The following is a 126,662-nucleotide window of genomic DNA, read 5'->3' on the forward strand; positions in this document are numbered from 1 at the left end:
ACTTCATCAAACACAGGACTTACCCCTCAGGATACTGAAATGGGCTTGGTGGGAGGAGAGGCTATCTGCATACCTCTTCGACAGGGAGGTAATGGAGTGAAATTATCAGTCAATATTTAAATACAGACAAGATCTAAGCTCTTTCTGAATTGCAAGTTGGCCTATTGTGGCAATGACTCCCAGTGCCCTGGATCCCTCATTTTTTATCATGCTACATTACCCACAGGGCTTTTGCATTCCCACACCACTTGACCTCTTGACTCTGTTATCTCCATCTTGGAACAAACAAAAAACATTTTATTCCCACCAGCAAACTGTCATTCACATCAGTGGCTTCTGCTGTAAGTCCTCAGCTCGTTTCCCCCCATCCTCTCACCTGCTCCACTGGGAGCTCTGCCTTCCCAAGGTGGAAAATACAGGCGGAATAAATCTGCTCTCTAAACTCTTTCAGAGCACTTACTCCTTCTTAAAGTGGCAGGGCAGATTTATAGCAATTTTGTTTTGCCCCCCCCTCCCCATCCCCAATGATTTATTCTTTTCTCTTCCTGGGTGTCTTTCAATCAGTCATAAAGATAAATAGAAGGGTCTGGCAGAACAAATCACTTGGTAACAGTCAGATCAGTCAGGGTGGTAATTGCAATTAAGGTAACTCCCAAGTAACTTTCTTTGCTCTAGTGACTTCCTCTGCAGTGGAGCTGTGGTTGGGGGTACCAACCCTAACTTGACCCAAAGAGCAAGTCTTTTAGTAGTGGTTCCTTTAATCCATCCTGTGTAATCCAGCAATTCACTGGTTTCCTTATAATGTTAGTAAATAGCTGGGCACCTTAAGCATGCTAAGCAACCCGACAGGTTGATTTGGTTTGAATCTTGCCATGAGGGTTTTTGAAAGATGTCAGTTACTGGGATTGAAATAGCAATATCAGTGCTTCGCTAGGGTACAGACAGCCGTGTGGCAGGGTGGGGTGTTAAGCTGTTGTGGAGGACCTGCTTTTTGCTGGTGTTACATGCACTCCTGCAGGCACCCACACTGCAAACGGATCGGTGCTGCGGCTCCTTGGGCCAGTTCCTCAGCCAAGGCTCTGCACCACAGCACCCGGCTGCACTGGTCAACACCTTTTGGTTTTTCATCTCTTGGTGTGCTAGGGAGAACCCAGTCGTCCCTCTGTGTTGTCAGATGGGTGGCACCAGGACCTGGGCACAGGCTGTGCAGGAAGGAATTTCATTTGTCTTCAGATGGCTGCCGCAAAACTTTGCTCCCTCTGGTCGTGTGATGGGGGACCACAACCCTCTGCCCACAGAGGGGACCTGCCCAAGTGCCCTTATGGAGGAGCCTTTCAGGGGCTTGTGTTATTTTGGGCGCTTCAACGCTGTATGCCCTTAAGCAGCTTGCTGAACCTCAAACCCCAGAGCCCATCGCCCACTCTTTGCCCTAGTTTAGGAAACACCAGCGCACATGGCTGCGATGTCCCTTGGGGGCTCCGACTGGGAAGGTGTGGGGCTGCCCGAGATGGGGCAGGATGGCCGAGTAGGGCGGGTGGAGAGTGCTGCGATGTCCCTCCTTCCGTGTGTCACTGTCACCCACCTCTGCACCTGCCTCTTTATGCATGGGGACAAAGACGCTCACATGCGTGCCCCGCAGGAGCCTGAACCCCTTTCCCAGGTGCCTGTGAGGAACGGGGCTGCTGAGGCAAAGGGAACCGCATCGATGCCTGCAGATAAATGACTACATCCATTGTAAGGGCTTGGTAAAGCCCCCATTGAAATAAATGGCAAAACTCCCAGAGATTTCAAAGGGATCAGTCCTGAATGTTTATAATTCTCTCCTAGACTTATCATATATCCTCAGCACTGTGTGCTATTTCCATAACAAGAGGTATGGCATTCCCTTACTTCCATGTTTGTTAAGTAACAAAGAGAGATTTCAACGCCTGTAGCCTTCCCAAATTTGTCAGGCACCAAGCAGTCTCCCCCTGGCTCCATGTGAGCATGTTCCCAAGCACAGTGCCTCGTTAGTGTCATGATGGGACGTTGTTCAGATGCTATGAATATGCATCAGGGCTGCGGTTGGGGTTTTGTTGGCATACACAGTGACTTTGTCATTTAATGGTCTCCAGGGCTGTTTTAATCAACATCCACATTTTGCGTGTCAGCTTATTTCACTTCACTGGTTATTATATTATTTACAAATATTCTGGCAATTGCTTGAGTTTATTCTGTCCCATGCACCCGTAACTTTCTCCTCGCTGCTCTGCACCGTTCTCAAGCCAGGGTCTGTGGTTTCCCTTGCTTTGTCATATGGGGAGGGATCAAATTTACCCTCCGCTAAGCTTTGCTCTGATTCAATCCCCACTTCAAAATGTAAACCCAACTGGAGAGGGGGAAGGAGGGAGGTGTATTTGCTTAAATGACATTTACAACAGCATGTGGAGTCCTAGGCACTGGGGTTGAAATGGTCTAGACAGACACGCAGTAGTGCCAAGGCCACCGGGGATGTGCCTCCGTTTTCTAGTAGCAGCCCTGAGCCTATCTCAGAGATACAGGATTTATTGTATCTGGTCAGAGGGAGGACAGGAATTAGCGTGGCGCTGTGTAGGCTAACAAGATGTGCCAAAGGAGCCGATGGGGAGATGCTCCCAAGGCCCTGAGACGGCTGCTGAGAACGCCCAGAGGAGAAAGGATTGATGAGATGTAGGTCAGTAGAGGTAGACGGCGCAACCCGGGGAGGAGAAACCAGGAGATGAGCTGCCAGCACTCGGGAGGCCGATGGAGGACCCAGCCAACAGGGCAGGAGTGCCTGCGTGTGTGTGGGTGGGAGGAAGATGGATTTTGCAGTGACAATTTGGATGGGCTAAAGGGGAGAGTGGGGAGAAGAGTCTATAATCCTTCAAATACATGCTTGTCCCTCTGCATAAACACCCCCGTCACGTCCAGCACTTCACTGCATGCTTTGGGGGTGGGAGGAGATATCTTTTCCGGTCCTAGAGCGAGGTCTTTTCCTCCAAACACTCACCAGAGTTGGTGTTTTAAAGGAAAGGTGCCTGCCAGGAATTCAAAAATAAGTATTCAATCCGTGCTCATGTGCCTTGGCACATTTCCCATCACAACTGCCAAGATGTCCAAACCTGAAACGAGCAGCACAGCATCTTTAATAATTCACTGACGGATGCTTTTAAAAAATGTGTGGTTTATATTCATGCCAGCACTGACCCTCCCTCCTCTCTTCCCCATCTCCCCTTCCTCTCCTTTTCTTGCAGGTGGTCTATTTAATTTCAATTTCAAGCTGTTGCCTCCTGCTTTGGTTCAGTAAAATGACGTGTCTTGACCTATTCATTTCATGTTTCCAAAATCTTTTACATTTCCTGCCTCCTCCACTCCACCCACCCCACCCCACCCCCCACCTCAGCTTAAAAAGAAAAAAACAATTCCAGCTCACAAAATGAAGAATTTCCCTGCATCTGTAGAAAATCTGGCCTCACTTATACCTGTAAAAACAGTTGTTTCCCTTACAGGAAATGGCTGGCTTCAGCACCTGAATTCAGTTTTGTTTTTTTCCTGGTGAGATTTTGATAAATCTCTGCCTGATTTCTGGAAGGAACAGGCAAGCTCCATGGAGGCTAAGTTAGCTGTTCGGCATCCCATGCACAGGACTCCACTTTTCCTTATGAAAGCCTCAGGTCTTCCCAGTTGAGACTCCAGCTGAGACGAGGGCTTTGTGGTGGGCAAAAAACCGTGAGGAGCTGGTCCCTGCCACCAGGAGCTCACAGGGAGAGCGGGCACAGGGGGGAGCAGGGGATGTTATATTATCCTGGGCACAAACGCCGGAGCAGAAACCAGTTTAGGTGAGGCAGGAGTCTGGTTCAGGATTTATCTCCCCAAGGTTTGAACTGCCATGTATCAGCTGGGCACCCGTGGGTGATTTTAGCCATGCTCTGCACCTCGGTCTTTATTGAGGAGGGCACCTGGGGCTGAGTAAGGGGCTGAACCCAGGCCCCCAGCCCAAAGAAGGAAGCCAGGCTTCCCCTGCATGCTGGGCATGGTGTGGGTGTCAAGGAGGTGACAGTGAGGAGCAACACTTGCTGTCCTTTGCAGAAGCGAAGGTTTTTCCTTGGATAAAAAGATGCGGGTGGGACCAGACCATGCTGGTGGACAGACATGGCCTGGCTCCACATCCCTGAGAATCGGAGGGGTTTGCCAGCTCAGCAGGGGTCTCCAGAGAAAAACGCTGAAATGGGTCCTTGTATGACAGAGAGATGATGCCAGATTCTCAGTAATCATAACTGACTCCACTCTGTTGTGAACAGGGCTGTATGTATGGACCAAATCCATGGTATGAGCCACTTTCCTGCTTTGGCAGCATTAGCTCCTGCTTTGATTGCCTCCAGTATGAAGATGTTGCCCTTCATCTTTTCCATCTATACGTGCATGTGCATATGTGTGTTTGTGCATCTACCTGGGCATACAAAGCTATTCAATTTGAGTTGACCTTTTTCAATATAAAGCAGAATAGGTCAATAAAAGTAGTAAAGCAAATCATCCCCCCCCCCCCCCCCCTTCCCCCCTGATGCCACTTGCCATCTGCCACCGTGCCTTCAAACCCAGCCCCGCAAGAGCAAGGCACGGCGACGTTCAGCCACTCGGCCACACCAACCTGGTTCTCCTCTGCTCGTGCCGTGACTGCAGACCACACAGCCCCGGCAGAACCACACTCCAGGGAGGGGGAGGAGGGTTGAAGTCCTGCTCTGAGCAGGGTTAAAGTTGCCATAGCTTCCCTGTGGTCTGCAGCGGCTGCGTTGGCGGTGATGCTCGGGGCTCGGGGCGAAGGAGGGCGGGCGGGCGCTGTTAGGTAGCTTAACTTTTCATTTCCTGTGTGGTTTCATATTAGGTATGGTATGCACGGCCAGGTTTAATTGATGCACAAAGCAACGTTTTATGTACGTGCTGGACTTCCAGAAATAACTAGTGGTAAGATAGACACATCAGCAAAGGATTTTCGAAGTCACCAGAGAGCCTGGCTGCCAGAATTGAGATGTTTTAGTGTTTGGTGTTCAGAAACCCCTTTTAGGTTTCCCTGCTTTGGACCCCAAAGGATGAAACACCACAGATTAATAATTTGATTAAAAAACAAATCTTCCTATTTGAAACAGTCTCGTGTTCTGAAAGAACAACATTGACAGGGCTGAAAAAGCAAAGCAAATGCTGCCATAGGTGCTCAGGCTTCTGGCGTACCAGAGAGATGTTCCAGAACTGGCTGCTCCTGGCTCCCTCCCTTTCTCCCCAGCATCCCCCATGTTTATGAGGTGCTCGGCTCCGTGATGCTCGCCTCCTGCTCTGCTACATGACAGGGCTCTGAGAGCCTTTATCCTGGCTGCCAATTTTTATTCAGCTTTTCAGCCGTGTTAATAAATGGGAGTGTTTGAAGCTCATAGCAATGTGAGAGCAGCATAGCAGGGCCAGCAAAATTTTTTCTTTGAAAAGAAGGAGGCATTTTGTTTTTCAGACATGTGTTCCCTGCATGCTCAAAGGGGCTTTTGAGCCAGGATGCAAAACTACCAGAGAAAGGAGCAGAGCAGGAGAGACACAGAGTGAAACAGAGTGTGATTCAGCTGAGGTCATTTCAGTCTGGGGAAGAGAAGGATCAGGGATGATAAGTGGCTGCTAAAGACAGAGGGAAGCAGGAGGTGGTTTCTTCCTTTCTCCTCCAGCTGTGAAGGGGAGAATTTAAATGGAAAACCCATTCCCCCTTCATCATCACCACTGCATGCTAAAGGACGAGCTTAGGACTCAGTAGTTGCACCTACACTAAATTATATCGATAAATAAACTGGAACAAGGCTCATCCTACATCCTGGAGTTTGCCGGCACAGCTGAGCTCACTTCATGCAACTCAGCCACGCTGCTGCTTGTGAACGGTCCCTGGCATCTGCTGATCCCCACCTCATGCCTGGCCATTGCCCTGGAGATGTTTTATCTTTACAGGCCAATGCTCTGCTAGGGCATGTGCATCCAGTGGGATAGGGAGGTCTGTCGTGGGTCACTGGCCCTATATATTTTCTTGGTATAGATGTAAGCGAGAAGACCAGGTTCATCATAGCCTTGCCCTCAAATCGGAGTAGACACCACTGCTCATGTTTTGTGGTTAGTGGGAAGCAGAGGAAGTGCAGTTGATGTACACAGGACAGGACAGTTGAACATTAATTAAAAAAACCAGAGATCTTTCTGCTCCAAAAGTGTTTCAGCATCCATAACTTTGGTCAGATATGTACATTGGGGTACGTTGAGTTTCCCTCTAGGGCTGGTATGGGAAATCTGGCACATGAGTGAGCAAGAGAGGTTTTCCTAAGGCAGATTAGGTGCCTGGAAGTCAACGGCTCTGCAGGGTGTTGAAGGCAGAACAGGGACCCCCCTTTAGGTCCATTTGATCAGGCCATGAGCCTGTACACCCGCTGCAGTTAGGTCACGCCTGCAAGTGAAGCACACCGCTGCGGAGCACACTGCTGTATGAAATAACGTGGTGGGGCTGAGCCTCTGCAGGGAGAAGTGGTTCGCTTTGTGGTTGGTAGTTAAGGCAAGCTGAGATCAGGAGTAGGCAGTGAACCCCCATTACTGAGTTACGACTCCAAGGTATTGCCTTGGTCCATCAGTGGGCCAGATGATTTTCCAGAACTCCCTTCCAACCCTGACCATTCTGTGATTCTGTGACAGTGGTGGCAGCCAGGGAGATCTTCACGTTAAGCTGAGGTCTTTCAATGTATCTGTAGGATGGTGCCAGGAGCAGTGGAGGTTTCCTCCATGCAGGTCTCTGTGTGTTGGTGTAATATTGATGCTCCTTCAGCTGCAACTTCTAGGTTCGGAAAAGAACTCAAGTAGATTGTTCTAGCTGGTGGTTTTCCAGGAAAATGCATCTCCCAGGGGCAAGGATAATTTTTTATGCAATTACATCACAGTGAAACCATAGTTTTGGGTGTTGGAAAAAACCCCTTAATTGGTTCTTTATCCCCTAAAACTCATTCTTTCTTCTTGATTACCGAATGATGTGAAACTCTCAGAAAGCCCATTAAAACAAAAAGTATGGTTGCTATTACTGTAATGTAACAAGTTGTGTGACTCAGTATTCCCCCTCAAATTATCCATCCTTCTCCTGTAGAAACCAAGAAATTGATCTGTCTTCTTATTCATTAGCCTTAAAGAAGGCTGTGGCAAAAACAAGAGTGGTAAGATCAAACACATATGCTACATGGTTACTTTTGCAGATAGCTTGACTTATGGTAGACATAACATCTTAATTAAGGTCCATTCTCAATGCATTTTCCCTCCATCTGCTAGGCAGAAATCACTGTGAAGCCTGCAGGATTTTGTTCTCTGTCAAGCAGAGGGTCCTGCCCAACACAAGCTTTTGAGAAGTCCTTGCTTAGTGTGACTCAGACTTAAGGAAGTGTTGTCTAGACAAGACCCCGGGTTTTTAAGCCACAGCTATGAGTGGGAGAAGTGAGAGAAGCCAAGCGGTGTCAGCAGGAGGGATGGACTGCAGAGCTACAGGGTGTCTGTAAGTGTTGGATTGCCCCGGTGCTCACATGGCATTTCCTTCAAGAGGAAAACTCATGCTTTGCTGGGAGGTAACATGTTCTCTTGCGTGCGGGCTGATAAGAAGGATGCAGGCTCTCAGTCTGTGATGTTCACTAAATAGCTGGAGTGGTTGTTGTTGGTGGGTTTCGGTTGACTCTGTGTGGTACTTCAGCCCTTCGTGCAGTCCATCCCTGTCTTGCGTATTCCCAGGCACCCTCTGGGCAGCACCAGCACTGCCTGTGCAGGAGTGTTTGCTTTGGTACGATGGTACAAGGCATCTGTGGCTTTCAAACCAGGTGCCATCACTGCAGGTTAAGGAGCAGTGGGGTTATTATCTTGTAGAGAAAATGTCTGGTTAATAATAATTAAAAACCCCCAAACAACAAACCCTTTCAGTATACAGAGCCAATTAATTGAGTTTTACGCCTTCTCATTTTCTGGCTTCAGGGTAGGGTTCAATGAAGGGAAAAAGTTTATCAGTGTGTGGATGACAAAGGGCAGGAAAACCTCAGCTTTACTATTTATGGAATTGCTGGCTCACAGTGGAGAAGGGCCACAGCCATATCTACCTAAGTTAAGAGATTAACAAAGGGAACAGCTGAACTGGGTCAGAAAATAGATTAACATTTGCAAAGGGTGGGCTACACGATGCCTGCTTGGCAAACCCCCCGAGGTTAGACTGCCTTTGGGCTTGTTACACCATTCCTCATTCAGCAGCATGGATTGCTGATACTCAGAGGTGGTTAAATATCAGATAAAAGGATCATGAAGCTGAGTCTGTGTTGATAATTCCAGTTTGGGACTAAATTTTCAGCACCTTTTGAATTTCAGATAGCTTTTCAGAAGATCCCGGACAGAGGGAGATCTTTCTACTATGCACAGTGGAAAAAAATAAGAATCAAAGCTTTGAAGTCCCAGCTGGTGTTTCCTGCTTCTAAACTACCCAGTTTTGGTAGAGGAATGGGTTTTCTTTCATAAACTCCCAATTGTACTCAACTGAATGGAATTCTGCGATTTCACTTGGCTGAGTTTCCAAGCCAAGTCAACCGCTTCATTCTGAAGAGCTGGAAAACTACTTGATCGAGCTAAGAATTGCCTTCTAGGTATCGTCTCGCTGCAGAGAATCCTTTTTCCTTCTGTGTAGGAGCAGACAGATGTATTTCTGGGTTAATTTGAAACTTGGGCACAGTCACAAAAAAATGTCTGTAAAGCAGTGATATCTCCTGAACCAAGGACCTTTTTGCTGCCAAATGCCTGCTATTTTGAAAATCTTTGAAGTTTTGAGAGAGACACCCACTAGGATATCTTTCAATATGAATGATTTTGTGCTACAGAGCTGTTGTAAAGGAGTACATGGTGTGGAGAAGTAATTACATGTGTCTTAAAACGAGTCTCTAACTATTTCAAGGTTAAAGAGTCTATTGTGGTCATCTAACTTTATTCAGATTTATATTCTTGTGAAATTCATCTGAATAATTATTTTGCATATTACTCTTAAAAATGGAATATATTGTCCTTCCATTCCTCCCCCCATCCATCAATCTAATGTAATTTAATCTAATCGATCCTAAACTAAAATAATGAAGACAGACAACCCTTCAGAGCCAAACACAATTAATTCATCCACAGCTGAAATGAATATTTTGTGGGTTTTTTCATTTTGGAATTCCTGTGTTGGGTTGGATGAGGCCTAGATTTTGCCATAACTTCAGAAGGCGGCAGCTATCACCGAATCCGATGTATGGCACAAATACACGGTGCTATTTTTTCCAAGTCAATTAACAGAAAGTCAGAATGTTCCAAAATGTAATACCGGTGCCTACCTTTAATTGACTCTCTTCGGGCATTCATCGCTCATGTTAAATATCCTAACAGGGAACTCTCAAAAGATAATTTGGATTCAATTTTTTCATCCTGCTACTTAGTATTATTACAGAGAATCTGTCGCCTATGAGAGAAATACCCTTTCCCGTGCACTTTTCCTTCCAAGGGCTTGCTGGATGCCCGCAGGGCTGGATGCACAAAGTGCTGTAGCAGAGCTGCAGAGGGACGAACGTGCAGGTCTCAGGGCTTGTCTAGGAGAGGCAGTTTAATATTCTGTGCAGAAGCTGTTATTTCCAGTTCAGAAAATTATTTTCATGTCATATCTCATGTCATTTTGGAAAAGGTTTAAGCTAAAACTTTAAACGAGAGGTTTAAGCTAAAGTACACAACACATATCCCCAGGCCACCGTGCTGTTTTGTTGGCTCACTTGTGTAGGTGTAAATCTACTTGTAGGATGCATAAACCTGAGCTGGAAAGGCAATTAAGGCCCTTGTTAAGTGAGCCAGGCTGAGGAAAGGCCTGAGATTTTGTTGGTCATTTCCCAGCCATCGGTGGAGGAAGGTTTTTGCTTTACATCAGGCTTGTATTTGTAGAATAGTAATGGGATGCTATGTATATGTGTATGTATATGTATATATTATAGGGTTTCCCTGGGTATCTGTGCCCTCTGCTGTGTCGTCAGGGTACCCTGTCCCGTGCATGCTGTCCCACATGCTGGGGTGGTGGTGCCGCGGGAGGGGACCCCAAAAGCACCCTGCGCTGTCACACAGGTGAAAAAACACACGCTGGGCTTGCATATGTTGGGGTAAATGTACCAAATTTACCAGAGCTGTCTCAAATCGGTATGAATGGAGTAGGGTTTGCTGTCCCCTTCTGTGTATTTAGTGGGAAATCTCCCTTTGGAAGGTGAGAGCTGAGGGATGGGAGAACTGCCCACCCCACCCCTCCCCCCGGTTTGAGGTCTCCGAGGACAAGCCTGTGAACTCGGCCTGCATTGTGAACCCTGTGAACTCCAAAACCAGTTCAGAGGGTTTCATGAACCCTCGAACTCCAGCAGGCTTTGCCGTGCCTGGTGGAAAGCCCTCACTTTCTTGTCATCCCTTTTTTGTTACTTTTGCTCCCTTTTATTAGCAGGGAAGCACAGCTGTACGATTTCTCCCATCTCAGCGTAATTGCATTAGACACTTGGAGGCCGTCGGATTGCCATTCAAGCTGGTATATAATGAATTTACTTGACATGCAGAGGTCCTTATGTCACAAAAGGTTTTCTCATTATATCTGAGCTTTTACTTGTTTATCAAGAGTCTACAAACCCTCGCCCTCTCCCCACTCGCCGAGTGGGAGAAGTGCTGCAGGAAGCTGCCTTTGAGCGCAAGATCCATCCGAAAAGGCCCACCTGGCTGTAACTCTTCGGGTTTATTTGCAGCTTGCAGGGGGAGGTCTGGCTGAAAATGAAGCATCGGCACTGGGGAACAGCATGGGCAGAGGTGATTGTTTATAACTGGCAGCATAACGTTCTCCCTAAGGTGTGCTGGGACACCTGGGGATTTTACCTCTCTTTCCCAGTATGGCTAAACGGTGTTTGAACCCAGCAGGTACACCTTCGGCCTTGTTGAAGGTACCAGTTGGTCACATGAAGTGGTTTTGATAAATCCTGTGACAGGTTAGGCACATGCAGTGGAGCATTGGTGCTCAGTCCATCCTGGGTCCTGGACTTGACAGGTTCAGCACCCGGCACAGGCTGCAAAGGGCTCCCCAGTGTGTAGTAAATACTGTCCTCAGCCTTCAAGCTTCGGCAAGGTGGGGACAGGGGTTTGCTATCATAGCAGTAGGCTGAGTTGTGCAAAACCTGACAGGAGAGCTGCAGAAAGGATGTAATTATGCAATTCCCCATTTGCTTTGGTCCCGTTAGCCTTGGGAATACATGGCAATGTACCCTCCGGAGTAAGCTGCAGCACTGGGAGCAGCTGGGACCCCCAGTAAGAGGCTGCCTGCTCGCAAAGAGCTTTTAGCATGCAGGGCTGCCGTCGTGAGGGCAATGGCTCTGCCAGTCTTGACTAGTGTCCCCTTAAAAGCAGCACCCCAAGCCCTGCTCCCTGCCGAAGGGCTCGGGAAGGCTTTTGCAGACCGGCTTTTAGCAGCCCCCTGCGGCACAAGCTCTGCCTGCCCAGGCCTGGCCGGGCGAGCCGCGGTCCCTCCTGATTAGCCTGTATCTGCGGCTGAGCCAGGGTCGCGGCAGCACCTCGGCAATAATTCCTGCCTATTGTCTGGGGCTTTCTGGGAGCGATGTGATATTGTTGCTTCTCTGCGATGCTGGGGGCTCTGGCCGGCTCCTCTCTCCAGCAAGGGCCGGGGTGGGAGCAATGTCTCACATGAATGAGATAAGAGAAGACAAAGCAAATGGGGAAGAAAGGAAGCTTGTAGCTTTTCAAGTTCAATGAGGCTTACCAGGCTTTCGGGGCCTCTTCAAATCAGAGGCCAAGTTAAAAGAACATGCAGAATTCAAAGCCTGTCCTTTTCCAGGCCCTCTGCCGGCTTTGAAAATCCTCCCAATTCATGTTTACTCTTGTTTCTCTCCCCCCTCCCCCTCTGTCCTACCTTCCCCACGTAGACATGCACTCAACCCTTCTCCTCGTGAGCCATCGTCCCCCCCCAGATCTGTTCAAGGCAGCCCCTGGTCCGGTGATGCCCAGCTGCGGGAGCAGGTGGGGTGGCTGTTTCCATGCCCCCATATCCTGAATATGGGATGTATGCAAATGGCAGCGAATGGTAGGCAACATCAGAAAAGGATACAATGGACCCTCTTAATCCCTTGTTGCCCAGAGCTGTCTCTCACCCTGGTGAAACACAGCATCAGAATGGGGTATAAACAGTTCCTCTCACGTTGCAAACATTAAAGTGTTTCTTTTGCTCGCAGACACATACTTTGGAAAGTTGCTGCGATGGGGAGCACAAAGGCTGGGTGCTTTCATCCCAGGAATTACAGTACGAGCCACCACTTTCTGAGAGGAATCGAGGGCTGCAGGCAGGGGGATGTGGAAGGACAAGAAGGGATGCAACCTCCACTTACACTGCTTTGCAAAACGATACCGTGACTTTACTTGCAAAAGCAGGTCAATGCACCTGAGACACTTCCATAAGTAAGGGCTCTGTAATAAGTGGTATTATGTGATGTCAGCTGGTGTTGCTGGGATTGGTGTCTGGCTGTTCAAAGGAGAGGGTGCAATAAGCTGCATGGTCGTGGTAACTGGGAGGGTTGGCCGTGTGTCCCAGCTCACCCTCATCTCCTGGGCAAGCACAAGACTTTATTGTTCATGGCAACAGACCTTTGTAAGGATGGGGCCTCAAAGGTGGGCAGGGAGGTGCAGATGACCTTTGCCCATCTGCTGCTCCACTGCCACTGCTGGTGGAACATCTTCTTCTCCTGCCCAACCCATACTCCTGGGCAGGATGTAAACAGCTCATGCCCACTCTGTCCTGTGGGGACCCTTAACCATGAATTTCTGATGAGAGGTAGCTGAAGACCTCTAAGAATGGAGATTGTCCCATATAGATGGAGAGAACATCCTCTGGGCTGGTGCCTTTTTAGCCTATTGCAGCCTGACGTGGAGGTTGAACCTGACGTGGAGGAAGGTTTTGCCTCTCCTGAGCCCCTGACACTGGGATTGGGAAGAGTCCACTCCCAGTCCCTCCTTCATGTATTTTGCCACTTGGAAGAAAGCGTGAACCAAGCATGTGAGCCCCAGTTCCTGACTGGCCATGGCTCTGCCCCAGCTCTCAAACCAACAGCAAAACATGCAGCTGGAGCAAATCCACAACCTTCCCCTGACTCTGTGCTGTTCTAGGGATTTAAAGGGTGAGGATCTCACCCTGGGTGTGGAAAACTCCATCAGCCCCTGTCGTTTTCTTAAAATGTGTTATTCTGTCCTAGGAAAGAACCAGTGCTGATGGCTGAAAGCAAACTATCGCTAATACTTTCATTTTCTTGCTTAGGAGCTCAGCACGTGTTGAAGGCAATCGAGGAGGTAACTGCCAGCTGTTTTTACCTCTGGTTCCACACTACTACTAATGCCATCCTGGGCATAGGACTGTAATTACCACCTCCTCTCCCTGACGGGCCTTATAAAAAGAAGGGGGAAATGGCAAACCTCAGGTCTGATAGTCTGCCTGCTCTCACCCAGTGAGCGTGAGAGGTGCTGTGAAATACTCCTGCAGGTTTTCCATCCTCTGCTGTGCGCAGGTGGCAGCAGGGATGTCCCATCTTGACACAAACCTCAGCGCTGAAAGGAGCAAAGGGAGCATCAAGCTCCAGGACCAAAGCCCAGCTGCTTAGCAGCGACTGAAGAAGGATATATGATTTTTCCTGCATACCTGGCAGGGACCCCAAAGAGAAAAGAGCTGCTGCTTCTTTTAAGCATTGCCACTTCTTGATTTTTTGGTTTGTTTTCTTTTTTTCTTTCTTTTTTTTTTTTTTTTTTTTTTTTTTTGAAAAAGGGGTGCAAAAGTGCCTGTTGAGCACCATGCCTCCAAAGCCCTTGCTGAACAATGGGAAATTTCCGTGCCAACTAATGGCACTTTTTAGGACGTTGTTGACAGAGTCAGCAACCTCGGAGTTTCTCTCCCTTCCCAGCCATGCAAATGAGCTGAAGGGGTTGATGAAGGTGCAGGGGAGGGGGGAAGAGTGATGTGACAATCACAGCGAGTCACCAAAGCTCAGGGAGCGAAGCAGCCCCGTGTTTGAATGCAGCAGAGCTCTGTCTCCTTTGCCGCTGCCTTGTGTAGCCCCATTGAGCGCGGGGAGGTTTCTGCACTCGGTAACACAGAGGTGGATTGTGCCTCGTGGTCTCAGTTGTCACTGATCAGCAGGGAGATGACAGATCAGGACCAGCTCCTCAGATGACATGAGTTGCAAAAGTGTCACTGACCTTGTGTGGCCCTTTGTCACTATTGTCTTGGCTGCTCTGAATAGAAACCCTTGCTCTTGTTCTTCTCCTCTGGGCTGGGAAAGTGATTATTATTATGTCCTGGCCTCTGGTTGATGAAAATATGTGCAGCTTTTGTCACATGTTTCTCTATCCTGAGTATGGGTCGTCCCCCCCCCCCCCCCCCCCCCCCATTTGCTATTCACACTTTGTGTGAATCTGTTTTTTAAACTGGCAGAGACTGGGGGGAGGGCAGGCAGGGAGCCAGGTACACCTCAGCCCTGCTGGGCAGACCCCAACCTCGATCCCTATGGGGCTCAGCCAATGCACCCCACTTCTGACCCACAGCACCGTTCTGGCCCCCGCAGACATGTGCTGGCGCTGCACGCCCCCACCCACAGCCCCCCCTGCACCCCCACCCGCCTCCCTGGAGCAGCCTTTTGCTGCCAGGAAAAATCCTGCAGGGGTTTGCTAAGGGGGATGAATGCCAGGAGGAGATGGGGAAGCTTCCCAAACCCATTTTCATAAGATGCTCAATCCCTGACTTGATAGGATAGGATAGCATGACATAGCATAGCATAGGACAGCATAAGATAGGATAGGATAGCATAGGATAGCATAAAATAGAATAGGATAGTATAAGATAGGACAGGATAGCACAGGGTAGCATAGGATAGGATAAAATAGCATAGGACAGCATAGGATAGGCTGGGAAAAGGTGTGTGTATTTATAGCTACGTAGATATACTGAATATCTATGGGAGACCATATTGCCTGGTTCACTTTGCTGTTTCTCTTTGCCCTTGCACCACCCATTAGCCTTTGCCCCACTCCAAAGTAAGTGTGAAAGGTGGTCTGAAGCCTTGCCCTCCTGATGTTGCGGTGTGTTCCGTCTGTCCTGCATTGCCTTTGCTGTGGGGGCACTCCTGGCCAGCAGCGAGCTGGTTCTGAGGGCTTCTAACCTCTGAACGCCAGGACGTTACTGGACTTAACTACATGCACAACTCCTGGCTGGCAGGGTAGAAGTTACTTGCCTGCCTGTGCAGGATATTTCAGAATTCGGTTGCACGTATCAGGGGCACTACCGGGCCTGTCCCCCGCTCTGCATGATGTTTTAGAGTCACTCTGGAGTTAATAGTCACACAAAGGAACACAGACGAAAAATCCTCCCTGGTGCAGGCAGCATTTCTAAACTGATAGAGATCAGAGGCATTGCTGCTGCGGTGTTTATGTCTTCATCTCTGTGTGTCCAACAGCCCTGGAGAATGGCTTGCGAGGCTCCTGTTCTCCCCGTTCCCTCTGAGCCATGGAGCAGGGATGTTATGTTCTGGTAAACTGGAAAGATTTAGTTTCTATTCCTTTTTTTATTTAAATGCATAGGGGGATTTTTTTTTTAAATCACTGTTTTGATATAGGTGATACTATGAAGGAGACAGTAGAACCGGGTTTACACACATTAAGAAATAATAAGGGCTGTACTACGTGTAAGCCTGGGTATGATGCATTCAGCTGGAACAGTGTAAATTGGGCTGTGGATAGATTGCTGTTTAATTACCTGTTTGAGCTGCAATTCAGCCAGTGCTGTCTGCGTAATGCTCTTGCTGAACAAAATGTTAGTGCAAACTTTAAGGGCCACAAACCTCCCTGGAAAGGCACTTCTCCTAAGGGGACTGGTTTACAAGTGTAGATGGTGGCTGTGTTGAATGGAACCAGTGGGAGCCCCCAGGCAGATCGTCAATCAGACAAGGAGGGCTCCTCAGTAAGAGGAGGTTTATGTTGTGGGCTTTAATGGCTGGATGATGCCAATGGAGGAAGAGAGGCGATGGGGGAAGCATCAGGATCCTGCTGTGTGGGAGGATGGCATGCAGCTGAAGCTGCCCCCAGTACTGCCAGCAGATAATGGCCATTCGATATCACCCAGTTCTTTTGGGCTGTGAAGCTGATAGGCTGAATCAAACTCTGGTAACAGCGTTGATTTAAAGAGTTAAGAGATGCATTCTGTTCTGCAGTTGCTTCTTTTACTTTCCATCTAATACAGCACGATGAAGTCCCCTATCTGGTGTCACTCCAGTAGCATCCGGTAGTGGGGACAGCAGGTAGGGGGGACAGGTAAGGTTAGGGATGTGTAGCCTTAGACAGGAGCAGATGAGAGGGAAGAAGCTCAGCAAAACCAGTCTGACAATAGCAGCACGTTTAAAACAAATCCTTTCAGCAATGGACTTTGGCAATGCTCAAAACGGTAGCTCAGGACTGTGAGGCAGGTGTAGCTCATGCACATAATGAAGCACCATGTAGTGGAACTATAGTTGGGTGAATCTCTGGGAGCCAGCGTTGCCCAAACCCAAACCATGGATTCTGCTTCTTGTCTCTGCCCCGTTGCTGTGTCCCTGAGCTGCGTGGAGGCTGCTGTGGCTCTGCCTGCTCATTCCCCTGGATCCCACCAGCTGGGTTCAACTGCATGTAACCAAGGAGCAGCGGTCTCAGAGCTGATGGCACACAGAAAGAGGAGGCTGAGCAGGGGGCAGGCAGGCGGGCAGACCCCCGGGGAGGCTGCAGGCTCAGCCCAGCCCTTAGCAGACACACAGGAAGACCCAGATGAGCAAACGCCACGTCGTGGCCCTTTAAGTGAGGAGCAATTGCCACGTTCAGAGTTACTTATTGCTAGGACCGAAGCCAGTGTTTGAAATAAATCTTGGTGGTTTTAGCAGTTTTGCTAATGCTTGTGGAAGAAATAGACTTTAGTGCAGTTCCTCCTGATTTATGCAAAGTGGGAGAAGGATTAGATGAAAATCTGAAATGCAAGTGTCAGTGTCCTTCAAAACACTCTTAAATGGGGTCAGGGAAAGCAATTTAGGGGGAAGCAAAGGGCTAAATATGAATCCTTTGGAGAAAATGAGACACTGGATCAGCTGTGCCACCACCTATCAGCTGGCAGGCTGGAAAAGGGCTGAGCCATTTAAACTGCTTCATGTAATAGTCTTAGTCCTGAAGAACTAGTCTACAGATTAATATAAAAAAAAGTAAAATTAAGTCAGATGTCACTTATGAAATGATGCTCAGATCCTGGCAGTGAGTTGGCATCCATAAAATAAAGACAGTGGTGTAAGAGAGGTCCTGTGAGTGAGGTGGCCCTAAAGCCTGGCCTATCTCTGTGCTGGGGTGGCATCGTGGCGTTGGCTGCGGTGTGTTTCCAGAGTGCATTCACTTAGAGAGATTTCAGACTTCACCTTCCCCAGGAACTGGTGAGCCGATGGGGTGCAGCACCTTCTCTTTGGTGTGGCTTTGTTTGAAGGTTGTGGGCGACCGCTCGGCTGTGTGAATGCAGCTGTCTCATAGCAGATGTCTTCGATCTGTAGCTCACGTATGCTCATCCAGAGGTTAAAGACAAGATCAACTTTTCTGAGAGCAAGGAGTGAAACATGCCCTTTCCCTCCCTAAATTCTTCTGCATTGCTCTGGTGGTTGTGGTTATCATTAACTGCAGTCAAGCTATTGTCAGGAGACTTTGCTGTAACAGAAACCATCCTCTTTTGTTTCCTTGGGTGGTATTAAAAAGCCACAGGGAGATCTCAGCTAAACCTGAGAACACACCTGTTCCTCAAAAGTGGACCAGAAGTTGAAATAATGTCAGTGCACCATCACTGGGAAGGGTAAACTCAGCACTTCTTTAAAGCTGCAAAGGTAAAACCACCAGCGAAGATCAGACCAATCTGTGGATTCATCTCTTAATTTGTGCAAAAGTTCAGATTTCTTTTCTCACAGTTTGTGGACAGATTTTGCCTCACTGCTCCAGTGAATATCTGGCCATAACCTTAGGGCAGTTCAGAGAAGAGGTTGTTAAGTGTCAATGACTTTTGGAAGATGGCTTGAATTTTTTTGGGCATCTTGGGTCATGGAATTTGGATAAGTGTTTGTTTCTGAGCTATCAGGGTTCCTGCTTTCTGCCAGAGCCTGGGAACAGCATCGGCCGGGGGACTTCCCTGCTTGCATGTCCTCCTGCCCTCCCTGCACAGGTAGGGTGGCTGCAGCGAGGGCCAGCGTTGCTGCGGGTTGTACTGAGTGTGTAACAGCGAGTCAGCCTGGCACCTGCTGGAAAGGGCTCCTGCTTTACCGGTACCCACAGATCCCACAGGGGGATTCAGCAGTTAGCAGAAAGGCCAGTGAATACACAAACTGGCTGAACCGTGTTCCTTCTTTACCCCGAGAAAGAGCTCTGTGGTTCAAGGTTGAAGCCAAGAGATGTCCTGGGAGAAGCTTGCGTTCAGCTGCCTGTAGTGCTCTGGTTCTGTGAATAATGGGGATCGTTTTGTTTCCAGGACTGTTGGTCTTTGCACTTAATATGCCATTTTTTACAAGGGCTGTAATGATGAGGAGAGCCAGAGATGCTGAGGAGCAGGCAGGTCATTCCTTACAAGCGCCAGATGATATACAACATACTATTAGCAAGGCGATACACTTCTTTCAGAAACCAAGCAAGGTTTCTTATGTAACCCATGGGTTTGATCTCCACCAGCCTAGCTCTTTTTTCATGTTTGTCAGTTCCAGTGAACCAGAAGTATTTCTGCTTCCTTGTCTGTAATAAATTCAGATAGGACTTGTGCTGGCTGTAAGGCTAAAGCTGGAAGGTGCTCCTACCATGACATTGAAAGGAGCTGAAAAGAGGGACATGAGCAGATTGCCAGGCAATCAAATAGCCCCAAGGTAATCTGTGCTGGGGGATTTGCTTTGGTCTCTTGCTGGTGCCCATCTTCTTTTTCTTCTCACAACGTCAGTACTTTCTGCCAGATGGCTATTATTTTTTACAGGACTACAGACAATTATACCTGTCAAGGGCATGCCAGAGTAGTTAGCATTTATGGTGTTAAGGAGATTACCTTCTAAATGTTAATAGCAGACACAGCCGTGGTAACTTTCCTACTCAAGATCTGTATTAGGTCACTGCTTTGCAGGGCTGAGTGGATGCTATGAGATTCGCAGATGTACAGTGTGATCACTCTACTAGTACTAGGAGCATCCCTGTACACAGCAGGCATGCAGCTGATGCTCACACACTTTGTCAGCGCATGTAAGCACAACAGGGTCTTCCACCATTCACACATGACAAAGTTGTGTGGCAGCCAAGCCCAGAGATGTTTGCTTTCATGTGATTCTCTGAGCTGGGTCACATCTACAGGCATCAAGGAGTTGCTGTGTGTTTCCTTGGCATTTAGGTTGTGGGGGACATTCCTGTTGCCGTTAGAGCCAAAATCTATGTGGGGACCCACTAGGTTTGTTGTCTCTGCTGCTGCTTGCCTGTGTTTTCAAGGGCCAGAGGGTTTGATGGGTTGTCAGAAGCTTGGGAGGGGGAGCACCATGTAAGGGGTTAGACATAGAGTGGTGTAAGACATGTCTTATCCCCCCAGGGCTTCTGGTGAGTCTCTGAGTCCTCTCCAGAAAGGATCTTCCCAGCTCAGATTGCACACACGTCGAAGCAGGAGGCAGCTCTTCATGTTTGTTTGATGGCACCTGCTGCAACAGGGCTCAACCAATGCTTCCAGCTGCAGCTGGAAGGAGAAAAATCCAAAATAGCTGCTGCTTGAAATGGCTCAGAGACATAAATTTACACCAAAACCATCCATCTGCCTTAGATTGGCTGGAAACCATTCCTAACTTTGTGAACCAGAACCATTTTTCAGACATAAAACTGGTAGTTGCTCCAGAGGAAATACCACACCTGGTACCCTTGGGCCCCAACCCGAGTGCTGCCAGGCTGTAAACTCAAACCCTGCTCCTGGCTGTGGTGGGTGGCCCCACCACTCAGCACCAGCGCTTTGCTCAGTGTGCTCCGTACGGACTGTGTGTCGCATCTGGGCAAGCAGAGGGGCCACCATTTGTTGTCTTGCTGGGTTTTGGGTCATGAAAAAAGTGAAGGCTGAGGCTGGACAATGAAGTCTCCCAGCCTCTTGCTGGGAATGCAGACCTGGAAGACACCCATGCTTGGCCCCAAGGAGACAGCCCTTTTCCACGGTCCCAGAAAAGCTGAAGGAAAATTCTCGTGGCAAAATCCCTTGGCTTTTCCTGCTGGTCTGCAGCCAGGGTGGCCGGAGGGTGCCAGAGGGTGGTTCAGCTCACTGTGCTTGAGGCTGTTTCTTCTGTCTGAAGCTTGCTATGCAGGCACGGGGCAGGATTCGCCATGCTGATCCAGGGAAGAGCGGTGGTTGACACCACAGACAGGGCTGGCCCTTCCTGTTTATTCTTTCCAAGGGCATCTGTCCTCCCACGGCTAAAGGGGAAGGTAAAAGAGAAATGAAGAGGAGAGTGTCCCAGGCACTGTCCTTGGGGGGGAAGAAAGGAAATCTGAGTGAAAAAGCGAGTAGTTAAAATTTTCTGTTTCTTCAGGTCTCCTATTCCTGCCCTTGATGTATCAAACAAAGGCAGAGGTGAGGGGGGTTAGCAAACCTTGGGAGGGGGCCCCCAAAACCCAATTTCTTTGACACTAATATGGTTAAAGAATAAGGAGATTCATTACTGATTCTTAGATGTGGCTCCCTCCCTAAGCACAGAGAAATCCCACGTCAAGGTCGGTGGCTGAGCGATGCCCTTGGCAGAGCATGCGCTGCTCTTGCTGGGTCGTATTCTGCTCTCAGTTACACCAGCACAAGTGCAGGATGACTCAGCTCAGGTCAATGCAAGGGGTGAACCAGGGCATAGCTGCCAAGAAAGAGTTTGGCTTAGCAGGGTCTTGGTTTTTCATTGCCATGCTCTGCACCAGGGTATCTCCCCTCCACGGATGCCCCTCTCATCCAGGAATCTGGAAGGATGGGTTAGATCAGCTGATGGGAGTCAAGACCTACTGTGAGCAAATAGGGGCAAATGTGGGGCAAATACGGCTGTGTTGTGACTGTTTACAGGCAGCATCTGCATTTCAAATGGGAAAGACGCTTTCCAGTGTTCACAGGATAATTAATGAGCTGGACTCTGGCAAGGGTGTTGGGTTGGCAGGTAGGCTGCTGAGCATACAATCCAGCCATGGTTTTTCACCAGAGCCCAGATCTGTGCACAGCTCTCCAGAGCATTTCCAGCCAGTGGGATAAGTTAATAACATCACATAAATGTGAATAATCCTCTCAGGTGTTGCAATGTCAGTGTGACTGCGGCATCTTGATTATATCAATGAAGAGAGTGTTTTTGTCTTGCCAGCTGAGCACCCTCCCGAAGGAGGAGCGAGGAGGGAAGGCTCCAAGGACTGGCATTCCCCACAGGGAGAGGTTATTAGTGCAAGACATGGCTTTGGTACAATACAGTAACTCGTCCAAAAAAAAAGAGGCTCCAAATCCAGGAGCAGTGAAAGGAAACCAAACATTTGCAGAGAGTCCATCCTCTGTTCATTTGTTTGTCTGTAGATGTTGCAGAATCACCCCACACTGAAAGGACCTTTCCCACCTGGCATGTTCCAGCAATTGCAATGTCTTTTCAAGAGCACCATGAGCTTCGCCAGCTTCCCAGGACTAAACAGAGAGAGACATGAAAGGTCTCGGGCTAGTAGCAAATGTGCCATTTGCACAGCACAGCAGGCTTTGTTTCAGGAGTAGAACAAATTTCACAACAAAGCTGAAAGGCTTTGGAAGTGTCCCCTGTTTTCCTGATATCTGTGGACAACTAAATTCACTGAAGATGAGGGAAATGGCAAAATTTCCACTGGTTTGGCATCGTCTGGGTGGTTTGATATTTTAGTTGATACTCTCATTTTAATGGAGACTTGGGGATTGGCAGAAACAAAATTCAGTTCTTATTTCTCTGAGCAGGACATTCAGTTTGGTCACCTTTGGAGCCCTTCCAGCTCAAGATTTAAAGTGAGATTCTAAAGATAAGAGCTATATCCAGAAAAATGCAGAAAATCTCCATATCCAAGTCATCTTTGGCTTGGAAAGAACAGTCGCATAGCTATGAGATACCATCTGCATCTGTTCTAGATTGGATTTTACTGTTCTTTCTATTGTAAGAGCTGGTTGAAGGTATCTCACATATGTTCCATTTCATCAAAGTTTTGAATTTCCAAATTTTGGTAATAAATATTGCACCTATCCTCCACTATAAGACTGATCCTTTTTTTCTTTTTTTTCTTCTGCTTTTAGTATTTTTAGCTTCAGAATATTGAATGATTGAGTAGGAAAACAATTAGGGAGGAATTTCCAAAAACTGTATATCTTTCCTCCACCCTCACTGTTTTCCAGGGCTCTGGCCAATGCCTTCTATGCCATTAAGCCTGAGAAAGGCAGCACCCTTTCTCCTTTGAATATCAAACTCTCAGATTGCAGAAGGTGCCTATAGAGATACACTATAACCACCACCTTAAAAGTACTGAATCAGGCAGAAGAAAAGGCTCTTTGAAGAGCAGAAGCATCTTCCTCGCTTTGCTGTTCGGCAAGGCTGTGCAGATAGGGAAATGCTGGGGAGCTGAGTGCTGCTTGCAGAGGGTAAATGCTGCCGGTTCGGCACTCAGTAAGCTTTTACTTGAAAGACCTCAGTGTTCAGCTTTAATTCCTCACAGGCTGAAAAGACTTCTGCAAAATCTCAGCTAGAAAAGCAAACTCGTCTAACTCTGCCTGCAGCTCCTGCTCCCTGATTATTTTCAATCAGAAAGCTCAGATGCTCAGCTCTCGTAAACCAGCCTGCTCCTTTTTTGAAGTTAACGGAGCTACACAACTTTATGCGGCCCAAAGCATCCAACCCAAGGAGCACTGCTATTTCCAAAGGTAGACATTTCTCTCCTTCTCTTTGTGCTTGTTCTTATAATTTTATTCACTAGATATACCTCACAGGAAAAAAAACATCTTTTGGTTTTGAAGGGAGGCAGTGACACCTTATCTACAATTGTGCAAACAGCTGTTAAGTTTGTTTCCTGCAGCCGGTTTATGTATCAGTAAAATGCAGTCGGCTGCGCAGGTTGAATGAAGCATTACACTTAGCTTTGATTGCATTTTCCCTGGTTCTGCAAGGCTTGACCTGGAAATGAATACCATCCATCCCATGGGGATGAACCACTAAAGGTTTGTGTGCTGTTTGCTAAGTCTTCTCTGCTTGGGACATTCACCAGGCACAAGCAAGCTGGCCAGCCCAGGCTGAGCTCTTGTTCATCCTAGATGCTGTATCCCTTACCCAGCGATGCAGTGCCTGCCTCCAGTCTGCCCAGTGCTAGTCAGGGTGTCTCCAGTTTGGGGCACTTCATCTCAAAAAGAAGGTATGGGGCAAGAGTGGTAGTTCAGAGCAACAAGTAAATGCGATTAGAGGCCTAGAAATCCTCACCTGCAAGAATGGTGTCATTGTGGACTAGAAAGAACACAGTCCTAACATGAGGAAAGGCCACCTGAAAAGGTGTAGCCCCTCATCCATACCCTCTGCCCACAGAGGAGAACCCCCTGGCATTAAGGTTTAGCGAAGATCAAGGTTAGAATGCCAGGATAAGCAAGAAGGGCAGCAGAGCTTGGGCTAGATGTGTGAGGGAGGCAGCAGGTGTCCATCTCTGATGGTCACTCTTCAGTGTAAGCCACCACCTCATGTTGGAAGCCCACAGCTGCCACACCTCAGCCTGGCTGGCTCTTGCACAGCCTGTTCTGCCGTGGTGAGTGCTCCCCCCAGGTCTCCTAGTCCAAACAGATCACTGTCACAGGGCTGATGAAGAGTTTTTCTTTGCTCTAAGAGCATTTTCAATGAAGGGCACCTGATACATTAGGAGAAAGTGAGGTGCCACCATTCACTCCACTTGTCACTTTATATCTGGTCAGCGGTGCCAGGAATGAAATCCAGCGGTCCAGGAGAACAGGATTAATTTGTTAATGAATGACAAGAAAAAGGCCTGCTGCAAAGGGGTGCTGGAGGAGGCAGCGTGCAGAAGTGGTCGTTAAGGAAAGAGCTGTTTCATTGATGCATGAGATAAGTGTAGAGATAGATGGATACTGTTCGGAGTCAAATGCTAAAGTATATCTCAGAGACACAAGGTGCCTCCTAAAGAATCACCGTGATATATTTGGGGTTGGGTTTTCAAAGTCACCTAAGGGTAATTTCTGTAGGGTTTTTAATACAATGTATTGGTTCGCTAGGAAAAAAGAACCCAATCAATTTTAAACAACCATGAGAAGACAAACAGTCAGCTGTAATTGAAAAGCATTGAGAGCTCCATATCCATTTTGAAGAGGAGAGTGATTTGTCAGAGCTCAAAGCGATGAAGCACCCAGCCTCTATCGTACTTCAGGGGAATGTCAGCACCTAATTCCCTTTAGTTAAAATTGAAACACAATGAATTTCATGTCAAGCCAGTCCTCTGTACAGAACAGCATGTAAAAAGGTTTCCAGAGGATGTTTAGAGGCATAACACAGGGCTATAATATGAAATACATGGCAATTTAACATACAACTACGATTGTATTATATAGCTGTTATCGACAGCGCAACTGACGCAATGTCCAATTACAAAGGGGGAAATGACATTTCTTGCAGCTTAACAGCTACACCATTAAATATGGTCAGTTTGTGCCTTGGGAGAGTTATTAAAATGGCAGAAGCTAGTGTTAAAATAATTGATTGGCATTTCCTTAAGATGCAATAATATTCCCGTAAATCTCCTTTAGATAAGAGGAATGTACCTGAGACATTAAAGGACTTTAGGTCTGTGTAGTGAGGGTGACTCTCAATGAATAATAAATGGCTCTAGGTGACTTGTTGTTATGGCTCTGATACTGCGCGATATTAACTTTTAAGGCATGCCTTCAGAACTTGGAAACTTTATGGACTCCCATGTTTTATGATCTTGTAACCTCAAGTCCTTCATCCTGGAGACAGCAGCATTTTTGTTCCGTCTTGTGATTACCAGGTAGCGCTGGCGCCGCTTCCCCCTCCGCACCTGACTCTCCGCATCACCTTCCCTAATGAATGTTAGTCTTACTGGGCTGGAATTGAACCACTTTAGACCATATTTCCTCAGACATAAAAAGTTATCTAGGGCTTTACCATTCCTAAGTGATCTATGCACATTAGCTAATTAATTAATCTTGCTGAGTAACATATTAATTTCTTTTAATTTCCTATCCCTACTTGAAAGGTAGCATTTCCCTGAAACTAGTGCGGCGGTATAGGAAAGGGTTTGCAAATTTAGGCTTTCAAAGCCAGCTTGGGGATTTGGCTCTGAGTTATGTGGCAAGGCAGACACACGAGTGTGCACGTGCATGCACACACAGACACACACACACACACACAGACCCTTGCCTTCACAAGACAGACACACCCCGTTTCTGTCAACAAAACAATAATTCTGGTCCAGAAGGGCCTTTTAAGGTAAGTCAGTCGCCTAGGAGCTTACCTCCTATTGTCAAAGATGCCCAAAGCCTTATGCAAAACAGGACTCAGGTGCTTCAGAGGAATTTTGATACCTAAATCCAGCATGGCATCCCGGCCCCTCTGCTTAACCCCTGCTGCTGGCTCCACAGGCTCCTTTTTCCAGTTGGTAGAATCAAGGCTCCCTTGTTTTGGTGTGTACACAGGTACTTTGGTCCTCTTTGAAGACCAGCCCTGATGTGAAGCTGGAAGCAAAGCTGTCCTCCATCCAGGTCCTCCCAAAAATTCATTCCAATAGGCTATCTGATGGCACATCCACCCATGGCTGGACATGCCTACCTGCACCTTTGTTTTTCCTTCCAAAGCTCATTCTCCTGGAGGGACTCCAAACTACCAGGCTAGATGGCTTCTAGAGCTGGGTCCTGTGGGCTTTCCTGGGAGGTGGGCAAGGACAACACAGCCTTTGAACCCTGAAAGTGATGGTCAAGCTGGATGGTCCCCTCTGGACTGGGGAAACCTGTATCACATCTATAGTAAAGTCACAGCTACCATCCAGCTTGATCTATTGGTTCATTCATCACAAATCCCAGCCTCCAGCATGCCATTTGGAATTTAAGGGTGTCCTCAGAACTGGTCTGATGCCAAAAGAGCCCATTTCTGAGCAGTTACAGGGCTCTGGTACAGCCTTACCTCTCCCTGAATCTGCACCTAACGCAGAGCCTTTTATACCAGTCTCACACCTTTGTGCATGGGACAGGGACATGCACCCAGATACAATTATTCCAAAGGATCACATCAGTGTGATCATAGGTACTTCTGGAAATAGGCTGGGAGAAGCCCACAACACAAACTGCAGACAGGCTGGGAGCCATTGCCACACCTGGGGTCTAGGTGCCACCAACCAGCCATCGCTGCCCCTCTGAACTCATGTGTTTTTCCGTAGCACTGATCTGGGGGCACCCCAAGGCCTTTGACATCCAGCAGGACCTGAGTGATGCACAATCTTCACAGCACCCTGTCTCCTCCAAGGGGTGACCGCAGGTGTGCCCCAAACCGATCATCCCCGAGTGCTGCCATCTCCCTCTGCTGTGGTTGAATGGTCTTCTTCACCGGCAAGGCACGATGGCGGGGCAGGTTATCAACCTCATCACCACCCTCCTCCCAGCATGTTGCTTTCCCAGGATGGCAGTGATCCTTCTCTGCAGGTGAGTGTCAGCCACAGACATTTTGATTTTTGCATGAAACGTTCCCCCTCGGTGCTGTTCTGTCTCTTGCTCCCCAGCCAGCCCATGCTGCTTCCCAAGACCTAATTATGCCCCTTCATCCGTCTCATTTGTACTGTGCTAGCAGCGGTGACAGGGCTCACATTCCTCTGCTGAGTTTCTCAGGAACTTTTTCTTTGTCCTTTTCATCTTCTTTTTAAGATTTCTCAGCAATTCCGATCAGCTGTTTATATTTAAAGATTGTCAAGTTAACAAGAACTTTCTGATCAGGCTGGAAGAGGGCAATGCTCCCTCTCATCTTCACTGTGATGCTTTTTTAATTGTCCTCGGCTAAAAAATGCTGCAAAAAAAGATGAAGAAAACAAACAAACAAAAGTGTGGGTGTTTTTCTAAGTAAGTGCCACAAATTCAGAGCTTTCTTGCTTCTGGGCTGATTGCATTTTTGCAAGGATGGATGAGACTCCTCTCTTCTACATGTCTGATATGGGCTGAGACAGTATTTGTATTATGCTGGAGTCAGTGAAACGGTGTACTTGTCCTATATAAAATATAGGAAAATATAAAAAATAGATTTTTCTTTTCCCCCTGGGAAAAACAATTAGTTCAGGGCATGTAAAATGTAACATTTTATTAAAGACATCTGCATGCATGGAATGGGGTCTTGTTTAACTAGACTGAAATAAGTTTAGAAATCAGGTTATTTTTTGCATTGAAAAACCGCATCATGTCACACTGAAAAAACGTACCTGAAAAGCACTATGTTGCTTGAGAGCACAGAAAATGTGTGCAGGAATAAGGAAAGGGCTCTTTGACACATACAGTCTCATGAAGTTCCTTCAACGTGAATTTGCAAAACAATTTAGTTGAGCAGATTTTTCTTTTTTATGGGAAGTGTATGGGTGTAAAAAAAATCCATTGCCTTAGGAATATCATCTAAGTCTGCTGTCCACCGTCCTGCCCCCAGGGCAGCGGAGGCAGGACACAAACGGGTGCTGCTCAGCCTCAGGTCCTGGTGCTGTGGCACAGTGTTGTGGGGACTGACCACATTTTCACACTGTTCCTCTAAATAAACCAGGAATAAACCAGGTCCTGGGTGGTACCAGACACAAGGCATCTCTGCAACTGCCTTGCTCCAGAGGTGCTGGCCTTGCAGTTAATGTGACATATAGGGAGAAACTTTTTTCACTGTTTTTTCCCCATTTTCCCCACTGTAATGTGTTTCTGACATAGAAGAATTCCCCCCCTACCCCCAAGGAGTAAACCTGTTTGATAACTGGATGGTGCATTCAGGGAGAGGTGGAAAACTGGGCTAGTACAAACTTGGAAAAGTCAGAAGTTTGTTCAAAATATTTTTTTCTAATTGAGTTTTCCTAGACAGTTTTCTTAGTGGATGGTAAAGGGAGTTGTGTGTGTTACAATATAAAAGCAATAACTTCCCTATTGAAAGTGTGTGTACACACGCACAACTCTGGGCTTACGTACAGTAGGGAGGCGGGGAGCACTAATCAAATCCAAACATTTTTTTTTGGATCGAGCTGTCTGGGTTGTCAGTTAGGGAAATTAGCTCATCTATCACAGATCTCTAATTTCCCATCACTTTCCCTGAAACCTGTAGGCTTTTAGAGAAACTTCTTCATTTTCTCCCCTCATTATTGTTTCTTTTTAACTTCCTTCTGTTCTTAAGTAGGAAAGTCCCAGAGGATTTAGATGTGTCTAAAAGAGAAACTTTGGAGCTCTTCTGTTTCTTGCATGAGTATCAGAGAAGATGCCTGGGCTACCGTGCTGGGGGCATCAGCAGCGAGGGATGAGGCGAGGGTGCATGCCCAACCCAGTGTTGGTGCCTGCACGGTGGTCCAGGTGGTGGGAACATGTTACGGGGTGTTTGTGCAACACGCTGGGTGCATGTTTGCTTCGCCTGGGGTATTTGATAGTCTCAGCTCCTGTACACGTTTGTTCGTGCCCCTCGGTGTTCACGGGGGGCTGTGTTTGTGTTGGGCTGGACGTGTGTGTGTGGCCCTGGGTGTATCTGCGCTGTCACCATTCACATCAGATCCCCATCCAGACCACCGGCGGGTGCACGGCCCCTCACCCTCTTTTTGCGTTCACCTGCACGCCTTCAGTTTCCTTCTTTATTTGATGTTGTGGCTCCCCTGCAAATCCTTTGCGTTTCTGAATTTATGAAAATGGCAGAGTAAAAAAGAAAGCTGGAACAGCTGGGGATGCCTTGGGGACGGCGCTTCCTGGCCCCAAAGATTACTGCACTATCGCATTGCACTTAATTGTTCCAGTGTTTAGCAAATTGCATTAATTAAAGTGGCACATCTGGCCTTTTTATCAGAGGCTGTGCAGTTCTGGTTTTGATCCTGCAGTGACAGACTCCGACAGTATCAGCACCCCCCGGGTAAACACTCATTACACCAGGGAAGGCTTCCTTTATTCTGCGGGAAGCCAAAACCCGGGTCCCATGGAAGAACAGAAGCCTCATTGAGAGGCTTCCAGTAAGCCCTGGGAAGGAAAACCCAGTCATTAGCAAAGTTCAGTCACCAAGGCTCTCTTGATAGCAACAGCTACCCTGCCCAGAAAGGCTGGGTTTTACCTCTTCCCCAGTAAATCGGCTTCCACTCATGTTGTAGGTTTGTGCCCCAAAAGCAGCTGAATTGAACGATCAGGTTTGTGCCCAAAAAGTAGCTGAATTGAACGATCAGCCAAAGCCGAAGCTCCGCTCACCTGGGGACTCACCTTCCCTCTCCCCTGTGAGCACCCCGCAGCCTGGGCTGCAGCCCCCCCTCATTGCACAGAGTAGCTCACCAGCAAATACCTTGTTTAATTTTATTTATCTAACTCTCCCAGCTTTCTAGAGTCAAGGAAGGGAGCTGAAACTCTCCAGAAAAGAATTAATGCACTCTGCAATAGATATCTTTTTCAGCTCTGAAGCTACCCACAGTTTTTCTGGGGGTGGTGGTGGTGGGGAAATCCGAAATTTCAGCACAGGGACTTGGTCCCTGCACTCCTAAATCACTGCATATTCCCTCCATTGTTTCATCCCTGGTATTTTTAACAATGCATCCATCACCTTAGTAGCACAGGTAAAGGATACTTTGCCCCCTACATCAGGAGCTATTCTTAAAATAATGGGCCGTGAATGGAGCCAAATTATCTAATGGAGCCAATTATCTTAGCGGATAATAACATTTAGGTAGTTTTCCTATAACCAGAAACTTTGTCTGCTTTTTATTTTAGTGGCATTTATATCCTGGTGCGTTGGGCATGGCATTAAAGACCTCATCAGTTAAGCTTTTCAAAAGGAGGGAGAGGTAGGGGAGAAGGAAGAGAAAAATGAAGTAGCAGGTCCTGGCTCAACATACGATGTCAAACCTGGCTCATGTTTGCCTTTCAGGAGAAGGACTTAAGAAGTTTACAAACTTACATACGAACGAACTCACGTAATACAGGCATGTCTGGGTGGCAATTAGATGATTTTTTTTAACTTCCTACTTAGAGTTGTGTGTATTTAGGGGCCTTTCAGAAGACAGCTTCTGAAAGCCTGCAATTTGTGTGCTAATAGAGTCAGCCCCTCTCAGGTCTGCAGCGTGGCCCCGTGCTTGGCTTAGCCCCCTGCATCCCCCAGCTCCACTCCAATAGGAGAGAAATTACCCTAAATGCTGTTTGTGATGGCCTGGAAATTGTAGATAATGACATGGTGCCTAGGACAATTACTCCACCCATCTAATCCCAGGCTGCCAGGGCAGTTCTTCCTTTGGGATGGCTGCCTGGTGCTCCATGGGGTCTTTTTTTGGAGGAGGGGCTGCCAGCAGGCAGATTGGGCTCTGTTTTGCTGGACACATTGAGGAGCACTTGTTTAGGAGTGCATCACCTTAATAGCTCAAGTGGTGCTTTGCACCCATTAGAAGCTATTCTTAAAATAACTGACTGTAAAGGGAGCCAAAATAGCTTCTGGAGCTGGTGGGAGCTGTGCCGCTCTGCCCGCTCTGCCCGCAGCTTGCTGAGATCCTCCAGATGTAGCTGAAACACCAGCGTGGACCACGCTCCTCCAGGAGGCCCTTGGGCTGAGCCCAGCCGGTAGGTCCGAATGCTCTCTGACACTTCAGCATCCCTGCCAGATCTCTGTCAAGTTAGCTCAGGGATCCCAAAGTTACGGCTCCAGAGAAGGCTGTTTCCTTGCTAAATTAACCCTGCCTTTGGCATTGCCCTGCAGAGAGCTCGGTCCCAGGTCAGACTCAGCCACCAGCCTCAGCAAAGGGCAGCCAGGGAGGCAGGCACAGCATCCCCATTGCACACAGGTTTGTCTCAGCATCCCGGCCCTCAACCTGCCCCGTTTATTCTCTAAACACCTGGGGATGGATGCTCAGCTCATGCAGTGACAGGTCGCCACTGCCTTCAGCCTTCAGCCTTCAGCACAGCTAGCCCGATTCACGGCGCTGCCAGCAAACCGTTCGCTGAAGAGCTAAGAAGCGAGGGAGGAGGGAAGGGTAAACTTACACACAGGAGCCTAAGAAAGAGTCCACTTGTAAATCAGCCACAGCCAAGCTCCCATTAGAGGCACAGGCACAGAGATACAGTTGCTCAAGGCTGTAGCAGATTTGCAGTTGTATGGGGTAAGTGTTTGCTTCCCTCTCTGTATAATTACTGTTACTGATATCATTACAGTGCTCCACTTGGCACATCCGTTCACTTGGCAGCTTGGCTGAGGCATTGGGCTTTCCAGCCTTTAGAAAGCTTTGCAACACTTCTCCTCAAGCACACGCTCTGCAGCTAAACGAGTAATTATCTGGGAGCTTTAATCAACCTTCATTCTAACTGAGTTTGCCACTAAATTTGTAGCAAAGTCTGAAGACCCTCTGAAGCATGAATACGTGCTGGCATTTTGTGCAGGGAGGGCCTTCAATTGCCTTGCTGGTCTGAACAGAAACTTTCTGTCTTCTGCAACTGCTCTCGCCTTGCAGTATTTAAATGAATGGGTGCTTGGGAGCGCGGTGCACCCGAGTCCCGGCAGAGCTTTGTCAGGAAACAGCTCAACATCTGCCCTTAGCGTGGGACGTTTTGTTTATGTTTCCCTTGGCAAAAGAAAAGGATCTGTGAGCAGGAGGTGGGAAAAAAAAGGTGTTCCCTAACAAAAACAGCCAAGGAGTTTGATTCCTATCTGCAGTCACAGTAAAAATTACATGGTTAAAGATGCAGAAGAACTTTGAAATGTTCCAGATTTTGCAAGCCTGCATAGGATAAGCTCCCTTTGTGGCACGGCAAGCCTGCCTAGTGCCCTGTTAGGGGACTTCTGCTTTTTGCTTGCATCAACCTGCTCTGCTCAAGCTGCTCAGAAATGTGTAACACCCCTGACTGCTGTCACAGCCTGCTGGAGGGCAGTTGTTGCCTGAGGAGAGGAAGCTTTGCCATGAGGACCCTGGGTGCATCCACAGTGAAAGCCAGAGCCCTGCAGCTGGCCTGGCTGCACCTCAGGCTGCTGCTGGTCCAGGAGTGGGAGACGGGCTCAGGATGGGCTCGGTGGTCTCCCTGCCTCTGCCATCCATCTGTACAATGTTATGCCAAAACAGGAGTTGCAGAACAAAATGTTTCTGCTGTCTCACTGAGCACGTAGTGACATTTTCTGATGAGGCAGGAGTTTTGCTCACATGAATTGTTCCTTCTGAAAATGCTAGCTTATGTCCCTCATTAAGTCTTAATTTCTTCTCCCCCTCTCTCATCAACATGAATTAGTTTTCTAGCTGGAGCAACACGGGCAGGTGAGCACCTCCCATCACCATCCTGCACCCTGCATGCCCCACACTTCCAGAGAGAATAGAGGGAGCAGCAGAAGCTGGGTCTGGTTTGCCCAGCCCCCAGCCCAAACCGTGCATTTCCAAGCCAGAGGATTTCCTACACAGTTTCCTGACTTCCAAGACCTGACTGGGGCTGATGCTGTGTGGATGGATGGACTCACAGGCTGGATTCACCACTCCACATTCAGCTGACTGTAGAGCAAGCATCCAGAAGGTTATATCACCTGATATGACCCTCATAGAACAAGGGTCATAAAATACTGAGTTACTTCAACTTTTAACCTAATAATATGTAGCTGATTATAATTTCACTTCCAGTTATGAAGATTTTGTTTGCAAGCAAAAGAATCCATCAGTTCACTTGGTCTTTTGTTCCAATGGCTAATTTTCCTCATCCTTAAAAATTTATGCCTTATTTCTCATTTGAATAGGTATAATTTTAAATAGAAGGCATTGGCTTTTGTTACTAAATGAAACAGTATTCTGGTATTAAATGTCTTGTCTCTGATCTGATACATATTCTGCTGCACGTCCTTTGCTAAACTAAAGATTTTTAAATCTCTCACAGTAAAGTGTCTAAGGTATTCAATAATTTTTGTGTCCACTGTCAATGCATAGACCGAGGGACCACTAATAAAAAGAGCAGCACGTGGAGATAGAGGGTCAGCTAGATCAGTAAATGGAGGGAGATGGATCCAAAAGTAGAGACAAAGAAAGGGAGCAATAGATAAATCAATAGATCAACAAAATCACAGACCCCCCCTCCAGGTTGCACCGAGTCCTTCACATTAGTGAACAGTTTTCCTTACCCACAAACTGAATCGGTTTACACAATCCATCACTCTGCTGATGAAGTCATTTGCCGCCTTAATTTCACCTGGAAAACATGTCCAGTCACCGATCACATGGGAAGCAGCCTCTGCTTTCACTCCCAGATCCCTGGCACCATTTCTACTATATTTAGCAGTCACGTCTTCCCGTCACTCACCAAAAGCGCCTGGATCCGACACATTCAACTTTGCACCGCAAACTTGCCAACTGGCAGGAGCAAAAGCAACTTTTTTTTTTGTCCTTAGTCGACTCTGGCCCCCGGCCAGTCAGTGTCTTCATTTATTGTAATGAATTTGTGTCATTAATATGTTGGATATGCACAGCAATTGCAAAGTAGTACATTAGTACAAAAGCTATTGCTCTGGATGCCAGCCTTTTATTGCCACAGCTGATTTACAGGCTGATAAGCAAGTTTGCAGTTGTCCTTGAGGATGGGAGAAGGACAGGTAGCGTGGCAGCGCGAGGCAGGCGAGGCAGGCGAGGCATTGTGGCGGCCGAGGGAAAGGGTGAGATTTCCCAGGCCTCGCACAGCTGGGGGTGGGCTTGGCGGTTTCATCTTTTCTCTTTAAAATGTCTTCGCCTTAGTGTGAGCGCTGGGCGATCCCGGAGAAATGCTGCAGACAAAGCCTGTGCGAAACTCTCAGGCACTTGGAAAGGAGATTAAATGCCGTTACAATACTGTAGGTTTGGGAGCTTCTATGTGACTAGCTCATAATAGAGCCATGTCATCACTTTATTGCAAAGATACGATAAAGACAGGCATTATATGGTGTTAACATTTAACAGCCATAACTTAACTTTCAAAAGACTTTACAGGCCAAGTCACAGTGAATTGTTTCTTTCTGTGCATTTAATCCTTGGCTCACAAGCTATAGAGCAAGGGTTTTTTTGCAGAAAAGATGGAGCACTAAGCAGACAGACTGACAGACCTGTCTGTCTGTCGGCTCTGGAGGGTAATCCGTTGAAATGCAACCTTAAAAAAAGGAAATCTAAAAGGAAGGCGTGAAACAGGACCAGCGCAGACAACATACTTGACTGTCAACAAGAAACACCAAGCATCTCCCTCCTGGGACTGATCCTGTGCCCAAAGGACCCAGCTGGGAGCCCCTGTATGTGGCGGTCTTGGTGGAGTGGGAAGGGTGAGAGTCACCAAGAGACTTGGGCAAGGGCAGAGCATCAATTCAGACCCATTTAGGCACCAGAAAATGACCTGTGGGCCAAGAGGGATCCAGCCAAGACGCTCCATATCCCAATGATCCCCACCAGCATAACACCCTGCTTGGGCTCCAGAGCTCATCCCAGCACGGAGACACCCAGATCAAGAGTCTGAATTTGGAGAGTGAACTGTTGGTCAGACACTTTCCCAGGAAACAGTTTCCGTGTGGTACTCACTGCTACAAGGTATGACCAAAAGCACCGTGCGACAACATCAGATGTCCCCTCTGTAGGAGTGGTGTGAGCACCTGGAGTTACAGAAGAAGAGTGACTCACAAGGTGTCCTCTTTGGAAAAGGTGCTGGATCCTCTTGCTTTGAGCCATGACTCAAAATTTCACTCCTGGGGAGGAAGGAGGAAAATTCCCTGTGGATGAAGCAGGGGAGAGAGGATGTTGTTGCTGTTATCACCCAGTCCTGCCTCTCCTTCCTCTGCAGCAGTTGGGATGAGCTATTGATCTGTGGGAGTCCCGTGCCCTCCCATCTGGCCACCTGGAAGGCAGGAGGGACGATCCCCCCGTATTTCACAAGCCCTGAGAAAATGGAGTGGGCAGTCCAGGGACCACCAGCCTGTCACTCCCCATCTTAATTAGGACTGTCAGCTTGCCTTGCATTTTAGGTAATTAATTATGCTGCTTCATAGATGCATTTCTAGTTGACACCAGCGCCTGCCGACGGGACGGGGTATTGATTTCAGCAGCTTCCCGGCCGCCTTTCTGTTTGTTTGTGCTTGCAGTCAAACTCACACAACAGGAAACATTTGGTGAGTGCTCAGGAAAATAATCAACAGCGTTATCTGAGAGCCATATCAAATAGATTTGGGCCAGAAATGGACTCAGCTGCTGAAAACCTATTAGCAGCATCTCAGATTTCCTGTGTACCAGCAGGTTAGGGGGCAAGCACTTTAACATTGCCCACAGCTTGTGGTTAATTACTGTTTGTAGAGTTACCGTCTGCAGTTATGCTTGACAAAATGCCCATAAAGACAAAAATGAAATGCTTGCTGCTTTTGGATGGATGCCACCTGGTCCCACTACCCTTCCTCCCCCACTGGGTGACAAAAAATCCTGCAAAGACAAAGCGGAGCTGGCGTGGTGTAGAGCTTTTGTGCTCGGTGCGAGCAGCAGTGCCCTGGAGCAGCCGTGCTAACGGGGGGACTCCGATCCCACGCTGCAGCGGAGCCGTTCAGAGCTGTGACCCGGTAACTTGCCACAACTCAACATGGCTCTTGCACGTGTTCCTGGTTGCTCTCCGGAATAGCCACTGGCATGGCAGTGGCACAGCACACCTGATCTACCTGCTGAAAGAAATCCAGAGCCAATGCAGCAGGAAAAAGGTCTTTTCTAGCCCTGAAGATTTTTCCCCTCTTAAGAGCTACAGCACAAGGTCCTCCTTGGGCTGGTCTATACTGTCAGCAAGATGTATATATATATATATATATATATATATATGTATATATATACACCATCATATGAAACAGGCAGAGGTGTGAGCTGGTGGGACCGCACAGTGTGGGATGGGCTGTGCAGGCAGCTGGAGGCTCCTCAGCCTGGCAGGGACACGGCCGGAGGGGGAACACGAGCAATGCATGAAGTTCAGTAGCTGTTTGCTGCCTCCTCTGATAATTAAATCTGTGGGTAACATCAAATAACTTGATCCAGCGCTGGACTCAGAGCAAAAGAAGGGGGAAAAGCAACAAGGAGGAAGGAAGGTGGCAGGAAAGGCAAGAGGAAGAAACAGGCTGGTAGCAGGTATCTGTTGCCTCTCCGTGTTTGCATTAATTCCCATTTTTTCAGGAACACTGGAGGAGCAGTGAGGTTTCGGGGGGCCCTGCGGGTGAAAGGCATGGGTCTGGTGAAGGTGGCTGGCCTGATTTCTGTGTATCCATCCCTGAGACCCTGCTTGGGACCGTGATGTCGGGACCCCAGGATCACAGTCATGACTGGGGAAGTCTAAAGAGCCCCAGCAGCGTAATGTGTAAGGACAGGCTGGAAATGGGTGTAAAAGGGGTGGCCAGTATCTGCCCCCAGCCCACCTCGGCAGCCCCAGCTAACAGGACAGGTAATGGGCTGAGGGCCATGACCCGGGCTGGGCATCCACTGCCGACCTCTCCCAGGGGTTGTGACCTGCAGGTGGAGAGCGACTAACGTGGAGATTTATGCCTTGTTAATAACAGAACTGAGCAATCAGTGTAATGAAATCCATGCTCGGCATTAATGACTGGCCAAGGCAGCAGGGTCCGAGCCTTGCCTTCCCCCAGGGTGGGCAAAAGGAAGGTCTCTGGCTGGATTCAGTCACTCCCTCCAGAAAACGGGGCCATGCCCGTGCCCGGCAGGACCAGGACCCAGCTGCATTGCAGCAGGACCAGCCCCAGCATGGCAGCTGTGAACGGGCATGCAGCAGTACAGGAATGGTGAGATGTTTGTCCTCCAACAGGTTTGTGTCCCTCAGATGCCATGTATTGCCCCATGGCATGAAGAACCCCAAGTATTTTTCCTCTGGAGTACAAGTTTCAGGTTTACATCACTGCCTGGATATTTTGGATTACTTCTCCCGCATAAATTCCTGGCTTCTTTTCATCAAAGATCAGGAATAAGAAGGCATGAAGAGTGTGGATGTACACCTATACCTTCCCTGGCCCTCCAAATGGGTATTTCCATATATATCCAGAAAGCTCTTTGCATGAAAACACATGCAAGACAAAGATGCTGAAGTGACTCAAATTTTTCCTAGTCACTGTGACATGCAACAAATTTTGAATTCTGACATTGTGATTCAGACACAGCTAAAATTAGACTGTGGCTCTGTGAGTCACTTGATTTTTGCTTCAGAAGGATGGTATGACTTATGCAAAGAAGTCATGCTATAGCCTACTATAGCCCAGATATGCAGCTCCAACAGCTATATAAAAATCAGCTGTGCAGCCCCATCTCTTACTGCGAATATAGCCTTACTATAATAGTATCCCCTTACTAAGGATGCCAGCTCCATTCCTTGTTGTCCAGCAGGACTCTGGACTTGGAGAATGGAATTTAAAAAGTGAGAACAAGCAAAAAAAGTCGCATTTAATTTTATTTATTTATTTTTTTTAAAGAGCGTCTATTTTAAATTGGTAGGGAAACTACGGAATAGAATCAGCTAAACTGCCAAGCATCACTAGGATTCTGTCATCAATCATTTAAAAACATTCTCCAGAAGAAATAAAAAAATAAAAATGGTTATGGTTTAAGTTTTGTGGGGAAAGCAGTTTTGAGGAAGCAGTGGAGCCAGTGCTGCTGCTCCTGGAGCGTCCACCCCTGCCCTCATGGTTCAACTGCCCACCAGCACCGGGCACTGCACCTCGCTCCGCCAGCTACTGGTGTCCACTTAGCTGTGACAGGGGAAACTGGAGGAAAAACCATGCTGTGAGCTTTGCGTCCAAAGCTCTGCAATGGAATGGGAAGGAGGGAAGCTCCTGGGTGGTTGTGGCAGGGTTTGCCCCAGCAGAAAGGGAAGGTGGAGGCTGAGCATCCATGTGGTGATGGGCAGCTGCCAGCCTGTCACAGGGAAATGAAGATTTCCAAACAGGCCTGCAGAAACCTAACTGTAAAATAATCGTGGTTTCACTCGTGCCAGGGAGCCCTGCTGAGGTTAATCTCTTGCCATTAAGGATTTATTAAGGCAAAGCACGGCGTGCCCAGGGAGCTGTGCCTGCGTGCACCCAGCAGTGCTGGGAAGAGGAGCACGCTCCGAAACCTGCACCCCCCATGGTCCGCACTCCCCATCGCCTGCACACCCCTCGCTGCCGGAACAGGAAACATCCCATCAACGTTCCAGTATTTATTTCTCTTTAACCTCCCACCCTGCTAACCGCCCCTGCACTGGAGGTGCAATTAAGCTGGGTTCTCGTGGGAGCTGGGGGAGAGGGGCACTGGGAGCAGAAAGCTTCACCCGCTGTGTCATTAGTATAAATTGTGTTTGTGCAAGTTATATTTTATGGCAGGCGTGTCAATTAGTGTGTGAAATTTAATAACCCAATTGAGCTTCCCTCGCTCAAAGCTAAATTGAAATCTGTTGCCTGTTTGGGAGAGGGAAGGGGGCTGTCACGGATGGGAGGTTGAGCTGGTGGGTAGGGTAAGGGTGTTTTTATGTTGATTAAAAAAAAAGGGAAGGGTTTTGTCATCCTTGGCCAGGCAATAAACACCAGCTTTGCTTGGAGAGAGCAGCTGATTTGACTTTTTTTTTTTTTTTAAAAAAAAGTGGTGACTTTTTTTGGTGAGAGAATGCTTGGGAAGGAGAATGGGAAGATTATTTATTTGATTACATTTGGTTATGTTTCTAGTGGGGGGTAAATTTCCCCATTAATGACTGCAGCACTGAGGGTAGCTGCGGAGCAATCCCAGCTCTGAACACCTGGAGCCTGACTACCAGGAGGAGGTGGACATGCACCTCAGCATCACCCTGTCCCACAGCAAGGTGAGGGGTGTGATGGGTGGCTGCCCAGACCCCCCCAGAGCACAAGCACCAAAGATGAGACACGCGGGGTCAGGAGGACCAATATGGGGAGCACAAAGCGATCGGACCTTGCCTGTAAGAGGGGCTGCGCAAGCTCCGGAACAGGGACCATGAGCAGATATGTCTGTTACTGGTTCATTTAACTTACTCCAGGCTTCGGGGTGGTTGGTGGCATCAGCTGGCCCTACCCTGCACGTGCTGTTTGTCTCACCACTGCCATAGAAATACATTCAATAAAAACATGAAAGTTAGTGCTTTCACCTAGTGGCATGGCTCCAGGAACTGAAGACTGGAAGCAAACAGCAAAACTGAGACTTGTGAGAGCTCATCTTAGTCTTTTATCCTCACTTCTGTAACACTTGGTGTTTTTTTCAAAAATGCCCAGCCCCAGAATCACAGCACTGACCCCCTCTCGCCATCAGGGGATGGCCTGAGAACACAGCTCTCCACCTGCCACCCCTGGAGACTGGAAGGAGAAGATCTAGACCATGAGACGAATGCAGAGTCTTACAAACCAAGCAACAAATAACTATAATTCGGTGTGAGATACATTCAAGGCAGCAAACCTTCCAGGTCTGTATTTAATCACTTGCTCCTTTTGAGCTCTGTCTGCCGGACTGGGTTTGTCCATACCCATGTGGGAACAGCAATGTCCTTCATGCCAAATACACAATTTCTGCTCACCGCCCAATCCCATCGCTCTAAGCTGCAGTTTGCCCAAACATTCTGTTCTTCTGCTTTTTGAGGTGGGGTGCTGCATGCGTCCTCCTGCCTTCCCAACACCTTGGAGCTGGCCAGAAAGCCTTTAAAGAGATGTGGTTAGGAACGCAATTCCTGAAGGAGTGCTCCAACTGCCATCAGCCTGGCCTGGCCTTGTTCTGCTGGAAACGGGGAAATGGTGCAGCTGTGCTCACGCCGCAGCGGGTAGCTGCCTGGCGCAGACTGCTAAGCACTTTTTCGCCTGTCTTTTAGCTCGTGGGTGTTCAGCTGTGCATGCAAAGCAGAGCAGCTCTAAGAGGAGATGGAAGAACCAGGAGGAGGGGCGGGGGCATGAAAGGTAAGAGAGGGCAGAGGGAGAGGCAGAAGCCCCAGGCGTTGGGTTGCATGTGATCAGGTGAGCGCTACCTGTGCTCTGCTTGTTCTCTGGGGAGAATTCCCAAATCGGAGCAGCCTCAGCAGGACAAGGCATACTGAAGCTATGGGGTTATTCACAAAGCACAAAGCCAGTGTGTATGATCAAACATATTGTAGTGTCTCAGAGTCCCTTTGTTATCAGCCTGGGCTGCGGAGAAGCTCTGCACACCAGGGTGTGATGATGCAGACCTCCAAACTGTGTCCAGGAGTGATAACAAAGCCCTGGCAGGAGAGCTTGCTCACTCCTCCCCTCCAGCAAGCATGCTGCTGGTGGTCATATCTCTAGCAAAGCATAAATCACGGCAGTCAGGTGTGTTGCAGAGGCTTTCTGAGCTTCCAGCTGGAAGCACCACATGAAAAGGCAGCCCATCTCCAGGTCAGCAAACCTGCAAGCATCCTGGCCATCGTGCAGCAGAAGCCGCAGGAGGACAAGTTGCAGTGAGGCCATGGGGAAGGCAAAACTTGTTCACCAGTTGACAACACAGCATCTGGGGCTGTAGACCTTCAGTGTGCCCAGCACTGAGCTTGAGGTGTGGGAGACTCATGACTTCTGATGATGCCCATGGGCAACCAGAAAGCTGGAAGGGCAAATCCAGAGACGGTGCCAAATGGCAAACCTTGCAAACCAGACTGTAAAAGGGGTCCCCTCTCGTGCTGCTCTCCCCTTTTTGCACCCACAGGGATGTTTGGCCACAGTTTTGGCTGCTGAAGAATGATGGAAAACTTAAGCACTGGGGTGTCAAGTTTGGAAATGCATCAAGACCTGAACAGGTCACAGCCTCTTCATGAACCTAATAAGATTCAAGAGGAATCTTTTTTTGATGACCAGAACTGCCCAGTTATGAGATAACAGACTGGTTTTCTGATCTGCTGTTACATGAAGCTGTAAACTCACCCCCACACCACCTTCCTTGTACTCCCCCTCAGGAAGCCGTGCGTGACAGGGGGCTTCCCCTGAGAAGGCCACCTGCGTGAGACACCACCATCCTTCCCGGAGCATTTACTCCATCACACAACTATAAGACTTTGGGTCATGAGGCAGATTGTCCAGATTTAGCAATTCTAGGACATGTTCACACCACCCAGGTTAACACCCAGGTTCAGGATGGTGATGGCCAAGTCACACCAACTGTTATCCAGAGCTGCCAGCTTCCAGCACAGTGAATGGAAAGAAGAGTTCAGACTACTTTCTGTTGAGATCTGTTTTAAATGCTCCCTGTTTATGTAGGGAGACAGAGACAGGGTCTTCTCGGCAAGAAACTGTCTGAATCATAGCTGCTGTCCCAATCAGGGAGCTATGACAAGTCCTAACAGGAGTTTAAGCTTCTAAAGATGCTTCGTGCATCATTTTGGGGATAGCAGTCTCTTTATCCAGCAGAGAGAAAGCCATTCTACAGCCCTGGTGCTAAAGATAGCAGGTTCATTTTGTACAGCTCACTGACCTCCTCTGTTCCTCCCCTCCACATCACTCCTGCCCAGCAGAACATGTGGCTTGCTGTATTTCTCCATGTCCCAAAGGACAACATCTAGCTGGCAAACAGTCTCCCTCCAGTCCCATGCCCAGGCTGTTTTTCTCTTCCCTCCTCACTGGCAGATATTCTCCAGCCAGGCTCCACTGCAAACATCTCCTGGGCTGCTGGTCTCAAAGCTCTCTAAGAGACCCATTATCCAGCAGACAGATGTCTAGGACTGCTCGGCTTTCTTGGAGGAAAACAACACAAAGGATAGTTTTGTGGTAGCATCTTTTCACCAAGCCCTGCTGAAAATCCAGGCAGTGAGCTGGAAGCAGCAAAGAAATGTTTATGAAATTGCTTTCACGGACACTGCACACGTGGTGATATGTTTGTAAATCAGGCCATGTCATTTCCTGAAATATATGAGCGAGGTTCTGGATATTTAATGAAATAAAGATGTATTTAGTTTCAGCTTTTTGATGCTTTGGAAAACAGCATCACCTTGGTTTGAAGGGAACTCTTAAATAAGATTGAGTTACTATGCTGAGCAACCTACTGCAAAGATACAATCTAAGGAGGGAACCTGACCCTGCCAGGATTTCCTCTGTTGTGTGTTTGCATTGTACCAGCTTCTAATCTGCAGCACATATCTACATTTGTCTGTGTCCCATTCAGACCAAAAAAGAGCCAGCTGAGTAGCTTCATAGAATGCTAAAAAATAAATTTGCTACATGAAGGAAATTTTAAGGTTACAATCTGCATGGTCAATAGTTCAGGTTTAAAGCATCTGAAATGCTAGAGATCTCCCATGTCCTCCAAAAATCTTAAGAAGAAAGTTAAAATGCTGCAGAACAAAAGCCTTTAGGAAGGTTTGCAATGGGAAAAAATACTAAACTTAAGATTTGGGACACTAGTGACCCGTACACATTTTTCAGTGAACAGCAAAGTACCATTGAAAGAATTCAGTCCCCTTCACCTGATCAGCCACTAGCAATGCCCAAGGTATCCCAAGATCCCAAATCCACTCTGGATCTTCTTAACTACCCAACTACTTGTCCCTGGTTACTAATCTTTTGACCAACAAGGCTTGATTTTCAGAGGAAGGAGGTGAAATATTCTAACAGGGTACTGCCAAAGCTGGTGAGAATTTCCTGGGAGATGCAGAAGAGATGCCCACAGCCCAAGGTCAGGTCCCTGCCTGGGTGCTGACAGCACGGCTATAAACGATGCAAATGTTCTAAGGCACCCAAGATGAGCAGAAGTGTTAAGCAGCACAGCCATTAGAGCAAATAACTCATAGCAATGTCCACTCCCCAAACCCGTGCTAAAAAGGACCTTCTACCCTTCCAGCAAATAAAAGCTAAAATTAAACTGCTGAAAACTAGTGATTAGAAATATAACGAAAGACTGGTTTTTGTGGGCACAGGGAGGGAATGTCTTTAAGTCCTTCACTAGAAAATCCTAGGCTTGACCATACTCCAGGCTGCTGCAGGGCAGGCTGCTTTACCTTTACATGCAAAGAGGCATGAGGACCGGGAAGGCTTTATAGCACTCCAACTGGGCAGGTCTCATATCCATGTGGGAGTCATGATTTTCCTTTTAGAGAGCCTTCAGGTCCTTAGAGAAATATCATCTGGCACTGTGGGAACAGGTTCAACATATACAGAGAAATACATTGATAGAAAAATATTGCTTCCAAAAGAGAAGTTAGGTTCTTTTTCAGGAGAGAAGGAAACCTGAAAATTTTTCAGGGATGGAAAAAAAAAATGTCTTCATTTCGTAATATTTGAAAAAAAGTTCTGGGAGTCAAGGAAAATGACAATGAAAATGAGAAATGTTGACAATGGAAAGAACTGGGGAAGGCTGCAGGAGACTATCAGGGCCTGGGTGCAAGGAAGGGAGAGGTCAATGGGCAGCCTTGCAAGAGGCACTGCAGTTACTTGCTGGAAAATGAGGGGGCTCACTGAGTTTGTGGGATGTTTCACTGAGGGTTCTGCAGTTTGGAGAAGCACTGAACTTCCCCTGAACCCCCACCCCAAGGTGAAACCGTCTCCCTCGCACCCGCAAAGCACAGGCTCCCGAGAAGTGCCATCTCCTTCTCCCCTTCTCCTCTCCATCCCTCTTAATATCACTGTTCTCAAGTTGCCTGATGTGCCGTTTATGACAGAAATAACCTGCCTTGGCAATGACACTTGAATTTCACTTAAGGTTCATCACATTATTAATGACAAGATCAATATTACCGAAGCCGCAATAAGAGCTCTTACCATTCATCCTCCTCCCACCCCTCCCTTTCCCAAGCACCACGCTCTTTAAGACTCCAGCTCTTTTCAAGGGTATTTGCCCAGCCCTGGCAGGACAATCGCCCACTGCCGGGGTCAGTGCGTTCAGTCCCCGGCAGCTGCCCTGACATATTTCTCCCGAGCCTTGAAACCTGAGTGATAAAGCTCAGGAGTGGAATAACCCACAGACTCTGTCTAATCACAGCGACCGCCGTGGCCTTGCTGAACTCTCCCCCTACAATTAGGTAATCACGCTGGCAGACAAGTCTGATTCATATCGTTTTACCATCAGTAAAGTGATATCTATCAACCTGACGACAGACCTGTTATTGCTGCAAACCACTTCAACCTACCCAGTTAAAAACCCCTTGTAAAAGCAAAAAAGGGACTTGGACATATTTTATGGTAAATTAACTTTTAACATATTCTTTCCCTCCTTATATGGAGATCACATTCACGGCAGACACTTGCAAGAACATCTGCGCTCCTCAGCAGCTGCAAGGGTGATGCTGGGCGAGGGCTGGCAGCACCCCTGGGATGTTGGAAGGGATATAGGATAATCTGGAGAGGGGAATTGCCCTCTCCTTTTGCTCATCTCTCTTTGTTGACTCCGGAGGAAGCCCAGGCTAGGTGAGAGTAGTTATATAGGATGACTCCTACCCCAAAGATGAGTCTCTGCCCCAAGGAAGGCAAAGGCACCCGAACTCAAACTGAAGCTCTCTCTGGTCCATTGATACTGAACTGCTTTAGCTTTGCTCTACTGGACCCCTGATGCAAGTCAACGAAGACAAATTGTAAACCTCATCAACTCAAACGAGCTTTGGATCAGGCTACAGAGCAGACTGGAAATAAACCACATTCCCTCAGCCCTACCCAGTGCAGCCTCTCAGCCAGCCCAGGGAGGGTGAGGGATTCATCCTGGCCTCCAGCCTGCACTAAGTTCTCACCTGCTGCCCATCCAACGGGTCTTGAAGTCCCATCCTCTAATTCTGGGTTAATTGCTATTCTAAAAGTGCAGACATTTGGTCAGCTGCTTGGTTGAAAGCACATGAGCGTTTCAGTGGCCTCCACAGACCCCAGTACTGAACCTCGACCAGGACTCCTCTTACCTGAAGGCAGACAAGGCTCCACTTTGGAACTCCATTTCAGTTATTTTTCCCTGAAGGAAATATCTCACAAATGCAGGGCAGTGGGAAACTGCATCTTTATCATCCAGGGCCATGTGTATTTTTATTATATTTTCTTTAAACTCTGATTTTTATTCTATTAATCCATTTCTTCTAGGCTTGTACCTTAACAAAGCCAAAACCTGTGGTAACAAAGTGCAGCCAGGCCATTCCACAGAAATACCTTCACTACAGAACATGAACTTCCCATTGTAGAGGATGCATACGGGCACTGATTGATCCCCAAACTAGCATTTCAATTAATTTCCCACTGGAGGACTCATTCATTATGGAGAAATAAGACTATTAAATGCATGATAAAGCACATGCATCAATAGATGAGGCTGGTGGTTACTTGACTTTACCTATCTAAACAATAGCTGGTAAATAAATCTATTTGTGATCACAGAAGAGCTTTTAAAAAGAATAAGGAAGCAGTAATTATTAAGCAGCAGATTAAAAAAAATTGCTTGCCATTATTACCACCATGTGCACACACACACACACACACGCACATGTATTTTGCTGTTGCAGCTGTGACTGCAGGACAAAGGCAGGTCAGACGCACAGATTGCAAACAAACTGCCTACAGACCTGCTCAGGGTCCCAGTGGCCTCTTTCAGATGTGTGCAGGTATGTGTGTGCTTGCGTGTTTATGTGGCAGCAAGCTCTTATCTCCAGCGGTAGGGAAAGACACCCAGAGGAGACCATGCAAGGTGTTTTTATCAAGTAGCTATGCTGTTTTGGGTTGGGTTTTTTTTTTTTCCTTTAACTGATTTTCCACCCAACCAGCCTCTGGGAAGCAGCAGGGTGACTGTGCTCTATAAATGTGTCTTTCTTTTTTTTAAATATATATCCCTCCACACCTGCAATGGATGAAGGAAAAGCAACAACAAGAAAACCTGAGCACATCGATGGTAAGGGAAGGATCCCTGTATCATGGTCTTCTCATATGGTCAATGACCCTCTGGCCTCTCTCCTTACCCTCTGCAGCCACTGTCTCTTCACAGAGCTGTCTTGCAGCATCTCCCTCCCTGTCTTTGGCCTCCCAGTCCTGCTGCTTCTTATGGCTTCACCTTCTCACTTGGGAAGGTGCCTGAGGCCACTTACACTGGCCCTGACTCACCATGATGCCCCCTGTCCTGGACCCTGGTGTACAATCGTTTCTGCCTTGCCAGGAGTCTCCTGATAGCAGGTTTTGCCCTTCATCCACACTCGTCCAAAGATACAACAACTTGGAAAAAAAATAGTAGCTGTGGTTGTGTGCTGGGTGGGGAGAGATGAGACTGGAGCAGCTGGGTGAGAGCACCAAGTGGTGCCCTCAGCCCCAGTCCTAAAGATTGTCTACGGTCCCGTCAGTTTTGGCGAGGTAAGGTTTGGCACCAAGGAAACATCCCACCTCTGATATAAAGCTACTACTCCCATTTGTTCTTTTGAATCTTCTTTAAAGTTTGAGGAAATTAGACAAAAGCTTGAACACAACCCCAAACTCTGGAGATAAAGAGCTTCCTGGCATCCTCATGAAAGTCACGGGGATTTCAGATGAAAACTCTACCACCACAATAGCTAAAAATTTATTATTTTCTGCATTTAATCACATTTCCTTTCACTGACCAGATCTCGGGTTTGCCTTGCTGGACAGCGCAGGTGTTCGTGCTCATCCCTGGACAACAGCGGAGACCCCAGGACAGCCTGTCCCCCCCGGGGTGCTCAGCAGTGCAGAGCTCTGCTTCAGCGGGGACGGGGGAGAGGCTGCGACGGCAGAGACAGACAAGACAGTGAGAAAGGAAGAGGAAGAGGAAGAGAGAGGAAGAAATGGACCTTTCCAAAATCAAGAGATACAAGTCCGTAAATAATCTGAAATGGGACCTAAAAGGCTGCAGTGGGCAGAGCTGACTTTCTTTTGAAATTGTACAAATCAACCCAGACTGGTCTTTTTTGTGCCCATTTTTGAGGACATTGAACAGTCCCACAACTGCTGCAACAATCTTGTAAAAACATATGGATGGAACTTATTTTTTCCTCTCCCCTCCCCTGCCCCGGCCCCCAGCCCCCTTTGAATACCTGCCCCAGAAAAAAAAAACACCAAAAACCACCCAACAACAAAAAAACCACAGCACCAACCGACCCAAACCCACAACAGCTCAATTCCCCTTTAGCCATGTTCTCAGACCTCCAAGAAGCCAATGTCAGGCTAAATAGATGTGACATAACTCAGCAGATTTTCCTGAGCTCTAATTGAATTATAAGCCATTAGTTGATGGCCGCGTGTTCCAAAGCTGAATGTTCCCTGCCCGGTAGAAAGTGATTGACCGATGTAGCAGGGCACAGTGAGCCCGGGGCAGGCTGGTGGGCAGGGTGGTGGGCAGGGTGGGTGACAGACCTTCCAGGGACCGTTCCAGGTGATGGTGGGCGAAGGACATCTCAGCTGTGCAGGTTGGTGCCGAGGACAAATTGCAGAGCCGTAACCAAATACCCTCACGCGCTGATTTAAGTGAAACAGAGGGGGGAACCAGTGACACACGAATGGCCACTTTGGTCTCCATCCTAAGATAAATCAGTTATCTGTTTTTTCTCACTGTGCAGGCAATGGCATTTTATGAAGCAGCTGTCTGAAAGGAAATTTACTGGACAATTAAAAGTGCTGACTTTCAAGCAGTGCTCTCGAGGTGGAGTCTAAAATTATTGGGTGTGAAATGCAAATAGATTTAACAGTTTTACTGCTATTTATATGACGTTCACCCATTCCCAGCTATTTTTCCTCCCCTTTTTTGCTCTGATTTTAAATGGTCCCAACTTTCACAGGTTTTAACAATCTCAGACACATGCAGTAAAACCTGAAGCACACTCCAAGGCTGAACAAACCGAGACCAGTGGTGTGTGCAGTGAGGGAGGGTGGGTGAAAGTAGATTCTATCCCAAACCCCTAACAAAATATTAATTTAGAAATAAGCCGGTAATTACATTCAGCTTTGGGTCTGCCCCACAATCCTCTGAGGCGGTTCTTATTCAATAAGCTTTTGGCTAGTACCCAACAAACCTCCTACTTGAATAATCACAAATTGACCCAACTAGCTGCTCTCCCGCTCTAGGAAAACCTTCCCTGAGGAGGAATGTGGGAAACCCACAGCCTGGCGGCAGGTGAGGCTCCGGAGAAATCTTGTTCCCATGGGCACATCCATGGAGCACCCATTTCCCAGCTGCTCCCCTGAGGTTCAGCATGATCTAGCAGACCTAGGAAGAAGTTTTTATGAGGTTTTATTCCCTGCCTGTTACATTACATTAAAGACCAAAACAGTTCATGGCTTAATTAAAGATTAACTGTATAGATCAGTAAAGCAAGATTGTCTGAGGTTGGCCAGGCAGGGCCCTGGAAGGAGTGTGAAGGGATGAAAAACAGTGGGAGAAGCAAAGTGAAGCAACCCCTCTGGAGCCTCCAGCACTGCAGAATTAGGACTTTCATGCCTTTTGGCTCATCTGACTTCTTAGTTTAATCGAGGGCAAGTATCTATTATTCCTGCCTACCTCCCACTGGATCTCACTTCATAAAAGGTGCCGCTGAAATGCTTGCTACAAGGAGGGATTTTCTGTGCTACTTGTAATGGACCTCTTGTACTTGTAATATCTGGTGCTGTGAGATTTACCATTGCTGCGGAGAAATCTTTGCTTCTCAGACATTTTGGGCTGTTGTGTGAGGTCTGTTGTATTGAAAGAACTCTAGTCTCAACCTAGCTTGGAGCCAGCTCTACAAATTCATTGTTTATCTTAGTTTCTGCGCTTGTGACCTTCATTATCTTTCATGGGGGATCAACAACCTCCCTACCAGGCTTTTCCATCCCTATCTTGCCTGTGAAATAATACTTGTGACTGCTCGGAAACCGCCGCAGCCAAAGTCACATACCAGTCTGTGGGTGAAGTATCCTTTGTTAGCATGTTCAGATAGGCACATACATCCACATGCTTCTCTGCCATGTTGTCATTGTGACCCCAGTTCTGCACAATTAGCTCTAATTAATAGATGTGCCTACACCGAAGTCCATAGAAAGTTCACTCGTTTGCTTCCCTGTCCTATGGGGAGCTCTACTTATTGAGCTGGATTTCTTTCTCATCTCTCTTTGAATGCAGCCCTGGTGAGATTTGGCAAAATGTTTAAGTAAAACCATAAATTCCATTTGTCTTGATTTCACCTCACCAAGGGGCTCGCTCACCACTACCCCTCCTCTGCCCTAGACATCCCCCCGCTAGGGTGAGGACATGAAATACTCTTCCAGGTACCGCAGAAACAACCCACCTGGACCAAAAGTGAGGTGCAATAAACACGCCATGCGCCTGCCCCTCTGCAGGTCCCTGCTGTGCTGCCACATACCGCGCCGAGGTGCCCGTGGCCACTTACAGTGGTGGCCCCACGTATTGTCTGTGGGTCAACACCTACGTGCCACTCTCTGGGACTGGGGTCGAGCAGAGAGCTGAGGGACTCTCTCCTCCTCCTCCAGTCCCCCCCCCGGCAGTGAATCTGAACTACAGCCCTCTGTTTGCAGCTGCAACAGTAGAGATCGAGTCAAGTTTTCCTTCATTTCTCCTTTTACAGAAATCAAATGTGAAGAAAGCAGAGCAGTGTCTTGAATGTGAATGCCTTTCCCTCCACCCTCCCATTACAGAGCTCACGTTCCTGTAACTCACCCATCAAGGCAAAGCCCCCAAGATCCTTCCCTGCGATCCAATAAATAATAATAATAAGCATTCTACCAACTCATATTTCTGCAAGCTGGCACTGATTTATTTTTTTGGCTCTTGCATCTGAAATAACTGAAAATATACAATGGGATAATGAAAAATCTCACTTTTAATTCTGAAGTGAAGTTTGCCAGCCTGGAAGGTCTTTAATAATGGTTTTCTGATGAACAAACACTCATTGGATCTCCACTTGGAAGCTACATTTTGATTAAATCCCTCTATGTCTGTATATCATATATGCAAATGTAATTATAAACAGTTGGGGGGTACACCATATAAACCTAGGGACTCATTCAAATAGATTTGACTTAGAAAAAAATGTGTTTCTAATAGAAATAAATAGGACAGTTCAGTGGAAACCGTGCCCATGCCGGAGGGATTTTGCTCCTGGTGCAAAGTAGGAGTGCTCACAAGCACTTTTATTACATTTTTGTCTGGAGTTTCCCAGCTGGTGATGTCTGTGCTTGCACTGCATAGCTCGCAGGCAATGAGCCTGACTCCTCCAAGACGCATCACCACCACCCTTGCTCCACCCCTGAGTGGATGGGGTGCAACCTGTGAGCGTTTGTTATAGGGCTGCTTTGCACAGGAGCCATCAGCCTTAAAGACGGCGCACAGAAGGTCTGGTGTTCCCAGCCGGAGAGAAGAGGGCATGTCCAGGAAAATCTGGCTAGAGGCAGTGACCTCTCCAGCCAGAAATAATTTAATAATAATTAAATTAAATGCTTCCTGCATGCGCTGGAATACCTAGGTGCACTGATACCTCCTCCCATGTGTCAGGCACCGCTGGGTGCAGTTCCCAAACCCTAGGGTTCCCCCAGGCTGGTGCAAGGCCAGCAGCACCCAGGCTGGCTGTGGAGCTCCTCGGGGGGGGACACAGGGATGGGGACAGTCTAGTGCTGCAGGTGGACAGCCCCCTGAGCCAAGTGCCTCAGCCTCATGCTCCATAGGTAGGAGCCTGTACTTCTTTCACCAAGTGCTGGACAAGATGCGATGGATGCTTTAAGGGGGGATCCAGCTGAATTAGGATTTGGCAAAAATGATGTCAAGAGGGACTAAGCAGAGCAGACAGTGTTAAGAGCAATGCCCTTGCTTTCAAGTGCACTCTTAGCTGCTACTTGTGCAGGGTCAATGGGGGCTATTTGCTGTTATGCAGAAATGTGATAACCTCAAATCTTTTGTGGTACATCCCAAAAAGGGCTGCAGCTCCCAGATCCCTAAATAAGTGAGGGAGAGCCTGAAGAATGGTTGAAATTACAGGATGGTCAGCAGAAATAAATGCCAAGTCTGGAGTTCCTCCTGTATGTCATGGTACCTCTGGATGCCTTCCCTTTTTAATGGGCAACAAAATGGGCTGTTGTGGTAGAACAAAGCTAGTGCAAATGAAGAGAGTTGGGCTCCTAATAAATACACACATATATATGAACATATGTATATAAATATATCTATATCTGTATATTATTACTTTGCTATGAAACTGTGGTCTGTAATACTTTGTGTTCTCTAGCCTCCCATCCAACGAGAGCAGATTGTAACTTGTCCCATAATGGCTTGTTGGAGGAAAAAAATAAAAAAGTCTATCTATTCCTGTTTAGCTTTCCCAGGAAGAACCATCTGAAAAACAAAAACATGTTTGGATTGCCTGTGATTTTCTATTAACCAGAACAAATTCACACAAACTTCAGGTTATGGCTCAAATAGCAAAGAAATTAAAAGCAAGGAAGGTCAGAGCAGAGCTAAAGGGTTGCCTAGGGCGTGAGATTTCACAGCTGCTGAAATGTCAAAAGTATGCTGAAATGTCAAAAGTACCATGAGGACAGATGGATTTTAGGGTGGGCTTGTAGACTCAGAGGGGATTTCTAGATGGGATTCCACAGTGGATGGAAGATGTGGTTGGACCAACAGACAGGATGTTTTTTAACCAAGAAAACATAGATGGGGTTTTGGGGAAGAAATTAGGGGTGTGGGGTCAGGAAAGAAAGGAAATAATGCATGAAGTTGTGTTTGATCTTTCTGGATCAGCATCTGATAGGAAGAAGTCCAGGTGCTACCTGGTGTCCCGCCTGAGGTGAGGGGTAGCCATACATCAGCGGAGAGGGCGCCCAGAAAACCACAGCTCTGACCTGTTTGCTCAGTATGTAGAGATCAAGTTCAAGCGAGTGCTATACATGCTTCTCTAAGGAAAGTCACTTAAATGTACTCAATGCCAAGCAACCTTCTTATCTTATCAAATGTGGCCATTGGACCAAGTGAAATCTGACCACCACATCTGGAATGAAACAGCTGGCAGCCAGGTGCGAGTGGAAGAGGGAGCAGGATGGGTAAAACCCCTTCCATAAGGCTATTTCATTTCAACAGCGTCAGAAGATTTTGTTTCTAATGTCATATTGATTCATTTCATTTTGACTTTTATATTAAAATACTAATTGTATAATATATAAATGTTGACATTCTATTAATATATTAATATTGTAGTGTAATATAAGTCAATACAAATGGAATGGAAATGACAGTGCACATACCAGATGTGTGAGCCCTATCAACAGTGAAACCTCTCGTGGCCCTCGACATTTTCAGAATTTCTTTCTGCCTCCTATTTAATCTGTTCCTCCCATACTGGATCAGCTCAAACCATCTCTGAGGGAGCTGCAAGGAAGAAAAATCTTGTAGGTTGGCTCCTAGCAATTGCATAGCCTGCACGGGTTCCCAGTGTCCTCCCATATCCCAGGGCAGAAGACCTTGGGACAGAAGATCTGTCCCCTCAGTCTCATTTTAAACGTGTGGCCCTTTTTCACATCCTTCTTTCATTTTCGGCTCCAGGCACATGGGGTGCCTCCCTCCCTGCTCCCCCAGCCCATCACACCCTGCCCAGCACTTTCAGCATAAAGGGCCGCATTCACGCCTCTGCTGATGGCACCGAGAGGGAGAGGAGACAGTGCAACTGCTCACATACTGGTATGAGAAACAGAAGAGTTTTAACTTGAAACAAAATTCAAGGAATCTGCAAAAAGATTTGATTTTTGCCTTAACTCCTTCCGGCAAAAGCTACTGCCTTTGCACACGATTTATGACCGAACTTTGCTGCGGTTAAATACCCACTGACGCTCATTTTTTGTGAGCATGTAGAGCTGGTTTGAAGGAGGGTCCCCTCCATCACATGAAAAATATGGTCACATTTTTCCTTAATTTTTAAACAGAACTAAAAAGAAAAGATGATGTTTAGGCCTCTTGGTTTTTGGAAAACAAAAACTTTTTTTTTACAGTTGGATCCTTAAAATCTGTTGCCAAAACCCCAAAGCTTTTGGATTTTTGTCCAAAAAATAATACAATTGGGTTTTGAGGTATTCTTTTGGCAAGAAAGCAACATTTTGAGGCGAGCAGATGCTTTCTGTAGGAAAATGACATCTTGTCAGAAGCACAATCTTCCTTCTGAAAGGACGTTTATGCCAGAAAGTACTCAATCAGCATCCCTTATCCTCTTCCAGGGATAGCGACATGGTGACTGCTTTTTAACAAGATGAGGCTTCCAAGAATAATTACTGAGGAATTATGAATTTCTGATCATATCAGGGCTTGGTACATAGGATTACGAAAGGAGCCAGTCTTACATTCCAAACCATAGGATCCACCTATAGCATGGCGTGCAATTGCTGTTAATAAAATGACTCCATACTTAAATGCAATTCCTCTGTTGTATAAATATATATTTCCTCGGCGGGACATTGTGGTTACTTTAGGGAGCTGGAAGACATCAGAGCATCACGTTCCAAGCTTGGCATTGAACAAGAAGCCACCAGAGTTAAATCAAAGTGCTTCTTTCTGGCAGGCGAAGCAAGTGTAATGAAAATTCCAGCCTTGATCCTCTGCCAGTGGTAGGCAGCAAATTGAGTGCATGCCTACCACTCCCAAACTGAAGTCCCTCAGTCTTGCCCGGGATGCCAGCTACCAGAAGTACAAAAGCTGAAAACAATCTGCCAGACACAGCAAACCAAAGCGCTCTCTTCATTAAGAGGAGCTTATTACTTTCTTCCAGCTCCACCCATGAGCAAATCTGTCCTGCTTGATCTTGTTGGGATTAATAAAGGGAGGTTGACTGCTCACGGTGAACTTGGTATTCCAGGAAAGCTTTTGAGATGTCTCCTCCAGCCACCAGAACCCACCCCAATTCCCCCCAGAAAGATGTACATTCTTTCCAACTGCAAGGTACAAGAGCTCAGCGGTTACAAAGGCAATATCCAGTGAAGCTGGCTGGAGAGCCAAGGAGAAGCACCACCAGGAGGAGAGGAGACCACTCCTGGAGAGGAGACAGGTTCACAAAGCTGGCTGGCTTGCATTCTCTCACTCTCAAAGATCTGAGCAATATCAGCTGTTGAGAGGAAGTGAAGCTGTCTTCAAAGGAAAAATATTTTCCTGGTGGCATGTGGCATACACACTGCAGCTGGCCTGCGGGGTCGTGTCAGGCTGCCTGCTGTGCCGACCCACCAGCTCTCCCTCCGCTGATGACAGAGGGAGCCACGGTCCAGCCGCTGCAGACAGAGAGGATGGGCACCCAACCCCCAGAACAGGCACCGCAGCAGTCACAGACATCACGTTTGTATTTGAGAGCAATATTCAGATCACTGCCTTTTGATGCTGGCATGCTGAGATTGCCCACCTCACTGAGCCCCCTCCACCCCAGGCTCCCTCTTGCCCTGCATCTATGTGGGACACCCCCCACCCCGCACCGAGCAGTGCTTGTCCCACCGCCCGCTGCCGCCTGAACCTGGCCCGAGCCCACTGATGGGAGAGGGGCAAAGGCAAAATCTTTAGGTGTCTGGAGAAAGTCGTGCTTTGCCTTCATATGCCTTGTGCTCCCAGAGCAACTCTGCTGAGGTCACAGAATTGCTCCAAATTAATAGAAATGAGGCTAAAAAAGCAAGCTTTTCCCGCTGGCGTGAGGTAGCTGCGGGTAAAAGCTTGGGAATATTGCTACAGGACTGGGTTTGGCAGGAGCAAGGGTAGGGTTTCCAGAATGGCTCAGCCCTATTTTCTTAGGGACTGCAGTGAGAGCAAAGTTAGAGCAACACGGCGTGGTTTTGAAGGTGCCATCCTGCACGGAACAAGAAAGCAAAGCTTTGAAAATACTGAACAAAAAAAGAGGCCTTTGAGATTTTTATTTGAAAGTTGTAAGAATGGCGTATCCCAATGAATGAACACCCCCTTTAGAAAACACTGGTAGTTGCCTTTATCTATACATTTACTTCAAGAAATGTGGCCATTTAATAATTAATGTCTATAAGTGCCTAGCTATGAAAATGCAAAATAAAATATTAAATAGAGTCGGTACCAAATGGGAGGACTTCCAAAAGGAAACGAAGAAAGCCGTGTCATTCATTATTCCCAGGGAACAGCCCCAAGGATCTAGAGCAGAATGAATCCAGGTGGATGAATAAGAAGAGCTTGGTAGCAGGAGGGAAGGTGAGTCACCGATATGATTGTCAGATGCCCTGGCCCCTTGCAAAGTGGAGACAAATCACTCCCAGCAGTGGCTGCCTTGCTCCCCGTGCCCAATCCAGCCTGAATTTTGACAGGCACACGCAGAGCACCTTCTGGGCCACCAGCTGGTGAGATCTGCAGCTGAATATGAATAATGAAGAGCACAGCTTATGGAGACAGCAGCACAGGCTGAGGTGCATGTGTAACCTCCCTCCCCATCCTTTCGTTAGCTCCTGATCCACTTCAGATAGAGAGGACACTTTGGAACAACTCGAGAGTAATCAGCCTTAGAGCGAACCATTTCTGTTATCGCTGCTGGCAAGAGCCAAGGTTATTAATCGTCTCAAGACGAAGAAAACCTGGGTAGGATGTTGATATAGATACCAGGAGTATATAGTGTAATAAACAACTTGGAAGTAAAGTTAAACCTCACACTCCAGAACTCAAACACATCGCTGTTAGAAACCAAGCTGAAATTACTGCGGGTTGCAGATAACCACGTTTCTGCTTTTGCTAGGAATTCTACATCTTTGGCAGAAGCACCAGTTTTGGGAAGGCTAATTTTTTCAGGTTTTCCTGGATGTTCCTCCTCAGAGATGTGGTGGTGGTGGCAAGGGGTTACCTGGTTTCCCAGGATTCCTGGTTGGAGCCGACATGTAGCATTTCCAGCCAGGCTGATGACCAGCAAGGCATGTGCAAACCCAACAAACAGTATGTTTGTGGTAGATCCAACACTTCTGGTAAGTGCTGGCCTTACCACAAGCATATCACAGCAGTGCCAGCTGCACGTCAGCCTCCAGAAAGGCTGGACACAGGCCCCAGAGCTCACATCTGTCAGGGAAACCCTCAACAAATATGCAGCCGCGCTGGGTACTGGCAGTCAGATGTAAATATGCTGGGTTTGACAGCTCTGTTCCCACACCTAAACTCTTCTCTGCACCCTCACAAAGCACCACTTCACGGTACGTAAGTGCAGCAGTGTGCCTGCCCCACCACATGGGCTTTGGTTTCCACCTACACGTAGCTACCTCCATGGTGGGACTGTCCTGCTGGCCTCTGCCACCAAGAACAGGCACCGCCAGCGAACGGCCCCAGTGGGCAGGGGTTCTGTGCGGAGGGACAGGAGCAGACGCAGACCTGCAGGGCGTGAGAAGGCTGCAAAACGGAAGGATGCGGCTCTTACGTGGGATGCACTGCAGCTGCTTCCAGCCGGCAGCAGGAGCTGATCAAAACGTGGGATTTTCAGGGAAAAGTAAAGACATTGCATTGACCATGAGCAGAGGAAGGAATCAGCTCTGGGCCCAGGGCAGCGCTCCCTCACTTGGGCTTTATAGTCTGATTCCACACATCAGAACATGCTACCTTGAAAGTAAGAAGAGACTCTGGAATCCCATTTCATAACATGGGGCCAAATTTTCACCTGGCTGAAATAAGAGCACTCAGCAAATTTACAACCAGATCAGATATGTCCTGTCCTGAAGATGCAAACCTCCTTCATATGTTTGCCCTCCACTCATCACAACAAAGGAAAGCACGAGCTCTCTGAATCATCCCCAGCCAACTGTATAGCCGTTATTTACTGCATTTATTTCCAACTCCAGGATTAAGCAAATGACTCCAGCACTATGACATCTATACAATTAAATCTATCTTTTTCCCATCAGCTGCCTGGCTGTGCCAAGCTGGGCAGCTCAGATCCTGTCACCATATGGAACGCATCTCTGCCTGCACGAGACTTGAACGTGACAATTAGAAATGGGCTGGGTTTTCCCCCTACCCGAAAAGCAGCAAAGCACTCTGGAAGCATTTAGGGGGGCTGAGAGGCCTTCGCTGTATCAGCAGAGCAAAGGGTATTTGTCAGCCCTTTCAATGGGACTGCGCCATGAGCTTTACCTGATGGCCCTCATGGAGGCTGTTGCCCAAGTTTTCCTATCCTGAGCAGGACCAGTGGCCCTGGGAACTCCAGACCAGCTCTGAGGACCCTGTTCAGGGATTTCCTCCACCCTTGATATCTCCACTCCAGCCTCATCCTGGCAGAAAATGTTACACAGAAAAATCCAAAATCTGAGAAATTATGGAGTAGTCAGTCCTCATGGCCATTTGGCCAGGGCTTTCCTAGACACCTATCAGAGATGAGGTTTGCCCTTTGAAAGCCACAGGAGAGCTCCAGTTCAAAGCTGTCTAATATACAATTCCCCCAAAGCCATCTGAAGGCACCAGCCTCCGCTCTGCATCCCCTTTGCTAGCACAGAAGGTATTCTCCACTAAAACATCACCAAGAAGGTTTAGCTGCAAACCAAGTGCTTGGCACCGTGCAAAGAGCACAAAGACACCACTCTTTTCCCAGAGTTACTGCAGACGTTGCTTGTCTCATGCCCGTCTTCCAATCTCCAGATGATCTCTGGAGAAAAGGGGACGCTGCTCTGCAGGGCAGACAACAAGGCTGGGCAACAGCAGTTGCTTTCACAGACATGGACATGACAGAGGAATTAACCTGAGCTGCTCTGCACTTGCTGAACCAGGTCTGACCTTCTCTTTTGCAACCTCCTGAGATGACCTTGATCTTATTCATGTTCCCACTGCTCCTGAGGCTGGGTTACACCCTTGGTTCTGGACTCTGTCTTAAGTCTCCCATGAATAACAGTGTCAGGTCTTCACACAGCTATCTCAGGAATGTGGCCAGGCTGATCTCCGTGCTTACTCAAGGTGACATTGATTCATTCTCCCTCTCATTGGCCAGATTACATTATGAAAATGCACTTCATAACATCTTTGCTCATCCGCCACCACCACCCAGCTCCCATCCCCGACCTCCACCTTTGTCAGCCCCCCACGGTGGGATTTAGTTTCTCATCAACAGAAGATACAACCAGAGGCACTTAGGTTTGGGCTGAGAGATTACATTTAGAGATGCATCAGAGGTCAGGATGTGAATGGAGGCCCTGTGCCTACGCTCCAAACCATTTCATGCTCACACACCACTGCAGAAACCAGGCACAGCTCCAGGGAAGGCAAAAGAGCTGGGGACGGGAGGACCATCCCCAGACTCAGAGCCCAGAATCCATCCAAAGGGGAGGAATTGCACCTTCATTGATTTGCAAGACATTACTTTCACATCCAACCCCCCCTATGGAACCGCAGCCTACTTCCTATTCACGGCCTGGACCTGTACCACCTCGGGAGTATCTGTGCTCAAGGCAGTGCTGAAGAAGAGACATCTCTTCTTAACCACAGAGGTGTTCTACTTATAACACATGGTTTGAAAGGTGTTTAGGCAAGGAACTAGGGTTTGTGAAACACATCCAGGTCTTTGTTTTTTCCAGGCTTCTGGGAAGAGCTTAAATCAAGGATTCAGCTTTGGGGAAAAAAAAAAAAAAAAAAAAAAAAGCAAGGGAAAAAACAGACAGACATCTGGAGTGCTGAAGAAGGTGCTCTCCTCGGGCTGACCTAGTTACAGTGTTTGGGGAGAGCATTGCCATCCTGTTCAACAGGAGGAACAAGCAGCTGAGGGCTGAATTCAGCCTTGGAGCAAACACACACAGCTCTCACCACGTGTGCTCTGCGCATTTCCACCAGGTCTCCATCTGATCACAGTCATCAAGAGCTGCACATCACCCATCCAGCATGGAAATGGGAGCCCGGAGCAGGCGCTCGTGCCCATCTGATGCCGGGAGAGCCCAGAGACACCACCGCCAGGGCTGATTTAGGTGCCCGTGGCTGACGGAGGGCAGATCTGATCTCCCAGCCCAGCGGCTCCTTGTGCAGTTCTTGTGCACAGACGATACAGAGGACAAACAGCAGCGCCTCTGCCATGGGGAACAGCAGCCCCAGCAGCCCTACCTCCTCCCTGCCCCACGGGTGGCCCCAGAGACATGAGCCTTGTGGCAGCACCATGCCACACCGCAGCCTGTGTTCAGGTCACAGATGCCAGGACAGACCCGTGCCCGGCTCCCTCCTGTGTGCCCAGCTTTCACCATGGGTGTTCCTCACCGTGAGGCAAAGGAAGTTTTCCATGAAACTCACAGCAACACACAGGTGGAAGGGAGGGCAAGACTGGCCACACAAAGCTCCTGCCATTGCACGACTGCTTGCTGGGGGCAAAGGGCTGCCAGGCTCTGCAAACCCAGGGGTGGATGGGTTTGGCTCTTTGGTGCAGTAGGGCTCACACTTGGGGATATTTCATTGTTTTCCTTCCCAGGCACTGAAAAGAGGAAGCAGAGCAGGTAAAGCCTGTGTCTGCAGTTGTGGGGGCATGAATCTGAGATCTAAGCTGATGCCAAAGGCCACCTTCTTAGAGCCTGGGCAGGGGAATCTAAGGCAGAAGGACACAAGCACTCCTTTCATTATATGGCACTGGTCAGGGATATCAAACATCTTCAGTCTGGCTCAGAGAAGCAATTCTAGCTCTCAGCTAAACTACTTTTAACATGGAGTAGGGGAAACAAGAAGAAACTTTGGAAATTATCTGAGTAGGGGGAAACAACAAGAATCTTTGGAAATTATCTGAAACTCTAGTTTACTGCTTGTATTTTCCCAAATGCTGATGAAGGTTCCCACCTTCAAGTGAAATAATTGCAGAAATGTCAGCACATTTCCTGCAAATCAAATCTATTTTTCAAGTTTAAAAATTAAGAACTACGAGTGGTGCCCCCAGGGGTTTCTTTGCAGGCTGAAGTCCATTCACAGGCTGCCCTGGGAGAGCTGGGGCAAAGTGCAGGTTTGATTAGACATTGCCAAACAAAACTGCTGGGATTTTTTTATACTCGACTTTATCTCTTTCAGCTTGCTACTAATAACCTTTTCCAAAAACCAATTTCAATTTAAAATCATGTTATTTACAGTAGAAGATGTCATCCTGAATGTTTCCCGAGATCTGGCTTTTGTTCACATAAGATCGTGCCTGGCTGCTGAAAGGCAACATTTCGCAAAGCAAGTTGCTCGAGGTATTTTGGCACGAAGCCTTCCACTTGTGAACAGGGGGGTAACACAGGCAACACAGAAGCAAGATAAACAAAAAGGATGTTTTGGAAACATGTAGGTTTAAATCAGTGTTTTGGCCATTGTGCTGGTTCAGAGATGAGCTGTGCAGTTCTTGCCCAATGCAGAGCAAACCGGGGAGAATTATCTTTGATAAAAAGAGGTCAGAGGCATGAATTTCTGAACTGGAAAAATGAAGTCAAAGGGAAGAAGTCAGGGTGAAGCTGCTGGACCCTCAGGAAGGGGTCAAAGAGGAGAAAGCTAGTTAGTCACAGACAAAACAAGCCCAAACATCTCTATCAGCGAGGCCTTGGAGAGATGCTGTGTACTGTAAATGCCACCTCCCAGGTCAGTGTCCTTCAATCCATGACCAGGACAATTTGTACTGTTAATTTTGCTGCAAGGGATGTGCACTCTGGACTTACAAGAAACCCAGTGTTTGTTTGCTGTAACAGCCTCCCCTTCCTGATAAGGGCTGCCCTTGGGATGGTCCCATCGGTCTCCTAAACAACCAGACCTCCTGTTAGTCCTCAGCTGCACCCCAGCAAGCAATTTATTTCCTATCAGGTCTTAAGACAGTTCGCAATATGCCAGCAGACTGCAGTGCATTGTGCCAGACCAAGACAACATTTCTATTAAAAACTTTATCCCCTCCTCCCCCCAAACAAACCTGCTCAATTTTTCTTCATCGTAAGCACAGAAAAGCCTGACCTAATGAAAGTAAAGGCTGAGAAGCAAAGGCAGGACTGCTGTTCAGATGTGAACAGTGAAATATCTCACGCTTCTTCAGGGACCTTGACAGACCCCAAACCTTGTCTAGATCTAGTACTATTTGGGCTTCATTCTGCAGCAGGTCCCCAGAATATTGCAATTTTAAGCAAAGAAAGAACAAACGCAAACAAAACCCCAGTTCTTCATTGCCCCAAAACAAAACTAGATTTTTCTCTTTTAATAAAACCCCACAAAAGATGAAAAATATAAATTTGGGAAGAAAATGTGTGGCCTGCTGATAAGAAGATTTGGGTTTTTTTATTAAAACAAACCAACAAGGCTGGATTGAAACTTTCCAGCTTTCTCTATGTTTTCCTTTGCTGCTCAGCTCAACACAGCATCCACACAGCCTGGACCCCTCAGACTGAAAAGCCACAGGCAGCTTGCTAAATGTAGCTTTGAGCTGCGCCCAAGCCCCTCATCCCACATTATCCCTGTCCCACGTTTATGGGGCTGTGGAGAGCCAGCAGTACCCTATGGACCTTAAATAGTCCTGCTGGGCTGCTGATGCTGCCCTGGGAGAGGCCTTGTGCTGGGCCAGCTCATGCGCTTATCACCCGCATCCCGCTCCAGCTGCAGCTCCCTTCTCCCTCCTGCAACCCCAGTGATGGATGCAGGCAACTACTCTCCCTGCCAACTGGCCAAGTCCATGGCAGGGGTCTGGGCACAGCCCATTTGACCGTTTGCTTCCCAGAGGACCAGTGAAGACACCCCCCCAGCTGCAGCACCGAGCTGGTGCTGGGGGCTATGGCTGACCTTGGTCTGCACCCACCACGCGGTTTAAGGTGCGGGTGCTCATGTCTATCGCAAACCCAAGCACATGAAGAGCAGAACAAGGCAAGGGAACGGCAGGCAACAGACATGCCCAAGATTTTCTGCTGATGTCCAGCCCCTTTCTTCTACTGCCTGTGAGCATGGTGTCCACCAGCAAAACCCACCCAGGAACCCACCGCAGTCTCAGGGTGCTGAGAGCAAATGCCACCCATGAGGCAGCTGTACCGGGGTACCACCACGTTTTTCTTTGAGGATCACTGGGAAAGAAAGGTCCTTTTCTGTTGGTGATGAACAGACAGTTTGTCCTTGCTCAGCACAGAACGTGCCTCCTGCTGCCCCGTGTCACGTGTGCCAGCAGAGGTGGCACAGGCTGTGCAGCCCAAACAAAGATAACACTAGGGGCATCAGGTCAGAAAAAGCTGGGGTTTTTCCTTCAGGGAGAGCCCCTGTAAAAGAAGAGCCAGACCCATTTCAGGCCAAGTGGGAACTTGTAAAAAGAGCCTTTCTCCATGCCCACTGGGATGCTAAAAGCTTACAGCAATTTTCCCCAAAACAAAAAGCAGCAATGAGTGAAAGTGCATAGAATTGAGTGTTCCAGGCGGCAGAGCACCCACTGCTAGGAAGTGAATCAGTGTTGATCAAAGGGAAAGGGTAAGCCTTGAATGATGCAAAAGCCAGTCCCGCTGTTCCTCCCCAGCAGCCAGAACAGGTTGCACCAGGGATCAGCAGGGAACTTTCCACTGCAGTTGTTTTTTTCTGATAGAAAATAACATTTCTACAAAGCTAAACTACGTTGTGGGAAATGCTCTTCTTTCCCACTCCCCCACCCCCCAACCAAACAGAATTTTTCATCCAGAAAATCAAAATTAAACATTTCCTTTTGGACTAGTTTGAGCCAAAAAAGAATGTTTCATTTTGTTGGAATTACCTGAAATGTTCTGTTTTAACATAGGTCTCTAAAGAAATCCAGCTCCCTTTCCCTGTTAGCATATTGCCTAATGGAAAGGTCCCTCTCCCACATGCTCCTCTCTCTCTTTTCCACCTAGGACTGATCCCCTAAAAATCTACTTCTCCCATCACCCCCCCCTCCCACCAGCCCCAGTACCATACACTTGGGGAGACGTCCCACCTCACCAGACCCCTGGCACCGCAGATTTCTGAGCAAACATCTTCACAACCCAGCACAGCAAAGAACAAAACATGAGCCAAGCTCACAGTATTTTCCTTCCCTGAAGCTATCTTTTCAGCTACATCCCATATTCCTTTAAAAAGTCTTTCAGCTCCATTAATAATCTGAACAGATACTGGGGGTCTAATTAGCAGGCTAATTGGAGAGTACAGTTAGGCATGTACTCAGGCAAGAATTGCAATGAATTGTTTGCAAAGGCAGCAGCGCTGGTTTGCACCAAGGGCTTCGTTTTATTGTTGATTTATAGGCAAGGTCTCAGCCACACAAACACAGGTTTGACGTAAAGCAACGTTTGACCACAACGAGAAATAGCCCGGCGGAGGAACACCTAACCCCTCAGCTTCACCAGCAAGGATTTTACACATGCATACATTAATTTCACACCCCACACTCTATTTAAAACAACTTTCCAAACAGCTTTCCAATTTGGATGACGTCGGGAAGGGGGGCTAATTTTATAAGAGTTTCCAGAAGTTTCAGTTATGTCATGTATGTGTCACACAAATGTATAGCCCAGGAAATAGCTGAATTTCAACACCTAAAATTAAATTTTTTCCGGGGTAGCATTCCCCTTAGCAGCCTGAAGGAAAACATCCTCTTGTTTCACTCCTAGAGGTTAGCATTAGGTGAGAAATCCTGCCAGGGATGCAAGGTCCTTCTAGCATGGATCTCCTACAGCGTTAAGGGCTCTCTTTACCACAATAACTCACGCATGCACACACACACACAGACGCACACACCTCTAAGTAAATAATTCTAATTAAACACCAGTTTCTCTGCCTGAGAGTTTGAAATTATTACTATTCTGCAAATGTGTTTGGGGCTGTACTAATACCTAAGTCTGCTCAAAAATCAGAATTTCCATTTCTCGGCATGTTTCATTCTGTCCAGCCTAGAGCTGCAGCCAAGCAGGTAACGCCACGTCCTGCTCCATGTCCCCTTCGGGCCAAGTGTCCTGCCCAGGCCATGTCCCCGCTGCTCTCACAGCAGCAAAGCCCACGCACATCCCCAGGGATGTGTCACAGGTCAGGGGGCTGCTCTCAGGCAGCAAACGTGAATTACTCCTGAACTGACATTTTTCCATTCCATTTGAGAAATTAAATGTTTCACTAAACGCCAAATGAAAGACACTGGTATGTTTTTCCTGGTAGGAATTTGTTTTTCAATCAAAGTTCTGATTTTGTGGGAAGCCTGTTTTTTCTACTGAAACTCCTTTCAGCAGCAAAATCCTTGGCAAGCTCCGCTGCTGGCTATTACATCAAGGCCACGTTTGACTGATTTTAAAAGATGCCCCAGCCTTGGGAATGCCACATGGCATTCACAGCATCACACGTGCTCCAGCACTGTGGAAAGGCTGACAAGCGCGTGTGAGCCTGGTGCGAAAATCCATCGCTTTATTAAATGTAAGTGCTCTGCCAGACCATGTTCGCTCCTGCTCAGAGAGATGTATGACTGGCAGTGGACATGCTCGGGGGCTTAAAGGATAGTAGACATAAGTAGCACAACACATCTTCATTGCGCAGTCGAGCATATGCCAGCAAATATGTATATATATATATTGCAATTAAAAGGCACCTTTTTTGCACAAAAAGAAACTCTGTGTTGCACACAGTGGAGGTGGTCATAGGTTCACAGCTCCCCTGGATCAGTTTTGGCTTTGGAGCTGGGCAGTGTCAGCCTTCGCCGAGGTGCAGGAACACCTACGTGTTTTGACAGCCCCTTCTGCTGCTCATCTGAATTTCGTACGGTGGCTGCAGGCTGTGCCGGTGTGCACTTCCAGGTAAGATCTCTGCTGATTCCTCTCATTTACAAACACAGCAAAGATGGCCACGCGCAGAGCATCGCAGCTTGTCTGCCTCTAGCCCCTGGTCTTGGGAAGCTGAGAACTGCTCGGCTCTAAATACTGTTAAGTCTTGTGACATTTTCCAGCCCTTTCTAAATAAATCCCGTCTTCCCCCCACCAAGTCATTCCTTGCTGCCCTAGGAGATGTTTTCCTCTCCCACATTAGGAGATGGGGCAATTTTTCTTTTGCAGAGAGGGAGCCCTTTCCAGCACATCCCAGCTTTGTAAGAAAGCCCTGCATTTTGCCTGAGCTCTTGGAGGCAGGGGATGACAGTCCTTGGGTGGCTTGTTCATTAGTGCCTGGTGATGCTCAGATTTTCATGTCTGCTCTGGATGGTTTTAACTGGGCAGGACATCATGAAAAGAGACAGATGCTTTGGTTTAAAAGAAAAGCAAAAAGAAAAATAGGTGCCTAAACAAGTGATATGGCTTTGCCCTGTAACGTTCCCAGCCCATGCAGGGGGGACCACCTCGGCTTCTAAGCCGAAGGATCAAAACAGACCAAGAAGGAATATAAGCTAGGAAACTACTGTGTGCTGAAATTTCTGTGAAAGATAACAAGCTGGAGCATTCCTCCCAGCTGCAAAGCCAACTCCTTTATCTTTGAGTGCACTGACTCCTCTGCTCAGTCCTGCAGTCACTTCACATGCAATTTAGCCGTGCTTTTCCTCCTGACGCAGAGCCCCAAGAGCAATTAAAGACTAACCGGAGCTGACAGATGTTAGTAACATGCAGCCCAGCCGCGGAAACAGCAACGCGGGCAGATGCAGAGGTGCAAAGGGAGAGCCCTGCATCTGTGGGTTCAGAGAGCTGATAAGCTGGAGGGGCCGGAGCAGGGTTCTGCTTCAGGGCTGTGTCCGTGCACTGATGGGAGCTCAGCCCTGTGATCCCTGACCGAAGGGAGCCAGTCCCTGACTCCCCAGGTGGGGAAACCCACCTGTGCGGGGGACCAGTTTAGCCCACCCCTAAGCTCTGGCCCTGCAAACACGGGGTGTGTGTTGGGGGGGGTGGGGGGTGGGGGCTCAGCCAAAAAAGTCACTTGGCTCTGTCCTAGCCAGGGGTTTTGGGGGCTGTTCCCACGGGCAGCACAGGCACGGCCGGCTCGTTATCTCACCCAGACTCACTGCTGCCATGGCTCACCAGCGATGCCAGGCACTGATCTCTCCACCCAGGCAAAGCCAGCAAAGTCAAAAGCTTTGTCTTACATCAGATAGTAGGTTTTAATTAAAAATGCCCAATCCCTGTAGCTAATGAACAGTCTCCGAATTCCATTTTGCATCACTTTGAGCTTGAGATTAATCTGAATGCATAGTTTACACCACAGCTTCTAGCAAGAGCAAGCTTGATTGGTGTAACCATTACTTTTCCCTTCCTACCCATGAGGTTTTCACATGCCAGGAATTAAGTTTGGAGCAAATCCCCAGTGCAAAGAAAGCCCCAAGTTTATCAGTAGCTCCTGCAACTGATTCTATGTCAGTCTCTAGATTTTCTGATTTTCTGTATGCATTAAATATGCAGCAGCTCTTGGGATCCTGTAAATACCACCCAAGAAGAACTGTGCAAAGGCAATAACATTTGGCTCAAACACATTTTTCAACCACCTCCCAGCCATTCCGTGGCCTTTTGATGCCATTAACTACCATGTAGCCCTTCACTCCCCCCCAAGATGTTCATCATTTGGAGCTGGGGGTGTGAGGTGAACCAGGAGGCAGCAATTCTGCACCAGCTGGAAGTGAATGGAGCTGGCAGAGGTGGCTCTCACAGCCACCTGGGCAGCAAAACCCTCTGGGGAGCAAGTCCGTTGAAGGACTTGGAGTAATGCCCTTGTGCTCCTGAGCCAGCCCTCGTGTGACTTCTGTCGTGGGTTTACACCAGCTCTAATTTACTCTGAGCTGGAGGGTGCACTGGGCCACCAAGTTGCCACCAAGCGGGGGTTGCCAGACCCCAGCAGAGAGCAGGGATTCGGAGAGGTGCCAAGAGGCTGGCAAAGAGGCTTTTGAAAGCGCCGAAGCTGTTGAAGTCTCAGCTGCCTTCCTTGTGCAGGCACTTCTGGAAATCACCCATCGGGTTTAATTAGCGTGTGAGCTACATGCCAGTGCTCAGCAAGAGGGCAACCTTCCCCTGGTGTCTCGCAAGATCCCCAAGTAAAACCTCAGCTGGCACAAGAAGTCAGTGCCCTCCGTCAGCAGGATTACGTGCCATCCACCCGTGGGACTGTCATATTCAAGGCGTCGACTCTGACCACGTAAAGAAAGAGGAAACCAGAAGCACCAGGGCAGCGCGGTGCCTCTGGGCTCTGCTTGCATCCAGAACCACAGCTCCAGGATGGATTCACAAAACAGACCCTGGTTTGGCTCCATTCAACCCCAAAGCCGCCCCGTTTAACTGGTCCAGTGCAGCAGGACACCCGATGTCCCGACAGACCGCAATGAACCCTGAAGGCGCAGGGACTAAGCACCACCACATCAGCCAAATGATGGGATTCTCAGCAGCCAGGTCACATAGACAAACAGCTGCTTTGCAATGCAGAAGTGAGAAATGAAGCCCCCCAAAACTGCTGCCCCCTCTCCCAGCAGCAAAGCTCCACTGTGGCAGTGCCGGGGCCAGCGGCTCCCTCCTGCATGGTGGCGAGGGCAATCCCCGTGCAGCCGATGGAGGGGTACACACGCACTGTTATTCCCAGTAATAAGATGCCTGTCAACATATAAACCAATTAGGTGCAGCTTTTGTGTTCATAATAAGGCTGGGCAAAATGCTTTATACGAGCAAGTGCTTTCAAGTGAAAAATAGCTTCTGAAAGAATCTGACAGTTTGCACATGAGGTTTCAGTTTGCTCAGGGTTTGGTGTTTGTGTTTTTGTTTTTGTTTTTTAATTCAAGTAATGAAAATTCTCACATTGTTTCAAACCAAGAAACTGTGTCTCTGTTTTCAACGATCCTTCCCTCACACACATCCACACACTCAGTTGCTGTTAGCTTCAATTCCCTTTTCTTCTTTTCTTTTTTAACCACAGGAAAAAGATGGAAAAAAGGGGAGAAAGGGAATACCATGTCTGAGAGGAAAACACCGCAAACAATTATTTTCTTCATCTTAATCATATGAACTTATTTCGAACTAATGTTGTGTGTGCTTCCAATGTGCTGCCAGGCAAGATCCACGTTTTGGGGTGCAAAGTATTTACCATTATAGTTTCAGTTTTCAAATTACCAGTTAATCACTGGCATCGCAAACTCACCTTTATCTTTAAAAATAAACCCTGAATTCTGGCTTAAATTAGGGATGAGGAGATGCAGGCACCCTTGTACTCTGCCTCTAACTACAGATGCTCCCAGAACTGTTTTTGTCCCAGGTGGAAAAGTTGAAGAACAGCAAATTAGTCCCATATATCATACAACTTTTCAAAGGACAACAGGAACTCCCATTTAGTCTAAATGGAGATGTCAACCAAGTTTTGCACTTGGGGTTCAAGCCCAGAGTGCTACAGTGAGGCTGTGTGATTTGTATTAATACAAACCCAAAGGTGCTCCCTACAATAAGGACCCAGCAGCGCTGGCTCAGCTCCGCTCTCCAGGGATGGAAAGGTCCTGGGGAGCGACTTTAGCCCCATTAGAGTTGTGCAGCTGCAAAGGCCAATTGTTATTTGTTACAGATAACATGAGAATTACAAATATTAAAAGTCATTATCATCTCCCTCTAGTGGTTACCGAGCTCCCCGGGCCCTAGGCATGGGATCTACGCTGCGAAAAGGCAGCGGTGCTTTTGGAGAAGAACAGCGAGGGAAAGGAGGAGCTGCAGAGGAAGCAGGGTTTGCACCAAGATGCTCGTACAGAGCCCCGTTTGCACAGCTTGGAGGTTAAGTCCTCACAGAGTTTCAATTTGGCTGGCTAAGCACCGAAACTCTCCTCCTCCCTGAGACGCTGCAGGTGGCCCTAAACCATCATGCAGCATCTCGAAATAACTACAGAGCGTAATTCACTGAAAGCAGAGTATGTCTGAGCCATCTGCGCTGTGTTACAAAGATGTGGGCAGCATCACTTGTGCTGTACCCACAGCATCAGCACTGCCCTGGGCTGTTCCAGGCTGGACAGGTACCTGTGGCTATCTGTGCAATGCAGGATGAGTGAGAAAGAGCAGCAGGGATGGTGTGAAAGATTCTCTTCAGAAAAATGTGTCCTTTTTATCAGCTGGTCAGGGAGCACAGGAGAGTTATTCTGTAATCAAAGGCAAAATCACACATCCTGGCACCTGCAATCCCCTTTCAATAAATTAACAAGTTACAGAGACACATTTACTATAGAAAGCTGTTTTCTTTTAGAGATGGATCAGTTTAAGAAGGGAACTGGCAGCAGTGCCTTGTACCAGGATCCAGCCTCGCACATTCCCTGCAGCCCGTGGAGCAAGGCTAGGCACCCAGCGGTCTCTGCGTGTTTTGCTCCCAGGCCCACCTGTTACAGCTGAAGGGGTTTTGTTCCACCTTCCAGAAAGAAAAACTGGGGGGAGGGAGATATGAAACCTACCCAAATGTTTAAAAGAAAGAAAAACCCTCCCGTCACAAGAAATAGCAAGCCTCGCAACATGTGCAAAAGTGATTTCCAGAAACAAGTGGAATCCAGTTCCCTCTTTACACAACATCAGCGAGGAGATACGATAGCAGCAGTACAGGAAAGCAGGAGGAGACAGGGCACTTGGGATTCATGCTGGATGTTTGGAGCCAGCGAATCTGTGGGTGGAAAGTACTCATCACCCTACAGCTCTTGCTTGCAAAGCAGCCCAGTACCTGCAGCCTTTCCCTCCCATGGCAGGAGGAGCCTGACAAGCATCATTCTGGCTACAGATTTGGAGTATCCCTCTATGCAGGACCAGCAAGGCACAATCAGAGATAACAACTCTAGCTCAGGCTCATCTCAGCAAGATTTTTTGATTTTTCATGAGGAAAGAGCAAGTGGAGGAAAGGGGCCAAGGGGCTGAAAGCAACATGTAGCTATGGATGTGAACAAATAGATTTCAATTACAAAAAAAAAAAAAGGATCAGTAAAGGTCTGTACAGCATGAATGATCTGTGGAATTCCCAAGGGGTGCTTTGAAATCTAAAGTGTTATATTTTGAAATGGACACAGACCTTGGCGGGAAGTGGGGGAGCAGACAGTAATGGTTTAATAGACTGTGGAATGGCTATAAAAAAAAAAAAAAGAGAGGGGGAAAAAAGAAAAAGCAGATGGCAGCCCCTTCGCAGGAGCCATAAAATTTCATGGTGTATTTTCTATCCATGGCTTCACTGTAATTCAAGCCTTGGGGGCCAGCTTTCTCTGGCAGTGGTTACTGAGGGGCCTTGGAGGGCAGCAGTAACAAAGGGTGGACACTTCTTGGGGCTGCTGACCAAATGCTCCCTCTTGAGCTGGAACAGGAAATAAAAAGCAAATCATTTCAGAGAAACACCTAGGGGACTTCCCAAACACAGCCCCAGAGCAGCAGGTCAGAACCCCAGGAATGGAATCAGGAAAACCTAAAAAGGTCCTAGGGAATAGAAATGGAGAAGGTGGCTCTTTGCATCTGCAGCCAGAAAACAAAGCTCAAAGGAGGCCTACCATCCCTCAACGCAGCCCTCATCTTGCTTGAAAAAAACATTTTAATTTCCACAGCCGTGTCCTGCCTGGGCCGCTGGGCTCTTGGAAAGGACACACGGTCAGACCAGGACTGTCTCTATCTTACAGGCAAACCTCTTAAACCTGCACCTTTTGCTAGTAACTGTGCTTAAACACTGCCCCTTGCTCCAGGCACCTGTCTCTAAATTTGATCTCAACAAGCTCCAACTCAAGACTGCATCTAGAATTGACTTTGGTTTATTACCATGTAAGATTTGAACTAAGATCCCAGATACACATGCGAATCAAAACAGACTGTAAAGGCTAACATGTACATATTTCGGTTCCGTCTGCAGTTATTAGCAGCATCCTGCTCTTCAGGAACAGAGTTTGGGCCAGCTCTGGTGGTGTTTCATGTTTTCAGTCTGTCTGTTATGAAAGTCCACCCTCCATACCATCAGATTTTTGTTTGACACCATGTAACACAGCACTATGTAACCGTTGGTACTGTTAACCTGGCCCTGCATCACTCACTCATCCTCTCTTGCAGGTACAGGAGGGCATCACCAAACGCAGAAATGCAACACACCTTCCGCTCTTTCATCCTCTCCCATCCAGCGCATGGTCATTTGGGATGTGAATACAACACAGGAGACTAAATGTTAATTTGTCCACAACATATAAATAAAAAAGCGCAATTACTATGCTGGAAGAAAAAAGGGGAGGAATTCTTTTCATTTGATGTATCTTGCAAATATATTTTGACACATGAGTTCAAAGATTAAGCATTCCACATCCATTAGAGATAAAAAGCAATAATTAGAAATGAATGCAGTGAAAACTCAACTTTTCTTCCACCTGTTTCCCACTGGAACAATTGCTGTGTGGAGCATAAGAAGAGAAAAGAAGCGGAGGGGGGTGGAAAGCCTTATGAAGCCCTGTGCTTCAGTTCCATTTATTCTAATTATGCCAAGATTTGCCTCTAATATGTTTGCAAAACTCTTTGCTTCCAAATGATATCAAAACCACTTGGAAGATGAGAATTATTTTCTCAAGTATTAATGGTTGTTTTTTTTTAAAAAAAAGCTTCATTTTAAAACTCACCAATGCAAACAGTACTCAGAAACACTTCTAGGATCTTCATACAGATGCTTAGACTCTTTGGTGAAATGCATATATGTAGGCTTAAATTTTTATTTCTTTTTTTTGTAAATAATATAAAGCTTATAGTTAATGACAGTCAGACTCAGGGGCTGTGAGTGGCCAGTGTTACACAAACCCAGGGCAGCAAAAAGGAGGAGTTAAGATCTGAGAGCTGGAGATGCTGGCAGCAGCTGGGTGCACGCTCAGCACTGGGCATGGGTGCACCCGAAGCACCTGCAGGATCCAAGCCTCCTCAAAGCAGACCTCAAAAATTCAGTGTATTACAGGTGTTATGCAAGGTTGTATATAGCAGCAGAGGGAACGTGCAAAGGATACCAAGGCTAAGAGCACAGAAATGCACTGGTGGGTGTGTGTGCACCTGAACACCAGTTTCTCTTGACGAGCAGCTGGCCAGCCCAGTGCTTCATCCCGGAGTGGTAGGGATGCCTCACTGCCCCCCGTGCCACAGTTGCCTGCCACCCATACAATATCATGCTGCAAGACCTTCTACATGGGGGCTGAGTTTTGCTATTGCTCCTCATGCCTTTTGTTGAGGTGGGAATGAAAAGGACGGAAAGCTGGTAATTTTGGTGATAACACAGCTGGGAGGGGGGAGAGAGACTATGAGCCCCCTGCCTGCGTGAGGAATTAAAGCAGCTGGAGATGCGGTGAGTAAAGGAACCTCGTGCTCTCCATTAGGAGGCCAACTTTTCAAAGTCCTCAGAAGCTAAAATTGGGCAGCAGGAAAAAAACCACCTTTTCTTATCATTTTGCTGGTGACACAGGATGAAATGACCCATTTTCTCACTGAGGCAGGGAGCAGGAAGAAGGGGGAGAAGTGGAAGAGGGTTTCCCCCTCCCCGTGCATCACTGAGATCCCTTTATTGCTGAAAAACTGAAACCCAGAGATGCCATTGCTCAGCAAATTACTTATTTCAGCTCTTTCTTTGGAAAGATCTCACAGGTGCACATCATTCGCAGGGCACCAAAGGTCTATTTTTACCATCTCTGGGCTATCAGGATCCATAAGAAAGGGACAAGCAGGATTCCCACTGCTGGGAGCCAGCACCATCCCACCCCGCCATCGTTTTGGAGTTGTTTCTGCCTGTGTGTGCAAGCCAGTGGCACCGTTCTCCACTAATGAGCAATTCCTCAGGAAGGTTAAAGAAAAGTCAAGGTTTTCTTTAAGGGGTTGGGCCACTTAATTGGTCTATTCTGACAAATGCAATAATATTTGCGGAAAGGCTGGGCAGATAAAGAAAAAAGTAAACAAGGTCAGCGGTGTCTGTGTGAAACAAACCCGTGAAGATGTGGCTGGAGAAGGGCTGCTGCCACCAGAAAGGGGAGGTTTCACCTCATCCCACCTCGCTGGAGTCTGCATCGCTGCCTTAGGGATGAGCAGACTCGTGTTGAATTAATGCAAAATCTCCGGACACTCGGGGGCACAGCCTGGATGGGTACTACTTGACCAGCACCGCCAACAATGCCCCAGCAGGCTGGGAAAGATGAGGCCAGTCTGCGCAACTCCATTTGGATGGGCAGGAGTGGAAATGAGCTAAGAGAATATGTGTTTCCTCTAAACTTAGATTTGATAACATAAACCCATAAAAAGCACTGAAAGTATGTCCAGGAAAAGGAAGAAAGCAAAGCCGCCCCCCCCCCCCCCCCGCCCAAGTTTTTTGTTTTATTTTTTTCAGTTTTGTGCACTCCACCCTGTTTCATTTATTTCCTACTTCACCTTCTTTAAGAATGGAAATTTCCCACCAAAAGGTGTAGAACACTCCAGCTATTATTAGACATTTTCAGTAAAATATAAGGAAGTACAAAACCCAACAACAGACCAGAGGGCACCATCCCGTCTCCATCTTCAGCAGTTTTTGCCCTGTTGTCATCAGCATTTCAGAGCCACCTCAGCTCTTGCTGGGAGGCTCCTCCCTGGTAACACCCTGAGTGCCCGGCAGTCCGCAGGATGCTCCTCTGACACCAGGCACCCGGGCAGATGAAACGTGAAACATTCGAAACAGACCAAAGGAAGCATTTCTAATGTGAGTAATTATCCTGTGGCGCTTCCTGCCATGCGATACAAGAGAAGCAAATAATGCAGGATAATTCCTCAAAGACTCAGTTACTGAGTTGAATAACAGCATCAGCTGCAGTTGCGCTGCCTAGGTCTGGTATTATGAAGGCTCCTGGTCCTTGTGCTTCAAACTAATCCCCTGCTGGGATTAGAAAAGCAAACAATATCTCAGTATCCGTGACACTCACAACTTCAGGTAATAAGGAAGGCTCAGCCGTTGCTTCTGGAGGCTGGCTTGTGAAGGAGATAAAGCATTAGTTTTACTTGCATCTTTTCCCATGGACCGGTTTGGTTCACCCATACTGTTTTCCCTACAGTGTAGAGGAAGCCTTGAAGCTTTTCTCTAGTGGGGATGCCTCTCTTTTGCTTAAAGCCAACTGCTTTAAAAATACAAAACACCTTAAAAGTGTAAGGAGCTTGCATTTTTCCGAACAAGCCAACACCTCCGGCTGCAGGGAGAGTCCAATTCACACTTGTCATCTGCCAGCACCTCCCAGGCACATTCAGGTGGCTTCACATCACGGCTTTCTGGGTGCGGAACTCCCCTGTCCCAGCCCACAGCACGGAGCACGTTTTCCCAGAGCCAGCCCTCCCCGCTGGCCGGTGTGATGCGCAGTGATGCCGAGCTTGGAGGAGCTGCAGGTGTCACGCTCAGGTGGGCACATACGCTCCTCCCCGGAACAGGTGCCGGGGCCGCTGCTTTGCAGTGTCATTAAGAAGCAGCTATTTCATGTCCTTACACAGGAACGCCGATGCTGCTACATGAGTAAACTATGAAGTTACACATTAGGTCGTAACTTTTCAGGACTTATTAGGAACAAAAGTGCCTTTGTGAACATGCGGGTTACTGAATAACCTCCTCCGTCCCCATAAAAAGCAGCAGCCGGGATCAAGCTTTTTTTCTTTTTAAACAAGATCTGGTTTATATGCAAGTCAGGATCTTGAGGCTCCTTTTTGTGTCTCCACAGCTTGCTTGCCTTGCTCTCAGCCATCCTCAGAGCGGAGTTCCAGTAGGACTGAGCCCTAAAACAGCTTTTGGGTCCCAAGGCAAAGGGGTCTGAGATCTTGCTGTGTAGGGCAGGAGCAATAGTATCCCTGAAACACCCAAGCCCACCCATCCATGGGTGCATTACATATGCTCCATGCTGCCCTGGGGGGCTAATGAGACAAGAAGCCAGGATTTTTTTGGGGGAAAAAAAATCAGAGCCACCCTGTGAGGAGGGAGGGAGGGAAGAAGAAAATACCACCCACGTGTACATGTAGGTATGCTGCAGCTCATCTACTGGCATGAGATATCCTCGTTAACAACCTCGAGGTCAAAACTTGACCTTCTTCCAGTTCACGGTGGTTGGACGGATTCAATGATATGGGTGATACTGGGGTACCCTGCAGTTTGTTGACTGGGCCAGCAGCAAGGTGGGAGGGTGTACATAACCTCTGAGACCTTCCCTGCCCTCTGCAGCCACCGAGTACATCACTGTTTGGGGACTTGACGTGACGATTTATCACAGTAACATTTCTCAATCACCTGCGAACCCACTGGAGAGGAGCCAGAACTGCTGTAAGTACCAGACTCTGGACCCTGCCCAGCAGGCCTTCGCCGAGCACATCTGAACGCTCCGAGGCTGCTCGTTTTCCTGCTGCTTTCCCATCTGCTGTCTCCTCTGGGCTACCTCGTACTCAGCTTTCTCCATCTCTGCCATAGCCATATTTTTTTATGGATTAGGCATACTGGAGGCAGTGGTGTGCATGGAGCACTGAACCCCTCCGCCCCATCGCTGACTGTTGCTCATTTCTGTACATTTTCTGTAGCACTTTCTAGCTCTGACTCAGTCTGTGCCTTAAAGCCAAAGTGGGATGGGGAGACCTGGAATGGGTGGGAGCTACCTGGGCTGGAGTTATGTCTCCCTGAAACAGGTGGTCAGCGATACTGAAATGACCCACAGCTCCCTGCTCGTGTGCTGGACTGAACTGTTACCACCTTCTGCCAACAAGCCCCCCCTTCACACGGAGCCAGCTGGGTCCTCTTGCCCTTCTGCTGAGCTCTCCTGCTTTTCTCCTGGAAGCCTCCCCTGTGCAGAGCTCTGGGAACTCAAAAGCAACAGCTCTGTTCTTTTTGACCCTGGTTTCCTCTTCTGAGCAGAAGAAAGCAAATCTCTTATAGCCAGACATCCCAGACTTTGCACTTGTAGGAACATGAAAGTTTCTGTAACTCCAGTTATGTTAGTTGCATTTAAACCGACTGGCATTTCCCACTGTCTGCAACGGGGACTGCGCTGGGTAACACCAGGCTGCAAGACCCAGAGGCGTTTCTGCCATCAAAGGCTCCCCCAAAATCACAGCAGAGGAAGCAGCAAAGTCAGCCCATGAGCACACACGTCTCCATTTCCAAACTAGCACCCTCACCTGTGGATAACGCACTTAAAAGCACATCTATAAACAAACTTGGGCCTAATACAAACCCAATTAGAACACACTGGCAAATTATTCAAGGAGGTTGGCAGACACATACTTCACTTCAGGTGTCAGCCACAGGAGAGTGTTGTGGGTTTTGCATTACAGGGGACGCATTGTGACTTGGAGTTATACTGCACTTAGCCCGTAAGTGAAACAATAACAGCTTGGTCTATGGAGATAACGCCCCAGATCAGGTCCCTACAATAAATTAGTGAAACATTCCACTCTCCAGCACTGCAGTCTCACACCTCTAAATATCAACACAAACTCCAAGGGCTTGATGGAAAAAATGGTGTTAAGTCTCATGGCGTTTGAGGAATTTCCCAATATGCACTAAATTAACTTTCTGGCTGCACTAAACAGAGTGGTAGAAAACAGCCCCATCTGAGACAGATGCAAGGTGAGAGATCCAAGCAGCTGTTTTGCACATGAAATCAGATTGAGATTAACACTTAACCTTGGAGTTCTCGCTCTGAGGGCAAAATATAGCTGCAGGGACCCCTCTGTTTAAAAACACCATGAGTTTCTTCAGTGGACAAGGGTGAATTGGGAATTTGGGATCTCCAGGCCGCGAAAAATCAAAGAATAAAAATCTCCCTCCAACAGCAAACCCATTGGTTTACATTCATCCCTATTGTTTCCTCTAACTTGGCATTTTAAGGATTTTGCCCAGATCATGAAAGTCTAGTTCATCGGATTCAACTGGAGAAAACCACTCACTGCTGCATTTCACTGTGCAGGCACCGACATGATTAAGGACAGAAGTGAAGTTCTGTACAAGGGAGGAAGGTTTCTTAGTGGGGCAAACAGCTGGAAGGAAACAGGAAGGTTCTCACGGACACAGCCTAGCAAAGACTTGTGCACTGGAGAGATCAACCAGGTTTGTTTGTTTGTTTTTTTTTTTTTTGCATTTGGTGGTAATTACATAAATTCAAAATCCTGGAGGAGAGGAGGAACAGTCCAGGTGCTGACCAGCCTGAACAAAATTGATGCTGGCCTCTCTTTTCCCCCTTCCCAGGCTAAACGCGAGCCTGAGCACTCCAGCAGACAGCCGGTGCATCCCCCGTGGCCCAGCAGCACATCCCGGAGGATTCAGCTCATTTAGGCCACTCAGCAGATAACACGAGCTTGTTTTTGGAAAGGCAAAGCAATCTGTCCATAAGGATTTCTCATGCTTCACATACCAGCCCTGGCCAGGGAAATACAACATTAACTACATCAAAAGAAATTGTTGAATGAATAAATTATAGAAGCATTCAGGGTACCTATCTGGGGTATTATTTTCCACACTGGTGCCGAGTAGGTTAAAGGAGCATGTTTTGCTGTTATTGCATTCCCGGCTCTGTTTGCGAGGACTCAGCATTGCTGTGAAAGTGAGACTATGGACACGAGCTCCCTGCCGGCACAGCAGGACCAGACGCAGATTTTGCTAATGTCACCTCGCCTCTAGGCGTTACCCTTCAGAGAAAGACAACACAAATGTTGATCTTACGCAGCACCAGAGGCAGAAGAGCCCTCCAGAAAAAGCTAAAGGCAAGTCCATTGAAACAAGCCCTCAAACTGCAATTGCACAGACCCATGCTGCCTGCTGAGCCCCGTCCTCCTGCTCTCTGCAGCCACACAGCTCGGTACTAATGTCTTGCTTTGCCAGCACGCATCACCCAGAGATGTACAGCTCTTTACATGGACAAAGCTGTTTGGGCACTTACATACCATTTCACATTGAAGGATTTCAAAAAGCTTTGCAAATATTATACAATTAAGCCTCACAACCCTTGTGCAGATGGGCTGGGTATTATTCATCACAGTTTCTCAGCCACAGAAAGAGAGGTAGAGAGTCATTAAGTGATTTATCTAATATCACACAGAAATCCTACAAGAGAATTTGGATTACCACCCAGATCTCTGGATTACCAGCCTTTTTATATGCAATTTATACCTGATCAAAACCATACAGTCCACTTCAGGGTTTTGCTCATGGGAAAATTTCTAACTATGCATTTATACAGTTGCATTTTTTTTTTTTAACAGGGAAGAAAAAAAAAGAAAGAGAAAAGGACCAAACCACCATTTCAACCAGCAAGCATAGGCAAAGTTTGAGCCTTTGTGCTAAGAACAGTCATCGAGGGGCTTCCAAATCAAAGTTTCCTAAATAGCACAGGGAGGAGCACCCAGAAGTTGTAATGGTAATCCCAGAATTACCTCCTTTGCAGACACCCAAGCTCCATTCATGGAGCAGCAGGGTGAAAGCCCGACTCCGTAAAGTTACGGGATCACTGCCATTCCCATTGGTGGGGCCAGGGTTTCACTCAAGGTGGTTAGTGGGTGAATGCTGTTGCCTTTGGCATGATAGACCTCCCTGGGTCACTGTAAATTATTACAAAATGGTATTAATTTTGGCCTTTTACCCAAAGAAATAAAAGCCTGTTTGGGACTAAAGCCTACCCACATGTAGACAGGCTACAAGCTTCAACCAGGGGAGGAAAAAAAGGCAGCTCGGAGCCAGAGGCAAAAACGGGGAACTGCTGCTGCCTCGCATCAAATTCAGACTTCTCATCACAAAAGATTTTAATTTGGCCCCTGCTGTACAACCACAGTCCCTGTTAGGCTGTTCTCCCCAGGCAAGGCAGTAAATTACGTGTCCCTGCATCTGGCCCCTCTGGTCTCCTGTCCATATGTTAACTCTCAGCACTGGTTAACCCGGCTTGGTGAACCCAGGCTCTTGCCCTGAATGTCCCCCAGGTCCCCCCAGCCAGCTCTGTGGGTGATTTCAAGGTATATCATCACAGCTACCTCCCAGAGGTGTTATTTGCCATCTGGAGCTGGGCAAGCATTTCAAATGAACGCATTATCCATCAAAAAACACACTTTTCTGCAAACTCAAATTGTTTAAATTTTAAATATATCTTGGTTAAAAAAATTTTCCATGAAATAAAAATATTGGTGTTTTCAAAGCAAAATACCAGTTTTTCTTTGAAACAGTGTCCTTATTTTTGAAGTGAGAACAAGCTTCATTTATAGAAAGAATTTGAAAGAATTAAAAACTTAAAGCCAACAGAATATTTTCTGACTGACTCAGGACCAGATGGTCAAATGGAAAAACAAAACACCCAAATCAAACCCATTGCCTTCATTTCCCTCTTCCCATGCCCAAAAAATTTCACGTCGATCCAATCCAGCTTCAGCAAGTCCCACTAAAACCAAAACCCAGCCAGCTCAGGGGGCACAGACAGTGGTGCAACATGTGCAAGGCTCTGCAAAGAGCCAGTTTCCATCAGAAACCAGCAGGAACGAGCTCCCCAGTCCCCCCTCGCTGATGGAGCTGTTGCATGTACAAGGGGACTCAGCCGAGATCCCCTAAAATCCCATTTCTTCCTCTGTGGTGCCCTGTGACTGCTACAGGAATAGGAGAGACACAGCTGCTCCTATTTCCTTCTCTCTGGCACTATGTGGTCCAAAACACACTTGGCCTGAAGGTTTTGGGGACCCCAGGATTTTACTCTGAGCCAATTCACTCCTGCTGCAATGCACACAACCACTGTACAAGGGATTTCAAAAGCTTTTCTGGCCCATTAGCCCTGATGTTGACCACCCTCCCCTGCTTTTCCATCTCCAAACCCAAGATTCATAAGAACCTGCAGATGTGCCAACAGCTGGGCTTCCCTGAAAGCCACTGTGGGTCCTGCAAAAGCCCAACCCACTGAAGCAGCACCCTGGGCAAACTTTTCCTTGCACTCAGCAGATCATGCAGAAAGGGGGCTCAAGGACAGGGAATGCAAGTTCACTGCAACTACAGTTTGAGACTTTTTTTTTTTTTTTTTAAAGAAATGTGTCTACCAAATGAAATCACTGTGACTCCAGGCTGTTTACAGCTGTCACATCTGAAATGGATTTTGCTATTTTGGTCAGAAGGCTGGGTCTGCAAAAAAGAGACATAACAAAAATCCCTAATGATAAGGAGGCAAATCATTTGTAAATTGAGCCATAGAGTCTTTGGTTGTACGACATTAATTCTCTTATTGCCATGCTTAGGCAGAAACACTCCCTGCATAGCTAGTGTTCATAGGGAAAAAGGTAATAAGCATATAGCAAAGATCCCCAGAAACAAATAATGCTGGGCTTTTGAAGGGACTGTGTTTTGGAGTATTTACATTTCAATGGGATGGAAAACATAGTTTCTCAACTGTGCCTTGCCAACTCTCTGGAACACCCTTTTCTTTCTGTTTGATTAATTATTTCATGCCTAGAGTCTTTTAAAATACTGCTACTTCTAGCAAGCAGCTAAATGTGCATCCCTTCAAGTAAATGATGAACTTTAAGGCTCTGCTGTTTCACTCTTTTCCTTTTCTAGCTACTTCAATGCGTAAATCAGAAAATACACAACACAGATTGTCTGGCTGTGTAGGAACAGCTAGTGGATTTGAAAGATGAAAGCAATGCTACAGGTCCCCCTGCCTTAGCGAGGGCTGAGAAATTACAAAAGCCAATCTAATAAAAGGGTGAATTTGTCCAAGTGTGCAGCGTGATTAAATATCAGCCAATTAAAGTTCTGATTCAATATAAACCCTGAATGTTTCCAATTGTATAGAACAGTTGACATCGGCATGACATCTGCCCTTTCCCTGCAGCTCTCCATATGGAAAAGAGATCTACCTGCTGTCTCGGTGCTGCTCTGTAGCAAAGGAGAGTGGGCTGAGCTAAACTAGGTTTGCCAGCAAAGTCTTTGCCCCTAGCACAGGTGCTAAACACAGACTTGTTTTGCTTTTCTACAATTACTACAGCTACTATATTACACATAAATAATATTCATTGCCGGTTCAAACTGTCTTGCCCTGGATGCTCACCTGCCTCTGACAGTGGCTGCAGGAGATGCTATTTAGAGAGAACATGTGAGCCTGGCCGCTTGCTGCAGTCCCTTCCCTTGGTACCCATCGAGCATCTTCAGCTGCTGAATGTGGGCTGCTAGAGCCATACCCCTGCCCAGTCCTTTCAGTGCCCATTTACTAAGCCACTGTGTATGACTTTTTAAAATTCCCCTTTGAACTTGCTGCCTCGCCACCTTCATCATTTTACAAAACCTCTCATACATCTCAGCTTTCTCATCTCCAGACTGAAGAGCCATGGCCACAGAAAACAGTTTTTCCATCCCCATTGTAGAGCAATACCTTCTCCAGCTATACCATGGTCTTCACAGGATTCATTTTACTTTATTTCAGGACTAGATATAGTAATGAGACAGGTCAAAGTGCAGTTTGGGCAAGTCTACTGCAAAGGGGACCAAGCACTACAGGAGCTATGCTGGTATACGCTCAGCACAGAGAGCAAGGAGCTCCAGGAGACCAGCTCAGGTCCCAGATGCAGCAGTTTCCTTGACCAAACACTCTTGCCTGCGAAGAAGCCCCTTTCCTCAGCACCACAAAGTCCTCCACACATCGGATGATCCTCCTGCTACCATGCTCTTTCTAATCCCAGGGACAGTTTGGTGGCGCTCATCAATCTCAACCCTATCCTGCATTGCACAAGGTGGATATGACCACCACAAATGCTGGAGCATCCAGTTCTCCCTCAAGGAGTGGAAAGGTGCAGTGGCATACACAACAGCTTTAAAGCTGACTGACAATTTTTTTAACCACAAGGGAAGCTGAAAGTTGGCTTAAATTTCATTTTTAGCGATCACTCCTCATTCCTAGGGCTTGCATACATCAATGTCATAGGCAGCAATAATATATTGTATATGTATTCCTTGAGTGACTACACACTCAAGAAGTATGGAATACCTTTTGTGTTCCACTTATGCATATACAAAACTACTAATGAGCAAACGGGTAGGTTTCACAGAAAAAAAATTCCCAAGGTTTAATAAATGTCAAGGGCAAAAGTAGTCCTGAAAACAAAGGAAAGAAAAAAAAAAAATCAGCTTGAGAGGACAAAGGGAATAAATAAACTGAACTGCAAACCCAAGCGAGTGTTTTGGGTGTGAGGGGAGGAACCCAGCCTGTGTTTCTGGAGAGCTGAACCCTTTGTTCCTGCTGTGTGCTGTTTTAATCACCTCCATGCTATGAAAAAGGCTGTTCTTACACTTCTGTTAACCTGAGTAACTCACAAGTCTGTTTATTCATTTTTTTTAATTAATTTTATTATAATTCTGTTTATAAATGAATGTAATCATTCCTTTATAAAGCCCACAGAAACTGCTGACATTTCTCAAAAGACCCTCTGGGACTTCACATTCCCATCAGTTTGGACAGCAGCATGAGCAGTGCTATCCCTCCCCGCGAGCTACCAGGGAGCTGTGCAGAGGAGAGATCTCTGCAGGAAGAAGTCTTTAACAGAAACACCACGAAGCAAACTGCTACTGCCTCCCATCTCCTACTCCAGCAGCCTCCCTGCAGGTCTTCACCATGCCGGGTAGGTGAGACAAGAGGAGCACGTGCACCACTCATATGTGTAATACCACTCCGACATCATCCAGCACCCTCCTGCCCTTGCATTAAAGGGATTCTAGGTCTGTCCTGGATGAGCAGAATTTCCTGGAGCCCTTGTACCTCCAAGCATAAGGTGAGTTTCCTTGACTTTTCTTAGTACAATTAAAGAAAGCAGTTGTTTCCAAGTCTCACACTTGAAAAGGAACAGGAGAACACACATGGCAGAGGTTAGTCCCATGCCCAGAAGGTACTCAGACACAGGTGTGGCTTGGCACTGAGAACTGCCCCGGGACGGAACCTTGCTGCCTAGAGGATGAGGAGAAAGAGACACGAATGTATTCCTCCACCCTGGCCCTCTTCTGTATCTCATCCCATGGGAACATATTTATCTCTGTCCTCCTTGGAGGAGGTAACAGGAGAAACAGGTCCAGCGTGATGCTTTTTTGTCTTGGACATCCAAAGACTTGGTACACCAAAGGCAGCACACATCTCCTTTGTTTTTAATGAGACCATTTACCCAGCTCCCAAAAGATATGTAAGGATTTTGTTTTATCTTTAAAATGCGTAACTCAAGCCAGAACCATTTGTCCCTTCACTTTTGCTGCTTTCATCTTGGCTGAAATACACTACAAGAACAACTTCCAATGGAGAGCACAGAGTGAAGCCCAACCCAAAGGAAAACAGTGTGTCTTCACTTTGACCACACCGTTTGAAAGACAGCCGATTCCTGGTGCTTACATCGGTGCTGGACACCACGGCCCTCACCTGCACATGAGCTGCCTCTGCAAGGCAGTTTGATAACTGGAGCTGAAACCCTGAATAAAGCAGACCTAGCCTTGCAAAGCATGCCAGGCTTTTATGGCTAAATAACTCCTGTAATATGCTGTAATCACAACTGCATTGCAGCCTGGTATTATTTTCATAATAAACCTGTTTTATAGTATTTTACATCCAGGTAAGCTCTACAGGGCTGTTTCTCACAGAGCAGCTATATCCCATTCTCAGGGAAACCTCTCCTGTTTAACATCCCCACTGCAGGTTAATAAATGCCATCGTGTCATTTCCTCCACTGGTTTTAGCAAATGTCAAAGGGCAACATCACCGTAGCAGAAACCAAGTGTAGAAAAGAAAAACAGCAGGCATCAATAATCTCTGAAAAGTTTTACATCCTTCATCCAAATTCTTCTAGGTTTACTTCATATTCATGTTTACTTTGAAGAAAAGCTCTGATTTATTATCATTGTTCAATCCCAATGTTGTGCTGAATACCAGCAAGCTGCTGGTGGAAACAACTAGATATAACATCCCTCATTTCTGAAAGCCCAGACCATCAAAAGCCACCTCCTTTTCTAGAGTTGTACAATAAATGCAGCAGAAAAATGAGTTCGGTTCAAAGTTTGTTGGAGAGATTCTTAGGTCCATCTGGCACTTCATTTTAAAAAGCAAAACAAACAAAAAAAAAAGCCCTGCCAACAAAAACTCCTTAAACTACTACTTCAGTAAGATTAAAAAAAGACAGACTGAAACTCTTCATTAACCGTAATTCTCAGGTTACCATGAGATTTGTGTTGGGAACACTTGAACTATCCTTCCTCCCCCATCCTGCGCTTCAGTCAAAATGATATTATTACTGTTACTGAAAAAAAAAATAAAAAAGTAAGAGGCTTTAAGGAGCCATTTTGCCCAAGGAAATGCACGGTGTCTACCAGGAATAATAACTGTACCAAACAAGTGTGCAGTGTGATCATGTTTTTGGAGTGAAAAGGCAAATTGACAGAGATGTGTTTTAGGATTGATGTAGTTGAGTGACAGATCATTGCCTGAAACCAGGCCAGTCCACACTGCAGCGGGCTGTAGGAACGAGCAGGCACAGCACCAGCACACACCTCTCCCCACGGCTGCCCCCACACATCCCGGCACCCACACAAAGGCGCCTCTCCTTCTGTGGGAGGATTCTGCATTTCTGGAAGCATCGCTACACAAGAAAGGCTCTTCTATTCACCGTTTGGAAGCAAAAGTCCAAACAGGCCATTCGAGTCTGCAACATTCCCTGCTCCCATGGGGAAGCCCCAGCAGGAGCCAAGGATCAAAGCCCACATACCCACCAGCATCAGCTGAAAGTTTTTAACTAGGATTTCAGCAAGATGAGCAGTGGTTGAATGGCAGCTAACCAGCCGGCAGAGACTGGAAAGAGAAGGCTCCACAGTGACAAATTGGCCCTGAAGCAGGAGGAAAAACAAGGACATCCCATGAGATTTGTCTACCCATGCACTTTCTTGATTGTCCACCCCAGCTACAGAAAAGCAGCAGCAAGACAAATGGGTGTGACGTGATCTTCCGCAAGGAAGAGTTTTCTGTCGGTTTTCCATCTTGTATCTGTTGTCACAGGCTGTTGATGGGCTGCCGCTCAGAGGAGAGGCCAGTGATGGATGCTGCCCTGACCTAACAGCAGTGAGGCCTCCAGGCCTTGACCCATGCAGGTTCCAATTAGCCAAAATTAGTCAGCTGTGGCCAGGGTTTGTCTTCCTTTAAACACCTAACTGTGTGAAAGCAACAGTCCCTTTCTCCAAGTTGCCCACTCAACCCTTTGTGGCCTTACACCCTTCCCCAGGGAGCCTCCTTCAGTTTTGTTTCTCCTCTTCGTGAGCCATGCCAATCATTAAAGAGCCTTAGCAGCCCCATTATCATCCTGGGCAATTCTTAACTCATTAGGCTTTAAAGTTGTTGGACTGCAGAAAAAACCCCAAACCAAGCAAATGCTTGAGCACGATACAAGGATGTTAATGTTTTACCCCACTGACAATGACTGAATCTGTGGGACAATTATTACGGATATTTCCATGGGTTTAGTGTTACTTTTTCCTGACATGAGGTCCTTTGCACGGCATCTAATTAAAAATGGAGGAGTTTAATCTGCAGCCAGCCTCAGAAGTTGATTTGAATTCTCCCACTGTGAACTTTCAAACATGGAAGCATGCCTGTTTGCACCGATGGGATCCAATATCCTGCCTTTGCAACAGACTTCTTACATCCTGGCAGGCTGCACGCCTATGATTGTGCCAGACTGCAGCATTAATAATTCACTACCTGATCTGATCTTTCAGCATGAAACACAAGTAAAGACGACATTAAGTGCTGCTTGGATGCCCCTCCTCTGCCATTCTCCTATTGAGTCTTCAGATTGTGCTTAATCTAATGGGAATTTAGTATTAAATTAACACAAAAAGTCACGTCTTAGGAGGTCAGAACCACATCTACTGCTGAAGCGAGAAATCAGGCTTTCCTGCCGAGTTCACCTTTAAAGCCAACATTTTTATTTTCGTTTGAATCTCTGTATCAGAAGGAGATGAAACGCAGTTAGAATATGATGCAGGAGAGGACAGCAGAAATTTTAGATTCCTAATGAATAGCATATTAACACTTTTCCCCTGGCTGTGTGAAAAGGCAGATCACCTGCAGAGATGAGAGGCTATTCCCCTTCTTGAGGGGAAGAACACCATTTTCTAGGGAGATTTGCAAGTTTTTCCTCTGTATTGCAACAGAAGGAAAAACCTCCTTTCAGAGAGAAAACTGCACAAAAACATTTTGATATGGTCAAAAATTGTCCGAGCCATTTCACTAGTGCCAGGTGACACTCAGCCCCACACACAGCTGCACTGGCTGGAGTGAGGAGCTGTGGACCAGGTACTCCCAAAAGCTTTCTGCAGTGGTGGAGCTGCTGTTACCAGAGTCCTCAATACCCCAGGTGACCTAAAAGCTTTGGCAAGCTACAAACATATTACATCCCAGGTCTTCCCCTTCCCAGGAGCTGGATTTTGTTTCAAGTAAATAAAAACCAAAAAAACCCCAAAAGCCAAAAAACCCCAAAAACCACCAACAACAAAACAAACCACCCAAAAAAGCACCAACCCAAACCTGGAAACTTGAGGAAGGTAACCTCAATTTTGACAAAACAGTTTCTTTCAAAGCCTTTTGTAGGACAAGCAGATTTTCAAGTGGTCCTATGTGGTTTCTATTTGATGCCTTATTTATTGCATCCCAAAAGCTATTACAAGGAAGGAAAAATACTTATTCAAAATATACTGTTGCTGTTTTGCACTCATCCACTGCTCTGGCGCTGTTATCACATTAACACTTGGCGATACCCAATAAGGTCAATGCCTTTGTCTGTCAGCCTGGTACAGGCAAAAGACAGTCCTTGCCCCAAAGACCTTAAAATATAAATAGATAAGACAGACAAAGGGAGAAAGAAAGGGAACATTTCTATCATTGTCACAGATAGGAAACGGCAAGATAAAATGTTTTGCTGGAGGTCAGTGACACAGAGCTGGGGAAAGAACACTCTCAACTCTGTCAAGTGTCTTTAACCATGAAGCTGCCCAATAAAAGCCCGTATTTCACCCAGCGTTTCACGCAGATCCCTGCAGAGATGCCCAGAAAAGGGAGCTGTAAGGCATCATTGCAGACCTTCAGAGGTTTAGTTTTCAAGAAGAACTTCTGAAAGGGGATGAGGCAGGAACACCAGAAGTTTGACCAAAGCTAAGTCCAAAAGCAGAGACCAAAAATCCCAAGTCCAGACGCAATCTCCTAAGGACACACAAACAGAGGAAAGCAGGCAGGCAAGCCAGCCCAGCCCAGAGCTGCTCCTCAGCATCCGTGCCAGCAGAGGAAAACGGGATGCTGTGGTACAGAATTCACTCTCCAGGTGATAAGGGCAGGAAAAATCAGGTAGCAACTGGGGGCAGGAGGGGAGGATTTAACAGCCAAATTGATCTGCCTTTGGTATGTCGGTGACAGCACAAGGATGTGGACAAGATGCCTAGTTTAGTTCCACATGCCCCAGAAAGACAGATACATTAAAAAGACAGCAGGGCCTGTCTTGGGCAGAATCCAAAGAACTGAAGGACCGAGCTCACCACTACCCTCTTCACTTTTAAAGAAAGTCAGGGTCGGGGGGGTGGATGTGAGGGAAGCAGACCTTATGGCATAAGCAGTTCTGCAAAAGAATTTGCACTTCAGCCCTATTTAGGGGCTGGCATATGCCCTGTCTTCTGAGATTTCCCACCCTTTATTCATTTTTCTCCTTGTGTCATGAAAGATGTCAGAGAAAGAGCTTTCTCTGACAGGCTTTATGTCCCAGTGTATCAGGGACAGCTGGCTCTGTGATTAACTGCGCTGTGTGGTGGCTCCCATCCCTGGCTAGGACATGTCAAGCAGGTAATGTTAGAAGTCTTATGTTGAAACAGAGTTTAAGAGTCTGTTTAGTTAACCCAGGTTAAGATCTGCAGTTTCTCTCTCCTTTCTCTGCCTTCCCCCAAGCATAACTGGTCACAGGAATCTGCATTTTTTTGGTTTTTTTGGAAGCCTTTGTCTTCACAGAGTCTTCACATCTGCTGTAACTCAAACTAAAGAGCAGTGCAGAAAAGTCTGAGTTGTAGCTGCATCACTAACAGCTTCCAATGTGTGATTTGTGCTCAGGGTTGTTGCAGAACTATGGGCTCTGACGCAGGTGGAGAGGCTCCACTGTGGTGTTAGAGCACAGGTCAGCATCCCAGTCTGGGCAGCCACCGAAGAGCTGGTCCCAGCTCGGCTCTGGCCCAAAACTAGTGGTGCTGGGGTTAGTCCCAGCCTGGGCGAGTGTCAGAGCAAAGCCGTGTGTGCACTGCACGGTGCCTGCCAGCCCACCATGCCCAGCTGAAGGGCAGGGGAGGGCTTGTGCAGCATCAGCCTGGACCAGGATTCATTCCCAGCTGTCACAAACCCCTTCACAACACAGAGGGAAGAATGAAATCAGTTAAGCCAGTCCTGGAACGCAGGCATAATGTCTTCAGCAGAAAACAATTCCCACCTGCAATACATGGGGTAGGCACTGACACAGCACAAAGGTACCCCGACCTGTAACGGGGTCTTCAGTTGCTACCATACCCCCAGACACCAGCAGAGCTTGCATTTTACCCAAACCACTTCCCTTTCCCAGTCCTACAGCCTGAGACCCACCTTGGCTTTGCCACCCAAGTTTCCCTGTGGAAACCAACACCCCTCTCCCCGCTCTTTGCTTGAACACAGACCTTCCTGCTACAAAGTGCAGGCTGTGGCTGTAGCTCCTGAGCTATCCAGAGCCTTCACTCATGTTTAAGGAAAGCTGGAATTACTGATGGATGGGAGGCTCTGGCTCACAGTTCTTTGGTGCTGGTTGCTCCCGTGCCAGTAACTATGCCAGTTTATGCAGCCCTGGTGGGTTGGTGCTCAGCTGTTCCCGGGGTGTTGCAGAGCTATGGGGATCCTCTGCTTTCCAGAGGGAAGGATCCTGCCCAGCTCGCACAGGACTGGACCCAACCAAGATCGGGAAATGAGAGTGTTATGAGAAACAAGCACATAGCCCAGATCAGAAACACAGCCTACCTAAACAGGACTGATGATATGTTGCATCCCATCAATTTGTCCGTTCTTAACACAACTCTTGGAATACTTTGTCATCCTTTTTCCTTCCTCACATCTACTACTCTCTCCTCTGCACTTCCCACAGACAGTAATGTCTTCCGATTCCCTCCTCATTTTTCTCCCCAAACACACACAGCCTGCTGAGCAGGGTGGGGAGCAGAGGCCCCTGCTAATTGGAATCGTCATGGAGATAGTTCGTCTCACAAGAGCAATGCAGCCAGGGATGCCCCAGCACCCCATCCCGCCTGCAGACCCACACCTGCCCTTTGTCACAGCTGGGCTGCCCAGACCTGGAATCTAATCCCAGGAGGGCTGGGGAGGGAGGTTATTTTATCTTCAGAGAAAGGCAAACAGGATGGGCACTCATCGATCTTGAGAAAGAAACATTAGCCAAGTCAAACACACGCCGGGGTCTGGAGCAACAGGATGTCCATGATGTAATGCCTGGATTCACCTTGGCATCTCCTTTTACACTAAGGACAGACTTGGAGAGAAAATGAATAGATGCGAGTGCAGGACAAAGGAAATTTGCAGAGAGCAAATTAACCAAACCTGTTCTAAATGAGCACTGGCTTCCGACAACAGAAGGCAAGTTCAGGCTCACTGCTGGCAACCACCATGCACAGCACCATGAGACCCACGAACCTACCACCACCTGTCCTGTATGTCCACCCAGGCCAGGTCCCCACCTATCACAAGTGTTGTCTTCTGCTGCCTTAAGAAATTCAGCTATCCACCAGAACACATTTGCAGGGCCCACTGCAAAAAGGTTTTCCTCTTATTTATTCTGTGGTGGTGCCCCTGGTGAGATGGAGATCTGGCTGGGAGAAGAGCCCACACACCCCAGCTGCAGCCAGCCGTGGCTCAGCATGAGCAGAGACAAAGGCACCTTGGCAGGAGACGGGAACAGTGGGACACCAACTTTCTGCCACATCACATGTGATTTTGTGCTACAACGGATGCAAGGACTCCTGCAGAGAAACTCCTGCTGGCAAACTTACCTTTATCCAAGGCTACAAGGCTATATTTTTAGTTACTGGCTCAGACCCTCTCAATTCTAGCCAAGGAGCACGTAGGAGGCAAACCAAAAAGCCGTTGTAACCACCCTCACACTGTCCCTTTCTGGAGCCAGCTGACAGTCATCCCAGATCACCGGGTTCAGTCAGAGCAGCAGTAGGATGACATTGGGACAGGGAGAAACAAACAGCTCCCGGCTCAGCCAAGGCCATCTATCAGGAGCCAGGAAGCTACTTTGCCCTTAAAAATGTTGGTGAGATAGGTACAGCACAAAATAACCTTTCAGCTCTGGTCCTGGCCTCCAGAATCAGCACACCTGAGCCAACGAAACTGCTGTGACTGCAAGCACCAGTGTGCAGAGGTCTGGTTTGCAAACACTCGTGGAAGCCCTGTGGTCTCCATTAGGACTACAATGGTCTGAATCTGTTTCTATCACCAGTGAAGGTTTATGCTATCTCTACACCTTCACAAAACAAGTTCCCTGGTAAAACAGAAGCCAAAAGATCCATCACTCCTCTGCCAAACCTAGCTGCCAAGGGGCAAACGAAGAAAGCTCCAATGAGCACTGTCAAAAGCAAGGCTCCAAAGTCTAGGTCATACCAGCCCTCTGGCAGGAGCTCCAGCATTTTGAAGTCTACGGTGCTTCCCAAGTCTAACTGGCACAGATGGTACCAGGAGGAACCACGGTCCTTCCCCTGCAGCCAGTTTCTCTCGCCAGAGAAACGGGAAGAACAGAAACATAATTAAAAAGCATTGGGGAGAACTTAATGGCAAGTCTGCAAAATGGGTGGTGGCTCTGTTGGAGCTGAAAGTCAAAGTTCTATTTGATCTACTCATTTACCACAGCTAGTTCAGAGAGCTGACTACTGGCATGGACCTCAAAAGTTTATTTCCTTGCCAGTATTCCCAGGCTTGTATTACCTTCTTTAACAATAACACTATAAAATTAGACCTTCGTTAATGCCGAATTGCACAGTAATTCACCAAAGAGAGCAAACAGACCTAATCTGACCATCCAGGCATTGATTAAAAGGAGCACCCCTGAGAACGCTGTAATAAAGACTCAACACCTCCAGTGCCTGCCATTAAAGACCTGTCTTTTTGCAATGATTTGCCTCATTAAGCCAGGCACCGCGGACCTGCCATCCCTACTCAGATGCCTTCCGACCCTCAAAACGGTTGCAAATGGGAGGCAACACATCCCACGGAGGTTTCCCTTTACCCAGCCTACCTTCTGTTTCTGGTTAAGAACTTCTAGCAATTACTTTTAATGCCAAAAGACAATGTTTTCCAGCTGATAGGAGATCTGTACATTTCCAATGGGAAATGAGAATTTATTTTAGGTGGCTTTTGCTGGAAGAATGCTTTCAGTAAGTGGAGGGTCTTCCCAGTCCCCATCCTTCCTGAGGAAGCAGTTCATACTTCCTTTGGAAGTTTTCATTCTTTCAGTAAAATATAGTTTGTTTTTAAGCTGGAAGTTTTTGTTGTTTTGGCATGTTGTTACCTCTGGGGATTTAACAGTTTAATATTACTTCTTTGAAAAAATATGAAACTGACCTAAATGGGAGCCTTTATCAGAAAAAGCCATTAAAAGCTTTAGAGAAACTTTTGTCTAATTAAGAATTGCTCTTAAAAAACACTGTAGTCCTGCTCAGATTTAACTTCTCCCTGCTCATTTTATTTACAGCCTGCACCATGCTCCTTAGCAGGAAATCTAAATCAACCCCAATCTCAGATAAAACATCAGCCCTCCCCTCAACATGCTACCAGAGATTTGCGATTGTCAGCTTTGACTTGGAAACATTTGGGTGATAAACCATTTAAACGCAAGAGTTTTCAAAAATCTCTGTTCAGGATCAGCACATTGTAAAATTGCATGTCATAAACTGAGTCTGACAATTGTTCAAATCTGTACTGAAAGCAGAAACTATATCTAAGCAGTTATAGAGAAATATTATTTAGAAAGAAAGAAAAAAAAAAGGAAAATCAGGTTCATCGGAGCATTTCTGAACTTAAAAAAAATTAAAATATAACCAATTTTAAGGTCTACAGAAGGTAAACAATTGACACAAAAGAATCCCACCAGAGACACCTCACAGTGGCTTTCCATTTCTGACCAGCTCTAGAAGTCATTCAAACTTAGCAGTAAGAAGAAAAGTTGTTTTAAATAAGCAACTTTGCCCACCTCTGTGTCCCAGAGTATCTGCAGACCATTGCTTCCCGGGCTGAGTGAGCAATCGCATGGGTCTGGCTTGGCTTAGCACAGTAGGGTGGAAAAAAATGTCTTTCCTTTGGCACTTTTGTTTCCATACAGGCTATAAAACAACAACAAAAAAGCCAGATCCAAAATCAACCTCCTGATCCAACAGCAGCCAGCCTGGCACTTTATCCACATGTTACAGTGGAGCCAGCCCAAGTGTAGCACCAAAGAGAAAGAGCCAGGAGTAATTCCTCATGTTTATTTTCTCTTGGTGTGCTAAGTCCCTGCCAGGCAGCACCGCTCCCCTCAACGGCTCCACAGAAGGTACCTGGGGAAACTTAAGCAGTGGGGAAGGTCCCCTGCGCCCCCTTCACCCCCCCAGACTGGCATCCACCCACCGCTCTGCAGGGAGAGAAGGCAAAGAACATGCAACAGCCACTAACATTTATTTTAACGTCCAACATTTGCTCAAAATGCTCATCCCCTCAGCCTCGCAAAGAGATGAGCTTTGCTGCAAATTTGGGTCTCCCCCCAAGAAACACCCCCACCCTAACCCCCTCCAGCATCATCCCTCCTTGGGGCCGTTAGACCCAGACCCTCCTCTTGCAGGGTCAGGACTCCTCTTCCCCCAGGCACTTCTGGAAGCTCTGGCTGCTCAGAGCTCCGTGCTCCATCCTCACCTCCACAGCTGCCTCCAGGTTGCTGCTCCTCCCTCTTACAAGGGCCCAAAAGACACTTGTCCAGGATTAATATGGAAGGTGGGCTGCTGAAAGGGTTTGGAGGCTCCCAGAGGCAGCTCCAGGACACAGTGCTGCTTGTTTTTCAGAGAAGGTCCACTGCAAATCCACCCCAGAGGAGGAGGTGCAGGGACAGAGGCAGGTAAGGGGAAAAAGCCCTCTAGCTGGCCAGGCATCCCAGCAGAGGATCAGCAAGCTGGTCTGTGCCAGGGCAGCAAAAACGAAGCCCAGCCTCTCTGGCAGGTGGGTTATAGCAAACGCAATCACTGGTGGAAATGGAAACACTCGCTGAGAAGAGCTAGGTGTGCCTCTTGGGATGGACCACAAATTCCCAATCTCTATGAAATTCAGTGCTTGCAACCCTCCAGCCTTCACCAGTGCCACAGCTGGACTGATGTGCCCTCGTGCCATCCTGCGGCGCAAGGGTAGCTCCTCAGGGACCCCCTTTCTTTTTCTCTTGCCCAGCAGAGGCACCAGGCAGGAGCCCTGCAGAAGGTGATGGTGTGCTGATTTCTTTATTTCACCCTTTGTTTTCAGCTTTTTAGAGTTATTGTAGAGCTGAGAAGGGCTCTGAGATATTTGTTCCTAGCAATCACCCTGACTGCAGCATGGATGGGCTGCGGCTCCACACCAAGGAAGGTGAAGGGGGCTGTGGCATGTCTCATCCAGCAGTTTTTGCAATATCAAGCTGATCCACCTCCACTTGTGTCCTCTAACAGTCAAATGCTTGTTTTCTAACCACAGTGGGATTATTGTTGTGAGACTGACATTATCAACCTCCAGAGCTGAACGAAACACCGATGCATGCTGCAGTGCAGGGATACAGCCACCCTCAGCCGAGCCGACAGTAACCCATCTTGCAATAGCAAGGGTGAAGTTTCACTTGTGCACATGTATGTACCCAACGAACATCCATGCTGCTGCCACGACAAGCTGAGTTTTCCCCTTCCCAGCAGCTGCTGATCCTGCCTGGCATTAGTGCTTGCATGGGAACAAGGGAATAAACACGGAAAACTAAATGGTTTGGAGGGTTGGACATTGGCAGGGTCTGCTGCAAGATCCAAGCAGCTCGCTGGTTCTGCAGAGGCAGGCAGTGTGTACGAGGGTCCCGGGCGGAGCAGAGGGGGATGGGGCTGGAAGCTGTACCCATGCCCGGCAAGCCGCGGAGCGGAGGCCACCAGGATGCGGCTGGCTGAGGTGCCCCTTCCCCATCTTCCCTGACCAGCTGCTCGGTGGAGCACAGCAGAGGGAAGAAGTCTTCATGTGCAATTTCTTTCTCTCTCGTGAGCATTTTTCATCTGAGCCCCTTTGTCTATGTAGAACATCTCACTGTCACAAGAAAATGTCTCTTTTTTCTCCCTGAAAATGGTCCTTGAAAGCCCTCAAACCTGCCACTTTGCTTTGCTTTGCTTTTGTTCCCTTTCTTTTCCCGCTGGCCCTCTGTCCTGCTCTGCAGATAAGTGATCTGTTCTCACCCTCTACCTTCCCAATTTGCCTCTGTAAAAGGGAGATGGGAAGAAAAAGTAGAAAAAAGAATTATAAAAATAAAATTTGAGGAAAAAATTGGGGCCAGCTTCCTTTTCCTACTGTTATTCTTGCTGAATACTTTAAAAGTTGTTTTTAATAATTATTTTTTTTCTCTTTGCAAATTAATTTTCAGCCAGCTTTACTTAAGCTTGTTATAGATGTAAGGGGGAACTAAGGGAAGGGTTGGTCAAAAAAAAAGCCCAAGAATTTTTTATTTTTTTAAATCTTCATTAAATATCCATTTTTCAAAACCAATCATGACCCTCACGAACAAGCAACGCTTCACAAGCTTTTCACTCTGCTACATTTCTATGATTTTTTTTATTAGCTGTGTTTATTTTTCTGTCCACCTGTTTCAGGATTCTCTTTCAATGGGCTCCTGGCAAGGGCCGAGCCGATCTCACACACACAAACCCCAGCCCACTGAGCAGAAACCTCGTCTTCAAGAGAGCGCTGCAGAGACTTCCCTGAGCAGCTAAACTCACCTGCGGCAAGCCAGAGGAAACCTGTCAGATTTATCTTGTTTGATTCTGGCCAGAAGAAATCCTGTAAAGTGGGGCAGTGGGAGGATGCAGGGGAGGGTGTTTTCATCCAGCCCAGGATGCCCAGGTTGCTCGGGAAGAGGCTCGTCAGCTTCTGGGCTGCCCAGGGCTGCCTGCGGAGCACCAGCCCTCGAGTGCTGCTGCTGCTCTAACCCAGAGCACTGGGGTATTTGAAATTTCAATTATTTATGTGTTCATGCTGTGGGTTAATGCTGACTGACACTAAAACACTGCCTAGATTTAGCTTCATAAAAATTTTATCCCCACTATGAACTGCAAGTCTTTCTCCAATTTCATTTAAAGGAAACAGAGTATTGAAAAGCCTACTGAGGAATTCATGAGCAGCTAGCTACAACCTCACTTTTCCTCCTAGCCAAATCCTGGGACTTCATTACCATGGCAACATATCATAATTTTAATTCCCTTCCTGATTGCCACTGCACAGAGACCAATACATCTGCTTGCTTCCCTGGGAGTCTGCCATGCACTTTGCAGCGGGTACAACATGGCACTTGCTTCTTGGGGCTCATGAGGGATCCAGAAAAAGATGCTGAGTCCCTTTTTTCAGTGGAACACCCAGAAAAGGTCAATAAAATTCAGCAAACCCAATCCAGGCAGTGTGGATGGTCCTCTGATCTTTGGGCATCTCAAACATGCAGGCATAGCCCAATGCGGTGGGAGCTCCTGGAAAGAACAAGTTTCGTGTCCTTTGTGGGGTCTTACAGGTTACAGGGAGAAGGGCGGGCAGCTTCCACCACTGAAATGAGAACTGGAAGAGGTATGAGGGGTGTCTATGAAGACACGAGGTCTCCAGCGATCACAAGTCCCTGCTTCAAGGTTTCTTTTATTTTAGCAATTATCACACTCCAAGGCATTTACAGGATTATAGTCTCTGGTTTACTGTAGCAGGTTACAGGCACTGCAGCTGCCTTTCTGAGCTCCTCCACTGCGCCTGCACAACCCCAGCATCGAACAGAGCTCCCTTCGCCGGACCTCGGGGCTGGGCTCGGCGCTGGAACCTGCAGCCAGACCCTAACCTGCCAGCAACACCCTAACTGGCTCTTATCTTAATTATCTAATTCACGTAAAATCTGTTGTTCACAGCTGAAAAGCCTCGTTCAGACTCAGAGCCCATCCGGGAGCCCTGGGCGGGGGGGGGGTGGGGTGAGGGTGGTCACAGGCATTTGGTGCTGCTCTGTGGATAGTGGACATCAGGCAGTGAGAGCTGCAAGAGGCTCAGACAAGCTCAGCCAGGGACGAAGGCAGTTGCTCCATTTTTTGAGGGTGGGAGCATGAATCAATGGAGGCAACATGCTGCAGCCCCCGGTGCCCGTCGCAGCCCCCCGCTTGGGCTGAGAGCTGCAGTGGTCCCCTCTCTGTACACCCCAGCAAGGATGGAGGTAGTGGGGTTCTCCCCTACTTTTTGAAGACCTCCCATTGGCAGAAAAATCTGGGTGGGTTTTTTTTCCCCATCAAACCCCCCACATTTGACAAAGTCTCCTGGAAATTCCCAGCACTGACAAGGCAGCTGTGTGCATCAGTAACTCACCTGTGACAAAGCGGCCAGCAGCAGAGATGCACACGCAGGTGAGCCGCCGGTTTCTGTAGTGCCCGTCACTCTGAGGTGCCAATGGAAAGGACCTTCTGGAGTATGGACCTGCCCTCCAAACTCACTTAAACTGCATTATACATATGTATTTAATCCCTGTGTGTAGATATATAATATTTATTATATATATGTATTTATAATGCCCAGTTTTGTTCCAGACATCTGGAGAGTCACAACTCATTTAAGCACAGAAAAGGCATGGAGATTCACCTTTCTTTCAGGGCAGGAATGAATGCTCCATTGAAAAGAGCAGACTGAAATCTTCGTGCTCTGTATGTAGCTACAAGCCAGCCTTTTCCTCCACCTCTAAAGATCCAGCCCTCCCTCTTGTTGAAGGGTTAAAAATTCTGAACAGAAACCACAGTGTTTTCCTTCTTTTTCTGAGCCTTTTTATTTAGTTACCCTTTCATTATTGTTTCCCTTCATCTAAAATAAAAGTAATCTAAGTAATTATAATCATAAAATGGATGTGAGCAAAATGGGTACTGCGAGGTTTATAAAATACAAATTTCCCTTTTCTGGGAAATATAGTCTCTCCTGCACTTAAACCTTTCAAGCTCTGCCCAGGCTCCTAAGGTGGCACAAACCCCACAAGGCTTGTAACGCCCCGGAGAGGAAATCACTTAAATATCCAGCCCTCCCCAGCAGATGCAGGGCTGCTAACCAAGTCCTTCAACTTAAGAGTGTGCTTCAGCACCGCCTTGAACGGGGCTGCTGTCCTGTCAGAGCTGGAAAGGATCGGTGTCCAGCATAAATTAATAAATGCCTAATGGATGAGTTTGCTAACACCAGGCACGCACAGAAATGTCTTCAGTACGGGTGAATCGTCTAGCTCAGCTGAACGTGCCCAACCCCCCCTAAGTGCCACCAGGCTGTACCTGACCCATGCCAGGGAACCCATACGCAAGCAGGAATCAGCTCCTCAGCCAGCAAAGGACCCCTTTTGCTTTGGGGTTTTTTCTTTCCTTTCCTTTCCTTTTTTTTTTTTTTTTTTTTTAACTGTTTTCTGAAAATGACCCAAGAGAACCCTTCCTTGATGTTCACTAAGCAGTTATCGGCAAAATATCACTGATGTGAAAACCAGGAATCTTTCTTAAAGATTGCGTGTATCCAAATTGCTCCAGCCTGATCAAGTCCTCTTTTCTCTTTTGCTGTTCTTTTATTTATTTTTTGACTGATAACTGCTCTCTGCATGTAAGTTAGGCAGAAAGGGGGAATTCCACTTTGATTTGGGAAAGGAAAACACCAGCTATTAACCTGAGACATCATGTAATCTCCATTAGAAATTATCTTTTATTTCCAGATTGCTGGAATACCCTTGGAGAACAGCAGGCCTGACGGTTGGGTCCCCCAGCCCCAGGGGAACTCCTGGCTCCCCTCTGCAGCAGCAGGTAAGCAGCTCACAGCCTGGCTTTGTGTTCAAAACCCACATTTCGTCTTTCATGGTCTGTTTGCCACTTTAGCGCTGGGGTAAGAACTGCATGGGAGATGGTAGTGTTTGTAAATGTGGTATCCCAGATCCTCTGCAGTGTCTGAAATGGATTGCAGTACATCCCAAAAAATTAACTTAATTCAGGTGTACGGACCAAAACTTTCTCTACAGATCCTTCCAGAGCTGTTATTTTGCCCAGAGCAATCAATTAAGATTTTTTGAGAAGACACTGCTTCACAGCTGCTTCTTAGACACCAGTATCCTCAATGGCAAGAAATAAATTCTCATTACTTTAAATAAACTCTGTCATTTCAAAAAGTCTCACAGCTTTTGAACTGAAGAACTTCTAACTATAAAAACTGACATCCCTGCTGCCTGGCGTAGCCTCACCATGCAGCCGTCCGCAATCCCAGTGCAATCCCAGCATAGGGCACTTTGTCTTCAGCAAAGTGGGGGTGGCTGTGCTGCTCCTTCACAGCCTGCCTGTGGGATATGGGCACACTGCTGAGGGTGGGGAATCTTCTTGAGCGTCCTCACTGATGTTCAGGAGGTGAAGAGCCAAGTCTGAGCTGTCACCACAATCTCCCTGCAGTCAGAGCAGGGGAGCAGCCACTGCCAGAAGATGGTACCATTCACACTAAAGTCAATGTGCATGGTAGAAACATTTTCCTCCTCCCTCCCATACAGAAAGCTGTAATTTAGAGTCTACATCTATGGAACGTTCTCACCCACAGCAGGCGGTGAGATGAGTCCCACCTTGGCCTCACTGAGCTCATCTGCTGGGAAAACCCTGCAGGCTCTGCAGCATGAATGCCTCCAGCCCGGCTCTCCGCACGAGCATCAGCATGGTCTGGTGCAGGACAAACAGCCCCATCACAGGTGACAGCAGGGCCCTTTCAGGAAAGCGTGGAACCCTGTGGCAGTGCTAGGAAGAAGGTAAGGCAGAGGGATGTGCCTGAGCTCACCACAGCACGCCCGACCTCCACAGCAAGTTGGTGGGTCTTTGCTAAAGGGATCAGTGATTTGATTTTCTCCTTGGCTTTTCTGCCCATGTACTTGTCTAGACCTCTGTGAAATCCTAGGAAGGCAGATGTACCAACCGCCCAGTGTAACAAAGTAAATTTTTACACTAAGTACATTTTTTTTTAATGTGCTGACTTTTTGGCAACATGACTGCCAAGTTAATCAGGCCTTTCATTTCTTTAACCAGCTTTAAAGGATTTGTAATATTATACTCAGTTATTGAAGAGCAGAGGGAAATTGTTTGTCTGATTATGAATCTGTTATTTATTGTGAATTAAGAGCACAATCACCTATTGCAGTCAACAGCAGGATATTTTATCCCAGTTTTAGGAAGGTGGGGGTAAAAATCTGCTGTGCCATGCTACCAAATGACATAAACCGACTCTGATCTCAGAAGCCACCTCCCGAATACTAAAGAGCTGGGACATAATGGCTTTTAAAGAATATAGTTTCCAATTAGGTCATTGGTTTCAAACACAGGGTGTACTAAATTAGTAACATTTGGTGGTAAATTTCTTTGAAGTTCTCATTAATCTTGGTCTTGGATTTGAACTTTTCTTGGCCATGTTCCTTATAGAATTTGGATCCCACTTATGTCAAAACAACTGATTAGCCCCACAGTTTGAAGGCAGGGGGGATTAGGTAGGGCGGGTGTTAGGTTTCATGAAAGGCCTATTTACCTAGTCGTTTAGCATGACCAAATAGCAGGGCAGCCAACAGGGGTGACGTGTTGGAAAAATTCCAGCCTTCCTGGCTCATTAGAGATCTCCACAGCAAATGGTAGCATTGCGTTTGTGATAAGAGCCACTGTTCAGATTCAGCTGTCTACCCGGTCCAGACAAGGGCTGAGGGCTTTCCTTGACCTGTGATGGCTCTCCTGCATAACCAAGCTGCCCACCTCTTCAGCTCTTGTGAAACCAGTGGAAAGGAAGAAGTGCTCTGAAGGAACACATTCAGGTGATGTCCCTTCTTTTTTGTGAATGACCTAAAGCAAACTTCCCCCCCAAATCAATTGAATTCTTTCCATCTGTTACAACACATTCAAAACCAGGCTTCTGAATAGCTCAGAATCACCAAACCCAAGAACTGTTAAGAAACTCAATGGGATGCTCTCATAGAGCCTCTGTCTAAAGAAGCAATAAGTTTAATTCATGAACTAATGAACCATAGCCCAGAGGAGAAAACACACTTTGAGTCATGGCAGCAGTGAAGCTTGGGAAGCTCTCAATAGGACATGCTGCAGCGAATTGAACCTGCAGCACTCTCGTGGCCATGGTGCACATCTCCTTCCTGAGGCTCCAATTAGTCAAAGAACAAAGAAATACACCAGGAGGCCTTTCCTGGAGATCACAGCCCAGCATCAGAGACCTGACAAGCAGAAGACTCAGAAGTTTCATGAAGAAACTTGCTCTGTCTTACTGAAGCATGAAACGATGGAGAGCAGCCTGAGGGACAGGCTACTGTTGGTCCCCAGGGGACACCTGGTCTCCAGCCAAGACAGTGCCAGCCCCGGAGGGTGCAAGGTCAGCGTTCCTTACACGTCAGGTGGATGCACGCAAACTTGGCACAGCTTCAAGCCCCTCGTCACCTCTTGCAGTTACTGCTCACTTCCATGGTCCTGGAATGGGCAGGAACAGCATTTCTGGGTGGTAAAGCTGCATGAGACATGAGCCAGTCTTCACATGGCTCGGATGCTCTTGGCAGCGCCCTGTGAGCGGTGCTGCTCCTGCCTGCTGCTGGAGATGGCTACTTTGTTTTGCAGCTGAAACGCACGAGGAAACTGCAACTGGCGCAGCAGTGGCAACACTTGGTAAGGAGCTCTGAAGGCACCCATAGAGTGCTCAGCCACAACAACATGGTATAAAAATAAGTTAAACCCATCTTTTCCTCAAAAGAAAAAAACCCAAAATCTTGGGATTGGGCTTTAATTTGAGGAAATCATTCATTCAGGTCTTATTTTGTATGAAACTCTTCCTTCCGCCTCTAGACAATCTATCTAAAACACTGCACCAGTGATCAGAAAGTCCTTTCTTACACCAAAACGCAGTGAAAGTCTGGGTACAGACCTTGTTCTCACCAGCCCTAATAAACACATTCAAGCTTCAGCACGGATCCAGCCCCACTGGCTTTGGCGGGAATTCTGAACATTAATAACGTTTGTACATATGCAGAGGTGTTTGTAGGATCACGGCCACACAATTAATATAGAACTAACTTTAATAAGCCTAATTAGGGTCATTCCCCAGTAGTGTGAAAAGTAGCACTGATACTTATTGGCTGGAGAGGGAAAAATCACAAGTCTGGTCAACCACGTGTTACTTCCCCACAAGTTGGTGACCTCAGGGCAGGACTTCAGAAATCTCTCCTATAAAACCGGAGCTACAGAAAATCAAGTTGGCTGCATTTAGATGGAGCCATGGAAAATACTTGGGGCTTGGTGGTTTGGTGGTTTTTTTTGGTTTTTTTTTTCAGCAGAACATTTTGGCACAGAACCATTTCTTCCACAGTTAGGAGCTCGGTAATGTCCCTCATGTAATGATGTCAAAGCACGGAAAAAATAACCAAGAGGAGGAGAAAGAGTGTGTAGGACCCCTTTTGGAAGGACTGTATTCTAAAGAAAGGGAGCTTTTTATGGTGTTTAATAAAAGTTACACAGTCAAAAAGAGAAGTCTGTTGCGGTGCTTGCTGTCTTGCCTCCTGCAGAAAGGCAAGAACACGAGTGTAAGCTGCAGCTGAAGGACACATGGCACAAACCCAGCTCACTCACCCGCTGGCTTTGGGACCTTGTTTTGCCACCATTTATGAAGTTCTCCTCAACAGTCATTTCCTCCACTTGCCCTCATCTCTCTAGCTCATCTCCCCAGCCCAGACCAACCAACCCAAACCCACAGGGTGCTGTGGGCTTGCCTGCACTGCCCACCCTGACCCCAGCACCTGGGTCCATCCCACCTGGCCAAATCTTCAGCAAGTCCAAAGACCTTGAGCTGTCCTTTGAGCTTTCAAAGGAGACACTAACAGCCATTTGAAAGCTGGATGGTATCCCTGTGCCTCGGGGGAAGGGAAGGCGTCCTTTCCTGGGGTGAACCATGACCATCCCCAACCCATGGACATCACCAGTGCCTCCAGCAAGAGGATGGTGGGAGAGAGCTGCCAGCCAGCGTGGGTGCTCAGCACTGGAGGGAAGGTGGGAGTTTTCCAGGGTAAAGCGTTTCCTCTGGTACGCATCCAATTAAAAATCATTTGGTGGCCTACAGCAGCTTCTCATCTGGCATATCGTGAAACCACTATTTCAGCACAATTTACAGCCTTTTGGGAAAGGGAGAACTTGGTTATTTAGTAACTTCCCCGCTCGCCCTCAGGAAGGTCAGATCCTTTTGTTCCCTGCCAGAACAGTGAAAGCCGTAAACTACAGGAGGGAGAGTGTGTTGGGAGCTTGTACTTACAGTGTGGTGCACCTGGATAACCCTGCAAACAGCCGTACAGTGCAGGGAGGTCACGTATGGAGAATCAGAATATTATGGGATTGATGCATCAGAGCGTGGAACGCAGCAGCAGTGCTGGAGGGCAGCTTATGAGCTGAGTACGACAACACAAAGTACATAGATTAGATGCATTTTACTGAGATTTGGATGAAATCTGCTGCTTAAAAGCAAGCATTCAGTGGACACCAGGAGGGGCTGATCGCCATTAATTTCCCCTTCCTAGCCTTTTTCCCGTTAGGAGACGGAAAATAGCAAAGCAAGCTTCAGATTTTCTTCCCCACAAGAAACACCACTTCTCAAGCAGTGTGGTACTCAGCTTTGCTCCCAGGCTGCGTTGTCAGCTTGCAGGGTATTGTAACGCTTGTATGGTAGCATGGTGAAAAAAAATAAAGGCTAAGGCAGGAATGAAACTAACTTGCCCAGGACCTCCCCCCACAAGAGAATATTTATTAATAAATTTTAAAATAATCAGGATTTTTAAGGAGAAAAAGTTAGCAGCGTCACTTCTATGTTGCCTGGTGTCCAAAGTTTCGGGGCTGTGTAATTGTTGTCATTTTCAGACACCTCAGACAGGCTCGCATGACACAGATACTACAGGGGGAGAAGCCAGCTGAACACACAGCTAATTGTTGCGCTGTATTTTCCCATGAAGCTCACTGAATTTCCAACCAGGGGTTTGGGGAATAAAGTTTAAAAAATCCTCCAGGCTCAGAAAATTCACAAGTGAGAGAAGGAAACATCTTCCATTGCTGCTATACATTTGTTAACATTTCATTTCACCAGAAATCAATACAGCCCAAACTGCTTCTGCCAAAAAACCAAAGGAACAATGGTCCAGGGGCTGCAGCCTGCCTAGTGATTTCTTTTTATCACCCCACTGAGGTATAAAACAAACACTTTTCCTCTGCCTCCCTATTTATTCTTAACAATATTTGTCCAAGAAGAGCTGAAACTTATCGGCAGGAAGTTTGCAGAGGAAAGATAATGGATGAACAGAGAATCAAGAAAAGCATTTTGAATGGTCCAGGCAAAGATGGCAAAGCAGTAGTTCCTCACATCATCTTCATCTCAGCTTGCTTGCTCAGCCTGACAATCAACATCTTATTATGCAGTCCTAACATTTCTCTGCAATTTAAACAAGGCATCGGTAATGGTGTGTGATCTTCAAGGTCACTTTCTGGAGAGCTGTCTTTAGCCCAGTGGTCGCTAGCTATTTAGGAATAAAAATGACAATTTCACTAAAGCAAATTACATCCTGGAAGTATAATACACTTCAGCAAGTGCAATGGAAATTATCAGATGGGAGATCCAGCTTGGAATACATTAACTTTCATGTGTATAAAGTAGGTTTCTGGGATCCGGAAACATTCCTGTGTAGCCCTCCGAGAAACAGTGGCCCCGCTCCGTTTATCTCTAGGTACATGGATTTATAATTATAGTTCATTTAAAAAAAGCAGTCTCTTGCTACTGTATCTGGATACATCAGCCTATTTAGAGTTTATTTCCTTCGAGGTTCTTTACCTTGCAAAAAATAATTCATCTCTGCCACAGTCTTTCTTCAGAGAGAGAAATACTACATTCTGCACATAAAAAGCTCCTTTAACCTATCATGCAATTTCCATTATTTCTTTTCCCATGCTCTTATCTGAAGATAATCTTTTTCTTCCTCCATTGGGCAACTAGCTCCCGTCTGCCTTAGCCAGTAATTGCCTGCGGCGTCACAGTAATTCCTGTGATGATTAACCGATGTCACCAAGGCCACGTTTTGACATCACAGAATAAGCAGGTTCCTTTTGGGAACAGATGGATTTATTTATTCAGATGTAACCAATGTTGGCAAATGCCACGTGATGTGTATTTGCCAGACCCTCAGGAAAGGTTTTTCTTACCTCATAGCGAATAAAAGACGAACTGAGGTTGGGCAAAAGGGAGAGCATTTGACAGCGTGTAAGTCGAGTTCAAGTCAACTTGATAGAGAAAATCATGGTCTGACGTATGGTGAAATGAAGGTCTGATGGATGGGTGGGAATGTAGATCCATGGGTTCGCTGGAACATGGCACCAAGGTGGCCACAAGACCGTAGATGGAAGAGGAACGTATTTAAATTTACCTGCAGTGGGTCAGTAATTCCCAGTGGGCAGGTTTTGATGCCTTTCCCCATTTCATAATGACTCCCTACAGAATGTACAGTTATCATATTCTTAAGTCCTATCAAAGTTCACATTCTACCAGTTATGATTTGCAGACAAACCTAACACATCCTAAGCCATGACTGTGTCACTGACTTACACAGAGGAGGCAGAACCAGCCCCAGCTCATGCTGGTTGCAGAGAAACCCCCTTATAAGTGTCTGAGCAGCATTCAGATTCTTGGGGCTCGCATTTATTAACAAGCCAATTTGTGGTTTAAGATGAAAGGGGGGGGGGGGGGGGGGCGGGAATCTAGCAAATAAGCTTGTAAATAGGATTTTTTTCCTCCTAGTAGAATGACAGCTTTTGTATGTTAAGTGTATTCCTTCTAGCTGCAGTGCACATGCAAAGAATTTGTGAGCAGAGTAATGCTGCATGCATGGAGGTCGGTAACCTGGAAAAGAACACCACACACACACACACCCCCCGAAAACAAAGTCTACCATCAAGGACAGCCCCCAAAGCCAGAGCTAGTGATCGTTAACAGTCTCAGTCTTGCAAAGCCTTGTACTTCACTCAGCTCTTCTTAAAGCTGCACAGAGTGGAACCACTTGTCATTTTAGCATCCATCAGAGGTGTGCACCTCCGTGGGAACACAGAGGCTGACTGCAAAGTGGCAAAAGGATTTTAGCTGTGCTCTTTTGGAGACAGCGGTCAGAACCACCATGCCTGCTGGACCAGACTGTCCTTTAGACTTGTTTCAGAAGTGAGGGCTGGAAGAACGTAACAGCCCCACCATAAGACCTCCCTGGCTTTCAGCAGTAGGAAGCCTCTGAGGTTCCCCAGTAATTTCCAAAAGAAGTATCTGTCATTTTACTGAAGAAGGTATCACAGCTGGAAACATCACAGCTGTTCCTGCCAAAAACACGTACTGGAATTTTAACCAGCCTCACCAGAACTTTACCAGTTACACCTAAAACAACCTCAGAAACAGCAGAAGCAGTAAGTAAGGAAGAAGCTAGTCCTTAAAGATGATGTTCTGTCCTACCCTAACCCTACGATGGCCATCACTGCCTGGCTGCTGGCAGAGCCATGCCACTGAGAACTCCAGAAGTAGCTGCTTACACACCACAGGATGCTCCGGTGCTATTTTGGGCTCTTTCATATCACAATATCGCCTATCACGAGTGCCGCGTGCAGGGCCACGTTTCCCTCTGCTGACACCATTATACACACTGGCTCGTGAGCCTGCTTGTGTCACTGAGCTGGTTTTTCAGATGGAGCAATAGATACCTGTATTGTGAGATGCTGGGGACTTGGCTTCAACCTCCGAGGAGCGAGGGCTTGAAGGTGAGCCACAGGCTGCCTGTGCTGGCGTTGCAGGTTGCATTGCTCTGCTTCATCCAAGATCATCTCGCCAATGAAGCCCTGTACTTTGCATTTAATTGAGGAGGCAGCTCACAGAGCTAGTGTGCATTACATACCATGATGCCTTTACTGAAAAATCCTGAAACTTTCGTGAAACTCAGAGCACTGAAAAATAATTGCCAAGACCACGTGTCTGCAACCTGATATTCCTTCTGTGCTTCTCAGAGTGGCTACAAAATTCAGACGAAGTCTTCAAGTCTGCCAGCAATTTTTGATCAGAGGCACTACATCAGAGCATCCCCCTCTGGTAGAAGAAAACAGAACAATGCTATCTTTCAATTGATTTTGAGATTAAGTCACTCTAATTATCACAATCTGACCTCTCCTTGACATGACACCCACAGAGAATGGTGGAGCCTTGACACATCAACCATTGTTGGACTGAACAGATCGAGAAGAGACATCCTTGTTCAGGAAGACCTTGGGGGAAGCAGAGGAGAAATGCTCTGCCTTGTGAACAACATCAGAAGCCCAGGGCTCTGTCTGCAAAGGAGAATGTGCTGGTGCTGCAGCATCCTGGCTGCCTGCTGAATCCAGCCCTGGCAGCTCCCAGACTTGTGCCTGGCCCTTGCACCCATCTGCGCTGCACCTATGCTCTGCACCCACAGCCCGGACTTCCCTTCTCCTGAAGCAGCTCCAGACCTGCAGGGTTACTTGCTCCCATGTCCGGCAATGCAATGCAATGCAAAATATCTCATTTTCCCTTAAGCCCTGCTCCCTGTTAGCGGTGGGATCAGCCACGTCCTCTTAGCTGGGCAGAGGTACCACTGAGGTACCGAAGGGATGCACAGCAAACACCAGTGGCAATAACCACTGTGACGGAGAGACAAAGGGGCTGACAGGCTGTGCTGTGGTTCCTACGTATGTCCGGCCATGCCCTGCCAGGCAAAAAGCCACTGACATCTAACGTCAAGTGTTTCCTACTGACCGGCCTTAAACCTTGAGAGACGACTGACCAGCAGGCAACCCATGGCTCAGGCATGTCACGGACATTTGGACTATCTTAAAATGTCCCTAAATCTTCACGTATTGCCCAATTCTATGGTGTCAACTGTCGCAGCACTTTGATTCAAACACCCCAAGGCTGGGAACAGGACCAATTTGCCAAGAGCTCGCAGACACGAGATTAAAACCTAAAACATTAAGAGCCTTCTGGGGTTTGGGTTTCCCCCCACTTCCTCTCTTGCTGGAATCAGGAAGTGCAAAGAAGCAACTGTGAAAATAAAACTTAGTTTCTTTTCAGAAAGTTGCTTGAACTTTCTGAACCGTATGTTTCATTCCCATTTAGGGCAAAGATCCAAGATAGTTAAGTTATTCCTGTACTTAAACCAGGTTCAGTCATCCTTAATAATTAAGGGCACTAGATCAAAAATTAAATTTATTGTACCAGTAACACAACCACAATGGATCTTCATAAAACTTAACCACATGGAGAAGCAGGTTGCCTGAGATCTGCCATTCAAGCGGCCTTTATTGCATTTATATATAGAATCATGAAAAATGAATTAAGAATGGGGATGACCCTTTGTCTACCTAGAGGCCTAGGAAAGATGTTTGCCTCTGAAACAGTTTGAAAATTAGCATTTTATAGGGCCTGGGATGCTGCCTGACACACAAAATACTTTAAAATTCTGTAAATAATGTAAGTAAATTAACAAGAGATAGTGACTGCAATGAATAAAACATAAGTTAAGTACCTTTCTGTTTCCTCTGAAGCCTAGAGGAAAAAAGTGACTAGATTCAGCTCTTTGGGGGAAAGAATTGAAAGTACTTGTAATGTTGGTAGGAGAATACACAGATAATTTAGAGAAACACTGAAAAGCCAGTTTGAAGCATCTTTGATGTAACTATGAGAAAAGCCAGGCTTTTGTGGCAAAGGCAAGGCCCTTGCATTGAGTTTTAGCCTTGTCTAGGACAGTCCAACACCCATCAAGTGCTTGGGAAGATCATCAGGGATGGGTCTTCCCACCTTCCTCGCTCCCCTTGCTCCCCCTTCACCACTCCAGCAGGCTCCTTAGAGGAGGTGGCTCCTGGGGAGGCCAAGCACAGCTCAGGGGGCTTCCTCCTTCCAGTGTGAGCTGCTGAGCCCCACCACAAAGTCTTCCACTCTCCTAAGCAAGTCAGAGCTCAGGGAGCCAAAAAAGAACACGGAAGTCCAGGTTCAGTGCTTCTTGCTCTACCATAAGGGATGAAACTGTAGCAGACATGCTTCAAGCTGAAGAGCATGACCATCAGCAGCTGCAAACCCCATCCGACATCAGCACAGGGCTCTCCCTGCTTCATTAAGCCCACCCAAAAGCCTGGGCATACCTGTGCAGTCCTAGCATGGCTCTGTTGGCAAGGTAGCATGTGGCTGTCCTGTAGACTTATCTGGGAACAGAGGTGAGCTTGGACCTCTCTTAGCATGGACTGGTGTGCAGATGGGGTCACCCATTTGGTTGCCCAGCTTCCTATATCCTTTTAAATAGAGGCACTGTGACGAGAATTTGATAGGGCTTTGGCAAGAAAATTATTGGCCCGTTTGTGAAATAAAGCGCATGTCCCGAAGGAGAGCTGTGAGGTCAAACGCGTTACACTTGCCGAGGCATTTGGTTGACACAACCTCTATTTTCACATTTAAAGCTTGAAGCCCTAACCTGACATCCCTGGCGAAGGCAGAGCAGGAATCTTGCAGCAGCATGCCGGCTCGGAGGCGCGAGCCTTATCAGATGGGCTCTGATATGACAGCAAGAGCCTCTCCCAGGATGTTTTGGCTTGTGATCCATGATGAACACCTGGAAGCCAAAAGGAGCCTGGAACAAATTAAATGAATTGGCCAGACTTTCTCATCTTGTTAACATGCTGCAGGCTTCATTTGTGTTTTGGGCAGGGATTCAGAGTGGTTCTTTATTTGATTCAAACCAGATAGCCAATCACAAATCCAAAACTCCTGCTCGTATCAGCAGCACCCAGACCCTGTCCCTACAGAAAAATTCTTCGCGACAAAAGCATCTCTGACAAAATCAAACAGCACACACACGGACTGGAATTTTGCTGCAGATAAAAGCTAGCAGAATATTCTACTTGGTCTCTTCTCTTCCCACTTTTCATCTCTTTTCTAACTCTTCAACTTCTAGTTTCACTGCCCCAGATCACAGGAAGATTCAAACCACAGCAGCTTCCAAACTCTGCATCAGGAAGTTCAGCTGCAAACTCTAGAAGGACAAACACCTACAGCATCTCCTGGGAGAGCCTCAACCACAGCCACAACGTGTGCCATGGCTGGGGCATTGTGTCCCATCACCCCAGACAACAGCTTCTATTCATTTTCCCCCTGAACAGCAACTTTCTTACCTGGTATTTATGGAAACGACTCAGAGATCCTGCAGAGATCACGTTTCTGTAGCCATCTTGTGCCTTCAGGAGATGTGCAGCAAGGGCAAGTATGCCCAGATGACACCAGCGAGGACACACACACACTGCCACGGCATTCTCCTCCAACCCACCGTCCCTGTTTCACCTAGCACTCACAAACCCTTTTTCTCAGGGAACACGATGTCCTGTAAGATATAAGGAATTTAAATTCAGTTGGGTGGCAATATTCAACCAAGAAAAGCATAACGTGGGCAAGGACTCAAGGCAGCAACACCAAAGGCATGAGACAAGCTGTGTCTCTGGTACTCCTAGACCAAGTGGTTCCATGACCAGGGAAGTCCCAGCATGACCGTTTGCATTTGCAGGTAGCAAATAAAAGCCAAATACTTCAAGAGAAAGGCAGCTCCTTCTCTTGCCCCTACTCCTGCCAAGGACTCAACATCTCGTCCATCATTTCCACCCGGTTTGTGCTGACATATGAAAACATGCTCCATGCAGGCATTAAACTGCTAACATCAATGATCAAATCAAGAAAATGGAGGGATTTTATCAAGTACCGTTACTGCCAGGTCTACCTGTGTGTAAGGCCTTCCAGCAAAGATATAAATCAATAGTTAAACAGTACAGAGTGGGGCGTATGGCCCTGCTGCTAGAAGACAGTGTGGCTCAGAGGGAAATAGTCCTGCCCTGCCCTTCCAGGGAAACACTGCTAGTGCCCTCTCAAGTCTCTGCACAGCTAGCTTGAAGCAGGAAATAATTGGGTTCTACCCCAAAATCTGTCATTTATTCATTTTATAATCTTGGGCAAGATACAGCCCTAGTTTTGCCTCAGTTTCCCTAGTTCAAAGTGGAAGTGAGCCCAGCCATCTTCTGAAATCTGCTCTAATATTCATGGGGAAAAAACAACCATCATAAAAACACACACCACTAAACCCAAGCAAAGATCTTACAGACTCATCAGTGTGGGGAACCAGCTACTACATTTTTCCCTGCTCTGCAACAGCAGAGATCTACACTAAAGCCATTCCGTGGGTGTAGGCACTCCTAGCTGGCAATGGGAACCACACAAGGAGTGTGGGTTCCCCTGTTTGATGCTTTTGGTCAAAGCAGCCACTGCTCAGGGGCTTTTCTTTCAAAGGACACCAGGATTTAAAGTTAATTGTTTTACAAGCAGGCAGAATGGGTTTGTTGTTGTTAAAACCAGTTTCCAGTGAGAACTGCCCAAAGAATTTTCCTTCTCTACCTCCCTTCTTATTCCCCTGCCCTGATATACTAATGTTATCGATTTTGATCTAGCTTTGTTTAAATGCTATTGAAAGCCAAGCAAGAGAATTTTGTCTGTCAGAACTTCCCCACCTATTGAATTTTTTAGAAAGAAAAGTCCAGTTTTCTTCCAGATCAGGACAGTTGGCTCACAGCACCCAGCTCGCTGTGCCAGGGAACCGGTGGCCGCTCCTGGGCTCTCAGCTTCATTTTAGCACCTCAGTGTTCAGGAGCGGATCCATACCCAGGGAAGCCCCTGCCTGGCTCATGGGGCTTTTCTGGAAGATGGAGGGTCCCAGGGAACCTCAGACACCATAGCATGTAGCGGTGGGTTGCTGGGCCAGTGTTCTGGGGGAAACGACCATTAAATCCAACCCAAACCCAGCTGTGCTGGGCTTGGGGCTGGCTCGGACACTGGCCAGAGAGCCCAGGGTCAGCCCTTGCACACACTTCAGTGCTCTAAGGGAAGCAGAGCAAAGAGGGCTGCTCAGCAAAGCGTTCCATAATTTGCTATTCTTGCAGCACAGTCGGCCCGATTTACAGCGGGAGGTGCTCCTGGAGGAGACCTCGACTTCAGACACAGCTGTGAAGCACCTGACGCTGCAAAAGGGTCTGCAGGAGCTGCGCTGTGAGCCCCAAAGTACAAGATGGTGCATAGGATAGAATTAATCAGTCTGCTCTGAAGAAGGAATTCTCCTCACTAGGGAAGGAAACAGCTTTGCCTGCATGATGAAAAATTTAAGAACCCCTGGCCTGGCAGTGTCCTCCTGGGGAAGAGTTAAAGCAGCAGCCTGAAGAGAGAGGCAGACCTTTCCCTTTACATGTAAGCTGCAGATACGCTGCTCCATCTCAGTGAGTTTCCTAAATAAATTGCCCTCCTTGCTCTCCTCAAATCCAGCGGGATGTTCATTCCTTCCTCTCTCCAGAAAAGAACTAAAAGTGGAAGAAACCTTGCCTTTTTAGTTAATATTTTGCCGAGGCTGAACTCTCAGAGCTGCACCACCCTAGCCTGAGCCAACCCCAGCGTCTCCCTCACACAGCTCTGATTTTGTAGGGAAGAGGCTAAATTTGGGCATTTACTAGCCCTGGCAGCCTTCCCTGCAAGCCAGCCGACTGCCTGACCAAGAAGACCATGTAGCTGCAGAAAAGCAAAGCAGCTCCTTTCCTCTGGAATTTCACCACTTTCACAGGGTGAAGGGGGTGGGAGCATCGCCCTGCTGGCATCCCGCTTCCCCCCAGGGTGAGAGAGGGAGGACAGAGCCATGATGCAGGCACGGGCACCCATGGCTGGTGATGGCACCCACCCAAGCGGAGCAGGCTGTATTCTCCCACCCTGCCCATCCCTCCTTGGGGGGACACCCGGCTGTCTTCCCTGCTACCCCAGGACACGGACAAGGTTTGCAACTCTGCCCCAGGGAGCGCTGGCCCTGGCCCTGCTCCACTAACCACCACCGAACCCCCGAGCCGGCTCACCGGGGGCTGCAGCAGAGCTGCCCGGGGCGGGCAGCAGCACCCCTGGCCCAAGCAGGGCTTTATACAAACATCTGCACCTCCGCTCCTGCACCCGTCAGGCCAAACAAAAACAAAGGCACAAGCTTTCCATTTTCTTCTTTTATTACCCGCCTTCAAAAATCAAACAAAACACTGGTCAGCCGCAGGATTCCTGTTTTTATGGAGGCCATCCTGCCACGCTATTGCTCCACAAGGACATTATTAATGCCATTTACAGCTCAGCTAATAACTGAGCCTCGGCCGCTCTGTAGGCGAGAGCTATGGAAGAGTCATTACAAAGGTGATCCCAGCAAAACTTAATTCTGCCTGGCCACATGCTGGCAAGGCCAAAGCAGCAATCATTCCGCATCCTGGCTGTAAAATCAAATTAAATAAAAGATCCCATTTCACCGAGGGCCTAATACTAATTTGTGTAACATTTCCATTAAACAATGCTGCCTACAGAAAACATATACTAAAGCACTTTGACGATTTAACAGGGAACATTCCAATAGGAAACATTATTAGATTTTCCTATTAAGCTGCTCAGGGCACACGCTCGCTTAATAGACGTTAATTACATTAGTGAGGCTGCAAATTCAGTCCTGGTGGAATCTAAGTGACTTTTGCAAAATTGACTCAGTCCTGGAATTTCTGTAGGGACAAAAGGTAAAAAAAAAAACCCAACCAATACCTAGATAGAAAACTGGAACAAGGCCATCATGTCACTTTTTCAGCTGTGTTTTTAAAACACTTTAATGTACTGGCACATTTTGCTTTCACATTTCCAGAGTGGAATTTTCACTAATTTCCCAGCTTGGCAAAATAATTGGAGACAGCTCATGATATTTGATTAATGGATTTTTTTCTGCCAGTGGAAAGAATGGTTGAAACAGCAAAAAGGCTGAGTATTTAAGTTCAGTGTTTTTGTAAAGCCACTAAAAGTATTTTGTATTTCTTCAGCACGTGCTTGTGTCCTATTATGTTCAATGGGGATTTAAATACACGCTTTGAGTTAACAAGGCATATAATGATTAGCCTAAATCAAGATCTAATTACAGAAGATTGTTGACAAATGATCTCAGACAACATGTAAACGCAAGCCAAACAGTATTTCACTTGCACCCAGCAGAATTACTCTTTTTGAGCTAATTAGCTTTGGCCTAGATGTATCATACCTAACATTTGGGTCTATGCTTCCACAGACAGCTAACCTCAGCCACATTTTGGAAGCATCCCCAGTTTTCTACTGACTGCTGAGGGAGTCTAAGCATGGATTTAGGATTCCACAGCTAAATAAAATTGCATCTGGCTCAGTTCTTAATATTTTGGAGGTACAATTCCTCTTAGGTCGTGCTGTCCACCCTTACACTCCAGCTCTTTTTCACTAGTAAAAGGCAAGAACCTTTAAAAGCTCCATGACAGCTTAAAAAAATTATTCCCACTTAAAGGGCTGGGAATGGCAAGCCATTTGCCAAGGGCAGGGGCAGAACTGGGGGTGAAACGCACTGCCGGGGACCCCCAGCCCTGCCTCAGCGTGTGCACATGGCCGTGCAACCCCCTCAGGGCTGCCGTTGGGTCCCCTGCCCAGGAGCCGCAGCGTACAAGACCCATCCAGGTTTTCTGATGTTGTGTCTCTTCCTATGTGCAGGCACAGGAAGGGCACTATGTAGGATGCAATCTCCTAAATCTTAATTAGTCATACTGTACCTTATATTCAATAACGAGCTGATGACTCAGGGCCCTTGAAAAGCCTTTCTGTTCATTTAAACAATGCGGTATTAGAAATACTAAATACAATAGGCACTTCAAATGTATCCAGAACCTTAACCTCATCCCTTCCCTTACTCTGAGCTTATATGATTTCTAACAGATGCGTTGCATTAATAATTGAGATACATTTAAAGAAAGATTAGGCCTGAATGCAAGTTTCTGGAGAAGTGGGAAGTTACAGAGTACAGCACAGTTGCACAGCAAGGTCAAGGACCCACTTGAGCTGTATTTGTTACTGCTGTGCTGGAGGAACATCATCTCTGCTCCCCCCAGGCTTCACTGATGTTGCTCCTAGCTGTTGGGTTGTAACCTCAGTGGAGTTTTATCAGCTTCAAGAGGGGAAAATCAACTCTGAGGCTCCTATTCATTTCCACTTCTGCAGTGCTTGGGAGCTGAAGCATGGCTCTTGCAGAGGACTCTCCAGCTTTGGGTCCTGCTAGGTTGCTGTTTCCCATCAAGGTGACACAGCATGTGACAGCTTTCCTCCAATAACAGTGACCACCCTGTGGGTGAGCATCCTGAAAGAGCGTTCACATTCCCCCCTAGACTGGTGAGCCTCCGTAGTTCATTACTTTGAATTCAATCTAGCATGGGTGCACCCCTTGGCCTGGCTCCCCCCACGAGCGCTACAGATGAGGCACCTGCAGCTACCCTGCTCCTCCTCTCATCAGTTTGGCAAAACAAAGACCTGCATCTTCCCCAGATGCCATCTCTAAGACTCCTAACTTCCAGAGCTGCCTGTCCCAGTAGCCACGAGACCAGCTCTCCCAAGACTCTCCCACTCCACTCATGGCCACTAACCCAGGACTTCCAAGGGATAAAGGGGTCTCAATTTCATCTCTTCCAACAAGAAACCAGCCGGGATAAACACCCAAGGAGGAATTAGATGCCCAGGTACTGCCCTCTGTGTGCCCTGTTGCTTTGCTGCAGGATGACCCCGTGCCCGGTGAGGAGGGAGCCCTGGTGCTGACTGCCAGAGAGGCTCTGGAGGGGGGACACCTGGGCTGTGGGGAGCCAGGAAAGGTGGAAAACCATGGAGGAGAGGGGAAAGGTATTTCATCATGACAGTCCTGGGTAGACCCTGGGTTTGAGGCAGCTTTGGGTAACCTCTGCTCAGCCCCTTGCAGCTCGCCCCGACCCTTCATGGGCAGCAGGCGATGGGCTCCGGCTCTGTTCCCACCCCCTCAGGGCAGACCCGTCTCTGCACCTTTTGGAGCAGAGGGAGAGGAACGGCCAGTTCCCCACAATACACCAAGGAGGCAGAAACAAGAAACTGCTTGTCTTGACATAAGATTTCTGACAGCTTTTAAGTAGACGGACATGAGCTGAAAGCCACCCATTAGCAACCCGTCTCCCAGGCAATTGCTCATGTTCTGTCATTTTGGCTGAAGTGTCATTTAGACTAATTGGCCTTTTTCAGAGGGCAAATACCACTTATGAACCCTCCTTTAAAACTACATGCAGCCAATGACATCTCCAGCGTGAAGTCTTTCAAGCTCAAAACTTCTAATTAAGTAGATGATAACATCAACACAACTTCTGCTCCACTCCAGGAGCTGTCATCACATAGAACTACTGCTTTCTGCAGTTTTTATCATGAGATCCATTATATTTGGCATTTCTCTTAAGTCCCTGACCCAAGGACACACACTACTACATATGCAACTCTCAACTCTCTAATTTGACTTCATTTCTAGCATTAATGTTTGGAAACAAAAAAAAAATAAAAATTTTAGAAGTCATGACCCAAGTGTAATTGAGGCCTCAGAAGTAGAAGCTAATTCAAAGCAAAACAGACCACCATCCCCACACCCCACCACACCCACATTTCCAACAGCAAAGCTAGACTCAGAACCACTTAAGATATTACTCAGCTCAAGTGATGTGTCAGGAGCAAGGCTCTGGCTGCAATGAACCCACTGAAAGCAGCACTGAACACCCAAAAGCACGGAAGGATCTCGTACCATCTCCCACGTCCTGCTGTGCGCTGGGACAGCCCAAGAGACCGTGCTTGGCTGGACAAGATGATCTTGTTCCTTCACAAACCCAAAGCATCCCAAGAGGCTGAATGAGTGTAGTTAAGCCAGGGGTATTACCCATCACCCCAAACCCAAGCATTATGCAGGAAACTGAGAGCCTCAGGCAAGCTGCAGTGCCACCAAGGCAAAGGACTGGAAAGGAGCGATAACCAGATGGAAGAAGAGGGATTTCTGGGCTGAGCCCAGTGAATGCTGCCTTTCTGGCAAGTTTTCACAAGTAACCTTCTGCAATTGGAAAGAAATCTTGGGTTTGGGTAGCTGATGGCACTAGGGATGGCAGAGGGCAGATGCAGAAAGGAAAAGCACTTTGAAGTGCAGCTGAGCAGAAAGTGCAGCCCGGGGGGAGCCCCAAGCCGGTGCAGCCAGCGGGCAGCTGCCGGAGCCAGGAAAAGGAGATTCTAGCCTGAACGGGATATTTTGTTTGTGACAGCAGATTTGTTTTCCCTCCTGCCCCAGCTAGGTTCAGCAGATTTGTTTTCCCTCCTGCCCCAGCTAGGTTAGACACTGAATTTCACATTGCAAGATGTATTCGGCTCTGCTCAAAGCATGCACAGAATAGAGACGCTGGACTGACAGCTATGGGCATCCTTCAGTGGGCAATTCCACACTTTTCCAGGCACTGAAGGCATGGCTGAGTCTGCTTTTAGGAATAAGGGGCTAAAGCCGTGGTGTGGTTTAACCCCAGCTGGCAACTAAGTACCATGCAACCACTCGCCCACTCCCCCCACCAAGAGGGATGGGGGAGGAGAATTGAGACAAAAGGTAAAACTTGAGGGTTGAGCTAAAAACAAATTAATAATTGAAATAATTAAAATACTAATAATAACAACACTTGCAATGAAAAGGAGGGAGGAGGGGAGGGGAACAAAATCCAACGGGAAGAGAAAAAACTCAAGTGATGCCCAACACAATCATTCACCACCCACTCACCGATGCCCGGGTGGTCCCCGAGCAGCGACCAGCACCTCCCGGCCAGCTGCCCTGGTTTATATACTGAGTGTGATGTTCTATGGTATGGAATATCCCTTTGGCCGGCTCGGGTCATCTGTCCTGGCTGTGTCCCCTCCCAACTGCTTGCGCCCCTCCAGCCCTCTTGCTGGCAGGGCATGAGAAACTGAAAAGTCCTTGACTGGGTATAAGCATTACCCAGCAACAACCAAAAACATCAGTGTGCCACCAACATTGTTCTCACACCAAATCCAACACCCAGCGCTGCGCTGGCTTCCAAGCAGAAAATTATCTCAGCTGAAACCAGGACAAACTGACAAAACTGCTGTTTCATCTCAGGAAAGGCCTTTGCATCTCCTCATACCTGTGCTCTAGATAGGAGAATCTAGTCCTCCAAAGCAAAATCCATACTCCTGTAGGTCTGACAGATTCAGAGGCCACATTTGGTAATCTTAGGGGCTGCTCCCCTCTAGCTCTCTGCCAAAGCCCCACTAACATCAGGCAGCACCATCTGAAATTGCTTTATCACTGTGAAAACACACCTCTGCTTTCCTTTTTATCAAAACCCTTCCGAACTCTGCTACACCTTTGGCTCCTTCCTGAGAATAGCGCCGATCAACATTTGTTTGGGTGTTTATGCTGTTCACTTGCCAAGAGGCAACTCCGGCGCCTTTCTGCCATTCAGCACCCCATAAAAACGCTGGAGCAGATCATCCTTTTCAGGACCAATCTCTAGACAGAAGCTGTTGCTAATCCACGTGCAGCACACACCTCCCCACTGGTTTTTGTCAGTGGGTCTAGGGTTTTGAGACGACAACTCTTAAGAGGCTGACTACCTGCCTGTGGTTCCCTGTGCTCCCAGGCAGGGCAGGGACCGGTGCACAGTGAGCCCACAGGCTGCCCGTACCAGCACACAACCCCGGCAGCAGCGCCATCCGCATGCTTACCTTCATCCATGAGCCGACCTTGGCTGATGAGATCACAGCCCAGAGAGGTATGGCTGTGGGCCAGTGAGAAAACAGATGTCTGCTACAGACACCACTCATTGATACTTTATTCCCATTCGTTATTTATTAAATACACACCCCGGGTGGATCAGGGTTCTGTTACTGTGAACTCTGCACTAACATTTTTATAAACAAGGTCTGCCTAAGGATGACTGGAGAGGCTCCCTTGCCAGGGGACGCCATAATTCAGTGGTTTGTTGTAAGAGGAAGATTGTCTCGGTGATGCCTGGTTCCCCCCAGCCCCGTCCCCCCTCCTGTTTTGTTCTGTGTTTGCAAAGTTTCTAATCCTCTGATAAGAAACACTTCAAAAGATTTTTGAATCAGCAGCTCAGGGCCTTTTCCAGCCCCGTGGCATCCTCCTGGAGGCAGAGCTTACCAGGGGTTCAGTGGGAGTCTGGTCTTCAGGATCGAGACCCTGACAAACAGCTGAAGCACCTGAGTGCCAGCCTTCCCAGCACAGTGCGGGGGCTCCAGCCCGGGACAGCTGCGGAAAACTCGGGATGTGCTGCAGCACAAGGCCGCCGCTCCTAACCCAGCCTCGCCACCTTCTTGCTGAAGATTTCACAAACAGGTTTTCTTCAACTACAGTTGAGGGAGATGGGAGGAAACAATAGAGAAAAGGAAAAAAAATTGTGCTTTTGTGATGTTAAAAGGTACATAGGAGGACAGTGCAAAGATTGATCATGTCACCATAAAAGCAATTGAGGGTAGAAAGGGAAGGAGCAGGGGAGGAGGAAAGTTACCCCATGGGGGCAGGGAAGACTTCTGCCATAGTTGGGAACCCCTGCCATGGGCAAAAGCAGGTTCAGAGTCTACGTTTTCCTTAAAAAAAAAAAAAAGTATATTAAAAAAATAATAAAAAAATGAGAGATCAATCTGTTGCTGTGGTCTTCCAATGACGAGAGAAATGATTACCGAGGTATGTGCAACCAGAGCAGCAACTCAGGTTACTGCTGTTTTGCTGCAAGGAAAAAACCTCCTTGTCCACTTTATCAGATCTGCCCTGGGACCAGAGATCAGCTATATGGTTATTTTGGTCCAGATTCACCTCAAACCCATGAGATGCCCGATTCAGTAATATCGACCTGGATCCCTCTACCCTCACTAGCCACAACAAGGCACCTGGACTTACCCACGCCAGTTCAGACTGTTGGGGAGGTCTAGGCTGGGGGTATGATGGGCATTTTATTCTCCCCATGCTTCAGGGCAGTACAGGAACGTATCCTGATCCAACATAATCTGTAGCATCTTCCCAACTGCCTTCAGTGGAACCCAAAAATCAGTACAGGTGTGCCCCAGGTCCCATTCTCACATTGCATTCTGGGGTGAGGGCTAGGGAGCAGCCTGTGCAAACACAGCCAGGGAGGTATTATCAAATGACATTTTCCTTTATCCTGTGATAATTGATGATCAGGCCATTAGAACAGAGATTAATGTCATAGGGTCACAGAAGATAGTCTAAGAAGGGACCTTGAGGTCATCTAAATCTATCCAACTGTCCCACAAAAGGCTCATTTCTGACAGATATTTGACCCCTTCGAAATAAGAGGGAAGCTTCTGACCAGTATTTTAAATAAAAATTTTCTTTGGCTGATGACAAAATACTTCGTTTCTCTCAAATACAAGAAGTCTCTAAAGGCACTTGTTTCCAGGTATATCCAAAACCAAATCAAACTCTTTTTAATATGCCCATCAAGAGAGGCACTTCTGAACTTCTAGATCTTTTTCTAGCAAAATAATTCATCTCAGGGCAACAAAAATTCCGGGGAAGCATTCTTTTCTTGCTTATAAGATTTGTGACCTGCCAAGAAATTCAAATTGTTTTCATTTCAATAATTGTTTAGAATTGCCAGCAAAAGGAAATAAATCCTATTTGCACGGATGTGAGGACCATTTGTCTAGGACTGAGGACACGAGCCGGTTAGGGAATGTACTGTGGTACCAATGAAGTAGCAAGGACACTTGAGATATTTGCTCAGAAGAGTTCTGGCATAATAAACTCTTCTCCCTCACCTTGTTTCTGCCTCAGTTCCTGCCTGTGTGGAGCCAGGTATGTCTGGCAGGGAGGGGAGATGGGCTAATGGACCTGCATTAGGTACTTTGCTGAACTTGACTGAAAGGTGCCACCTAAGCGTGCAGCTCCGGGATGATGGATGTGGAAGTGTAATGCAGGGTTTCCCTCCTATAATTACAATTTCATCATGTAATAATAATAGGTAGTGATTGATTGTGACCCTTCACCGCTGCAGGATGTTGGTTGTTAGGAAGAACTGATTGATCGCTGGAGCTGCCATTTGGCCACACAGAGCCCTTCCACTGCCTTTTAGAAGGGGAATGAAAATCTCTTTAAATAAATAAAACTTGAAAAGATTCCAGATCACTATCAGGAGACTCTCAGCCCCTTCCTACCCTCATTGTGTCAGTCAGCAGAGCAGGAGGTTCACAGAATCACGGAATGGTTGGGGTTGGAAGGCACCTCTGGAGACCATCTAGTCCAAGCCCCTACTAAAGAAGGTTCACCGAGAGCAGTTGCACAGAATCACATCCAGGTGGGTTTTGAGTATCTCCAGAAAGGGAGACTCCACAGCCTCTCTGGGTGCTGGAGAGCTGCCTCAAAAGGCATCATTTGGGTGCTGTAAGCCTACAGAGATCCTTCCCTGCCATAATCACCCGCCAGGTGGGAAGACACTGAGGTGAAGGAGTACAGGTCAGGTACCAGAGGGGCTGTTTCAGTTGGTGGCTCTAGCCCAGGAACAGTTTCTGTTCTCTGATCCCTCAGGAGGGCAGAGGCCCAGCGTTCAGATGGAATTTGTATCTGCTTTAATGCTGTGAGCAAGCAACGTGGGCTGAGGGCCAGGAATCCACCTCTGAGTGCAAGCTCTGCCACCGGCTTCCTGCGCGCCTCTGGAGACATCACTTCACCCCTCGGCACTAGCAGTGCAGGGATGAAGTTTCTTCTGTCTGAATGACAGCATGGACTGTTACACAGGGATGCTGCCCTGCCATCCCAAGGGGGCTCAATGTGGCCAAAGACTTCTTGGGACCTCCTGTAACAGCCACAGGACCTCACGCTCCTGGCTGCATCTCTTTCTGTCCCCTTGAGAAACACAGCAGCTTCCCAGGTGACTTTAGGCATGGCTTGATGGCAGTACATTAATAAACAGAAATCTGCTGTCTGACAAGGATACAGTGCCCGCACTCTGCTAGCATCTGCCAGAAGTGTTGTCAAGCAACTAACTGCCTGTAATTGAGCTCTCAGAAGTAGCTGCCCTGAGGTGAGCCACAGAGAAATTTTACAAATGAAGATAATAGATGTTTATGTCACACACAAGAAGCAGCAAGCTACAATCACTCACTTGATAAATCCACCTTCAGCAGCGGCTGCAACAGCTTTGTCCGCAACTGCATTAGGGTCTCTCTGGCAGCGTTCGATGCCTCAGCAAGCAGAGTGAGGCTGCTTATTGCCCTGCATTGAGCCATGCCTGGAGCTGGTCATAGTAACTTATGTAACACCATCTTTATCCCACAAATATTCATACATTTCTGCAGATTTCCAGACAGGATTCATTATCTGCAGGCATTCACCAGAACATCTGGAGAAACAGGGCCAGCCACATTGCTAACATTAATCAATCCAGCTCCCTTGAAGTCAAGACAGCTATGCCAACTTGCCCTTGCCAAGAATTAGTCAATCTTTTCTAACCTATAAGCTCTTCCTGGACTTACTCTTTATTCCCAGGACACATCATTATTTACACTTTTAAATAGCAGAGCAAAGGTGGTGAACAGCAAAGAGATACACATGCATCCAGCTGTACTATCCAAGTGCTGCACCAGAATTAACAATGCCATCAGGGTAAGCTACAGCAAAACCAGGAGCTCTGCTTTCCAGATGGAAACAAAAGAGAGGCACGCAGGCAGGGTAAGCAGCTTGCCAAAAACACCCCACCCAAACAAGCCAGCAGCATAAACCAAGCCTCCCAAAACCCAGAATTTAGTTTCCATTTTTTAGATGACCTCCTAACAAGGTTGCAGACCTGTGAAGAACCACAGAAACTGCCCAAGCACCTGGGGTTTAAATGTTTGGGGCATAATTTCAGAAGTGATTGGTCCTGAAACCCAGATCCCAATCAAGCATCTAACTGCCAGCAGTGCCAGTGCAAGCAAATTGCTTTTGTATTTTGAAGCTAGAGGCCATAGGAACCTAATTCTCATCAGCTCTCCACAGGAAAATGAATGCCAAGAGCCCAAGGTTTGAAATGGGATTGTATAGAATTGGAAAAGCACCTCATTAGAAATCTTTTAGAGTGCCTGCAAAATGCCAAGAAACACCCAGAAGACCAGTCTCCCACCATTACCCTTCCTTGAGAAGGGCAGAACAGGAAGTTGAGTCCCTGAAATAGTCAGAACTTCTGAATGTGACCTTCTGCAAGGACCTCTTGGCTCGGTCATCTGCAGACCCAAACAGGGGCTGTTGTCTTCATATTTAAAGAGCCACACGTGAGCGCAAGGGGTAATCCCTTTCCCTGGTACCTACTTGTGGGCTCTGCCACAAATGGCACCACAGACCCTCAATGAATGCTTCATACCCTCCCCTTCCACAGGCAGTCCAGTCCTCATGCCTCAAGTCCCAGCACCGTGAGCTCCTTCCTCCAAGAGGTCCTGTGCAAGGCCTCTCACCCTCACGCCCCACCCCGCTGTATCACTTAAATCGCATCCCTCTGATTGTCTGGAGACTGTTGTTCTCTGTTGTTACATAAACACGGTACATTTTCCAGCACAATTCTTGAACTGAGTTGCCAAGCACGCCCTCAAACAAAGCAGTATAAAGCAAATATACAAGAGGAAGTGTAATGAGATCCCTGTACTGTTACCCCTCCAGGGATGAATAATGCCAGCCCGACACATGGCACACGAATTTCCCAGGGGCTGACAACCAACAATCTCACGTACAGCTGTATCACTTTATGCATCTGCAGCCATGTCAAGGTAGATGGAATAAGAGTCAACCTCCACCAGTACCACTGGGCTACTTAGGATGGAGCAGGAGGGAAGTACCGGACTGCCCAGACATTTGCTGCTATCTTTTGCAGACTTGCACTTAGCCTAGAAGCTCTGTAGAAGCAGATCCCACCAGATGCCATAAGCCCTGAGGATCCACTGAAGTCCCCTGGACAACCTCAGCTGCAGTCTGCAAACGGAGGCTGATTTACACCAGGTTGAGGATCTGGCCCTCCACACTGGAATTCAATCCAAACCTGAAAAAAAACATATTCTATGATGATCTCAGATTGTCCATGTCTCAGGATCACCTGAGCAGCCACAGCCCATAGTGCAGATGGAGATGGAACCCACCTACAGCTGCACGTGACTGGGGCCACAGAGTCTGGGTGGGTACCTGCTAAATCGGACACTGCATTTCAGCAGGGCTGTCCTCCCCATGCTTTCTTGGTGCTGCTGGGCCCATGGAGGTCCGTGCTATGGGAGCGTGCCCCAGCAAAGCTGTGTTAGTACTTGGCTTGAAGTTTACTTTTTCCGTCATTCTTGTGATTAAAGAGAGCCAAGTGCAGTCTGACACTTCTGCTGTCGGTTGTTTTAGCCAGGGGCCAAATGGTGGTTAGCAGGGGTTTGGGTACCAGCACATCTTCACATCTGCCTGATAGACCTTCACCTGCAAGTCTGCTCAGATATCAGCTGGGACACTGGGCTTTCACCTCCCCTCCTGCTGCAGGGACACATCCAGCCGCCTGGGTCCTTGCTCTGATCCCCACTGCCCCATCTGGCTGCCTTATGCTGGGTCAGAATTAGCAAAAGTGTTAGTGCCACTCCATCTTCCAAAAAGTTGTTTTCTTAGGTTTTAACTACATGGAAGTTTCTGTAAAGCAGTTTTCCACAGGTGAAGTGGATTTTTCCATAGGAAATAATGAAAATCCAGGGGGGGAGAAATGAGTCAAAAAATTCCTTTGTGTTTTAGGGGAGTTTTCCTCATAGAGGCTTTTTGGTTTTCAAGGTTTGCTTTGGCTTAGGAAGAGGGGAGAGTAAGGCAGAGTAGAGCAGCTTTGCATCTCCTACAGCAGGTTGTAAACACCACTGTCTCTCCTGTGCCCACTGGGATGCGAGACCCTGAACCTGGAGCAGGATGGTCCTCAGCACTGACACGTCACCCACCGACCAGAGTCCTCCAGCTTCAGGGGATTCATCTGCTCACTTCCCCCTCTTCCTGCCTGACCTCAACTTTGGGAGTTTAGCACTGGAGCCTGGTTGGTCATCTGAGATGACTCAGGTGAGAAAGTGTGCTGGTTTGGGCTGGGGTAGAGTTAATATTCCTCACAGGAGCTCGTAGGAGGCTGCGTTCTGGATTTGTGCTGGAAGCAGCGCTGATCCCCCAGGGGTGGTTTCGTTACTGCCGAGCAGCGCTCACACAGCGCCCAGGGCTTTGCTGCTCCTCAGCCACCCCACAGCTGGGCTGGGGGCACAGGGAGCTGGGGGGGACACTGGCCCAAGGGATGTCCCACACCATATGGCACCACGCTCAGCAGATAAAGCTGGGGGAAGAAGGAGGAAAGGGGGGACATTCAGAGTGATGGCGTTTCTCTTCCCAAGTCCCCGTTCCACGTGCTGGAGCCCTGCTCTCCTGGCGGTGGCCGAACCCCTCCTGCCCATGGGACGTGGTGGACGAATTCCCCATTTTCCTTTGCTTGTGTGAGTGGCTTTTGCTTTACCTATTAAACTGCCTTCATCTCAGCCCGTGGTTTTCTCACTTCCATCTTTCTGATTCTCTCCCCATGCCTTCGAGAGGGCAGCGGGCGAGCGGCGGTGTGGGGCTGAGTTGCCAGCTGGGGTGAAACCACAACAGGAGGAAGACTATGGTAAATCCAAGCCAGCTGTTAGCACAGAACCCCTGAAAGCTGTTGGTGAAGCACTAGGGAAACGCTGAGCTGTAGGTGACTTCTCTTATCCCAAACCAACCAGCAGTGCAATTTCAGTCCGATGAGAGTTTCGAGCGCTGTGGCTAGTCAGCCATACCCAACCTGAATTATACATTTATTGTCTCGACGGGTGCGACCCACTGGGTTTCAGAAATACTCTTACACGTGAAGTACCTCTAAGCAACCCCAGCCCGTGCAAAGGGCAGGGACAGACAGTATTTGAGGTATCTGTGCACGGTGCTACCTTTGCCATTTTCCGTATCGCTTTTCAGCGATCCATTTACTGCCTGCAGCTCCCTCCCAGGCTCACCCTTTGAAGGCAGTGGAACGCCGCCAGCTGAGGCTCTGCCTGCCTGGCACTTCTGGCTGCACGCTCCCTCCTGCTTTCCCCAAGGAGATCCTGGAGCAGCTCTCGCTGTCTGCCCGGGTCATCTGCCAACCAGGTTACCTTGCAGCAACCCAGGCTGGCTAGAAACAGCAATTCCTCCCACGGGAGATGCACTAGGATTGCGCTTGGTGACTGTGGGTAGCAGGCTCTGCTTCTGCAGCGGTTGGAAACAAAGGATTTTTTTGGAGGTTCAAGCCAATATATGTAAAGCACCCAATACTTGGATGCCTTTTTAAATTACCTGATTTACTTTGATCTGCAGCTGGGACTGCAAGTTTCATAAGATAGGGTATTTGCTAATCCCTTCGGGCTACGTTCAAGGTCTGCCTTGACCACAGAAGTGACTCAGATGCACTGCTAGAGAACAGCAGGCAGACCGTGGACCTCCAAATCACAGATCCACCCCTGCTCACCCATAAGCAGCAGCAAAGAAAGATTCACCTCCAGTTCCTGGGGTCAGAGATGGGATACTGGATGCAAATGACATGTCTGAGCCAGTCCTGTATGGAAGCATCCTCAAAGCTTGCTCCAGGGACTTGGAAACAAGCTGTACTTCAGATAACAAGCCATTAGTAAGAACCAAGATGTGAACCAAGTCAGCCAAGCAGGAAGACTGACACTTCCAATAAGTAGGACACACATGCCTGGGACAGAGCCGCAGATGATGGGGGGGAAACCAAGTCTAAGACCTTTGCCGCAGCCTGTACCTATGGGAAGAGCCAGGGATGCTGTGAGAAACAGGAAAGCCAGACACATTCTGTGAAAAGGACTAGGCAAAATTCCCTGAGAACTGCAGGAAAAAGACCCTTTTTTGTTAGAATAAAGGCCAAACCAGAACCAGTCTACACAGCTTAGTGCTACAAGAAAGGACAAGGGAGGCCTCAGGGAGCCAGGGCAAGCTGAGGTCCTGGGGAAGACCTGGGGGAGAACCTGCCGGGGTTCCTGGGGAGGAAGGCTGGAGCCACACAATGAAACCTAAGTTAGACTCCCTGCCCCCTTTCAAGGGTGATGCAAAATTATCTAGGGATGCTGTTCTTATTAAAAAGAAAAAAATCCTTTGCTTCAATGCCAAAAAGTTATATAAAAATAATTCATGGCCAGATAAATGAGGGAAAGTCATTAGAAATCAAAAATGAGATAATTCTGCTGTAGATACGAGTGATGGTGAGAAATAAATTATATTTGGCTGACATTACTTAATTAGTTGGAGACATGGTGCTTTCTTAAATTTTCTTTGGTGAAGCTT

The 126,662-nt window shown here is 47.5% G+C and overlaps 2 long non-coding RNA genes across 2 annotated transcripts; one reads left to right on the forward strand and one right to left on the reverse strand.

Annotated features, from left to right (window-relative positions):
• Positions 1 to 33,824: 33,824 nt before the first annotated feature.
• Positions 33,825 to 103,087, reverse strand: LOC130143764 (uncharacterized). The gene is made up of 2 exons (XR_008819865.1): positions 102,629 to 103,087; positions 33,825 to 35,024 (listed from the first exon to the last, which is right to left on the reverse strand). It is a non-coding gene; the product is annotated as an uncharacterized LOC130143764 (long non-coding RNA).
• Positions 71,259 to 77,501, forward strand: LOC130143763 (uncharacterized). Its single transcript, XR_008819864.1, has 3 exons — positions 71,259 to 74,785; positions 75,238 to 75,336; positions 76,973 to 77,501. It is a non-coding gene; the product is annotated as an uncharacterized LOC130143763 (long non-coding RNA).
• Positions 103,088 to 126,662: the final 23,575 nt, after the last annotated feature.

This window comes from Falco biarmicus, chromosome 1 (assembly GCF_023638135.1).
Source record: "Falco biarmicus isolate bFalBia1 chromosome 1, bFalBia1.pri, whole genome shotgun sequence".
NCBI lineage: Eukaryota > Metazoa > Chordata > Aves > Falconiformes > Falconidae > Falco > Falco biarmicus.